Below are 134,736 nucleotides of genomic sequence, written 5' to 3'. Positions count from 1 at the left end.
AGGTGCAACTAAGAGTGAATGCAGCCTGGCTCTGTTCAATATTTATTTTTGGGCTACAAAGAGACTGGCTGCTTGCACCAATTTTTATAAATCTCCTTTCGGAGCCGGAACCGGCCCAGCGCGTCACGATAACGAACCGCGCTCGCGATTGTGTCGTGCTTTGGTTTCTGGCCACCGAATGGGCTGCGGATCAATAAATTACACTTTCGTGCGGAGTTTCGCGCACCCAAAAGAGCATTCGGCGGGTTCGACCTATCGATGTCTCTTGCGCAAAATTTATGCGAACAGAAATGTGGATAAATAATAAAAATTTCATATCCCCAAATCGACTTCCGTGTGCTACGCGACCCGCGACGCAATATGGGCGGTCGGTTGCTCTACATCGGTTTGTTTTGATCTCTGGAAATCCAGGACCGTATGCGAGCCAACTATGTGAGAGCCACGCCGGAAACCTTCCACACGGAACACCCGACGAAGGCGCACGTGTGGCAGACGATCAACGCCTCTTTCTGCCCAGTGGCAGAAACCTTGGCCCCTAGCATCATAAAGAGATGAGAGAGAGACAGAAAGAAAGAAAACACTGAGGTTCGTGCGCTTCTGTAAACAAACCGAGATGCGCCGTTCGCGATAATGTAAAACGGTTTAACTAGAGCAAGTCAGCCACAATTAGAGATGCGATCACGGATCTTCCTTTCCGTGTTCCGTCTTCATCGTCGTCGACGTCGTCGGAAAGAAAGTCTCAACCAGCCCGGGACGGTGCACCACGGAGAGCACACTCTACCCCATTTCCAGCCCGCTGTCTCTGGTCTCATCGGGCTGATGGATGGGTGGTGCTTCCTTCTCCGACAAAATGTTCATTTAATTAATGCTTCGTCGAAAACGAGCACCGACGATGTGGGCCCGCCGTTCCGCCCGCCTCCAAGCAAGCGTGACTCAAATTGAGCATTAATAAAATCAACGATCATCGCATCGCAACGGACGGTGTTGGCGGCAATGGCGGCCCCAGCCAGGAAGGAGGGCCGCCGCCGTCAATCGTCATAAACTGCTGTAAAGCTTTCAACAAATCAAACGATCGTGAAGGCGTGTGATTCCCACCGCGATCCACCGGAACTGGTTGCAGCTCGGGAGGTTTGGACTATTGAGGCGATAGTCAGCCTATCGAGGGCTTCAGTGAATATGAGGTGACATCGCATTCGAAAGCCGCCTTTGGGCTGGGGCAAGGTAAAACCTTTTCCATTTTTGCAGGCAACCTACTTCCTGGGCACTTCGCTCCTTTACGTGGCAGCGGGTTCTTATCCAATTAGTTCCAGAAAAAAGCCTCCAAGCAGACACATACTACACTACGCTTGGACTGTAATCAATGCCGGTGCGCCGCCGCTCAAGAAGCTGGTCGATAATCCTTGCATAATCCCCGTCTGGATCATTTTCTCAACCTCCCCAACACAGTGACCTCCTCGTTTTCGTTTTCTTCGACCCGGGCAGGAAGAATCCTCTATTAGGATTTGACGTCTACAATATATTAGGTCACCTGGCTGGCAAAGAGCGCCGGAGGATTAGACCGGCCTTTCATTGATTACACGTCAACCGTACGAAATAGCAGCTTGGAACCTCCGCTAGAGGGATAGAGTATTATATGTAACTTGTCACCCGGATGACCCGGAACAGCAACTCGTGACTGGTGCCAGGCCAATGTTAACCATTAGGCCGGGTTGAACTTTAGCTAACCACAATGCAATCAAATTCGTCACGGAACCATTTCAAATCAAAATTCTAATCAATGGAACTCCATTTGCCATTACCAGCCTGATCGCGCGCGCCTGAGTGGTCGGTGCATTGTGATTGCAGTACAGCATTGGAAGACAACCCGGGCCTCTGATGGTTGTCAATCGCATGACGCCGTTGCATAAGCACCCGATCCCGGTCCCGGTGGCCAGTCGCTTCGATTCATCTATGCTGCTGCAGATTGAAGTGAAATTCACAATTACGCAACAGAACCTACACGGTTCGGCTAGTCCGTCTCGTGTCAAGTCCACCGTTAAAGGCTGTCGGTTACGGACGAAACGTTAGTTGTCTAGAATAGTTGTCCCCAACTTCAACCCCGGAGACCCCGGAGTCTTGTCGTTCGGTGACATATTAGTGTAGTAATGTGTGCCAAATGGGCTAATTTGGGTCGGCGATTCCAAGAATTTATTTGCAACCCCACTTCGTCGTACTTCATCGTAGACAAGAATTGGCAATGGCCGCACGAGGCACCTGAGGGATTAATCAACTTGACAGCGCAATATGACTGGAATGAGTTATAACCACGCCCGTGTCAAGGCATTTTCTCTATCGTGTTTCACCGTTCACCGCACGGCACACGGGTGCCTCCTCATCGGTATTGACTTTTTACCTTTCGCTAAGGAGACTCACCGGCTTGGCCATGACCCAACAAAGTGAGGTTAGTGCCCTACCACTAGAAGGGAATTGCTGGTTCACCCCTTGGGCACCAGCAAGGACCTTCTGTGGCGTGTCATCCACCGGAAACGAAGTGAACGAACTATAACCAACCGTAAATAGCAATTACGGAAACTGGCCTCTCATGCCGATACTGCAGAGGAGCGTTTTTATGAAGCGTTTCTTGTGCGTTTCATAAAGCACAACAATGCAATGGGACCCATTAGCTAATGGAGCTACATTCTCTGGACGTAGAGGACTTGGGGAAGAGAGTAACATCTTGTGTTACACTATAATTTGTAATTCTTCATCCAGACTTACTGAAGCAGCCAACGCTTCGCATACGTGTTTGTCCTTCGTCATCGAAGACACGGTCGATGAAGTGGTAACCCAATATCGTCTCCAACTTTGCCGGCGCACATTCTTGAACGAACGGGCCTTGAGATCGTCGTCCTGGAGTCCTTCGCCGGCCAAGAGTAATGAACCGTCGTGTCGCTTACTGAACGCTTGTTTACTTTCAGTGTCGTCTCTCCCCAGCATGTCCCTCGTCCCATGTCCCTATCCCGAAAAGAGGACCGGGGAATGGCATTCCAGCAGGTCACATTCAATCGTCGCGTGGATCACATTTCTTGCAGGGAAAGGGAAAAGACAAACAACCCCCGCTCGAAGCCAGCAAGTTGTTTGTGGAACTCCACGTCACTCCGAAATGGAACCCCACAATGGAAGAAGAAGAAGAATGTGGAGCACTAATTTTCAATTATCAACCACAAAATGCAGGCCACACGCACGCAGGGGGCTAACTAATGACACTCTCTGTCTGTCACATTTCGGTCCCTAGCAGACCGAGGCGCCGGCGCCGAAATCAACTATCCCGAACGGACAAATTACCGAATAGCATCGGACCTGGCATGGCCGCCCCGGTTTGACAAATGTGTCCCCCTCCGCGTATGCGGGTTGCATCCCACCACCACCCCGTCCGGAAACGGATAATTATGGATAATTACACATATCATTTGCTATCGCTGGTGGTGCAGGGAAGTAGAGACAAACCGTGCATATGTGATCAGTCATCGGACCTGGACTATTTCTGGTCGAGCACCACACACTACCGTTTTCGGACACTACACTCGCCGAGAGGTGATAGTAGGGTGCGATAGGGGTACAATCGCCACTAAATGGGACCGTTATGTAAAACGATTCTGGCCCGGTTCCAAAACGCCAAATTAATTCTTCGCTGACCCAGAAAAAAGCCGAATACGCACGCACGTGTGTATGGGGCTGGAGCTGTTGCCCAATTGTTATGTTGCCAGAACCAACAGGGAAATATTACAGTTCCCTCCTGCTCTCTCTCTCTCTCTCTCTCTCTCCCTGTCGTTGGCCCAAAAGAACAGAAATAATTGATGAGAAGCACACACGCCGGGAAACAGCAGTGTGGTGTCCGTTACGGGAAAATGAAACATATTTCTGGTTCCGCAGATTTGTTTGCGGTGCGGTCTTCGCATGGGTTTGGGGGGAAGAACCCTTCCGCTTGGAGCAGCTTGAGAAACCACGAGTATCGCGTTACACCTTGCTTTGTTGCGCACACCCAACGACCGCCCGGTGCCCCAGTTAACCGAAAAGTGCAAACATAGCAATCACGGCAACAAGATTGATGTCTGTCGAGGCAACATACTCGACGGTGTGGCAGTTCTATTTCACTGCCTTCGACTAAATTTCTATAACTGATTGGAGCCTCTTTGACACGCACTCTCGGCACGCAAAGTCCGCTCCGCTTGTGGAAAACACATCGACGTCTTTCGGTCGCACCAAATTATGTCTCATTAAGGTTGTATAACTCAGGGGCATGGAAATTTGGGTAAAATTGACATTTCCTATGATTACAGCGCCCTCTGAGTGAGCTGGCGAATGTGAAACACCCCAACCCAACCCGGGGTCGATATCGAGGTGGGCACGTGAACCAAGATTTATTAAGCCCAATCCATTTTATAGCCCCAAATGACACCAAAAGTTTATCGGTGCGATTATCGGCGCGCCCAAAGTCGGTCATTAAGTCGGGGTTTGGGTCACCTCGATCGATCGATCGAACGCTGCCATCACATTGGCGCTCGCAACTCAGCAACTTGACCGCACGTCGCGGGACCACAACTTCGGTGTACACTTTCCCATCAACCTGTCGTCACCGCGCTGACCGGCGCGTCATTTGCATACACGTCCGGTCAGGTCACCACGCTCAGGGAGGTCGGTCAGACCACCCCGCCGCCGACAGACGTCCGCGACACTCTGGCGGGATCGAGAGGTCGGCATGTGAATGACCTACTCGCGCCGTGCTGGGCGACGAACCACCCTTTAGCGGCCCTCGGAGACCCAGAAATTCCAATCGACGCGCGACGCGACACGAAACCATTTCTAATGGTGACGACGCCCCTGTGATCCGGGGCGACGCGACGATTTACAGAGCCCCCTATCGGATCGTAACGAAATTTGATTACTCGGATTTGAACGCCGCCGAACGCCGCCTTTCGTTAATCGATCGAACATTCTTTTTTCTACTGGACCACATTAACCATTGGCGGTCTTGGTGTGGCGTGGAAAATCGATGAGACACGGCCGCACGCTTTATGAGGTGAGTTCTTCTACGAGAGCCCGCTTGGCGTGGCGCCAACCTGCAGCCAGTTGCACTTCTAGCACCCCGATAATGCAAATAGGCGCCCCGTGTAGGAGAAGAAGAGGAAGTAAACGCCACGCCCGGGGGTGTACCGATGTTTTAGGGTGTGAAAAATGACCAAAAAAATGTCACGCAAGCTCGGGTGCGACCAGCCCAGACTTCTTCGGCCAGGCAACAATCGAAGGGCAACCACCAGCGGCAGGCGATCAAATGAAAAAGCGGAGAAAGTAAGAGGGACCCGAGCCTAGGATGGCGTGACTGCAGGAAACGCTGAATACATTAACCCCTGCCGCGGACCTGGGGACCCCCGTGTGGGGACCTGGAGACCTGGTTGTCAAGAAGCGAAGTAGAAGTTCCAGAAATTCCTCCAGCGCCAACGCGGAATGTTTGCCCAGCAGCGCCCAGATGGGGACGGGTTATCCAATCCCCAATCCCAACACATAATTAGGAATGTGCCCCGCTTCGGACCACTTTATCGTTGGTCCGTCGTCGGAACGCATAGAACGACTCCTCGTTTAGTGTCGACATCATGGAGAACCTTGTTCCAAAATTCTACTTTCGACTTTGGCCGTCCCTAGCAACCGACGGCGGTGGTACCTGTTGGACCTACGTAGCTTCAACCTCCAGGCAGTAACACGCCAACCCGCACACGATTTGGGGCCGTTATTTGGGCGACTGATAAATCGAGTTTGATTAGTCGGGAGACCGTTCAGAGGCCAGTGCCATTAAAGTGGAACCATCACCACCCCATTTGCCGTCCCATTTCGTTCCTTCCATGGATGTCCGTGTCACAGTGTTCAACCTCAGAACGCTAGCGATATGGAGAAGGTTGTCTGGAGAGCTTCCACCAACAAACCAAGTCCGCCCGGGGGCTGGCTTCGTCCTGGACAGGGGCACGCGAAGCGAACGGGGAAGCAAAGCACTGTTAAGACGCCCGACGGTGGCCTCCTTCAGGCTTCATTGCGCACGCAAACGGAGGTTAATTAGGCTCGCGCCGGCCATTACATGCACGCGCACCTTCTAACGTGCACACTCTCTTCCTACAATTAGTCCGTTTGCACGCACGAACGCGGATTTTGGGCATACAACATTTGAAAGCAGAAACTGGACCGAACCTCCGTCCGGACGTGACACAAGGTTCCCTCCTCCGTTCACCGTCTAATTAGTGTCAAATTTGTACACCGAGACCCTTCGGTCGGCGGCGTCGTGTGTTCGGCGAGGGTCCACCAAAACTTTTGGTCCACTTTTGACGCCGCACGTTAATAAACGTAACAAGCGCACAGAATGCTACAAACGAGACTAGAAACGGGTCGTCCGTTTGGCAAGAGAGAAAGCCGAAGGCGGCGAGAAATTGGCCAATTTCTTAGAACACCTTTCACTGCGGACTCGAATTAATCACGCGGAAAGCTGCGGCAAAAAAACTCGCCAGCAGTAAGTGTAACGCCATCTTCGGACACTTCCTCCTTCGGGTGGCGGTAGGCCTGCTGCTGCTACTTTAGCTGTGAACTTTCAACTCCCAATCAGTTTAAGGGAAAAAGCTAGGCTTTAGTTTCCTTTTTCTCTCTCTCTCTCGCGCGCACTCGTTAGCTTAATGACGCCTACCACACCAAATTGCACCCAGCCCATAATTGGATGGCAAATTGTTACACACTTTTCGGCCGCAAAACTAGCCGCCGCCGAGTACGACAAGACTTAACACTCCGGGGCTGCGTTGCGTTGTTTCAGCACGATCACCAACCGATTAAGCAATTGGCAGAGCGGCAGCTAACCCAGCTAAGTAAAGACGGCTCGGCCAACACAAACAATTCGGCAATCATAAAACCGTCCACAACCAAACCGTCAAACCGCGTCCAAAATGCCTCAACTCAATGTCAAGCGACCGATTTACGGACGCCGGAGACGCCGAGGCTAGCAACCGACTAATCTCCGGGTCCACCGCCCGCGAAGACGGCAATTACGCGGACGGCAAAAACAAGAAACGATCATTTTATCGCGAAACACAATCACTCTGCCGCGACCGCACCGACCGCGTGTGTCACCCTCCCCTTGCGTAAAACCAATTTCCCAGAAACAATCCCAGCCATTGTCACCTTGTTCGCGCCCTTGATCTGCTGTCTGGATGTCTTAGGAGGGTTTTACGGTGGGGTAGCCTTTCCGCAAGTAGCCTGCGGAAGCTGCTCCGAGTTCTGAGACCGAGCGCGCCTAGAGACCACCGAGAGCCAACTGCCACAAGCCGGCTCAATTGCGAGACGCGGGTGGCTCGTTTTCGAAAGTGTCAGGACCGTAAACAGTAGATTCAATTAAACCGCCGATTGACACCTCCCCCAAAGCCATAGCTGGCTGGCGGTTGATGCGTGATGCCTTCGGTCTGGTGGACAGACGATTTTGTTGACCTCTCCACCTTCAACCATCAACAAGTAATGAAGTCATTTTACAACTCACAAAGGAAAATATAATCGTAAGCGTAAAGAGAAAGACCTGAGCCTTATGATGGCACGTGTTTGGAGGCCGAAAATAAAGTCCTACGATACACTCCACACACACTGACCTCAATGGCGGCTTTCGATTTGCAGGGGGGAAGGACAATAAATGCGAAACAGCACCCCCTCAGCAGACGGTGGTGCGGAGGAATTGGCCCAATTAGATTGGCCAATGGGCGAACCAGCGCACCGCGCCCGTTGAGCCGTGAAGGTTCAAAACTGTGCCGTTAAATGTTTCCACGTGCTCGGCACTTTTTTCGGTGTCCTCTCCGAGTTTTCGGCCGCCCCCTCGCCGATCTTTGGCATGATTTCCCAACGGAGTAAAGATTTCTTGCGATTACTTGCTGATGGTCACACACACTCGCAGACGGACACGTTCGGTAGGGCTAGAGATTGATGAAACTCCGGTAGCTGACAAAATCCACCAAAACCACCTGACGGCCCGCGACGGCCTATTGTTTTTCGTGTAAAGCTTGGGGGGCTTGGGGGGCCGAAAAAACCGCCGCCCATCACTGCCGCCCTGTCATAATGTTGCTCGTTTTACGCGCGCGTCGATTTCGGCGACACCAACCAGCAGCTGACTGTGGTTTGTGCCCCGTCAGAGAGCTGACCAATTTTCGTTGGTCGTTGTTGCGCAAAGCGACAGCACAACAATGCTCCCCAATGGCCACACTTGCTAAATGCTACTCGGTGCGAATGATCCAATCCGAGCCAGAAGCCAGAAGCGTCGTCGTAACAACGTCGCCGGGCGTCTTCCACCGAAAACCGAAAGTAACCCGCAACGCACGGTTGGGCTGAGGCTTTTACAAAGTAAAGTAGCAACAATCTGCGCACCGTCAAACGTTCTTCCTCATTCCAGGCCAGACTACTCGGCAAATGTTAAATAGAATGGACTTCGGGGTTCGGCGATTAGATTAGCGCCTTGTTCCTTAGCGCAGCGCAGTTCTTGTAATAATGACCCAAAAAACCAATTTAATACACGGTGGTGCCCACAAAAAAACGTCTTCCTTGTTGACGCTTGGTTGACGCTTGGTTGACGAGGCCTCAACTACGTGAGGCGCGACGCTCCACGGGCGACCTCCTCGTCGGGCGACTTCCGCGTCGATCACTTTCCGTGGGCGGTGATTGAAATAAAGTAGTGCGCCAAGGAGTCTATTCGCACATCACGTACGCCGCTAGTCACTTTCATTTCCTTCAATCGAACCCCGGGGAAGCTCGACAAAACACTGGAAAAGGTAATCACCGTCAGGTGTACGTGCGCCTCTTAGGTTGGGGGCCAGAAAAACCCGCAAACATTACGTTTTTTTTTTCAGTTGTCCAAATCTTTGTTCTAACGGTTGAGTGATTTCATATCGAGCAGCACAATAAGAATACATTAACGATGGGTGAACCATCTTAAACCGATTATACCAATTTGCACGACGTCGAATTGAAAGGGGCGCGCTGCCACACAAATTAACACGATATTACTTGGTTGGTTTTATTTTGGCAATTTATGGAATAATTTCACACATCACTGGTCAGGGTGACCCTGCGCTACCGAAACTGGCCCATAAATCACTCGGCGCAACTCGGTACGATGTAGTTTGCAGTTTTCCGCGTTTCAGACGGTGACTACCGAAAGCTTTGTGAGCCCCAAGCGGATGTGTCAAACGCCACTGGCTTTCTTGCGCCGTCAAGAAATACGAAATTTCCAATAAATATTTAGCCAACGGACCACCTAATGAACCACAGCAGTGTATGTTCCACATAAAGTTGTGTGTTGGAGAGATTCAAGAGGTCCGCCCCACGGTGTCTTTAGTTTAGTCCAGCTCGACCCCATTCGGCAACCATACACCGTCAAATCGCCGTGACGGGGGGATGGGCCAACAGTTCAAGATTGCAAATATGGCCCAGACTTTGCTCTATAATTATAAAAAGTAGCTTCTTTGGCGCCATTCCCAAAACCCATACTGTCCCCTGCGACGCGACTGTCCACCAGCCAGCTCTAGGCGCACAGCTGGAACCCCTCGATCCTGCGAGCGGATCATCGCCGGAAATTTGCCGGAGCCCTCCCAACAATTTGTTAAACGCGTTCGGCCATCTTTCACTTGAGAAAAGAAAATAAACTCCCACAGCATGCCGCCGGTCGGCGAATGTTTTATTCATGTCCGTGGTCGATTTGCCCCTCAGCGACAGACGCCTGCCTTTTTGGCGACGGCAAAACGGCGGGATATCTGCTGGCCGTCTGGTGACGTGGATCGGCGGCTCCTTTCGGAACTCCTCCTACTCTTGAGTACTTGGCAAGATTGTTTTCGACACAGGGTGACACTCGCGGCGGGGAGGGCTGTCGTCAGAGTGAAGAAAGCTTCAATTAGCTTTAAAATTAAAGCTTGCCATCGTGAACCAGTACCCGCGGCGTTTTCCTGTCACGTCGGCCCTCCGAAAAGCCGACCAAACCTTGACATTTGGGGTTCGCATTGAAATTTAATCCGCGAACGCGCGCGTTGCTGGGCCGTTCTGTTACAAAATATTAGCTGCCGGCGACCAGCATCCTTACTTAGCCGGGCTCTACAACGCGCTGTTGCACCATCGTCTTCTGATTGATTTATGGTCCCGCGGTTGAGAGGCTGCACTTTGCATGTCAACCCGCGACCGCCAGCGGGTTGGGGCGAAAATTAGTGAAATTGAAGTGTTTCTTCCATGCGCCACTGGTCAAGGCGTTGCGAAGCAATTGCCAATGCCCGATGGCATCGTAAATGGAGCAAGAGAGCCCCCGATAAAACAGCGAAGAAAGGATTGGCGCCAATTGGCGATTGATTGGCGAATATTGCAGATTACCGAAAGCTAAAGCTTTGTCATGCCGAAAAGCCGATCGGACTTAATTTTTCTCTCAGTTTGTGGGATTTTACTTGACTCTCTTGTCCACAGGCATCAACACTTTGCAGCGTACGGCAAGCCTGGCTGTATTTCATCAGCAATGTGCTTCATTTCACTATCAAGCGATTGATCGTTTTGAGGGGGATTTATCATCGCCGGTAGAAAATAAAAAAGGATGGCCAACAATCAACAAGATAAGACCGCGGATAAGGGTGACCGCCACCGCAGAGGGTGATTCGTTCGAAATCAACACCGTGGGGTGGGGCGGGAATTCGCACCTACAGCGTGCCAAAAAACACACCCCGGCCGGGTTTTGCTAAAATGCTATAATCAAATAAATCTAATCAATTCAAATTCGCTACACGTTTTCTTCGCGTACGTGACTGGGGGAGAAATTCCAAACACACGCCTGATTCGGAAGGAACTAAGATGGCGAAAGAAGAGGAGCTGAATGGGGTGGAAAAAAAACTTCAATTAACGGCACTCAAAAGGAGCCCATCCAATCGACACCAAGCGTGTGCCGCCGCCGAGAAACGTTTCTTCGCCGATCGGTGGCCCAATTTCACAGCCTCGCCGCAGGTTTCACTGTGGCCGGCACTTGGCGCATCCAGCAGCCCCGCACACTTTTATCCACCGCGCAGAGTAGAGCACCAGAGTAGAGCCGCGCGCGCGCGTGCTTGAACCAAATTTTATCACGCAACAGTATCTGCGTCGGTTTACAGCAGTCGCTTGGTAAAACAGTTGTCTGGCCCGGCGCAAAACGTTCGCTGATTACAATGTCACAAACAGCTGCTGCGGCGGAGTAGCAGGCGGCCCATCCTCCGCCAAGGTATCTGCCGGTTTGCAGCATTTTGCGCAGCACGGTTCCATTCCGATTGGCGTCACACTTTCTCGGGTCCTTGTTCTCCATCGCGCCCATGTGGGTGTTCCGTGGTTCCGATTTATTTTCGTCCGTCCTGTGTTTACGCCAAAAGTCGGTTGACGCAATGTTTTGGCACCCGTTTCGGTCACCCGGCGGCTACCGTCATGCGACGGTCGTTCGCTTGCATCACCCGGTCGGGGCTAGCTCCGATTAAGTTTGTTAATGCAAACCGCACCGATTCCGGAATCCGTGCAGCGCATCGAACCAACACGCGCCCACACCACGGTCTGGACGATAGCAATTCAAATCACTGACTCACTGACGTGCCAAATACATAGACACGCGCCGACCGGAGCGAAGAATCGCAAGAAACACCTCGCCTCCGTGCGTCACACAGTCTTGAAGGAGGAGCGTGAATTGGAATTAACATTTTTAATGCACACAGCACTGCGCACCACACCAACCACGCCGCCCGCACGCTACCAATTGCACATTTAATTGATGCTCATCGGGGCACGCAAAACAAAAACAATGCACTCCTTATGCGGACGGTGGGCCATAGGAAAGGATGCCCTCCTCAAGCCACCGCCGGAGCCAGGAAGAAACACTTTGCTTCACTAAACTAAAACCGTGCAGACGTAAGACGTGTTCGTTCGGGGGGTCTGACTCCGTGGCCAAACGCAATCCGTGGGCAGACGGAACACCGGCCGATGATACCTACGCACCCCACACACCAACGACCGATCCGTTCGCGCGTATGCTTATCACTGCTGAGCGACAACCGATGCGATGAGCGAAGGTAAATCACGCTCGAAAACATCGCCCACAAAACGTCGCAAAACATCGCCGCTCTCACAAGTCGGGGTTGTGCGAGAGCGGGCGCGATGAGTTGGTGATCGTAGCATCGTCGATCGAGTGACGAATGCCCTACCCCAGCAGGTGTCGAAGAAAACCCCCAATACTGGAGAGAACCACGAACCGCGGTCGCCGGTCGGAATGTAGCTTCTTCGCACGCGGTCTCGACAAACGGCACTGAAGGGTTGCCAAACATCGAACGGGCGAAGAAGCTCCAAACACGCTCCCCGAAAGGGGGGTCTCTCTCTGTCAGTGAGCTTTTGTACTCGCGTGTGCCGGCATTCAGCAGGAGAAAGTGCTAACAGAGCCGCCCAATCGGGAGAGCATTCGAGTCGCGCACTCTCTCGCTCACCGTGAGCAAAAGAGAAATCGTTCACTCGCGCGTACTACGCTCTCCTCTCGCAGTGAGGGAAGCTTTCTCACTGCGGCTCACTAGGCAGCTGACGGTGTTTGATGCACACACGAGCGAAAGCTTCTGCCCCTGCAGCGTGGTGCAGTAAATTAATGCGCGTAGTAAACAGGAAATGGGTCCAGGCAAACGCCTGGAGTGAAAACAAATGGCACCGAGGCACTAAAATCGATGTGGACCACGGATGGGCGGCAGATATTATGTCACCATGCGGCTCCATTTAGTAGAAGCGGGCCCGAGAACATGACGCATCGCACGACGTGAATCACCGAGAGGCAAAGGAACGCAAAAGGGGCCGCTCATGGGGAAGTACTAACCGGAATATGTGACAGTTTGGAAATGTATGGGATGTCGTTAATACAGTTACATTGTACATTTACTTACGTTCGGGCGATGAAAATACGAAAAGTCCTTACCTGCAAGAAGGGAAAAACAAAGAGTGAAACCCGACTGCTAACAAGACTCGAGATGCATTTTGATTTAATAAAAATTCAATCGACTAATGAGCTCGAAAGCGGACTCCTCCAATCGCACGAAGAAAATCGATAATCGGTACTCCTGATCGTCCCCCTTCGTTAGCCCGCGCAGTTACATGAAGTCAGTGCGCGGTCGCCTGGCATCAGGGCAGCATACTTTGTATCGGCTTCGGTGCGCTTTTACTGCGCGCCTTTTATTGAACACTAAAATCAAATACTCGCCCACACAGCAATCGTGTTGAGCTGCTCTGACGATGCAGCGCAACCGGGCTGCGCTTTTGGCACTGCACAATGGTGATCTCACAGCAATTACGGTCATTATTGCCACAGCTCAACGGGCTGAGAGCGAAGAGAGCAAAGTGTTCAAACAACACCACGTCTGCAACACATTGTGCACAGACCCGTACACAGATTTATTGCTGGCTTCAGAACCCGAAAACAAAACCGGAGATGGTGGTGGTTGTTGCACGACAAACACTGACAAAATAATTGTGCCCATGTGGCCCCGAGAGTCAGGAGGCACACCCCTCGAAAACTGACCACGCCGCGGAGAAGTGCATCCAAGTCTCGCACAAATGGGTCAAAAGAAGAGCCCCGGGGCTTCTTTCTTGGGCGCGTTTTTTTCTGTCTGTCTCAGTCCAATTTCCACCCGCCATAAGTGATGGCGCGCGCGCGCGCTCCTTCGAAATTTTCACTCAACACCCCGGCCCGGTACAAGCTGCCATGTCATTCACATGGTCCATCATCGGCGTGTCTGTGTTGTGTCCATCATCTGCGGCGCCAGGGTGGGTGGTGCATTGTAATTGCATCGCGTTGCACAGTAATTTTACGGCACGCACCACGGTCATCGGTCGTTTGGTTGCTGACGGCTACTCCGTGGGCTTTTGAAGGATTATTGACAGCGCAAGGAGCAAACGGCGCTCGAGCAATATGTTGCAACACTGAGTGGGCGATTTAAAAATTTGATTCTATCTCAAACTGGACAGGAGGCTGTCGCTTCAGTTCACAATGAAATGACCCGAGAAGGGGGGGACATAAACGGGACACCAAAACGTTTGTCTATTTCCACATCGATTGCGCAAGAACAGCGAGCCGACTGGTGACCGATCGTCCAATCTCGATTTCGCCCAATGACATTTGGCGTGCTGTGTATGTTGAGTAATTTAATCAAATGACTTCACTACATTCTACCTTCGTCACTGCGCCTACCTCGAAGGAGCTTTGTAGAAAATTAGCCAACGACGGGAGGTGGATCGCCTAGCGCCTCAACGACGAAGAAGGCAGCGTGGCCGAATGCATCAACGCTTCACGGCCCGTACGTGATTTTATGCTCGGCTCATTATGCTAACGGTGCAAAATACCGGCTCGTTCCCTCCTGCTGCTTGGTGCGTCTCCGGAGTGGAATGCACTTCTCGATTAACAGCAGCAGCAGCACCAGCAGCTCCGATCGAACGACGACCGACCTGGCCTGGCCAGCGACAAATTAACTTCGAACGTGCACCACGTAACGGCGCTAAATAAACACACGTACATCGGCCAGGCGGGCGCGCGCACCCAAGAAAAAATGGGATTCATAATTGCGTCGAATTATTTATACTCGACAATTCGCTGGGCTGGGTTGGCCCAGCTGGGTGGGACGAGTCCGCGAAAGGAAGAGGTTTTATGCTGTCCCCTCTGTCGGACCACTCTAGAAACGCGGTGGCCACTGCGTGCCAAGATTGCTGCACCGGCTCGGCCGTGTTGACGAGGACCGGACAAACTGACCCCAGACGGATGATTAGGTTCGAATCGATCGCAGCGCTCCCACGTGTGTGTGCAAGCGAGTGTTACGTACCAGAGCCGACTAATAACACCTTGAATTACCAATTTTGTGTTGGAAATTATGCGCACAATTGTTTTCTCGCCGCGCGAGCTAGGAAGTAGGAACCCACGAAGGAGACCCTACTCGCCGACGCCGCCGCCGCTGCCAACGATGATGATGATGCTAATTGCACCGCCATCGATTTGGCATCGGAAAGGTTGTGCAATCTATTTTTATTTGCTAGACCGACCAACGGCCAACACTGCCTCTGATACCGAAGGAGCACCGGCAGCATCGCTGCTCTGCGGTAAGAGGGATGACCCGCGATCCATTCCGACTCAGATTTATGCTAGATTTTGTGAAAAGGTTTTCAATTTTATTACCTCACACGTGATGGTTCCAACGGTTACGCGCTCGACTTCCCATAAAGAAAATAATGCGTCCAAAAAATTTTGGATTTTAATAAATACCTTAGATATCTTATTTGGCGAATATTATACTCGTTTTAGATTTGTCTAATAATTAAATAGATATATTTTGAAGACTGTTGAAAAATTGAAAACAGTCATAGAGGATGATCGCAAAATTAGCATAACGGAGAGAACGGTTCGAGGTCACTGAAGCTAACTGGATTGCAATCGAACAACACTTCAAGCTTAGTGATTCCGCTTGCCCACCGCCTAACCTGCTGAGCTCACGAAACGGTAGTCCCTGTGGCAACAAACCAATTAGACTACCAGAGCATTTAGTGCACCGGTCTTCGGTGAAGCCTAATCGTCCCCATCGGCCCTGCGGGAATCGTGTGCTTCATCAGAGTGGCAAAAGTACACCTCGCGCTACTCTCGCGTAGTCCCTCTGATTGCTGCATTTAACCGGTTGCCTAATTGGCGTTGGATCGTGTTTCGCCCGAGGAGGACATCTTCTGGCAACATCGTGCGCAAACTGCCCAAGGTCATCCGGAGCAGGCGAGCCACATAACTACCGAGCGGGCTGGACACAAAGCTTAACACCCTGGTTGCGCTCCAACAGTCGTCGTCTCAAGATACGATTACTGCGCCACAACCATGATGCTCGAGAGCCGGGTGATCAGATCTCATTGGATAGGAATGAATTATGCTAGCGGCTCAAGGATTACTCATCGCCGGCAGGCTGGAGCATGCCATACCAGACGCAAGACAACACACTTTTGATTTATCACCAAACTGATGTCTCCATTGCGCCGCCGGTCCTCTGTCCCGTCCGGCTGTTGCAGGCGAAAAAAAGAGTAAATTTGAAAGTTTTAACCAACGGCCCGGAACGGCACCTTTCGTTTCGCAAGTCGAAAGCACATTCCGATCGCGCCGACCGGCCAACGACAACCTTGGCGGAATATGCATTTTCATGTCCGACCTTCGACCCCTGGGGGGGGGCCGGCGTGAAATATGTGAAAATAAAAGTCTTAATCTTTCGCAAACCGCCGTCCGCGGGTAATAAAGATGAAAAAAGTGAAAAGGAAATGACCCCTTCCGACAGAGGCACGCGTCTCGTCGGTTTCGCCAGCACCTTGGGTGGTTACGGAGCATTAAGCAAACGCACCCGTGTCGCCGGCGAACAAGCTTTTACAAAACTCTACAAGCGACCGCGACACAACAGCGTGTGCTCGCGAGGAAATGTTTCGCCGATTTTAATCGTTCACTTAGGGGCGAGCTACAACCACATGGCCAATTGTTAAACATTGTTGCCCCACATTGGTGGCTGTTGGTAAAATCTTTTCACTTCGTGCTCCTTTCGATCTGTTTCGTTTTCTACTTTTATGCGATGCGTGGAAAGAAAGGGTTCCTGGGGCTTAGTTACAGCTTTTTCGCTGATTTAAAAAGAGCCTCACACAGCATTAACTGCTCTTCGATTGCACAAGTGATTGGGCGCGAAAAAGGCACCAAGCCGTGGCGAGCAGCATAAAAGGGCGACACATAACCGTGGCCAAATGCATCGCGAACACCCAACAACGAAAGACTGTCGATGCGTCCCATCCGTCCTATTTTTCTCTGGTCGCTCCTTGCAGTTGCATCGGCACCCGTCATGGGCGCACGCCTTTTAAGGTGCACGGCGAAGTGACGATGACAGTAGGATGGTGGTTTATTATGCAATCGATTGACAAAACCTGGCCCGGGCCGGCCCTGTGTTGCCGATCATTCTCACCGAGCATGGTGCAAGACGAAACAAAGAGACATCCGGAAGCAAGTGCAAGTGCACCGTTGGGGAACAGTTGCATTCTGTGCGAGCGAATGGAGACCGCTGAATCGGTGGGCTGCTGATGACGGTCGATTTAATGTCGTTTTCGTCACGAAATGGGGTCCAACAGTGCGCCACAATGAGCTGATGCAATAACGTGGAGTGCATTGTAACAATGCAAGTGGCCATTTTTTAAGATTTTAACAAAACAAAATACTCGTTCACTCAGCGGAGATGGAAAAATTTATATTATCTTTTTATCTTTAAACTTTCTCGGCCGTCTTCAGGATAAATTAAATCAGCAACCACAACGATGGCAACGAGAATTGATTGAATTGAAAAAAGATCCTCTTTCGGTTAACTGTCATCACTTTGGTGATCACAACTTAGTTCTGCAATGTTTAATGGACAATATTCTCTTTTGTTTGTAATAGTAAAACACTTGAGTCGCGGCAGTCGAAACCGAAACGAATCGCCAAACGAATTCATTTAGCATGCTGTTGATTAAAATTACTCAGCGATTGCGATTTCTGTTGGATGATGCTCGCGCTTGAATGAAAACATCGCGTCCCGATGGGCACAAAGCCGATAAACACATCATCAACAACACACACTACAACAGCGCATGCATTAAAAACAATGCACCGATCAGCAACCGCAAACCAAACATCATTAAAATGATTATCAACCGTCTGGGGCTCCATCATCCCCCATCATAATGTGCCGATCACAGCCAGGGAAACGAAAGCACATTTTCGCATACTTCTGTTCACCGTGTGTTGAGCCGCCGAGAAGAGGAGAGCACACCCGGCCCCGGGTATAACATTTTCGCACGCAACTGGTGGCATGGCGAAGAGGGGTATACAAATAGGATTTCATGCTCAAAGCTCTCTCCCATTTTCCCCCCATGCGATAGGACAAAACACAGCCCGGGCCGAGGTCCGAGTGAAGTTTGCCGATCGATCGTTTGCTGATGATGTACAAATATTTGCGTTATCGAACAGAGTTTACCCCTGGCAGTCGGCCGGCAAACGATAAATTAGAAATAGATAGAAATAGATGACGACAGAAAAATAATCAAGATAGTGTTAGTAAGAATTAAAGACAATATTGAAGATCATTACGGTAAAAGAAATTGCCTTTGGTCTTCACTAAATCATCCTTTCACATTTCACTACAGAAATTCTATTTCAAACCATTTTGTTCGATTATTGGTTTTACGTCTTGGCTTGGCGCGTCATTTTAACGCATCCCACAGCTTAGTAACCAAAATTATGTGGCCGCCACGTACATCACTTTCGCCGTCAATCACCGGCGCAGACACCTCCACTACACCAGGCCAGCGGCTACGGCCAGACGAGGCGAGATGATTTACTTTTCAATGGTCTAGTAATTTTTAGCACAAGGAAAGCAAATCTCTCATCTCAAGCCATCGCAAGCTAGACACGCCGGACAACACCGTTCCCCTCACTGTTCACGTGTGACGGCCGGCGAAAAGCAAGCAACACAAATCAAGCGAACAAAACGGCGCCAAATGGGAAATTAAGTCTCACAAATTGGAGGCCCACTTCTCACGAGCCCACCGTTCGGATGGTGGCGCCGATCGACATTACGAACTGTTTAGCAAACCACACACACACACAGCACACGCCCATCACAAATCCTTTAATGACAGTAATTATTCAGCGTGCGTACTGCGTGTTGTGATCTCGCCTAAAATAATAAGGCACGCCTCTTGCGAAAGCTACACATTGATGGTGCACAGTGCGCCTCGTCATTATCATCTAAGAGATTGAGTAATTCGGCTCAATCCAATTTCGAAATATCGGTTACATCACCCTTCTTTGGCATCGACAGCCTGCTGGCCAGTTTGAGGCCACACAGGAGGAAAACGATGGCGAAACAACAATCAATTCCATCAAATTTCAGTATCGAAACTAATCGATGTGTCATGCTTGTTGCCGCCAGCCAGACGGAAGCAAACTACAATCTGCATATTTGGCATCCCATTTGATAGGAAATTAACTTATTGAGAGCGTACCGTAACAGATTAACAATTACAGGTTTGTCACACATTTCCCTTCGTAAGCCAAAAACCACCAACCAAAGGTCGCACTAACAAACGGTCAGTCAAGACGCTGCTAATAAGCATCAGTGCATATTAAATTTAATATGCCCATTACTGGGAGGGAGGAAGGAACCGCTACGAAAGTGGACGGTTCTATGCTGCGAACAAACACTGTTGTCCAAGCTTTTCCGCAGTTTTACTCCATGCTCGTGCCGTTTTATGTCTGCGGGCACAGACAAGAGTGTTGCCAAACGTGTCGTAGTTCGTTAATTATGCTTCTCCCATCAATTGGCGCCGAGGAAGTTACGGCAGCCACCATAATGGAGTGTGGCATTAGCAGAACCACCAGCATAAAAATGTCACCATTAAATATCACCACCAAAATCAGTTATGCTATGTTTCTTTTTTATGAAAATCACACAAATCCCGCAATAATAAACCGCACAGCATAATAAACATTGGAACGATTTAAATGAAGCCAATTAACGGTGGCCGCAACGCAGCGAACTCATGTTCACGAGCAGGCCCATTCCCGGTGCTTTGCCAGACGGAGGAAGCAAACATAAGTATCGTTTGTGTTCTGATGCACCGGAATGATACACATCGATAAACGCCCTTTAATCATCGCTCCCGGCTTCCGACTGGCTAATAACAGAGCGCGAACAGAGCGCGCATGCTGGTTAATTATGCGCATAGTGGGTGGTGAACACATAACCAGCACCATAGCGTGTGGCAGCACGAAAAAAAGTATCAAAAATACCAAACCACAGGAAGGCGTCGATAAAACGCATAAAGCCGGCAACAGATGGGAAACGAGTGCAGCATTACGGACCCGGCCGGGCCCAAAATTACCTGCAAAGGTGCACTATGCTGCCTTTGTGGGTTGCATGGCGAAGAAGTAGCTAGTCTTGGTTCCGACCAACGGCGGCGCGTGGGTGAAGGAAGTGGATTAAGTCACTTTTAATTACACCCCGGGCTTAGGCAACGTTCGCTGGCAAAGCACGTCTTTCTTAAGATTTTTTGCCTGCTCGAGGAAGCAGCCTAGTTGCATGCACTGTTCATTCATTACACCGCCTTTGGCACGCCCCGATTCTTTTCCCGCACCACGGGAAGATGACATTTGCGGCAGAAAATTGCTGCACCGTAAGTGCCGCCACCAGCCCGCCACCACCCCGGCGCAACGCGCGCAAAACGAAAGCTCTCGAGTCTCTGGTGGCATATTTTAAATGGTCCATGCCGTCGTTCATTAGCGCAAAGTTCCTAGTTTTTAGACGGAGCGTGTTGGAGCATAACGATTGCGGCAAGTCCTTAAGACCGTGAACAGATGAGAGCAAGATGGGAGCCAACGAATCGAAAAATGGTTATCCTCTTCAGATTTTCAAATCGTTTCACGATAACAATGACTACGATGCCGGCAAAGGGTCGTGGTTCTTTAAGCTTCACCGAACGAAGATAAGAAGCCATCTCATCCCAACTTTGACCTCAATTAAATAAGAACAAAAGTGCAGCAACTAATTAAAAGTAATTGAGGAGGGAAATTATATTAACTAAAACGATATTTTATTCTCATAACGTAAAATTGAAGTCATTGTAAAGTGTTTGACCTTCTTTCTTTTATCAACTCTGCAAAAATAAGGATATGTTTAGCGATTCTTCAAATTGAAAAAGTCATAACGGATTGATGAAAAACACTTCAAATTTGCTCTCTCGCCAAAGTGAATTGTTGAATCTGAAAGATGTCATGAAGTCCCTCTATCGCCAAGCCGCAATCGTGAACAATACACTCTAAACGATTATGGTGTTCTCCTACGTGAGTCACTTAAGACCCGTACTTGCCTCGACAGCTCCTTCAGACGACGTCGGCCACTTGCCATACGCCAACCAAGACAGCAACAACTGGAATGCTTCCGGCTATAAAAGCGGTTCAACTGAAAATATTCATTGCGAAGCGAAACATATGAAAAAACATTTGCCCTCGGGCAGGACTCTCACAACCAGAGCCACAACATCCTTTTCAGCGTATGACACGCGGCTGAGCCCCACCGGAAACGGGTATCACGTAATGGCGATGCCACCAAGCACCGGGAAGCGACATGAAAGCTGTTCACGATACAAAAAAAGCTAATCTGCTTTTTCCATGTGAATGCCCTGATGCCATGGTTGAAACGTGGCCCCTATACCCGACAACCGGTGGTCAAGATTGGTCAATTTCCTCCTGTTTTGCGAATCGATTGGGACAAGATCCCATTCCCATCGTAAACGTCTCCTAACAGCGCTGGGAGAAAGAGTGGAAAATTGGCCGAGAAATGGTGCGGCGAATTCGCTACTACATGGCGAAAATCGGCTCCGGCCAAACGTAATCGGACGTAAGTAATCCCCTCCCGGAAGGCTTACGCATCCGAAACAGAGAGAGAAAACAGGGCCGAAAATATGTCAACGAAAAGTGACCACAACAAGCTTTCGATAAGCGGAAGGTGATTCGAAAATCAGAGAAATCAGACAAGAAACAACTGATCGATTACCGCTGATTACTCGGGGTCGCCGGCCCGCTGCGTGGGGTCCTCTATTGGCTGCGAAAGGTGAACTCGCGAATGTCCGCGAAACGGGGCGAACATCGTCAAACGCAACCAACGACGGAGATCGAGAAGGGAAAGAAGTGGCCGTCTATTTCAGTTGATTGATTTTACCGGCGAAGCAAAAAAGTGAAAGAGCTCTGAGGAGGGCGATTAATTTAGCTTTGATCGCCATCCGTCTATAATTGATCACGAGCCTGGGTCGCTCTTTTACAATTTTCGCCATTCGACGACGTGTTTATCAACATCCGATTCCTTTCGTTGATTAACAAAAATTAAAACGATGTTCTTGCTACGATTGGAGACTCTTTTTACTATCGCTAATGAATGTTTCTCGATGCGAGTGTTTGTAATAATTTTAATCACGTGCGATTATGTATCTGCAAATATTTAAGTTAAAACCCCTCGACAACACGGCGCTATTGCTCCGCTGATTACAAAAATATGCCAATCACATGATCAGTTCCAATCGATTGCTTACCTTCGGTTGTGCCTGTAAGAGAAAAGAAAGCAAAGATTAGTTTACATTAACAAGCAAACAATACAATAATCTAAGATAAGATGTTTAGCAAATTAGTTTAACAAATTATTTAAAGGAAAATTGAATTCACATAATCGGGGTGCGGTTGGATATTGAGAAAATTGATTGAGCTCAAACTAAGGACTCATTTACTTAAACCAATTTATCTACTCAATTCAAGTTGTATTTCTTTTTCCCACAAAGTAACAACGGCAGCTTCAATGTTGCATAATAACGCCACCATGTTGCAGACAGTAATCCGAGGGATCCCTTCAAACTTGGTAAGATAGTTCTAGCAACTCGACGGTTGTAAGAGAACACACGATTGGTACGCGCCGACGAACATTTCGACAAAAATATGCTTCGTTTAACAGCTTAAGGCTCTATAATAATAGAGGAAGTGTCAAGTTTCTCTATAACTGACGTAAAGATGGCTGTATCTTACGAGTAAATAGCCTCATAAGAAGATACGCCACAGACTTTAAATCGACAAAATGGAGATACCAACTGTCGTAGGTTTCAACTGGAGAACTTTGTTTGCTCGTTATGGCCGGCCATTATATTCCATTTGCGGATAGGACCCTAGACAGCATCGATGCTGCAATGCACCAACAGGAAAAGGTATGCGCCGCGTCATACAACAGCGACTTGTGGTGTAGTTGCGCAACAAACAAAAATCGAAATCCCATCGTCGTTGTCCGTCGATAATCCCAGCGTGAACTGTGGCTTTGGCACACACAGTACAGCATGAAGCCAGCAATGCAAAATGGTTACGCCTTCGTGCCAAACTTTTTCTCACTTAGGCTGCCAATGACAGGTTCGCTACTCGAGACGATGAGAAAGTAATGCCTGTAGTTGTATTGGTCGACAACAACCCAAGAGACGGATGTTATTAAATACTGATCAGATTGAATGCCGGAGGCAAAATTTATGAAATAACTTTCAATTGCGAGATTACACATCGGCTCAAATTATTCATTTGCAAGAGGAGATTGCATTGGAAGTTCACGCTTGCACCGATGTCTACTAAATTATCATCGATCGATCATCATCGATTAGAAAAGTGCCAGTTGCAAGTTCTGGCACTTTTCCAACACTACTAAAATTTCAGATTCAATTCGTCAACGACCAAAAGAAGTGATCTCTGTCGGCTAGTTCTCTCACCATCATTTCCTACGAGAAGCTGTTTCATTTGGCGCTCTTGCATAAAGTTGACACCTCAAAAGGCAATCATTATTGGCAAACAAGCCTCGCAACCTCAAACCCTTCCCAGACTCTCAAAGATTAAGTAAAGATTCAGAAGTGCAGCGTGTGAGACGCCTCTTGAAAACTGATAATCGTTTGCGACAGCACAAAAGATGCCGCGGATGCAACTTCGGGAGCATCAGTCTAGCTTTCGAGTTAGTGTGAATCTACCTTTTACAGACATTGGATGTAACTGATACTCCTGCACCCTATGGTACTTCAACCCGGTGAATACCGCTAGACACGCTGTTGTGCGAAATATGCGAAATCTCATACTGTTACGCTAACACCAACCTTAACGTGACCGGTGTTTGCTACCTTCCTGTTTGACAGCGTTAAAAACCAGCTTTCTAACAGATGCTCAATGGCAAGCGTGACTTGGGGCCTACCCTAATCTTGTGTGCTACGGTATAATGCACTGAAGAATCCAACAGCTCAATGCAAATAATGGGAAGGGTACGTCAGCTCACGTCTAATTTGGCACGGTTTCCTTTAATACCATAATCATGCCATATTAACGACAAGCGTGCCTTACTGGCACCTTTTACGGTAATTCAGTTATGACATAATATTGCCTGTCATTTCCTCCCTCTTAGAAAATATTGTTAATAGACTGTCTGTTCAATGCTTGAAGCTTAACCGCAATTTGTTAACGGTTTTAACGCACTTATTATTATTCGGTTTTTAGCAAATGAATTGAAAGAAAATGAAATGAAAGTAAATTTAAGTTTCAAAAGTATATGAACTGTTTAAAGTATACTCTGTAGTCTTCTATGAAGCAAGAATCAACTTGAAATGATTGTTTTCATTTCAAATGAATTACTTTGTTTAGCAATGAATGAATATGTCTAGAAACAATCTTTCGAACTAGGAAAAGTATCAACATGCTATAACAATGTCAACCTTTTGATAAGATTGTAAACGTTCTCCTATTCTCTATTCTCTAATTTCCTATTCTCTATGAAGATTTTACCCTTTTCTACCTCATTATCATTACAATTTAAAACGCTAGCATTATTTACATGAATTTACATTAACCTCTCAGACAATGAGAAGATGAGACAAACGATTTCTTCCTTCGGTACCCACAACTTCGCGGTCATTGTCGATTTACCTCAGACACTCCTCGTCCTCCATTTGCACTCCACGTCACGTAATTTCATTTGACATTATTCGTTCGCCATGATCGGAAGAGTCGATTGTATAAATCAACAATGGTTTAATAGTAGAACGAGCTTGTCACGATGCATGATAATTGAACACCAGCTGTTCGTGTGCTTGGCTATTGTATTCGTGTTTACTATGGTAGCTTTGACACTTTTGTAGGCTTCGTGAGAGCGATAGCATAATCTTGTAATCATTTTCAAGATTGAAACTATGATTTTCCTTCACCTAATTCGTCCTAAATTAAGATGATGGCATGTTGTGAGAAAATTTGACATCGAATTCACAAAAACTATTGAATTTTTAGAAGCTACACTACTAGAAATATTTGAAACATTTTTTGTTTTTATATTCAGATTCTATCAACCCTATTCGCATTCTTTAAACTAAACTTCATAGAACTTATCTCTAATCCAATAATAATAAAGTGATTATCTTATTTCTCTTCACTTTCGGACAAAAAAAAAGATTCTATACCTATGATTAACTATTACTCTGGACTAGCCAATTTTCACTTAACCTAACAAGAACGTAGCTCAACAAGGAACCCCAACTAGTGTTTTACTGCGGTTCTATTTGGGTTCGTTTCGTTTCAATTCCTTGCCTTCGAAAACGTCAACATTAAACTAATGATTGGCCTTATTCTTACTTATCAATAATTAGTAAATTCACAACCAGGTAAATCTTATTTCTATTCCATTCTTCTACAACGAAAGTTTCCATTCCGCAGCACAGAATAATAGTTCTTCCATTCATCCAGTGCTTCTCATTTGCGTGATTTCATCCATGCGATACCTCTGAACAGAATTACACTTACCTAAAATGAGAAGAAAAAAAAGGAAAACATGATTAGTGTTCGGCCAGTACTTTTGCAAGTTTTTTTGTAATCACGCAAAAAACAGAAATTCATTAAATCCGAGATTCAGCGCACAGAATAGAACAATCCGAGAATGGGATGCAAAAACGGAAAGTGAAAATAATTCCAGCTCAAAAGAAAACTGGAGCCTTTCTAGAACACGGCACGAAACCCATGAGGCCAGTGTGCCGGGCTCTACTGATAACATCACCAACGAGGTAGGCTAGAAAATTCACCGTTTTTATCATTTATCTAGCACACCCTTCCGAATGGCGTGCTATCGTACGATAATGAAAAAATCAGCAGTTCGCCCAAAAAGTTACAGAACCATGACAGTTCGTTTGCTCACGAACAGCATGATTCGACTTTTTCACGACTCGGCCAACCGATCGGTGGCTACGTAAATGAAATATGTGAGAGCCTAGTCATCAACGAAGAGGATTATTAGATTTGCTTTCGTGTCGAGAGATATTCTCCGTCAGCACCATCACAAGCACTCAAACAAAACTTCACAAGAATTATTTCGTTTACAATTAAAACGGAAATTAACGGACTAAAAATGCATTGTGAACATTAAAAACAAGTTGCAGCTTTGAAAACAAAAGAAAAACCATAATCAGATAAGGAAGTCACAAGAGCTTAGGCAAATCAAATGATAAGCCTGCTCCCAAATGGCATGGACAAAGTCCAGCTGAAATGTTTATTCATTTCATAACTTCTCCAACCGTTTAACATTAATGTGTTGCACCGGAACCGGCCCCAAGCCATTTTCACACTTTAAATCGTTCCAGGCGCACGATCTCGGCCACCCATCATCGGGCGGGCGACGGCCGGCGACGAGTATCTTTCTCCCCATAATCTTGGATCAACACCAAAGAGCCGGCCACCGGAACACCCGAAAGCCATCGAAAAGTTCCACCGCCAGAGAAACAACCGGCGGGCTTGGTAACGAAGAAAGATGGACGGCTTAATTTGCAACTTCACACTTCTCGCTCTCTGCGCGGCAAAGTGGAACAGTCCAGTCTCTCGGACTCGCCGTGCGCCAGGAGAAAATGGAGCCGACGAAAATACGCAAATTATTACCGTCCGGCAGCCGACCGTCCGACGGCGGACGGGTTCCGACGGGTTCCTTTTCCGAAAGTCTGACACCAGGGCGCGCGCGAGCGGACCCGCTGCACATGTGGGAACTGGGAAGTGGATAATCTATTTTTATTTTCCGGCTTCCGGTAGGTGTTCCAATAATAAATTACCAGGTTTGGCCCCGCGGGAGGAAGCGCAACAGAGCTGCGGTACGGGAATAGTGAAACGAACGGTAAAAAACTGGGAAACTATTAATTTATAGTACGCCCCTGGGAAAGAAGTGGCACCACACCGGCCGGACCCAAAACCGACCAGGCGTCAGAAGCAGAACCATGTCGCCCCATTCCGACTCTATCACGGATGGAAGTTAATCACGGGCTTTGGTATCGTCGACGACGACTGTTGCGGAAGTCTAGCAGCGAACCAGACGAAAGTTGTGGTCGATAGGAGGAACCGAATGTTTATCGATCGGCAAGAACCAACAACAAACGCCACGTAAAGGAGGGTAACTGCGCTACATTTTGCGCCTCTCTAGAGACCGACATTGTCGGGCCATCAGTCGCCCTTCTGACCCGACAGATTGACGGACACCGATCAGCTGCTGATGCTCCGATGACAAGCGTTGCTGCTACCGGGTCACCCTATCAGTAAAGCTCGCAATACCTGGCCCGTTCGACAATCTCTCCTGCCGGAATGTTGGCTTTCATTCTCTCGATAGCCGCACAAAGCCTTTCCGATTCAGGAAAGTGCGCGAATGAAGGGCGAATCAATTCAACGACAGTACCTCCTCGACAGCCAGCGCAAGGGTAATGCGCAAATAATCCGCTCCCGAACGAACGGATGGCCACGTCAAAGTCGTCGCCGGCCCCATAGAAAGACCTTCCCGTCGGCGGCCAGCGGGTACGCGATCTTCGGGCGGAACAAAGCGCGATTCGCGCGCACCAATTCAGCCAACGTCAGCAACGGCAGAAACGGGTGGCCATGACCACACCCCACTCGGTAGCGGCACCGACGGCCGGTCCCCTCCCGCCCGTCATTGGTTCATTCATTCACATTCAAATCTCGGTCAAACGCCGCACCCCGCCGGCAGCAATCCTCCGGACCAGCCAGGGAGCCGGGTCTCGTCGGCGCGATTTTCCTTTTGCCATAACAAAAAGAAAAGCAAGAAAAACTATACACCAAAAGTTCAAAGTTTGGCGGAAGTCTGCGGCGTGGCGCTATATTTTTGGTGCCGGCCATTCGCACACTAACCCGACCTGTCATTTATGACACTTCGTGGCTCGCTACTGCGAATGATGAGCGTTGCGAGTGTGCGAGCACGATGCTTCGCATTGTTCCGAACGCACACAAGCAGCGCGCGCGCTATTGACCTCGTTTGCTCTCCCTCGCACACCAACTCGGCCGCACTCGGAGTAACAACAATAGATAATTGCTCGGCTCGGTGAATTGGCTACACCCACGCGACGCACATCTGAAACTGGCTGCCGAGGTTATGGTGCAAAATGTGCGGCACGAGGCGGCGATCGTGAAAAAGATCGTGAAAGGCACACACAAGGCCACTACTACTACCATCCCATAAGCCGTGGCGACGGCGGTGCACGATTTTCCACTTCCACGTTGCACGCGTGCACCAACACAAAGGCACACGACCCGCCCGTGAAACGTCACACCGGTTCAGCGGCGATCCTGGGGTGTCCTGGGGGGCCGCGAGATTCTAATCGTGTTGCGACACGGGAAAACGCCACACACACACATGCGGCGGGAGTACAATGAAGAAGAAGAAACAAATGAGAGTCCTAGGGTGTTTAAAAAGTTCTGCGGTTCGTTTAAAGGTTTAAACCTTTGAAGACGTTCCTTGTCAAGGACGTCCAAAAACATCAATAACACCTGAGAGGTCTATTACCATGATCCTGAATCAAAATAAGAGGCTAAAGAGTGGTGTAAAACTGGTTCTTCGGCTCCGAAACGAGTTCGTGTCCAAGAAGCACCCAACAATCTGTTGGCATCAGTTTTTTTGGATGCGAATGGAACTTTGTTTGCAAACTGGTAAAAACATAAATTTTGATTATTGTTGTAACCTTAGACCTACTGCAAGAGAAAATTCGTGAAAAAGCCCCGTATCCATGAAATTCGAATTGTTGGAGTATGGACCGAATTCACCAGATTTGGCTCCTAGCGACCTCCATCTGTTTCCAGAGCCAGACCCAAAAATGCATGCATGGAAAGTGCTTCTCTTCAAATGATGAGGTCATAACAGCTGTGAAATCGTGTTTTGCAGCCCTTCCCTTTGCAGTGTACTGATGTCCAGGAAGACCATACTCAAACCATAAAATTATGTTCTTCTAATCGAACCGCAAAACTTATTGAACACCCTACTCGTATACTCGGCGCTGCACACAGTACTCTGTGGAGGGCACGGCGTCGGGCCGTGGTGCGCCATTTTCGTGCCAGTTATGATGTCATCTTTAATTCACTTCGCCCTATCGGACGGAATGCCAGCCCCACACCCGGAGACCGCTGCAGGAATGTGGTGGCGTATTGTTGGCGTGTTCGAATGTTTCGAAAAGTTTACCGACCAGTGTCCAACACCGGCGGCCAGCGATCGATCGGGGCCATCGGAATGGAAAGTTTGCGTAAAGGTGACACTAGCTCAACCGAGGTGACGGTGATCAAACAGAGTGTCGAATGCAGTTATATCCGGTCATGGCAAGGAATTGAAAATCGATTGATGGCTGATGGAATTTATCGATTAGTTCAGTTTATGTAAATGACCCGAATGGGTCGACCCTGTAGGACAATGTTGAAAGGGATCGAGAATGTGAAATCTCCGAACTCCAGAACATGAGGTACCTAAATCCCCGAAGAAACCTTTAATCGCGTGAATCGAGATCGAACAATAATTTTGAGATTTATGGTGTCAACGTTTGACCTTAACCCTGTAAAAATTTCAAATCTATATGAGGTAGATCCGTGAAATTTAAATTCACAAAGGCTGAGTTACATAACATGTGAGGCACACAAACGAATAAATCAAAAACACAGTGCATATAAAGCGACCGGCGGTTTACACCGACAATACTGACGTTTGTTTACCACCCGCCACAGTTGAGCAATTAGTGGCCGCAACAATCATTTACGTGCATGTATGGCTGATTATCTGAAGTATTATAAAATGGCGGTGCGGCAAAAAAAAACAGAAACCCCGGAGAACTCGTTGCAGGGGTAAAGCTAATCTCTAACTGCGTCACATGTGCGAACGCTGCCGTCGCCGACGTAGGGCACGTGTTTACGTGACCACTTTCCAGAACTCTCGAGAAGAGCAAATAGTACTTGTCCTTGCCCTTTACGGGTAGGAAAGGGTTTCAATAAATTTCCATTTGTGGGCCAAATCAAAACTTTTACCACGTTGGATGGATTGCTTCACACTTGAGAACTGCTTCATTTCTTCGACGAAACCCATCGACCCAGCCACCAGAGCATCGTCGGAGCGCCACATCGCGCGACTCTTCCGATCACTCACTGGATGGCCGCCAAAGGCGCGCCGTTGTTCTCTAGCACGCCGTCCGTGGCTGCAGCAGCACATTCCTTTGCTGTTCCCGATGCACCACTCGTGTGCGCGCCCTGAATGCATGTGCATTGCACCGAAGTCCGGACTATAAATAGATCGGCCAACACTCACTGGCTCACTGCTGCTTCCCGTCGTGTGAAGATCGCAGAGAGGCCGCCATTTTCTTCCACCCGTGTGCGGTGGGGGGCCACGAAAGCACAAAGAAACCCCCCAGGCCGTGACGCGCGGCCGTGGTCCCGGAAAAGAGAGCGTTTGGAAAATTCACATATCATACCCCGCCAGCGTGGCCGCGAGTTTTGTTGGTTTTTGTGTTCCTTTTTTTCGACGGCCACGCGTGGGAGTGAAAGTTAAGACGCGAGAGACCGCGAGAGGAAACTCCGGAAGGCAAACGAAGAATGGGAGGAAGTGAGAAAACATAGGAATTCGATGGGACGATTTCCGCGAAGTGCGAACACCCAGAGAATGGGATGGTAAATGATTTTCCAACCAACTCGCCATCCGCGCGGAGTTCCCGGTCTCGGGCCGCGCGGTGCATTAGACAGGTTCGTCAGACTGATCCGTCAATCGTCGCCCTCGCCCTCACTCCGCCCCGAATCGTTGGGTGTTTTATTTTTAAACAGATCGATGATTTGAGTAACAAAAACACCGACCGAGGCCCTTGTTCGTGATGGCGGCCCGGTTCGGTGGCCCCAGCACGATACGTGACGTAGCCGGTCACCCAGGATGACGTTTCGTTTGCTACCGATGGCCAATGCAGCCTCTCAGCGTGTGTTCGTGTGCGATGGATGCTATTTCCAATGCAGCGCCGAACCAACACACGCACCAGCGTCCAGGAATTTCATACCAGTCAGGAATGCACCCTCACAGCTCAACTACCATACAACTTCGAAAACAGTACTACCAAACTGTGAAAAAAGCGGGTGTGAAAAAAAGGGGATTGAAAAATGTTGCCATCCTTCAATCGGAGAAAATTGTTTTACGCTTAGACGCACGCCTTCAGTTTTTCGCCTTAAGAATTTCGCCTCACGCATACCGAACGGAAGCCGGACACGGCAGCATAAGAAAGATCTGGCGGAAAAGAAAACATACTTTCAGCTGGTGTGGCCAGCCAGCCACGAAATTGGCCACGCAGACCCCTGGCTATAAAGCAATAATAAACCACGCGCCGGAATATGGTCCGCTGTCGGCGAGAATGACGCAATTCTGACGAGTACTCTAAAATACTGTTGCTCCTGCTGATGCTGCCGGAGCTGAGATACGATGTGTGGCCGGGCACGTAGTAGTAGGAGTTGCATCATCATCATCATCATCATCATGACAAACACTTTTCATTCCTTTGGCATGCCCGGCACGAATTTTTTGGGATTTTCCATTGATTTGGCCCCCTTTTTCGGTGTTCTTACTATTTGCAACTCGAAGTTAAATTAGCATTTCCGGAAGGGCCGGCCTCTAACATAAAAACCCGTGGGACAATCCCGCGGGGTTTTCAAGATCATCTTTTGTTTGCTAACAAACTGTGTGGAAACAAAAAAAAAACATGACACGAACCGCCCTCACAAATCGCGTGTAGCTTCGTGGCAACCGGAAGCCCCGGCGGCACCAGCACGCTTATTGCATGTGTGCTTATTTTGGCAATAGGTTGGCCGGCGTGGCTTCGAAAAGGTTAGCTGGAGGGGTAGTAATGTTTGTGTTACGTGGTGACCTCCCGTGGGGCTACTGTGGCCAGATTCGGAGGGTGTTACGCAAGGTCATCGGTGTTGGGCAGTCGGGAAAAAAAAACATGCGACCCGGTAAACGATGGTCTTGCTTTCTTCACCACGATTAATAAACATCTCATTCAATTAATGTTATTTACAGTAACATGTTCAACAAATACTCTTTGATAAATTTTCTCTAAATTTTCAGACTAAATTTTACTTTTTTGCACACTACAATTGGAAGTCGATAATACCCTCAACCTCACCTGCCATAAACTGCGGAGACCGCCGAAACCGCCTCTCGGCTTAGCCTCAATTGCCGTGAAACCCAACCATGTGAATCACGTCCACCCCACGGTTCCCAAAACATAAAACCAACATCACTCTTCTTTAGGCTGATGGGGATCACGCCAATCCGCGTAATCACACGACCGCGTCCGCGTGAATTGCGCGGTGCCCCTTCTTTTCAATCGCCGTGGTGCATTTCACCGAAAAATTCACCACCATCATCTTCATCACCATCATCATCATTATCGTCGCCATAACCATCACCGGCAGCAGGCAGGAAAAACGCGGTTACGGCGTCGACACATCGGAACCAAAATGCACCGACGGAGAGAGGTCGCGAAATCTACGCAAGAAGCTTGGCGCGCGGCGCGCAGAGAAAGCCGGTTCCGGTTCCGTTATGGTTGCAACCGGGCGCGAAGGCCGGGCGGCTCCCACCTTCAATCGGTCAATGCTTTTTCCTGCACTTTCCTCCCATCATTCAATTATAGTGACCTACCAAAAACTGAAAGACGAAAGCCTGGACGACAAAAAGGCCCCCGCCGCGTATGGTGATGATGAAACGGAAGCAGCATGGAGAAAAGGTTAAAAACCAATAGGCAACCGCGGGTGTGTGAAGTTGCGCGAGCAAAACCAGGCCCCCCTCCGGGAGAAAAAAAAAATATTACGAACCTAGATCCGCGCAAATTGACCACCCGGGACAGCATCTTCCGAGCCGACCGTTACAACATAACACGCCGCAGCAAAGAAAAGTGTCTCTCGCTACCGGAAGAAACCATTTCTGGGTTCGCAACACAGCCTTCGGCTTCCGAAAGTGTCGGCAGCAATTGAAACGCAGACAACGACCGTCCAAAAATTAGACACAGCAGAGTATCGTGTGCGGTGTTGTGGCGCGTCGCCGTTGGCCTCCATTTTCCTCGCTGTCCAACTTTCTTTTCGTCGAGCGTCGGAAAAGCGAACGAAATGCGCCGCACAAGTGACATCAAAAGTCGCACGATTTTTTGACTCCTCTCAAGGGTCCTCCGCACGCAGTAGCAGCCCCACTAAATCTTGCCCCCCCGAGAGGCATCCGGAATGTTTCCGGAACGGCGGTTCGGCCTGATTAACTTCTTGCTGGCGGCGGCGGCTGCTCGAAGAAGCCCCGTGCAGCACTTCTTGGCTCACCGTACTTCTTCGGCTTTTTTTTTCTCAAGACCAACTCGCACTGACACGCTCAGTCACGAGTGCTGCGGTCGTTCAAACATCGCTGACGCCATCGGCAAGGCAAACGAACGTGGGGTACATTTTGCGACAGCGCTTTTCGCGGAAATCGTACACCACACGATGAGATGATGTAATCTGCAACGGTATTCTAGCGCCACGTTCGGAAAGACAACGACCTGGGCTGGCCGGCCCCCCGTCATATTGCTGCCTTCACGTAGTATCAGCAGCTGATCATCGTTCGCTCGCCGAACCGGGTTTATGGGGCTTCCGGTACGAACGCTCACATCCCGACTCGTAGAACCGACAGCTGCCGGGGAGGGCACATGAAGGGTTTCGCCGATGCCAATTCTTCACACACGTGCCCTCCTGGACACTCCTGGACACTCCTGTCGAGTCCATCAGTTCGGTTCGTGTTCCTCGACTGGACTGGACGATGATTACGGCGATGGCCACCTAGCAGCCATTGCTTCGTTAGGCCTGCCAAGTTGAACAACGTACGGGGCCATTTCTTTCTACGTGATTTGCATCACGAACGCGTTACCAACGGCCATCGATCGACCTGAAAGTCCGGAGACACTGTGGCGACGACGGCGGCGGCAAGTTTTTTGAAAGTAAGCCGTTAAGGTTCGTCACTTTCCAGCTACCGATGAGCCGGCAGCCAGCGGCATCATCAAGGAAACACATGTCCGGAATATGTCTGCAATTTTTGCGGATCAATAAAGATAGGCCCCCACCGCTGGCGGCTTAGTGGAGATAAGGTGAGTACTTTCTCGGGTGCAGCGATCGATTTTTGGCACGTCAACCATATGGCTGTGAGGGGCGCTGTCAAAATTCATAGCCAGGCACTTCCGAAACGTGGTGGCAGCCACACCACAGCAGGTCATAACCTGGCACACGTGAGTAAGTGTTGTGGCCTTCGTAACGCACACAACAACACGCACCAACTGACCCCCCTGTTACTGCATTGGGGCGATGGTTTCGATGGCTGCTACTCAAAATTGGGTCGCTACAGGCAAATCGATTTTTTTCGCCACTCGCGATGAAGCGAACAAAAATGCCCACGCGAAGAACGTGACCTACGCCGACAAAGAAATCATGAAGTACGTTTCTGTAACAAGGCAAAGAGGCCCGATACGAAGGAGTAAAAAAAAATCCACCAATGAAACGATGCGTCATCCAGTACGGAAAAGGACAACACATTTGTACACGGCCGGACCGCGACAGTGGCCACAACGAGAAGGCAACGCCTCATTTATCTATTTGCTCACTAATTTGTGGTTAAATAGAACGCACAAACAACCGCCGGCACAGCACCTTCTCAGCGGTCGGTCGGTCGGTCCGTGCGAAGATCAACAAAACTCCCACCGGACCCACACCGGCCCCAATATTATCTTATCAGGTTTTTTTTTAGTATCGTCCGCAACCTGCTACGGCAAATCATATCAACAACAAGGGGCAGCAAGCAAGAAAAAGAAGGGTGGCAACGAGCTGTTGGCGTGGCTTTTATCACGTTTCAGCTAAAAATCGGACAGTTAGTGGAACGTTTACTTCACTCGCCACCGGTCACAGCACAAAGATCACCGATTTCACATTGACGATTGACGTCAATGTGGCTCCCCTTGATGTGGATGGCCAAACGAAAGTCCAAAGCGATGCGCTTTTGCTAGGGAGACAAGCTGCAGCAAGCGAAGTGATTTCTAGTAACGCCCAGTTACTTCGTAAATTGATTAAATGGAGGACCTTAAAAAACGGGAGGTCTAATTTGTGTATCAGAGCTCGTAGAAAATTATCGCAAGAGAGTTCCCAATAATGTATTTCCTTGCGGACGCCTAACGATTGGACAACGGCCAACGTGTCAACTGCAATTCTCGCAGGTCACACGTTTCACGCACTTTTGCACGTTCACAGCGCGCGGTCTGAGTTCATCGCTCACAACCCATAAATCTACTTTCAAGCTACGTGCGACCACGGCACGGTGTGACACCAAGGGAAGCTCATAAATATTATCAAGCGTAAACTATAATAGACGATCCTTCGCTCCACTTACACACAGATACGCTTGTGGTGTGTATGATTTACGATCACAAATAAAAAGTGTTGGAATTTTAATCGTATTTTAAACTATTGATTGACAAGTACCGCCGCCGGTTGAATGAATTCAGAATAAAACAGACATCTAACGAGTTTGTTTTAAAATAACAAACAACAACACCGAGAAAGCTTCTGCACACACACCGACTGCATGACTGAAAGCTTCACGGAATGACGTCACTTTCAGACCGGAACCGGTTCACAGAGGTGCGCGTTCCGTGCTTCTGACGACGGTTGAGCGGCGGCGGAGGGACTACCGGTGAGTCGTCGGAGCCAGAAAATTTATGCATCAGTCTTCATTAACACAAACCCGTTACAGCGGAACCACATTACCACATCAGCGCGCACGGGCGCGTACGGCGGATCCGGGAAAAGATGGCAATGTAGGGCTTGAGAAGTTTAATTTTTAATTTAAATGCCACCAAGCACCGCGCTGCGATTTTTTGTTTCGGACTTTATGAGAACCACTTGCGGGGCCGCTAGACCCGTTAGACTTATTAGCCAGCATAAGAAGAGCGTTGCATTATGCAGTCGCGGATAATCAGGGCGATCTCATCTCATCAACACGACGAACACGTGGCAAGGCCTTTAATACCTTGCCTTGCTTCCGATTGATCGATTTTGTATTTTTCCACCGGAGCGAGAGGGCCATTCGCGGACATCCGGAAGCCCCGTCGATGTACCGTTCCGCCGCCCAACATTGCGACATTGAGCAAATCCTGGCCGGCGGCTGTCAGCTTTTGCGGCGCAAATGGAGCCTCGAAAGGCTGCACCGTCGCAAACGGTCGCACTATTTTTACCCAAGCGGCGGCTAAGGGGTTGGTTTGAGGACAGGATAATCTGACCGATCGGCCACTAAATCCATTAGGGAACCGGCGCCCGTCCAAATCGATCACAATCTAATTTTCCCGACCAAACCGGTGGGCGGTGGCCAAACCAATAGAGATCGGCCCCAAAAGTTGCCCGAAGGATAACTTAATTAAAAGCACACATTCAATGAAGTGTCGTTGGCGTTACCGGTAATTTACCACTAACAGTTACTATCCGCGACGGAAGGACTCGGACTCGGTTCTCGGAGGCCCAAAAATAGCTAAAATCAGCTCCCAGCGGCAAGGAATGCCCGGAGCCGTAAAGTTGTGAAACGCATTAAGAGATTAGCTACGCGCCGAGGACATGTTTGGTTCGCGAGTGTAACGGGCGTCGTTGGGCGCGGGTGGACAACAAAAACACTAAATAGACTGTGTGGGATCGACAACAGAAACAATCCGGGCGACAACCATTAAATGGGTGCCTTTCGTAATGGTAGAGATAAATGGCAGGAAAGAAAATCAATTTCGAAACAAAACACAGGAATCGATCAATCGAATCGGTAACAAATGGCCACCGCGCCACGGCACAGTACGGTCGGTCGGTGTTCGTTTCCTGTTCGTCCTATGGCCAAAAAATGCACTTCCGATGCGATGCGATGATGCAAAGCCCCCTCGGCCTCGGGGTGACTCAATCGATGATCCGCCGCGGTTTGAGCTGCCGTGTGACGTGACTGTCTTTTGGTTATTTTTGAATTGCGCCTCCACCAGAGCACAAACACTAGAGAGACAGCCGGCTGCCGCGACGACCACGACCATGATAGTAGTGGGATTTATTTTTATGGCCACCGACCGCCCCATGGGGGAACTACGGTAATGGCTCTATCTGAGCGACTTGAAGAACCGCAAGCCTTTCGTTGAAGGGGAGTGTGCGTTATGTTTCGCGAAGACTTGCCGTGTAGTGACCAACACTATCGTGGGCACTATTACGGTGGCGAATGTCAACTCGCCTGCTGCCAATCGTCGTTATGAGGCCACGAAGAAAACCAGACCAAAGTCGTTATCGCTCATTTAGCGATTGGTGCGAATCACTCGCCACACTGAACTATTTTACGTCTGCCACAGGTTCGAGTGCCGTGACATTCGAAGCTAATCTTTAACGATGCCGCACGTTGCTGAGGCGTTACATTAATTTGGCACCTTGCGCAAAGTAAAACACAAACTTTTTGCCTTATTTTTCGCCATCATGAAATTTTGCCGAAAAATCAGTCAAGCTACGGTTGCTGGCATTAGAATATCGCAACGTCGCGGTTGGTCCAGTTTCCAGGGCCGGGAGCTTTATTTATGCAGCTTTAGTTTTGTGACCAAACTTTGGCTCCTCCACGCAGAGGCCACCACGAGAGCCTCACGGCGCTGCACATTATGCGAATCCGGAGGCCGGCTGATTTCTTCTCGCACTAAATTAGCATTGCTAATACGATGTTCTGGCTCGCCTCGCCAAACGAGACACTTACCTTCCCGAAATGAAGCAGGAAAAATCTTAACTCCTCCAACAAAAACAAACATTCCGAAACACACCACTAGCGCTTCTCCGGTTGTTGTTATTGTGAGCCTAGAAGTGGCTGTCTAGCAACTCGTTTTGCGCGTTGGAAAACCCCCGGGGGGACAGGCTTAAGACAGGCCACTTTAAATCTTCCTGCTGCGCCGAAACAGAAAACCAGAAACAGGTCCACGGGCCAGGGAAGATTCGGCAAATTGAGCATTCATTTCATGCTGCAGCAAGAAGCCGCACTGTGCCGCCTGCTGCCCCTAACCCGTTTCATTAAAAATAAACCCCGAACCGGACCGAACCGGAGCCAGAATCCGACAAATCGGTGAATCCATAAATTACTCTTGCCACGGTATTTACGGAGATTTACGGAGAAATGTTCCGCGCGACACGATCCATTTTGTCTCGATACGATTGGAATGCAGTGCTCCTTCGTCCCTTTAATGGACAAGAAGCAGGAAATTTAATGCTGCGGACTCCTGCAGAACGTGTAGCGGAAGAATTGGTGAGTGAGATCATCTGACGCTACCACCAACCGCAAAAACCATCTGGAAGATCAACCAACAACGAGGTGAACGAGGTGGTGATCGGATCACAATCGACGACAAACGCCGACATGGGCGTAGTATGCGTACGCGCGCGACACAAATCGAAGGTTTACGGTTTTCTCAAGAAAACAACAAATACCCGTCGGCGCGCGTCCCATAGTAGCTCTTACCTTATCGAGCTTTCGAGAGCACATCTCGGGGACGTCATGAAAACTCGACTCGCGTATTGGTTGGCCCGTGATGCAAGAGTTTTACTACCAATTTCGGGACCTTAAACCAACAGAGGCTTAAAACGTTCAGGTCGGCAAAAGTTATGGCCAATAAATGAGCGTTGGAGGGGGGGGGGGGGGGGGGGGGGTTTCTTGTGCTAAGCCGCTCGAAACACACGGTTGGAAATAGACTTTACGGTAGCGGTGATGTTGACAGCATGGTAAAGCACGTGCCAGAAGCAACATGAATTTGTGACGCGCAACTCCAATAAACATCCGATGGAAAAGAGCCTCTCAAACGAAAGCTTTTCCCCTGTGCGTTCAATTCTTGAGCGGTGCGGTGTAATGTTAAATTGGCACAACGACTACCACATTAACAGTCCCTTCAATGCTTGATGAAGGCGAAGAAAATTGATTTACGAACAATTACGAAGCCACCCTTCTGCGGATGAAGTTATTAATAAACAACATCGATCAGAAACAAACGTTTATTACAGGGCCGAAACCAAAGGCAGAACGGAGAGCTAGAACCCAGAACTAATCAACTTTTTAATGCACACACACCTCAGCCCAACGGGTCCCGCTTAAAAGGCACTTTCCGGCGCGGGCGCATGGAGATAAGCGGCCAAATAGATAATCATCGGATACACCTCGTCGGGATGGATGATTTTACTACTTCAAACAAACCCAACCACCGGCCGGCCGGCCGGGCTGACCCTGGCGTTAACTCAACTAGAACAACTTACGATCATTATAAGCCACTTTTCGAAATGTGCCTTCTAATTTGTTCTATTCTGGTAGCGAGCCGGGCGCGAGATGTGCCTTAGTTCGGCTGGCCATAAACTCGAACATAAACCTGGGCTTCATTAGCTCTGCGCCAAAACTAAAAAAAAAGCACGCCGTGGTTAAGCCGATCTTTCCTTTCGGGCTGGCTTTCCACCGAGTAGTGCCATTATCGGCGGAATGGCAATGATCTCTACAGCGCCAGCAACCCACACACCTTCCCGAAGACCAGCGCATATGCCAGAGAACAGGTGTTGCATCTAGGGATACGAACAGGGAAAATGTACAACCACAAAGAACGCCGAGCTCGGGCCGGGTCGGGCCAAGCTTCTTCTACAGAGTGAGGAGGCGTTCCGATTGCATATTTATCACAAAGTCGAGCAGAGCACGCCGAAAAAAAAATGGATACCACCACCGAGTGGGTGTCGGACAAAGAAGCACCGAAAATATACAAAACAAAAAAAGAAACTATTCCGTTAGACCTCATTCGTCTTACTCCATATGGCACGGAGGCGGCGCTCCAGAAAGCTTTGGCTGGTAGTGCGCGCGCATGCATCAGAAAGGTGCTGAAATTTGACGTGATTCTCTTCCCAACACTTCCCCTGTACCGTATACAAGCCGGCGCAAAGAAGGCAAGACTAACGAGACGGTAGAGGCTGATTACTCTCGATAGCGAGACAACCGAACTAGATTATGGACTTAATTAGTGACGCAGCCGCAGCCGGATACTGTTAGGTTATAGCGGGTATAGCTACGAAAAAATCGGCACCTCCGCAAGTACGAATGAAAAACTTAGAATGGTTAAAAACTTAATTAGAACCAAGCTAAGACCCGTTACCGAAATTGTGTCCTTTATGAGGACGCAAACAGTGGGCCTTAATTGTGTCTTGTGACGGCGGGGATAATTAATTCTACGTTTACAACAGCCTCAATACTCATAAATTCACTGCGCGGTTGGTTACGGATCCAAATAGTGGTGGTTGCCGCAGACACGGGACCGATGGCCCGAAGGTAACCCGGCTTACGGAGCCGACCCTTACTACGCCATCAAAAAGATACTGCCTAGCGGGATGAATAATTCACCGGTGGCTAGGTGCCACTGGTCAAGTAGTTGGCTTTCATGCTCCACACGTTCCACACCCTGGTGGCCGAATTTATTTCATCACCAAATCAGGAGCGAACTGGGAATCCACGAAATTCCCAATTCGATCGATGGTTTCGTTGGCGTTCCTTCCGGGTTCAATTCCACCCGTCCTGGAAAATTGGCACGCGGCTCGGTACGGACACAAAATTGCATTGCAATGAAGAAAGCGAAAATAATAAAAATAATTCGCTTCAAAGCGCGATAGGTGCTTCCGGGATAGGGCGGAACGGCCATAAGTCGAACACATTTATCGAACCCATCGTCCGACAGGGACTTGAGCAAGAAAAAAACACAAAAACATTTAAAGCCGGCGAAGCAACGAGGAAAACTCCCAAAATGGCTGGCGGAACCCTTCGGTTTTCTCCCTCCGTTGGTTTGGAAAGCTTTGAATAAATAAGGGCAAACCGTGGACCGGCCACAGCCCACAGGCCCGCAGTGCACCGAGCAGCAGGTTGAGGTTATTGGCCGACCGGAACGCCGCCACGCCGCCCGCCGCCGCGCGTGGGTTAGAAATCGGTTGTTATGCTTGTTTGCATCCCCCATCAGCAGGGCGCCCACCTGCCCCGAAAGGGTGAAGCGTTACAAAGAAGAAGCAGAAAACCAAAACATAAATGCAAGCAGACGACTAATCAAACATTTATTATTTACGATCGCTGGCGCTGGCGCTGGGTAGTAGATAATCATTTTTAATGACTTCCCGGCCAGGGAAAATGGGCTTGCACCTACGCGCGCTTCCTTGAGAGGCGCGATCGTCAGCCAGCAGGGAGAAAACAAATCAAAACATTCGTCTTAATATATGCCAATTTTCACGCAACACACCAGCCAGCCAGCGCCCTCCAATATCGTTCGGCTGCGGCTTAATCGATCGCCATTCGTTATGATTTCGACACGCAATCCCCGACCATCATCCGGCGGCCACCACCCACCCGATCGCCCGAATGGCTCACCCTTCGCCCCATTGCTCGTTTTATGTTGCCCATAAACCCCACGGCCCACACACGGCCAGCCGGCTGGCAGTTGGCGAGGTGTAAAATTCGAACGTAATTCCGATGGCAGCTCGGTGCGCCCGGAAGCCCCAGAGCCAAGCCAACCGGTGGCGTCAGCACAATCGACATTCCTGCACGCACGCACGCACGCACCCAGCCCGTGCATCAACACCGGGGCGGAAGGTATGCGCGAACGGAAAAGCCGAAAACAAAAATGCCCCACGGCCGGGCCGCACGAACCCACACGCCGAAGGGAAATGGTCGAAAAAATAGCATCGAACCACGACGACGACGACGATGGCAATGATGAGCCACCCTTCGCAGCCAGCGGACAACTTATGCGCCGCGGCCAGTGGGTGACTCACTGCTACGCGCCGCCATTCGACGGTTTGGGACGCGGTGCCGTGTGAAACTCTGTCGAGACTTCCCATTTATGCTGCGCCACGGTGACCGGTGGCCGACCGACGGTGTCGGGACCGGGTGTGAAGGTGTTGCTATTATTACGTGATCTAGTTTTTGTTTTTGTTGAATTATTGAAGAGTGGAAAAGGTAGGGAAGAACACTACAATATTCATCAGCTCAACATGCCCCACAATGCGGCATTGTAAAATCAATCAATGAATATTACATGTCTGTGTGGGTTAGATGATAAAAGATTAATCGAAGCATAAACTAAGTGGAACATCTCATTCAGCATTTATAGAGTAATCTACAACAGAAGCAACATATCTAAATTAATAGAAAAGAATCCCTCGCATTCCATATTGAAAGGCCTCATAATGAATACAAAGTAAATAATAAAAAATATTATGCTAAAAAACCAGTTGTAGATAAGTTCACAATTATCTTGATTGATGCTTCTTCACCAGAGCGTAGCATAAGGAATTGTGAAACTTTTTCCCTCCTAGCCACAACCTAGTGTAAGAAAATAGAAATCACAAGGAAAACGACAACGACGGTTCCGAAGAAAGAAGAAAACCACAAAATCCAGTGCCAAATGAGGTCATACTTTCTATGCGGTACGGTGGGGTGTAAATGCAAAAAGCTCCGTGTGTTCCGATACTTCCCCAAACACTTGGACAAAGCAACGAACGAATTGTGAACCGGCAGGCAGACAAATAAATCAAAGCCCCCGCGCGCCGGCCGCAAGCAAAGTGCATTCCGCCATTATTTTCCTTGCTCTTCACTTGGCGCTGCTTAATTTGAGCTGTTTCTCTTTATGCAAACACGCCGGAAACTTGTTGCCACGGATGCTGGAGAAGACCGAAGGGGGGGCCGTTCGTCCGCAAAATGAAGGTAGGCGAAAGATAAAACCACAACAACCGATCGCTGCGCAGGCAGGAAGCTCGAGTCTAAGTCTCGATTCCGAGTCCATATCGTCCGATTACTGGCCAAAAAAAATGCTTTACATCACAATTTGTATACTTTCGTGCTCGTAGGTTCGATGATGCTCCAACTGGCTCATTTATGAAACAAATAAAAATCTGACTAAATTTCTCCTGTAAAACGGACACGATGTGCGTTACTGCTCTTGAGGACGAACCGGACACTGTTATGGAATGATGGAATAACTAAAAGCGTAAGACGCTGGCAAGGCCCGACGTGATCATCGATCGCAACATTCCCGCGATTGACGCAGGCGGCACGAAACGGTGAGCATCTTAAGAGTGGCAGAAGAAACTCCGGAGGCTGCAAAAAGCACACGCCCAAGAGCTCTCGCCATGTGTTGACGAAAAAGGCAGGTCGTCAGGTGGCTTCGATGGAACGCAGCCCTCGACGTTAAGTGACTCTTTTTACTGGCTTTCTTGTTCGTTTGCCAACATTTATCTTGCGCATGTTGCGATCAGTGTCAAGGTCACGGAACCACTGCCCAAGACAGTGACGGACGACGTCTTGAGCGGGATCGTTGACCTTCCGCACAGCCCAGTGTGATGAAGGTACCAGGCGCACTGGCCGACAGGTTCCGGCCGACCGGCTATCAAACGGAACCGGTCCCAGTTCCCATCGGTAGCGACGTAGGTGTGATTCAAGAGGAACTGGGAAGGCACAACACGATGAGCGAATGACAAATTGGTTAATCTAGCAGAAGACTCTAGGGTTCGGCTTGCGGTCGATCCGAGAGTTTAACGGTTTGGAACACTAGAAACACTTGAAAGGCTGTTTTTGAAAATATGCCAAAAAACTTTGCGGTCGATGGGTCACATAGTTGGGTAGTTATTGTTGAACAAGTTATTCAACAAAATTATCAGACTACGAGCAAAGCAAAGTAAAACACACTTTCAATGGCGTAAATGGCAAGGCAAAAAATGCAACATAGCATGGTGTAAGCCTACCCACACTTACACGAAAGGAAGGTAAGTGAATTAACGATTTCGATAAGATAGCAGACGATAGAGCCACGCGAAGGTTGCCGCAGGCCTCACCAACATCGTCTAATTAACTTTCGGGCTAGAACGTTCGAGACGAGCCCGGGGAGCTGTAGCAAGGCAGCGGGAAAGGCAGAGAAAAGGCAAATTTTTCGCCACACAAAATGCCAACACGCGGATGTTGCGCCTTCCAGCGAACGATGCGCCATTTTCTGCTCCGGCCACCGAGTACGCCCTCCTAACGGGTGGTGAGCGCTGACATTGAAATTAACACCTCATTTCACCCGATGCTGCTCCACACTGCAGTCGGCAGGTGAGAGTTGTTCGCTGTTTAGAAGGTGCTCGTGAAGGCTGAGTGTGAAAATGTTCACCTCACAGAAAGCACGAAAAAAAACACACACATACAACAAATGAACCGACTCCTTACGGTCTTCTCCGTGGCCTTTATGCTGGAAAACTCAGACACGCAGGTTGAAATCGGGGGGTGATTGAGTTTGGAAGTGAAGGATGCGTAGAGGGATTGCTGCGTAGATATTAGACCACATTCGTTGGTCTTGCTGGGATCATTAAAACAGTCAGTGGGTGAAGAGACCAACTTTGGTGGTCCCACACACTCTGTGGTTCCAAAACGTACTGTAATATACACGCACACCCACACCAAACATGTAAATGTGTGCTGTAAATGTGGAGAGTGTTACAACATTATTAAACAACCGAACACAGCGCAATCGTTAGCGTGAAATATTCAAAAGTTTTAGGTTTCGGTCTCGGCGCACAAATAACAGGGAGCCCCCGAACGAAGGTCATGCTCTCGAATAGCACAACTAACTCTATTATTTTGTACGATACAAAAATGTCCTATACATCGTCAAACCAGTTCAACCAACAACGCGAAAAGTTTTGTATTTTGCTGTAGAGCTGTAGAAAATAATCAATAAATGGTAAAAGAGACAAAACAATATTTAAACGATGCAAAGAGCGAAGAAAACAGATAAATCTGCGATATGCGGCAACTCCAGATTGGCACTCCGCCAGTGCGAAAGCAGTGCCCAACGAGCGTATCGTATTATCGCCATTCTGCTGCTACCATGCGGCGCTGGTCGTTGCATATTTGGCACGCTTGACGATGACCCGTATTTCATTTTTTTTTTATGCTGCGACTATCTATGGGCCCCCGGGGAAGGCGTTTGAACCGCGGCTTGACCGCCTTATGATGGTGGCCTCATTTGGGAGCGCCTTAAATGGACGCGCCGCCGCCGCCGCCGCCGCCGCCGCCGCCGCCGCCGCCGCCGTCTGCGTGTGCCAAACATTTCGCACGTTAAGCCGAGTTTGTATGTTGGGCCGAGTTTAGCGGATCAACTCGTTTTGGTAATGGTCAATCTATACCTGGGATAGTACTTGCGAATTACCAATTCTTGCGGGTATTTTGTAGACGCGAATGTAAATTAGGAAGGCCGAAATAAGAAGCATTGTAATTTACATCAAACTAACAAAAATCGAGAACGTTCTAGAGAAGCAAGAGTGATAATGAAGCACTGACCTAACCACCCGATCTCGATCAAGCAATTAAAAGTGCTCATGTACCCCAGTCGCCACCATGCTTCGAGCAACGACTGCAAGCGTAGGTCATTCCCCAAATGCACAACACCAAGACATCGCCATCAGAACTTACAGCTCAACCCATATTTCGATTTCTTAAGGTCTTTTCTCGGGTACGTCTGGGGTGCAACTGGCTGGGAAGTGCTTCCGGCGGGTTATCTTCCAAGCAGTAAATTAATTAGCTTTCAAAAAGAGAGGACAGTAAGCAGTGCTTCAAACGAACCGAGACCAAAGTCAAAACCAGAATGTAAGAGCAGCGAGAGAAGAAAAACCCGGCATTTCCCCAGAGAAGTTTTCTGGAAAATCGTAGCGAAACATAGACCATAACCGAATTGCAATCTGTACAAGTGAGCGGACGCTTCCGGAACGGACGGGTTCGTTGTTGCAGTCGACAGCGAAAGCCACCACTGTAAATGTACGAACGGCCAACCCTATATTTTCCGCTCAACCGAAGAAGCCACAGCAACAACACTCAGAAGAACGTTCGTTCGGTCTTGGCCCAACACACCCAACTCTAGAGGGGCTGGGATTTCCAAGCGTCGTTCAAGTTCGAGTCTCACATAACTTTCAGCTCAACCCAACGGTGGTAGATCTGCCCAGTGGTAGCGTCTACTTTATTAACTTTGCGGGGCAATATTTTCTTCTAAGACTTCTTGAATAGATAACACGCTGTGGGTTGTCCCGTAAAACGCCCCTTCAAGTGCCTGTCTTCAAGAAAGCTTTGCCGGAGGCTACATTGTGACGCCGGTAACATTCGTACCACGTTTGGTGGGACCACAACAGACGGTTGAGGTTTCAGTATAAAAGCAGCGTTAAAACGATCCACAGACCCTGGAACAGATGCAGATGGAGATGCAGAGTGAAAATTTTTCGTTCGAATCGCTTTTCTCGTCCGACCCGGGCGTTGCCGCTCGAATCAGTTTAATCGAGCAGAAAGGCCATTTAGGCCATTTCTCTCATTTTCTTCGCCTTACCCAAAGCCCTTTTGTCGGCTGTTCAACCAAATTATGCTGATCGGTGGCGGCAAAATGTCGAGCATAAAAACCCCAAGCGGGACCGCAGAGTTGTTAGGAAGCGCAATGGCGTTGGAAATTAATTTGAATCGCATAGCACAGCGCCATCATCTGTGACGGAAATCGTTGCCCGGATTGCCTGCGCTGGTCATACGACAATTAACCTCCGATGGATATCCCACAAACTGTTCAAACACTCACCGATGGGTGCATAAATTAATCTCCGCCAAAGTGGTGACATTGTCGTTTTATGGTGAATTAAAAACAACGTGGCATAGCACGCAGAAAAGTTGGTTTTTTCATTGTGCAGCATTTCAAAGTCTCGCTGCCATCCACAAGATGTGCGCTAGCGAAGGCTCTTTCGAGGTTTTCAATTAGCCGTTTCGACGGAGAAACTGTAAGAATAGCTCTTTGAAGTTCCAGTTTTGAAGGTCGTTTGTTTATTGTTGTAGAAAAACATGCCTTCGCATTGCGTTTGAAGTCGGGCAAACAGTTTTCTAACGAGAGCACACAAAGTAACTTCCTAAGACTGCCTGGCCTGTGCATCGGAACTCCACACCAAATGAATGCAACCCTTTAATGGATTAGCAAAAAACACGCGTTCCTGCTCCGTTGAGACATTCGAAATAATCTCCCATTTCCATGCCGGTCAGGAAGGCCTTCCATCATCGGAAAGAGCCCGCAACACGGTCCAGTGGGCTCCAGAGGGGCGGTGCTGGTCTGTTTCCGGTGTAAGGCTCCGCCAGATGTTGGAACTGCACAAGGCGGAAAACCCTAACCAGAAGTGCTTATGAAGATGCCACGAATTGAACGAACCATTAAAAAACGCCACCAGCGACCGGCCGGCTGGCCGGCGGGCGGGCTGGTTATATTATACAGTAAAATAGCCATTGCCTTTCCACTCTCTGTCCAGGTGTTCGCAGTCCCCAGTCCTTCCGGCTGTGACGATGCATATGCTTAAACGACATTTCGCTAACGCAACATAATTGGTGCCACGGGGGAAGGTAGAGAAACCCGTTTCTGCCATTGTGAGTTGCGAATGCCCAATGACGCAACCGCCGCAGTACACCGCCGCCGGTGGCTTTCGCGGCGTCCTTGTCCTTAAAAGCCTTTAAGAAAAACGACATATTTTGCATGTCACGCTCAAGGGAAACTACAGCCGGAGTGTGTTGGTCGCCCAGCATTGTTGTGAGAGGAGACGCTTCTGAAGGCTGCTACTAGGCAGGCAGCCCCAATCCAAAAATGGACTTTACCGTTCTGGGCTGGTGAAAAAGCAGATGAAGCCGTATTCACAAACACACGAGATTCACACATTTTAGAAACACTTTCACGACGCTTCCTTCGTGTTACGGTCACTGTAGGAAGCAAAACATTTGCACCCGAGTTACAAGACCGTTTGTTTTTCCTCTCGCCTCTGGGTTGCCAGTTTTCCTTCCTAAACCGAACTGGAATGAAATTGTTTTATTCATAGACCGTGTGGTTCCCCGACGGTGCCGTAAACCGATTCGGTTGCAGCACAGTAAATGTCCTTTTTGCATGTCGGTTTCCCGGTTATTTTGCCCCCCTTTTCTACCTACCTATTGTGTCAGTGTGTGAAGCACTCTATAATGCGTTCGTCCTTCCGCTAGTACACCAAACAGAACAGAGCTTTTGGCATAGTTTTTTCTTTTCTAATTTTACCGCCCCAACGGCCGTACTTCCTTACTGCGAGCGTTCCGCAGCCCAAGAAGACCCTTCATGAAACCTTTGCTCTTCGGGGCCCCCGGATCTTTCGCAAGGAATCGTAAAGCAATGGAATGCTATTCATAATTCACGGTTGGCTTATAGGTTGACGTTCCAAACATTTTGCCACACCCACAGGTAAAGTGAAAGGTAAAAAACTGTCGTCGAATACGAGTTTGCACATTGCACTTTGCTATACAACTGGATAAAAAGCTTATCTTCGTCTGTTGATTTTATTTTAAGAAGTCCATGAATTATTATCACAACCTTGAGACTCGTGAATCACGTAAAAGCATTATCATAGTGGATGGGTTCTGTTTCTGAAAATCCGGCAAAACAGAGCCATTCCTATGACTCAGGCGCCTACCAACATAAGTTTCGTTCGTTACCCATTAAAATATTTCTGTTTTGTGGTTTTTTTTTATAAACTGGAGAAGCGTTCAAAACGGCAAATGGCAACGGCGAAAAAATGCAATTGAGCCGCATGGTCTTATCGCTCTGTAAAACTGTACGATGGTAATACAATTCAATGACAAACGGAAATATCACTCAGAGACATTGAACATTCATTCGCGTACCATTAAACTGATGCCTTAGAAATGAGTTGTAATACTATCTTTTCGATACGTATAGCTGTCAGACTGATATGTCAGTCTTTACGGTTCGAATGCGCTCCCTGGCCTCGATGCAACTACACAATCAATACGATATCGAACGCATTCGGCATCGGTATAATTCATTACCGACAATGTCCACTGTTGTAATTGATATTAACTCATTGCAGCATTCTCAAATTACCGAAGCAATTGAGGCCACCGGGGAGGATTTCAAATGTTAAAACATCCAATTCTATCGGCCTCGCCGCCGTACCACCGGTACGTGAAAAACGTTCCACTCCCGTCTGATAGCAAAGGAAAAACAGGAAGACTGGAAAAGAAGGAAACAGCGATTGTGGTTTTCATTTTCACCGACATACATTCACATGCAGGCCCATCATTTTCTTTGTCTTTGGAGGTGAAAAGGGAAATTTATATCACAGGTACTTCGGGGTAAATGGTAAAACAATGTTTTCAGCGACGCAAAAGAACGTCCCGTTGTCATACGACAATAGACAAGACGTGCGACAGAGAGTGCTCTAGGACACGGTTGTGTTTCCTTGGGCTGCACAGGCAGCACCGTTCCCGTGAGCAACGGTTAAAGGGCGATACATGACTCACTCACTCTCTGAGCAATACATTTCCTATCGAATCCGGAACATTCCGACTTCCGTGCCTGGTCGTTGGTCGTCAAGACGGGTGGAGGATTCTTCGATTATACTGCTGGGAGTGCATGACAAAGGTAACAGGGCGCAAGGGGCCACATTCTTTCGAACCGATACCGACAAACAACGTGTCGTCAAGGTGCACAAAACTAGCGCCCGCCGACACTGTTTGGCCGTAGGGAAGAAAGTTCCCGAAAGTCATGTATTTCGAAAATGGGAAATTACGAAAAATATTTTCATCAAACTGTTTATTTTTTTACCAAAATTAAGGGCCACGGTTTTTCGGCTTTCGTGAAAGCAAATGTGACAACCGAGGGCTCGAGATGATGGCCCAATTCAAAATTAATCATTTGCCGTCTTCGCAGAGAGAATGAAGAAAAATGACACGCGACATGCTTTCCAAAACGCAACGACACAAAGGTAAGATGTAAAACGACCAGCGAAAGGTTTCAACGTGACAACCGTTTTTATTGTGCCTGAAGCGGACCGCATTACGTTTATTATGTCCTGAAATGGCTCTCTAAGGTTAGGATAAACCCCTTGTCGCAAGGTGGACAACGGTCTTAAAGCCGACATCGAACAAGGATTAGGAAGGAAGTACGCTGCAGGTAATGCTGGATATGGTTAGTACCACCGCCACCACCGACGACTCAAGTGTACCCATAATCAAAGTCTGTCTCAAGGTTGTCCACCGACATGTGTCCTTCGTCCTGAGCCGTCCCTCTCATGTCCACACCTCGTGCTCCAAAACAAGAGCAAAAGTCACTTTTCCAATGGAACGGTTGGCGATCGATAAACAACCGTTTGTCGTCCGCCATCGGTGGGAGAGAACGAATCCATTGGACGGAACAGAACGAGAGGGCGATAGTTGCACACCAATCGCTCCCGCAAAACCCGGTCCCATTTCCCCCGATCGATTATTAGGGGAGCCAAACGGCGAAGAACGGCAGCAGGAGCACGAAACATCGACCACCACAACCGGTTGCAATCTCCCTGCTGAAGTTTTGGCTCTGTCCATTCGTCCTTCATTCGCACGGACCCATCTTATCCATCTGCACACGGATCATTCTAGTCTGTGTTTAGCTGATCACGAATCGGAAGCGGAGACATCTGTGACTGGCTCCCGCATTACGCACTACTTTTCTGTCGCTGAGGCGACTACGTACCTGGTGAATGCGTTTTGCCGTTGAGAATTTGGTTAATTTCTTCCATGGAGTCCGCCATGTTTACAGCGCTTTCGGGTTCGTGGAGTTTCGGGAGGAGGCGTATCGTTCGGCGAGTGCTTGGAGTAGCTGCTCTTTCGGGAAGTTTCCGGTTTGGTTGCGGTCAAGCGCCTTCGGCGAGGTTCAAGATTCTTCTCACCGTCGCGACTGTTTATCTGGACGGTCTCGCTGCGAATTATGCGAGCTCAGCAGTATGATTCAGATGACGGAGCGATTCTGTGATATGGACCGCTGCTGCCTGTGGTGGAATGGTGGAAAAGTGCCGCACCTTCGTGTACCCTGCAAAGTGCCAGCGCAACGCAACAAACACGCGGCCGCACACAGCTACACACCACGCACCGTTTCGTACACGTACGCGATCTTTTCGCCTGCCACAGCAAATGCCAACACACACTCTGGGCGCACACACACGCTCTCACGCAGAACTGCACACACACGGAACGAACAGGGGCACACACACAGGCGCACGGTGGCAATAGATTTTTCACCCCGTATGGATGGCAAATGCCCGCACTTTGCCAAGGCAACGACGGACGACGACTCTGCCTGCTAGCTCAAAACTGACAGCCCAAAAATCGCTGACAGCTGCTGGCACCGCGCGGTGGAAGTGTACGCAACGTTACACACGAAAACGCACTCACTCGACTCTCAGCTGCTCTGTGAATATTCAAGCACGCTTTATGCGCTAACTAACACATCCGCAACACCGAGATCACCGCACCTGAGACGACCTTACTCACTGCGCGCTCTCTCTCACTGCTGCCGACCACTGACAGCACACAGAATATGACGGTTGTCGTTTCGCGTTTCTGACAAATAATGCTGGCAGTGCACGCGGCCACAACACTCGGAGGCTCCAGAATACGACCTGTTTTCTGGGGAGGTGATCGTGGAGCAGAGTTTCTATCGGTGCTGCCGGATGTTGGCCGGATATCGATGTGGATGTTCCTTCTGTGGTGTTGTCTACCGATGCCTATGGACTCTATATGCATCCACCAAAGTGACCTTTACGTTTCGCCTACAGAAGCTCTTTAGCACTAGTCACACGGTACGGCACAAGCGGACGGACAGATAATGCATTCAACGAACGCAAATTAAAAAACACCCGCAACTCTATGTTTCTCCTAAGGACGGTGAACGAAACGAAATTGAAGAGAATACAAAAAAAGACTTTACAACAAAAAGTCACTTGATGGTCGCGCAAAAGCTGTCAAGGCTGAGAGAAAACGGTCCCAGTTGAACGGGCGGAAGCAGTTTTTCACGGTAATTCAGTTTTTCACACTTCCTCCGTTCGGTTCGTGTGACAATTGTGGAACGTACACGACGGCGATCGAACGTTAATTTTACACCCCGATGATGCTGGGACTGTTCTCTCTCTTTCTCGCTCCCTTTCATGCGCTACCTATTCTTTCTCGCAGCAAGATGCACTTTGTTCGGGCCAAAAATTGACCACCGTCTGCGACTGGCGAGCTGACAGGGATCTTTGCGGATCTTTGCTATCACCTTAAAATTGATCGCCCAGAAACACACCGTATGGCCGTTGCAGGGGTCGTGGACTGTCTGGCGCTATCGCGAACACGTAGCTCGAATGGTGGGCAGAACTTTACCGTACTTTCTATCTTCCCTTGCACTTTGCTGACCAGCTGCAGCGAACGAAATCCTTTCAACGGTGACGGTACGCTCTCGGGACCTCTCTTTTCGCGTACGGCCAAATCTCACCTCTCTTTCGGGTTCACACACACGATCCGTCTCGTCGACAGACTTGGGACACAACCGCACACGGGAAAAACGACGGGAAAATCTCTCACGCGCACATTTCCGCGGTTGGAAACTTTTTGACATTTTTTTCCGGTTGTTTCTAGAATCCAACCCTTTTTGAACCTAACTTTGAACCTTACAAACCTGACCAAGTGATCGAACACAATCGCGGTTCGATTTTCTCTCGGTCTCTCTTTCTCTTTGGATCGTGTACTAAAGCCTGCCGCGAGGAACCATGTTTTGACAGCTCGTGCGACAACTTTTAGAACAACAAACGGGATGGGTGAACAAAATCAGAAGAAGGGTTAGCTCCAATTGTTTCTAGCAATAAGTTACTCACTAAAAGTGCAGCAAAGCCACCGTGGTTCGTATAGTAAATTCACCACTGTACTTTGCCCGTTTTCTGGAAGCCGGCCCATCTAAAGTGTGCGTTTTAGTACTAAAAGTGGATAAAAGCAATAGCACCAATACTGTACAAAACTCACAGCAGCACACACCCGCGAGTAGCGCGTGTGATGGTTCGATAAACGCGATGAGCACATGCGAGGCGGCGGCATGGGAACAGCGCAACAGAGGCCGCCGAAGACACACACCGAAAGAAAGCTAATAAAAACCCGTTTCGTATGCCGTGAAAACGCAACGCACGTCTTCGGGAACGGTGGGGCAGCGAAAAATTTCGTTGGCAGTGAACCATTCAAATTCCGCGTTTGGAGCCCCGCTGACGTGTCCCGGCAATAGTCTCAGGTAATAGTTGCATTTCGTCTGCTTCATGTAATCATGCACCAGTCCCAGTCGCACATATTCGTGTATCGTTTATCCTTCTTCCGCTTGTACGATCGGTGCTGAAGGTCAATTGGATCATAAAACTATTCTCTTCTTCAAACTTCAAGCTTTCTGGCCCTCGATTTCCTTCCTGGTAACACTCATCGAGCGACTACATACGAAAATGACGTCAGCTGCAGCAAATGATGTTTTCATCGTATCGGCCGCCCGAACACCGATCGGTAGGTAGTAACCATTCTTTACCCTGCATTTGTAAAATCATGAATGAACGTGAGACCTGAACTTCTTGGCTGTTGCCAAGTAAGCCGAGTAGACGAAATTGCTTTCCCCGAAGCCCATCTCGTATACAGTCATGTCGTTACGTGATTGGGCCTTTGAACAACCCGAATATCTCGCTCCACCATAAACCGTTATCTGGTGCTGGTGCAGCGAAGAAAAGATAATGATTCGATAGCACACCGAAATCTTCTGGAGTTAACTTCCGAAGGTCAACGATGTGAACGAACGGAAAAAAACCCACGCGAAAGGATAAGATCAGACAGAGAGATCGGTCTTCTGCCTTTTCTTTTTATGCAACACTTCTTTTCATCTAACGCCTCGTCCATGGTGCATTGAATATGCAAATTTCAACATTGGTTTAACGGGTGACACTACCACAAACGCACAAGGATAGATATCATCCGATGTGTAAATTTGCATAATAATGAACATCTTTGGATAAGGCTACGGCTGAAACCCCCAAACACAGCGAAGCGATGGGACATAAGAATGTACAAACTAGGCTTTACTTCTTTTATAATAGCTCATAATTGATTCAACACAAGCTCGCATGTTCTCCAAGAAGTTGAAGTAATTAGTAAGTCATTAATTAGTAAGCCATCGATCAAAAAACACGACACAATCATTAGGACACCTAATTAGGGGACAAATAAAAAAAAAGTATTGTGCTTTTGACGCCGTACAGTTTTTGTAAAGCTTGTAGCGACCTTCGGGCCATTGTATCAACCATGAGTCGAGTCACACTGCCACGGCCTACACACATGCAGCTAATTGATAGCCATCGCTCGATAGCTAACAAGCAAATTGAATTAAAATGCAATATTCGCTCCAGCGATAATGAATGAATATGATGTGAATGAAGTTCCATTTGCCATTCAAAAATTAACACAATTTCGCCTCTCCTTTCTTCGTAGGTAACTTCATGGGCGCCCTGGCGTCGCTCAGTGCCGCCGAACTGGGCGCAGTCGCCGTGAAGGAAGTTCTGCACCGTGCCGCCGTTAATCCGGCCGATGTAGACGAGGTTATTTTGGGCCAAACGCTGGCTGCTGGCCAGGGACAGAATCCGGCGCGTCAGGCCTCCATGAAGGCCGGTTTGCCCAAGGAAGTGCCTGCCTACAACATCAACATGCTGTGCGGGTCGGGGCTGAAAACGGTTGCTCTCGGCTACCAATCGATACGTACCGGTGACGCTAAGATCGTCATTGCCGGTGGCCAAGAATCGATGTCAAAAGCACCACATGCACTGCATTTGCGCGACGGAACCAAAATGGGCGAGGCAAAGATGGTTGACACGTTGCTCCGCGATGGACTGACGGACGCGTTCTACGATCTGCACATGGGCGCCACGGCGGAAAATCTTGGCAAAGAGTACAACATAGGGCGCGAGGAACAGGATACGTTCGCCGCCAAAAGCCAACAGCTGGCGGAGGAATCACAGCGCAAGGGGTACTTCCGCGATGAAATCGTGCCCGTGTCTGTGGTAGGGCGAAAGGAGACGGTTCAGTTCTCGGTCGATGAATACCCGAAACATGGCACGACGGCAGAATCGTTGTCCAAGCTGCGGCCATGCTTCATGAAAGACGGTACAGTCACGCCGGGAAATGCGTCGGGTATTAATGATTCGGCCGCCGCCGTGCTGTTGATGGGCGGAGCGGAAGTGGCGAAACGAAACGCAAAACCATTGGCAAAGGTCGTGGCATACTCCCAAACAGGCATATGTCCAAAGACGATGGGAGCGGGGCCAATCTCGGCGGTTCAAGCTGTGGTAAGCAGGAAGCGGATTTAATTCTTCTGTTTCAGCATCATAAACGAATGTTGGCCTGTTTTCCTCCCAAAGGTCCAGAAAGCCGGTTGGAAGCTGGAAGATGTTGATTTGTTTGAGCTAAACGAAGCATTCGCTGCCCAGGCGCTGGCCGTCAACAAGGGGCTTGGTGTAGATCCGGCAAAGGTCAACATCGGTGGAGGAGCGATCGCCCTCGGCCATCCGATCGCTGCTTCCGGTAAGTGCAGAATGTGGTTTGCAACTAGAGCAAAGATAACCGGTTGTTCATTCTTTTCCAGGATGCCGCGTGCTGGTGACACTCTTGTACGCACTGAAACGCACTGGTGGTAAAAAGGGAGTCGCTTCGCTCTGCGTCGGCGGCGGCATGGGTGTCGCAATGGCTGTCGAAATGGTGTGAATGGATAGTTATGTGTCCAAGGTAGATTTCTATTCCAACTCTTTTACTCCGGCAACGTACTTATTGTCGTGCTAACTACACAGAGTATTCATAAATGGTTCCAGGGAAGCATTAATGTATGTATTATTTCCTTGAAGAGGACGAGTTTAATAGCGGCTCGGTTTGGTGAATGTATTCTGGACGCGTATTACGAAGACAATAAAACAAGCCTGTTTTTCGTAATAAATTTATGGCATACATTTCACTCACTTCACTGTGTTATTTCGGATTCATAGCATGTTATTTTCGGCCAATGTAAGAAGTTGATTCTCTTGGGCACGCTTCTGTTTGAAGGTTCGATGCTGTTGTTTCCGCTTCACAGATGTATTTGAAGCAATGTGCTCCTGTAGGGCATGCCGGATGTTGATCTGCAAAACCGAAGGCACAGAAAATGTTACTTATTTCGAAAGGCTGATACGAAATTACAAACTATGACAATACAACATAGCAATGTTTGACTTTGATGGGGCTTTATTGTATTGGTTGACTTCCAAACGACATTGTTATAGAGAACATTTGTTCTTGTTTTACATTCATTTGTATCTATTGTAGGCATCTTATTAGATTAAGAATTGCGTAATAGTTTCATAGCACTAAACAAGTTTTTAAATTACGACCTCGAAAGCGAAAGTCAACAGTATGCGAAATTCTAGCCACGAACTCTAGCCATAATTCTTTCCTAAGGTTACAACAATAATTTTCAACAGTTTAATTCAAATGGCTGCCGAAGCCAACATAACAACGGATACAAGCTAATAACTCTCACAACGAGTAAAACACTTATGATGCCTGTATTTAAAATTCTGCAATTAAAAATAACAGCGGTTGGTTACTTTTGGGCTCACACCATAATCGTTACAGTAGGTTCTACTATTGCCGCCTGCATTACCATTACTTATGTTTCGTTTATAACGCCTTAAATCCTAACACATTTGCTTAATCATTATCAGCTTGGCTGTTCATAGCAGTTTGCGAAAGGTTGGCTGTATGGCTTTTGGCTTTGTACGTATTAAAGTAAACGTAAGTTAAGTGGAAAATAGCATACAAAAGGTCAATTCAATCGAACCCGATGTTGAGAGGAAGGCGGCACTTTGTGCATCGTTAGCGGTCACAGGTTTTTATTCTTCCCTCGTCTGAATACGGGGCTGTCCAAGTGGTGGTCACTTATACGCCGCTTTTCTTTACAATGCAAAATAAATTAAACCGAATCAAGGTAATTGCCAACACGAGAGAAGTGTTTCTTTTCTCTTTTTCCTATTTTCACCGAGAGGAGCAATGTATCCTTCGCTATTTTACTTGATAGAAGCAAACAACATTTCACGATGGTCAACCATCGCGCGGTTGCTGAACTAAAATAACTCACGAGGAATAAGACAACTAAAAACAAAACAATTTTTCAGCGCTAGGCCCCGAAGTGATCGATGACACTGGGGTACGGGGCTAACCTTTCCACTGAAGGTTTACCACAGATTTATGATCAATGTTTAAATTATCTCAACGAGCGCACAGGCGGGTACGCGTACATCCATTATCGCACTAATCTCTGCACCAGCCCGTGGTGGTTGTTAGTTTGGCCGGCTCTGTCATTAGAATACTTGCTTCACTAAGTTGTTCCAATTTGTTGCGCGAGAGGTTTGTTTGCGAAGATGTCCGCTTTGTTATCTTCAACCCATGAAACACACGGCATTCAGCGGTCGTTGAGAATTTCCTCTCGAAGAACAGGCCGACCGTTGTTATCGTTGAATACCAGGGACCAATGTTGACAAGATACGTCAATACGAAAATACTTTGTAGTGGAGCTATGCAGCAGGAACACTTATACCGGGCGCAGCATCAAAACGAAACGAATGCAAATACTTCAAAAATGAACGGAATACCATACTGAAGCCCGCAGTTGAGTGCAAAGTAGCACCACCTCCACTAATTATTGACCAACTTGAGCGGCTCGGCCGGATAGTAACCGTTGCAGGTGACGTTTTCCGTAAAGCAGTTGTAACAGTGATCGAGCGGATACTTAGCGACCTCGTCCATCGATGGGACACAGATTTTGGCGTGCTGCTTGATCAACGATGCCCACAGCGAGGCGTCCTCCGTTCCCGGTCCCGATCGAGTCGTAAAATACGATCCCCAGAACTTCGACACGATGTATGCCGCATCCGGATGTGCGTCCTCGCAGTCCCGCATCCCTTCCGCGGCCATCTCTTCCACGATCGCCACCGTGTCGGCCGTGGTGTACTTCGACGGTGTGTATACGTCCTGGATAAGGTTGTCGCCGACGTACAGCATCCGGAGCGCCGCTCCGGCAGTGGGGCGAGCAATTTTCCCCAACAGAACGGTCAAATCTCGCCAGTTGCCCTGCGTGTACACTCCGTACCGTTCGAGTTGTCCGGCCGTTACCGGTTCCGTTTCGCTATGGCCCTCGAGGCGCACGAATGGTTTGGCCGCCGTGAAAAAGCCCGGCTTCTTGGCGAATCCAACGATCACGTCGAACAGTTCGGGCCAATCCGGCCCAAAGGCGTACGAGGCGGTAAAGTTGGCGAAATCGATGTGCGAACCCGTCACCAAGAAGGTCGTTTTGCGCTTCTTCAACTCCCGTAACCACCCCAGCAGGGCCGGCGAAGCTTTCTGCATATAGTGGTCCGGATTGGCCTTTAGTGCTTCGAAATATCCACCGACGTTGGAGCCAAAGTGATCGCGTGAGTACATGTACACCAAGCCATCGAGTATGTCTGGCCACACGTTGTAGTGACCGATCCGCTCATGAGCATCCTCATCCAGGGTGTCGATGATGCGCCCAAACAGTAGCGCTGCGCCGATATCGAAATAATCCAGCACCGTGCGTATCTGCTCCGATAGGGGCCCATTCCATGCCACGAGCATGTTGCGGCAATATTCGTTCGTCACTTCCCAGCGCCGCTCGTCGCCATAGTAAGCCCTGATCTCCTCGTCTGCCATTCGTTTCGTGCCGTGTGTGGCCTGGCGAATGACAGCGTCCGGATCGAGCTTCAAAATGTTGCCCCGAGCGAAGTCGATGATTAGGCCGCGCTGCAGGAAGTCCTTATCGATTGGCTGTAGTAAAAGGCGCCCGGAGTATCCACGCTGTTCGACCAAGAACCGTGCCACAATGTCATACTCAAGCTCGATCATGTTGCCGATGCGGTACTGTAGCAACGTGTTGTCAAGGTCGAACCCGACGCAATCGTACTCCGCAAAACTGAACGTGTCCGCACCGGTCATGATGCGTGTGGCCGAATACCGGGAGAAGCACCGTTTCAAGATGGACGAAAACCCGGCACCGTTCGGTTGCGTATTTAATGCGCACTGCGTGCGGCCGGACAACGGCTGACACAAAGAGGCGCCGACCGTTTGACAGTTCTCTTGACACTTGCGCGGTTCGCGGGAGAAATTTGGCAGCGAATACTTTTGGCTCGACGATTCCCGCCCTGGCTCGCGTGCTAACGACGTGACGATCGTGCTTGCCGTGACGATGGCCTCCGAACGACTGCCAGCAAGTAACCCGAGCAACGATCCACCACCAACACTACTCAGCCAACACGGGCCTAACCGCTTAAGCGAGGAATTCATTCTCATGTTCCACGCGGTGGCGCTGGTTTCTTACCAGGGCTTCAAACGATGAAAATAAAAACACACGAAAGTACAGCATTCGGTTTCGCGTACTTTCACGATTTATTTTAATTCCCCCGACGGCCGAATACGCGGCCCGTACGCACACCTCACTCACACGCGACCCGTCCCGTGACGCTTTTCATTCGCGTTACTCGCGCGCCGTTCGATGGGAGGCCGTTATAATGTGCACTCACTCAGTTCACGATTTTACTGTCCCACTCCTACCGACGGCACGACGATAGCGTTTAGCGCACTGTTCACACAATCGCGCCAGCTGGGCGACGCGGATTCGCACTGTCCTTTGCCAGCAATCAGCTCTCAAAACAAACAGTAGTCGAGCGCTAGAAGCCAGACTAGCGAATTCAAAAACAACCTTTCAATCGCTGGCCAAGAAACACGGTTGGATGGGGCGGTAGGGCTTGTTTGGGGTAGCAATTGGCGGCCTCAGCTGTCCGTTGAGCTCGTACAATTGAGAGTGATTTTTTACGTAATCCAAACAATGGCCATCAGCGTGCCGTCCTTGGTCGTGTGATATCACGCGCTTGGCAGTTCATGCCCCGTTTTGATGTATTGATTACTGTAGCACTCCACTTGGCAGTACCCGGGATTGGGGTACATTGGTTGGCTGGGTTGATCCCGAAATAAATCCACCGTAGATCAACCAGGCACCGCACGATGCGCCCTCATTCACATGTTCATGATTTGCCGTCCGACGCAGTATTTAGCGTTGTCGTCAAGCGGAGAACAGCCCCATCTCGTTTCCTCTCGACCTTGTTGCACAACTCCAGCAACCGATAGGTTGACCGTGTATCGTAAAACTATCGTAAATGCACTTCTACGTAAAGGGTACCAGTTTTGCTGTGGGCAAGGCTAGCGCTGCTGTGTGCCATTACCAAGGTCTGGCGGGCCATGCCTTGCGGGTGCACCACGTTTTCGCGTACTACGGCCGAAACGGCCCACGCCGTGTTGGGGCAGTGCAGTATGTTTTTGTTTTGATGAAGGACGTTCTTCTTTGTGTTGATTTTGCTGCTCGTTTTCTTGAGTGTCAGCCCAACTGTCAGTTCAGTCGGCATTTGGCGCTCGAGTCGGCTTCAAACACATGCATTTTTTCCGCTACACAACATATCACTGATAATGTATATTTTCTACCCTACTATACAAAAACTTGGACCCCATTTTTGCTCACTGCCTAGAAGATATGCCAGACTCACCTCTTTCGGAATGTGGACGTAGCGTATGTACTGCGGGCAGATCATGAAGGTGTCCATCGGGAACTGTTTTCCGAGTTGATCGATGTACACAACGTTTTCCATAGTGATGTTCATGAAGCTACGGGCAGAGTTAACAAACCAATCGTCAAAGGAAACAACAACTCTACGCTTAATTGCGGTACGAACCCATCAACGTGTACTATGGTCCCAGCTACGGAAGTCTCATTACGCAGGTCGATTAATGTGTTTCGATCCACCAAGCACTGCACCAATCCCGTCAGCTCATTCAGGGAGTTTAGTTTCTCTATATTCTTCGTTTCAAGACTCATTTCTGCTCACTAAAGCAACTAAAAAGTATGGCTCCGGTGCCGCTACACAGATGATTCTGTTGCAATTGTTTACGTTTCGCGCGAACCGGTATTTTGACACAGTGGATAATGCCGACAAACCATACTGCCCGTACAACAGAACAGTGCTATTTCAATCACATGGATGACATCCCAACATTCCTTGCCTTATTTCATCTCATATTTGTTGTTTTCAATTTCAATTTCACTAAACTGTGACACAAATGCGATCGAAAACCATTTGCAATCACTTAAACCGGCTTCTTCGCAACCTTAGTAACAAAAATCACCATTTATTTTGCTGCTCATCTGTTGCATTTTGACCTCCCATCGGCTTCGGACGCTAACCGTGGTCCAGAAAAAAAGTTGGTTCTGATGCATTGCGTGCGGCCAGAACTGTCATTCTACGCGGCTGATTAAATACTTGGTGCTTAAAAACGGAGAAAGAACTCCCGTTTCCGTGACACGTATTTCGCTTGAACTGCCCGAGGACGAGTCTCGTTTTCAGTTCATTTCGTTTTCTATCCCGGGCACCGCGGAATCGAGGTTAGGAGGTCCACAGCGAGTATAACACACCCAACAACTCGAGCCACAGCGTGGGACGGCGGGTGCGGGCACACAAGTGATTATGTTTTCCTTCCTCGCGACACCCACCACTTACCTTTGCCGGTGCTAGAAGTGCCCTGAAGGAATCCATCGGACTACAGGGAAATGACAAAGATTTCATCAAAGATGATCCAAAGGTCAGCTACCGGTGTAACGCTGCGAGTGCTGGTAGCAGTCTTCGCCACCGTGTATCCGTCGCTGGGGGCAGAAATAAGCGTGACCGGAGTGAAGCTGATCGACGAGGAAGTCTGCGCGGGGCTGAAAACCCTTTGCCCGAAGATCGCAGCGACGGCCGAAGATCTGAAGGCGCTTGAGTGCGTTCAGTCGCTGCTTCCGGAGCAGATCGACAGTCTCGGGCCCGAGTGTCAGCATCTCGTGTGGATGCACACATCCGCCTTGATGGACGATGCCAATCTTAAGCGCATGATACAGCGTGGTTGCCCGAAAGACTTCCAGCAGTTCCCCTGCACAACTGCTACCGATGAACCGGGCCAGTATCTGGCCTGTATCATCGCTCACCGACAGGTGGCTAAGGGTAACGGTTGCATCGGTTACATTCAACGCCTCGAGTGGGTTGCTTTCTCGGACTATCGGCTCATACGCCAGTTTCTCACCGACTGCACGAAGGACATTGAGGCTCTCGGTTGCGGGCGTGTGGTTTCCGGCAAGGAGAAGGTGTCTCAGGGCGAAACGGTGGCCTGTCTACAGTCGTCGCTCGACAATCTAAACGCCAACTGCCGGCGGCAGGTGCTCCACTTATCGGAGGTGCAGTCCGAAGACTACAAACTCGATCGCCAGCTGTACGTGGCGTGTGCGAACGATGCATTTCGCTTCTGCCAATCGCCGTCCACCGCGGGCCAATCGCCAACGCTTCTGAAGTGTCTCATGAAGCATCGAAACGACGCTGACATGTCAAAGGGTTGCCAACAACAACTCCTCCGTCATGATCGGCTCGTCGTCCACGATTACAAAGTTTCGCGCGGATTAACGCGTGCCTGTAAGGAGGACATCAAGACGTACCGCTGCCGGCGCGGCGTATCCGACGACAAGGATGTAAGGTTGGCACAGATATTGCTGTGCCTGGAAGCGGTACAGAAGAATAGCACCAAACTGATGCCGGAGTGTGTGGCCGAAATTAACGACCACCGACGGATGCTCTTGAATGACTACAAGCTCTCGCCGGAGATACTGACCGGGTGCGAGAATGATATTGAAAAGTTTTGCAGCAATTTAGACGCCGGTGGCAAAACGATCCACTGTTTGATGGAGCATGCCCGGGCGAAGAAAAAGAAAGAACGTCGCGTAACGGACACATGCTTGCGGGCACTGGAGACGCTGGTGAAGGTGACGGACGTCGGGGAGGACTGGCGGGTAGATCCGGTGTTGCGCAAGGCCTGTAAACCGGTAGTGGACGTTGCCTGTTCCGATACGGACGGAGGTGATGCCCGTGTTATGTCATGCCTGATGGAGAAACTCGGAACGAACTACATGAACGTGGAGTGTGAATCGGCACTGCTGCAGATACAGTACTTTGTGGCGCGTGACTTCAAACTCGATCCGCAACTCTATCGGTGAGAAGGTTTACAATTGTTGGCACATTTTACAAAGGGCTCTTGTGTTGCGGTTTTGAAGTAACCCAAACCATCTTTCTTTCGCAGAAACTGCAAAGACGATGCAATAAGGTTCTGTAAGGCCAAGAAAAACTGGGCCGATCTCGATACGGCACAGATGGATCCGGAAAGGGGGCCCCTTATACTGCCCTGCCTGCATCGGTATGCGTATCCTGAGCGCGAAGAGATGCGCCTGCGGCCTGAATGTCTGCAGGAGGTGAAGCGTGTGATGCGACAACGTGCCAAGTCCGTCGATCTAATTCCGGAGGTGGAAGACCAGTGCCTGGACGATCTGGCGTACTTTTGCTTCGATAAAACGGGTCGTGGTGAGGAGATGCAGTGTTTACAGGACAACCTTGAAAAGCTGCAGGAACCGTGCAAGGTTGCGGTTACTCGGTACACGGAAGAAGAAGCGGCTCATGTAGAGCTGAACCCAATCATAATGGGAGTGTGTGGCAGCGCCATGGAGCATCATTGTGCCAGTATCCTGAAGACGGGACGAGATGAGGGCGAGATGATGGAGTGTTTAATCGGGGCCAAGAACACACCCGAGCTTCGAGACGATGTCAAGTGCCGGGCAGCGATCGAACACTTTCAAATAATTTCGCTGAAGAACTTTCACTTCACATTCAAGTTTAAGGAAGCGTGCCGACAACACGTGTCGCGCTTTTGCAGCAAGTGCACAACGAAGTACGAAGTAGTGGCGTGCCTGAGCGAGGTAATGCGCAACGATACGCTGCGGGAGACGAAACACTCAATACCGAAAGAGTGCCGGCAGCAGGTGCGGGCGCAACTCTATCAGCAGCGCGAAAATATCGACTTTGACCCGAAGCTGAAGGCCGCGTGCAAGGAGGACATCGAACGTCACTGTGCCCAGATACAGCACGGTTCCGGGCAGGTGAATATAAACAATGCAAGTGTGCCATGCCATTCTCCATTCGAACTTCCTCACCACCATCGTGTCTATAGTAACTGAATCGTGCTTTGATTTGGATCTGTTCGGGACGCAAACCGCAGGAGAAACTCTGTAACCATCTCCCTTTCTGTGTCTCCCCGACAGGTGTTGGAGTGTTTGCAAACGCACCATGGTGACCTTACGGAAACGTGTCACCATCAGTTGTTTGCCATAAAAAAATCTGAGCTCACCGATAGCGCGACGGATTATACGCTGCTGAACACATGCCGCGACATGATCCGTCAATATTGTCGCGACACCGAACAAACAAAGTTGCTGCAGTGTTTAAAACTGCACAAAGACGAGTCTCTGTTCGACGACCGGTGTCACCTGGTGGTGGTCAACCGGATGATCGAACAAAATCTCGACTATCGTTTTAACCCGGCCTTGCAGGCAGCATGCTCACGCAACATTGCCGAGTTCTGTACGCCCGTGGTGCGACGGGCCCGCCAGGATGAAGAGCTCAACGGGAAAGTGATCGACTGTCTAAAGGTGCGGTTCCGCGAGGGCCGTTTGCTACCGGAGTGCGAGCGCCAGATGACCGAGGTTCTGCATGAGCGAGCTCTCAATTACAAATTGAACCCGCTGCTACAAAGCGTATGCCACGATGAGATACAGGTGCTGTGCAGTGCACCGGTTGCCGATACCGAGAGTACAGGCGAGGATCACGGTGCCGTCGAGGAGTGTCTGAAGCAGGCGTTCACCGACAAGAAGCTGATCAATCGAGCGTGCAAGGTTGAGGTATCGGAGCTAATACAGGAGGGCAAGGCAGACATTTACGCAGATCCGTTGCTGCAGCGCGCGTGCTCGGTCGATCTGTTGAAGTACTGTTCCCACATCGAAAGTGGCAGTGGTCGTCGTAAGTATCTCTTTGGCATTTTCATGTGATTATTTAAAAACCGTTTTGCATTTTCCAGTTCTTAAGTGCTTGGAAGAGATACTACAGGGCGAGAGCAAAGCGTTGGAGCATGACTGCAAGAGCAAACTCTTGTCCCGCCTGGAAATGTTCCGCAATGCGGCTGTGGTAAGCCAAGAAAAGGGTTTCCGGCTTTCTTGTCGGCATAGTATTCATCGTTTCGTTTTTCTATTGCCAGTTTGTTCCACCACCAGAAAGCATCCATCAGCTGTACGATCAGGTGGTGAGCTCGCCGTCGAAGCACTACTTTCTGTTGGTCTTGCTCAGCTTCATCGGTATCATCTTCATCTTCGGTTTGCTCTGTGGTCGTGTGACCCACCGCACAATGGCACTGAAAAACAAGTGATTTTTGGCACGTTTGCAATTGTAATTTAAAAGATTGGTTTTATTCGCCTTTACATCCAAATTATGACTGTGTTACTTATGTGTTACATCAATCGGTTCGAGCATTATGATCAGTGGCAGGAAAAACGATCCATCTACGATTTGTACCACCCAATATTGTGCAATTTCTGTCCCAAAATGATTTTTCAATATGGACGTGTTTAAACAATGGCTGCTATTCTTTTTGCTACTCTCTGGACAATGATTACGTTCTACTTTTTTTATCCGCCCAGCACGCACCTTGCACTAGTTTACCCTATTTTCTTAGTAAAAACATCGTTCGACATACTTGATTGATAACCATCGAAGTAGACAGTAGCGAGAAAACAACAAGGCAGCCATTCTGTATTATATTAGTTAATGTACATTCTCCCGGAGGCAAATTTCCAAGTCCGAGGTACAAGACAAATCTGATGGAAAAGCATTGTTACGCGCTCGGCAGCAGTGAAACAAGTGCCAGCAAATGCATCTTTAGATAGATATAAGTGTGCTCGTCAATATGACCTCTGTAGAAAAGACTTTTTATATACATAGTGCATAGTACATGATCGATATAAAATGAAGTTCACTGTTAACGGAGAAGATAGGGAAAGGTCAATATCAACCTGTAACAAATTCACACATTCACGGTCAAACACCCATATACACGATTAGTTTTGCATGAGCTCGATTGTGTCAATAAAAAAAACCAAAAAATAACGAGTACGTATTCTTTTATTTCAAGCGTTGTCTAATTGTTTGAGATTTTTCAAGGAGTCATTCACCTTTTCGCTTAGATTGGCTAGATCATTGAGCTTCTCCTTCACATTCTGCAACTCGTCGCTTAAATTTTGGTGTTCGTTCAATGTCGCATGCATCTCGCTAGATAGGTGAAACAGTGTGGCTGAAACGATAAAGACGTGGGATTCGATTTACCAATGTATTGCTAGGAATGTACCAGATCCCTTTCACGGATTTACTCACTCAGCTGCTCATCCGCGAGCTCGTTGTGGTACTTCAAGCATTTGTAATTGTCTGCGTATAGATCGTACATTCGATTTAATGATGCGATGGTTCGGTTGTACCGTTCAAGGTACTCGGAGCTAGGAACTTCTTGCGAAGCTTGACTGTCCTGAGCTGGTGATTTTTCGACGGTCAATCCGTGCAATGTCTCCATAAGATGCGCGAGGGCACTTTCGAAGGAAGGCGACAAATCCTCCATCTTATTGCGTTCGAACTCAAACAACGTGCTTACTGCGACCAACAACTGCAGACTGAAAAAAGAGTTTTTTTTAAATTGAGTTCTTTTCAACGACTTCAACGAGGCAGGGTTGATAGAAAACTTGAAACGAATGTGCTATAAAAATATGTCATTCGCTGGCGCATACAAACAGCCGGCGTTTTTATCAATTTTTTTTTAATGTTGGTGCATTTGTTTTTTTTTGCACATCAAGTACATTGCAGATACGGGATCGACGGGATAAGACGGTGAAACATTGCATCTTACGCCACTCCCTCAACGGTCAAGGGCACGATCGGTTGATTGTGAAAGCTTGTGAGATAATCGACTTTACTTTCGATCACCTTCCGCGAACCTCCTGTGCAAGATGCAGAAAATTGTTTTCTTCGGTGGAACCGGCATGACCGGGCAATGTGCCGTACGGTATGCGCTTAAAAAAGGTAAGCCGAGGCTAGTGCCAGAGTTCACGGCGAGTACCAATTACCAATGCAAAATAACTTCAATTGCAGGCCTCGCTGTGCGGCTACTCGTGCGTAACGAAGCTACGGTACCGGAGGATTTCAAGGAAAAGGTTGAACTGGTCAAGGGTGATGTAACGAGCGCGGAAGATGTAAAGAAAGCGATCGAAGGACAGGAGTTGGTCTGCGTCGTGCTGGGCACGCGCAGCGATCTTAAGCCGAGCACGGTGATGTCCGAAGGCCTATCTAACGTACTGTCCGCAATGAAGGACGCGTCACTGAAGAAACTTTCCGTGTGCCTGTCAGCGTTCCTGTTCATGGAGCCCGAAAAGGTACCGGCGATTTTTGTGAACATCAACGGAGAGCATAAGCGTATGCTGGAGCTGGTTAAGGAGAGCGGTCTGGAGTATCGTGCCGTGCTGCCTCCCCACATCGCCGGTAGGTGCACCGTTGACTTGAGTGCCAATCGTACGCCCGGTTACAAATGTTTCTTTTTCCCTATTTCCACCTCTTGAATGCAGATGAGCCACAAGCAAAATTCGCCACGGACTACGACAAATCGCCCGCCCATTCGAGATCGATTTCAAAACTAGATCTTGGCCAATTCCTCGTAGATTGCCTGTTTGACGATGGACATTCCCGGAAGGTTATCGGCATTTGTACGGTTAAGTAAAGTGCTGCGCTATCACAAACCGTTCAACGCGTTCCTTTTTGGCAAAATAAAGTGCTTCTTTTCCCAAGTAAATACAATCCCCTCTTGAAAGTGCAAGTTTGCTTATCATCAAGCAAGAAGCGGCTTATCACGATGACACAAACCCACTTGATGAACGAACGTACGAACTAATCCTTTTCTCTAATCCTATGCAAAGATATTCGTGAGTGGGTGCAAATTTTTTCTTGCCTTCTCGTTTGAAGATTTCGATTATGTCCAGGAATAAATAATACAGCCAAAGTACAATTTAATATACTTTTTTATTCCAGTACGAGTTCTTCCTCGGTTCCTCGGTTCAAACTTGCTATAAAGTCAAGGGTGCCAACTACCACGATGTTGAAGTTAAACGTCAGTTCCGTTTTGTTGTGATTCCACTCTTTCGTCACACAATGAACGGCCGAATGACGAGTTGGCAATATATTGACCATAATATGCAGCAGTAAAATAGCAGCACGGATTGTAGAGATCTCCCCGGTGAAAAGTTAATTAGGAACGATGTCGAAGAGTGTAGAACTTCTCACCATCGATGTGGACAAGCTATTCAAGCAGCACAATGTTGTCGAATGCGATGCCGTTCACAAACGACTGCAAAGCGAGATAGAATTGAAGCGTGAAGAGCTTCGAACTATGGTTGGGTATGTCGGCACTTGTATTAACTGTGAGTGTTGAGAGTTTGCTACAATCCCTGTTCGTTCCGCAATCCCACAGGGAACGGTATCGTGATCTGTTGAAGGCGGCTGATACGATCGGCGAAATGAAACAAACGGCTGGATCGATCATCGAAAACGTCGATCGCATTACGGTGCGGTGCCGGCAGCTGAACGATCACAATCTAATTGGATTCCGCTCTGGAAACGATTACCAGCAGTCACAGAAAAAACATCGCGATCACAGCTTTCACGGTGTGATTGTGCAGATCAAGCTGCTCACCAGTTTGCCGGAGCTGATATGGAGCAGCGTCGATCGGGAGGACTACTTTGTTGCCACACAGCTCTTCCTCTTTGCGCGGCACGTTTCAACCGGCTTGAACCTCGATTCGGAGCGTGAGATGATGCGCAAGTTTCCGGTCGCTGCCAAACAGTGGCAAGTGTTGGGGCAGTTTTTCTATACAATTTCGCAGGCCTGCCTTGATGCGCTCGGTCGCGAGGAATTGTCCATGCCGGTGGCGTCAAAGAGTCTGGCCAGCTGGCTGCTGCTCGAAGCGTGTGCCGTCGAGAGCACGTTGCTAACGTTCACAGAGCGTCGTTCGAAAGCGTTTCTAACCGTGCTGGACGAGCAGGGCGGAACCGAGAGATACGAGTTTATAAAGGATAAACTGCTGGCCAGCCTAAAGGTGCTCATCGGGACTGTTCAATTGTTTTACGAATGCTTTCTCGATGACGGTGCCTCGAACGATGGCGAAACAATGGGAGGTTTTCAGCGTGAACTGCGCCAGATTACAGACGAACAGGCAGCACCGACAATCGAACTGATCAAATCGGAAGATCCCATGATTCTGCAGATGGTCCCGGAACTGATTGCCAAATTTCGGCCCCGTCTGCAGCAGGTTACGGAGCTCCGCGAGCCAGAGATACGCAACGGAGTGAAAGCTTTTATTACCAGCATCGAAACCGCCGTCAGCGATCGTTTGCGTCGCCTGGTGAGCATCGTTCCGTCGATCAAAACACTGCACGATATCAAAACACGGGCGCACGCAATCGAGAAACCCCCCAACTGGGCCACTGTCACTAGTCGACTAGGGCTAGAGGAAGGCGTCGACTTCTACGCTAGCTTCTACCAACGACTAATCAACGATCGCGTCCAGTACATCATCAGATCGTCCTGGAGTGCGATGGTCAGCCAGACGACGGCCGATCTGATGCAGCTACTCGCCACCGATAAGACGATCAGTTCGGAGCTGAAGTCATTCGTTTGGCGTGAATCGCTCGAGGATGTACCAGCAAACTTGCAGGCTGCAATTGAGCGGTCGAACCTGGGCGCTCGGAAGCTGCTGATGAAAGCGCGTGCCTATCCACCGGAATTCGTTGCGGTGCTCGATACGTTCAACGCCCGGCTGAATGGTCTCACGTTAGATGTAGACTCCTTTTTGGCGACTTCAAGTCGCGCCGAGATTGAAGATGTACTAGCGTACTTTCGTGAGTGCTGCGTAGAAGGCATTGCCGAGCTGGTGACGGCCGTCAAGCAGGCAAGAATTGAACCGAAGACGGCCGAACAGTATGCAATGTTAGCCCGCTTCCTGAACGCTGTACGCGAACTGTGTCCGGCGTTACGCGAATGTTTTCTTCCCAACTGCACCTTGTCCGGGGACGGAATGCGTTTGCGCCAACGAAAATCATCCTCCGCTGTCACCGTATCGGAGGAGGATCCGGAACGGTGGGCTAAAGTGGCCGGATTGCTCGAGGAAGAAAGCCTCCGCTTCTGGGACACTTGGGTGACAAAGTTTCACGAAAGCTGGCAACCGATCCCGGTTGACGTCGGCTCCGCGACGCTGTTGAATGATTTTCCCGTGTGGGAAACTGTGACGATTGAGGAAAACGACGAGAACAATCAACCGATCCAGTCGACGATCCGTGTCCCGTCGTTGCCGAGCATTCCGTTGCAGCATTTTCTACACCATATCGCCACGCAGATTAACGATGCCGTCCCGCAAACCATTCCCAAGTCGGTCGTGCTACAAGTTGGCGAACGGGTGGCGACTGATTTGCTACGACATTATGAGCGGTTAGCGGCCGATGAATTCACAGCATCGAACCAGAGCATCGCCCTGCAGTACTATTTGGATCTGCGATTTGTCCAACTGTTGTTCGTTGCCCGAGAACAGAAACAGTTGCAGGAGCAGTACAATGGGCTGATCACACGATTCAAGTGCCTCATTGATCCGTTTGATTTCGATGTGTTCTACGCGCACTTGAATACGAACGTGAAACGTTCCGTTGCGAGGTTACAGCACTTTCTCGGGGTACTCGTTTGCCAAAGCGGACAGCAGCTGGCGTCGATCATTGGCGGTACTACGGGCTCGGTTGGCGGCAAGGTGGCATTCGAAAAAAATCCAAACATTTTGGCACTCAGCTCCAACAGTTTAAACGTGGCGTGGTTCCCATTACTACCGGTCGTCGGCAAGGACAGTACAATGGCCATCACAACACTAACTGCTCTTCCAGCAACCCAAACGGAGGTTAAGGTAAGATATAGTTTCCTTCATTAGCTTAAGAACCTGGCCAACTTGTTCCCAGGGGACCGTTGCGGAGGATAATGTTTTACTATTATTTCAGATAAAGTCAAACGTTTGAACTTAGAATCGTTTGTCATGGGCCTTGGTCTCAGGTTAATTTCAAATGTTTCGTTATAATGCTAACTATTGTTGATTGTGTACTAGTTCTTTATTTTCGGTTTAACCCATGTTCTTTGCTTGATTTTACTTAAAGCTGTAAGGTGGATCGAAATCTAACGACAGTAAATTGCCCCTTATACCACTGTTGTTGTTTAACGAATCGTATTTTCATTTCATTCATCATTTGCTTAACGATTGTATTCCTGAAACAAACAACATTACATTATCTTTGTGCTTTTTCAATCCAAATAACACGTTACTAAAGACGTAATACAAGATTAAGATCTGCAAGCGATATGATAAAAGCTTGTGTTATCGTTTCTTCACAGGACCCAACGAAAAAGCCATCTGCATTGAAAGTTGATGAGCCTATGGCAAAAGGGACATTTAATGCCGGTACCTCGAAGCAGCCGAAAGAGCAATCGGCCAGTACGTCGTCGTCATCGTCTGCGGCTACTGCACAAAACTACGCCAAAGGAGCAGCAGCATTCTTTGGGTTGGACAAGGACTGGTTCCGATGAGCTGTACTGGTTGTACCATAACGGGCAACTTTTAAAATTGGCGCGTTTTTGTTACTTTCATTAAAAAAAACTATGTATTAAATAAAATTAGTAGATGACAAAAAATAACGGAGAATGCACATATATATGGCAAACCTGTATAGCGGCGAGCAGCACAACTCTGCCTCACAGACAGCTCCTAAACCATAACGAAATCTAGCAAAGTCTGGCCACGGAGTGGTGACCAAGAAAGCGGCAACGAAGCTAGTCAGTCGCTCCTGAACACGAGCATAGTTGTCCTTCGCGCTTGGCCTGGTTGAACAACAACACCGCTCAGTTCCGTTGACCCCCTGCCTCGCTACTGTCGTTCTCCAGTGCAAAACCCACAAACGATAAGTAAATTACTGGCGTAGTCTATAACGCCCGTACAGCACAAAGTTACAGAAAGCAACAGAGATTAACGTTATCTCTTTTACAGGCCAAGACCCACTCGGAGGTTACAATTGCCAGATAAGAAGTCATACGCACAAGTCCAATACCAAACTAAATGGAAATAACAAACTTTCGCAAGAACTTAAGAACGTTCAATACAATTTTTATTTATGAAACTTCCTCTGATCGAGCATCTTATTATCGAACATTACATGTAACGTAAACAAATTTAAGAAAATACATCAAGTAAAAATCATGTTAAAATTAAACAAACGCAATAACCTATCGGGGATACGTTTAAACTCTTCTACGACGCGTGCTCCGAACAGGCCTCGATTCATTATCTGTTTCAAGGACTGCTGCCGTTAACTGTTCTGCAGCATCCAAGGACTTAATTTCGGCGTCTTTATTCTTTTTGCCGCGGCGTTGAACTGATTTTGTCTTTACCTCGGGAGTTTTTACATTTTCCGTAGCGGTGTCGCTTTCAATGGCCACCGGGTCTTCGGGCGCGCTAGTGAACTCATTAGAAGAAGCATCGGCTGCCTTCTTCCTCGGTTTGCGTCCCTTTGCAACTGGCACATTTTCTTCGGCACTATCCTGCTTGCTTGCATCCTTCGAATCGCTGACCCCCTTGGAGGTTGCTGGTTGCCTTGCCTTACGGCCTCTCTTTGGGGCAGACTCCACCTCAGAGTCCTGCTCTGTGGTTTCTTTAGAGACCGCAGCTCTTCCACGACGTCCCTTTTTCAAGCCGGCCTCGTCCTGCACGTTCTCATCATCAATATCTTTCGGATTCGCGTCTGGTTTGGCGGTCGCTGGTTTTCCGCGACGAGTTTTCTTCGGACCACTATCATTCACAGCTTCAGCGATCGACGATTCGGCAACCCTTTTCCCTGCTTTACGCCCTTTTCCAGTACCTAATGGTTCATCGGCAACATCCTTCTCAGTTGAAGCCTCCACGTCGGAGTCTAGCGTAGAAGTTGTTGGCACCTTTCTCGGACGTCCTTTTTTCGGGGCAGCATCCTTCTTCAATGGCGCTTTCTGTTTCGGTGGGCTTTTGACGGCCGCAGGTCTTCCACGACGACGCTTTTCGATTTGCTCGGTACCCTCTTCCTGTACGATGGTGCCTTGCTCCTTTTCAACATCAGCAGTTTCTGCAACATTGTTGGGATCGTTTTGCTCCTGATGATCGTTAGATAACTGACTGTTCTCCACCGTAGACAATGCGAACTTTTCGAGTGGTTTGTTGGGATTATCGTCCGCGCTATACAAGTTTTGTTCTTGCATAGAATCAGCAAGTGTAGTGGAACTAGTCTCGTCTCCTTTCTTGGCCTTGGTTGCCTTGCCTCTTGTCCTTTTAGGAACTTCGAGTTGTGGTTCTTTTGCTACCGGTGCTCTTCCGCGGCGTGTGCGCAATTTGCTCTCGATTTCATGTCCTGCATCGGAAGCATCAATTGTAACGTTGCTCTCGCCAGGAGTAACGGCAGCCGCAGCAGCGCCTCTTCGAGTTCGTCGGACAGGAGTTGATTCACCAATGGAAGTACCGGGTGTAACGTCCAGAAGAATCTGGCGTAACAGGGCGTTGCTCTGGCTAGGAGTAACGGCAGCCGCAGCAGCGCCTCTGCGAGTTCGTCGGACAGGAGTTGATTCACCAACGGAAGGACTGGGCGTAACGTCCAAAAGCGCATTGTGAACAGTGGCAGTGTGTTTCAATTGCAATGGCGTTGTCAACTGTGGTGTGGAAGTCACAATTACACAAGGAACATCTTTCCCAGGACTTCTCATGGACTTTTCTTCTTGCGATATTATTTCCAAATTATCAATCGTTTGTGGCACTTCAGCGTGACATTGATCGTCGCTAACATTTTTGTTTCCTTTTTTAACTCCTTGCTTGCCGCGAGTTGGTGCCTTTTTGCGCACATCCTTGCTGACCTCTGGCGAGTTGGGTTCTTGAACAGCGCTTTGGTCACTTTCGCGACTGGTTATTGGTTCTGCTTCCTTGGTATCATTCGCTTCTACTACTGGAGCCTTACATTCATCATCGGAAGTATTTTTGCGACCAGGTTGTTTCGTAGCTCTTTTTGTACCGCGACGATTCGTATTTTTTATAACGTCACCGACAATATCCGGAGAGCTAAAGTGTTTTACTGCGACGACGTTATTAAACACTATTTTTCGTCGTTCGTCAATCATCGTCAACGTCGAAGTGCTTTCCTTGCTGTCATCAAGACTTTCATTTTCCATTTGCTTGGGCTTACAAAACTTCAGCTCAGGAGATTGGCCAGCAATTGCTTCTTCACACAGAGTTTTGATCTTGTTCCGCGAAGCTCTAGGGGGAAGTTGCCGACGCAGGGTCGTTTGTGACGACATTGAAGTGTCTGTTTTGCTTGCAGTTGTTTGCAGCAATGTAGGATACTCGTTGGACACGACGTGGTGCTTGGGACTTTCTGCATCGATTGGAGGCGTTTTAAGTTCATGCTGATTCCTGGAATATAAACGACGCTTAACAACAGGAGTACGAGGATGCTTAAACACATCCTTTGTAGTGGACGAAACAGGCTCAACTGCTTCCTCTGGGTCCTCCTCTGTGTCCAAGTTGCTGAAAAAAATGAAATTTTTGACAATAAATGTAACCGAAGTTTGACGTTCTGCGAATAAGTAACAGCTCAAATGCCATATAGCGCTACACAATAATTAGCTATCTCACGTCTTCTTGGCGGTTAGTTATAAAATCGTGTAGAACTAGGGCTATTGTTGAACTTGACTCAGGCTATTGATCATAAACTTATCAGCTGTTTTCCGATATGGGAGCATATTAATACCTACCTCACATGGGAGGCTGATGTTGGTGTTGCGGGAAGTCTTGCGTCGTCAATGCTGGATTCTTTACCGGATGATTCAATGGTGCAAACTGAAGATACGTCATTTTTGGAGGCTCCACACTCCTCTACATCAGCCATCGATTGGGAATCTTTAAGGGGAACATCCTCCTTATCTTCTTCCTGCTGTTGCTCTTCAGATTGCTGAGACTGAGTCGACGGAGAAGGATCTACACCAATTTCAGATGACTCATCGATGCACGTTGAAGATTCGTCGTTTTTGGAGGCTCCATACTCCTCTGCATCAGCCATCGATTGGGCATCTTTAAGAGGAACATGCTCCTTATCTTCTTCCTTCTGTTGCTCTTCAGATTGCTGAGACTGAGTCGACGGAGAAGGATCTACACCAATTTCAGATGACTCATCGATGCACGTTGAAGATTCGTCGTTTTTGGAGGCTCCATACTCCTCTGCATCAGCCATCGATTGGGCATCTTTAAGGGGAACATCCTCCTTATCTTCTTCCTGCTGTTGCTCTTCAGATTGCTGAGGCTGAGTCGACGGAGAAGGTGCTACACCAATTTCAGATGGCTCATCGATGCATACTGCAGATTCGTCTTTTTCGGAATAATTCTGCTCTGCATCAGCCATCGATTGGACATCTTTAAGGGGAACATCCTCCTTATCTTCTTCCTTCTGTTGCTCTTCAGATTGCTGAGGCAGAGTCGACGGAGAAGGTTCTACACCAATTTCAGATGGCTCATCGATGCATACTGCAGATTCGTCTTTTTCGGAATAATTCTGCTCTGCATCAGCCATCGATTGGACATTTTTAAGGAGAGCATCCTCGTTATCTTTTTCCTTGTTTTGCTTTTCAGAATGCTGAGGCTGAGTCGACGGAGAGGGTTCTATGCCATTTACAGATAACTCATCGATGCATACTGCAGATTCATCATATTCGGAATAATTCTGCTCTGCATCGGCCATCGATTGGACATCTTTAAGGGGAACATCCTTCTTATCTTCTTTCTTGTGTTGCTCTTCAGATTGCTGAGGCTGAGTCGATGGAGAAGGTTCTACACCAATTTCAGATGGCTCATTGATGCATACCGCAGACTCGACGTTTTTAGAATCATTCTGCTCTGCAACAGCCATCGATTGGGCATCTTTAAGGGGAGCATCCTCCTTATCTATTTCCTTGTTTTGCTCTTCAGAATGCTGAGGCTGAGGCGACGGAGAAGGTTCTATGCCACTTTCAGAGGGCTCGTTGATGAAAACTGAAGATGCGTCATTTGTGGCGGCTCGATACTGCTCATCACCCATTGATTCGGCATCGTTGAGGGGTGCATCCTCCTGATCTTTCTCCTTCTTTTGTTCTTCGTAATGCTGTGCCTCAGGCGATGGAGAAGGTGCTTCAACGGATTCCTTTCTGCAATGTAGTGTTTAAAAACCAGTGGTCAGAAAGTTATTTTCTTGCATGCGGAAAACATATTGATACTTACATCAAATGGGACTCTAAGGGTGGTGGTGTAGGAGGTATTATCGTGATGCCGTCAAAGCCGGATTCTTCTTCACACGAATCATTGATACAAATGAAGGACTCGTCATTGGTACAGTCATCATCATCGTTTAGTATTAAACTTTCGTCAATCTCTGCTGTTAAGTCCAACTGCGGTCGAGAGGTGTGCAGTGAGGTAAATGCACTTCCAATGAACTTTCTCGTGTCACGCAGCGATTCGTATCCCGTGTGTGGAGAGTTCGCAGCTTCTTGGTTAGGTATTTCTTCTGCCTGCGAAAATTCTGTATCGCTTGCGAGAAGTTCATCCTCGTTGTACGGACTACATAAATCGCTATCGTCGCTTTCATCGTCTAAGAGTGATTGTTCCACAATTTCGAGATCACTGGCAGTCGATTGAATGCTAACTCGTGACACAGGGCTAATTGTGAGATCCACGAATGATGATCCATCTCCCTGGTGATTAGTCGTATCATTCTCTTCGAAGGATTCGTGAGGTGTGATGTCCGAATATCTAGAAGATCGAACTTGTTCCGTGCAGTTTGGTTTCTTTATAACCGATTTAACGTCAAAATCCGGTGTGCCAGGGGTAACAGTGCGCTGTAGCTGTTCATCGAATGTGTCTTTAATAACGATAGACCGCTCGTCCGAGCCCTCAACTGTTTCAGCCGACGAAACGACATTTACGACCGGTTCCATATGCTCTGGCACTGGAAGCTGTGCAGATAAGTCCTTATGTGCTTGCGCATTTCTCAATACAGACTTTAATAGCGTTGAGACGGGCGTTCGGTTGTTTTTCTTGGGACTTGGTGTTAACGTATTTGCTGCCGACAACATTCGGAGTGGAGTTTTTCGCAATGGAGACATTTGGGGCACCCTTTTGGCTGCCGGTGGTGTCGTGAGATCCATAAGGTATATTGATTCTCCAGTGTTTGAAACATTCATGCAGGTGGAGAACGAAAGCGGAGTGTATTCCAACTGGACTGGAGTTTGTTTTATACTCGAGATGGGAGTTTTACATAGATATTCCTGTCGTTCCGTCTTCTTTAGGGTGGGAGTGTATGACATGATCATTACCGAAGAAGTGTGCAATAGTTGGCTTGTTTTGGGGGGTTTCGTTGGCGTTTTAAGGTTGGGTGTGTCGTTTTCCTTATTAGCCCCACCAGGGGTGTTTACTGAATTGCGGTTCATTTGTTTTTTACGTAGCAGCGTCCCAACTTTCGTTTCGGAGCATACTGTCGAAATACTATGCTCGTCATTCTCGAAGCTCCAGTTCAAACTATACGGATCCGCACGTTTGTTATGAGATTGTATACTGCGAAAAGAAATCATAACAAAGTGTCATCACAAATTGTAACACTAAAACTAGGTAAAACATACCTGTGTATTGTCCTTCTCGTGCGCATTGCTTCGAAGAACAGTTCTGCTTTTGCTGGTCTGACATCCGTCAAAATATCATCAGCGCTATGTTTGCGTATCAATGTGTGCTTCGATTTTGGCTGCTTCATGCTCCTTCTCTTCGTACCGCTTTTAGCGCTGTGGCAGTAATGCCATCGAAACAAACATCCGGCCACCTCAAACAGATCCATATCGTTGAGCTTGGCTTTTAGCGCGACTGCCACCCCGTTCACTAGCACAGGCCATCGTTTTGAGAGATTGGTTATTTCGACCTGTAACGTTGTGCGGCAATTAACGAGTGCCAATATCAAACCATGTCCATCGCAAACATCGCTAGCTTCCTGGTGTATCGATACTTACCTCGTTTCTTTTGTTTGCAGCAATTTTGCAATGTAGCCTTTCTACCTGCTCAGCATGAACACGGACCGTATTAAATGGATGGTTACCAATTGTTACCCGTGCCGATTTAATTGTATGCCTTTTTATCTCGGCGTTGTTCTCTTTTCTGAGGAAGGAAATCTGTGAGCCACGCACTGATGCCATGTTTAAAAAATTAAACCCTTCTTTTCTTGTGTGCAAAACTTGAAGCGCAAAATGTAAGCCAAACGAGCACTCGGACGCTATTGACGACTGTGACGGTTGGATTCGCGCTTTTCCGTTGCTTACTGCAATGCAAAACTGCGTTTATAGTTCCTACTTTAAACTGCGTTTATAGTTCCTACTTTAAACTGCGTTTATAGTTCCTACTTTAAACTGTCAGCAATAATAGCAGCATTTTATTGATATTAATGCTTGTGTTTTTTATATTTAAAATGTCTCTACGCTATCTAATATGTTTTTATCTAAGAAATAATTACTTAATCGCATTTCTTAGATGTTTTGCTTGCATATTCAAGCAACTATCAAAACTCGCAGCGTAAATGACGACTTTACAAACCTTGACTTGTCATACAAAATTTGCTCGATTCCAGATCGAGCAATACGATCAAAATGTAATCGATGTAATTACCAAAACAAGTTCGCTGCGCCACGTTCCGATAAGCGATGGTTTGCTGTTACTGGACTGATACGCTTAACATTTAATCATGAAACCCGACGGTAAAGTACAAAATGCTTGCGTTATAGTGTTGGGTGATATCGGCCGTAGTCCGCGCATGCAGTACCACGTTAAAAGTCTTTCGGAAAATGGATTCACGGTGGATTTCATCGGCTACATAAGCTCGCCACCGCTGGAAGAGATCCGCAGCAGTCCCAACGTGCGAATTCACGAGCTTAATCCTTTTCCCGAGCTTGAGCTTCCAACCATCTTAAAGTATCTTTTTAAAACGATATGGCAAGCCCTCGGACTGCTTATAACGCTGATGAGCATCCGCAAGCCGAAGTTTATCCTGTGTCAAAATCCTCCGGCCATTCCGGCGATTATCGTTGCTTACATGTACTGCCTTTTGGCACGGTCAAGACTCATTGTCGACTGGCATAACTATACATACTCCATCCTGGCTATAGAATCTCCGAACTCACCTGTTACAAAAATAGCCAAGAAACTAGAAGCTTTTTTTGGTGCCAGAGCGTCCCACGGCTTCTGTGTCACCAAAGCAATGCAAGAAGATCTGAAGGCTAGCTGGAACGTCCGGTAAGTTCTCTTCATTGATATACATTCGATCATGTATCAACACTTTCATTTATTGTTGTCTTCGCAGGGCTACCGTTTTGTACGATCGGCCACCGCAGCAATTTCAGTCTATTTCGCTCGAAGAAAAACATAAGCTGTTCCTACGCCTTGGAGAAAACATAAGTGCCTTCCGAGCGGTCACGTCAGCTGCCGATATTGGCATTGTAGAGCGGACCGCTTTTACTACCAAATACAGCAACGGAGACGTGAAGTATGTCGAAAAGCGCCCGGGTTTGTTAATTTCCAGCACCAGCTGGACACCAGATGAGGATTTTAGTACTCTGATTAGCGCGTTGGACCAATACGAACGAATGTGCAGTGAAAACCCGGCTCACTATCCGCCGCTCGTGTGCATTATTACTGGCAAAGGACCGCTGAAGGAAAAATATCGTCAAATCGTTGCAGCGAAGAAATGGAAAAGGATATCGCTAGAGATGCCCTGGCTAGAAAATGAAGATTATCCCAAACTACTGGCCAGCAGCGATCTTGGCGTATGTCTGCACTACAGTTCCAGTGGGCTGGACCTTCCAATGAAGGTAGTGGATATGTTTGGATGTGGGTTGCCTGTGTGTGCTGTAGATTTTCAATGGTAAGCGAATGAATATTTGGAACAATATTAAGCTCACGTTAACACTCTTTTCGATCCTGTAGCATTGCTGAATTGGTTAGACACGGAGAGAATGGTTTCGTCTTTCAGGATCATCAGGAACTGGCAGAACAGATAAGCAACTGGTTTTACGATTTTCCAAACAACATCGCGCTGACGAACATGAAGCAGGAAATGCAGCGACATTTAAAACAGTTTCAGTCACTCCGTTGGGCTGAAAATTGGAAAAATACTGCCCTTCCCATTTTCAATGAGTAGTAGGAGTTAGTTTGCCTGGAATTATTGTTTTTTCTAATATTTGTTTTTCTAACCGTGCATATTGAAATAGAGATGAACTAAATAATAAAAGAGAATTAAGCATGAAAAAAACTGACGTTATTTCGTACTGGCAACAGTGTTGGGAATGGCAGGGAAATGTCAACACCGGCGGCCGACTGGCTGCACTGCCAATGCCATGCTTCGTTTATGAAAACCGCGTGAAACTAGTGTTCCGTACGTTCAACAATGCAAAAAGTGACCATTAAATCGTCGAAAGAGAAGGGCCGTGGATTGTACACGACGGAATCCATTCCGGATGGGTCCATTATCTTTGAAGAAGACCCTCTCGTATCGTGCCAGTACTCGTGGAACGCGGCTTATGGCTACTTGGCGTGCGATCATTGTCTCTATCCACTGGAAACGGCCGAAAGAAATGCGCAACGCTTGGCAAATGATCCGAGCATTGTGTTGCCGATGCCGGAATGTTGCCCGGTGGAAGCGACGCTGGGAAATCAAACCAAGTGCGATCGGTGCGGAATCATGTACTGCAATTCGGAGTGTCTGAATAAGGCCATGCAGCAATATCATTCCGCAATATGCCTTGGACCGGAGACCAACAATGAACAGCATCCGATGAATTTATTGGTGGATTTTTGGAAGTATGTAACCTACGCGGCCATAACCCTTCCTTATTTATGCTCAGCATGAACGACTTTTCCAGGAAAATGCACTACCCGCCGGAAACCTGCGGTATTATGCTGTTTGTTAAGATAGCTGGCATGATTCTGCAGTCCAGCAATCCGGAAGAAATTCGACGACAGTTGCAAGACTTTGTTCACGAATCGGTGAATGAAGATCTTCGTATTTTCCACAAGATGCTGGGCGAGAAATTCGTGCAGCAGATTGAGCGATTGTACGAACTGTTCGCCGATGCGTTCAATCTGCAGTCGAACGAACGACTTAGCTGGCTATCGTTGAGTGCATTTAAAAGTCTTATCGCTCTCGTGGGGACGAATGGCCAAGGTATCGGGACGAGTTCAATTGGTGATTGGGTAAAAAACGTATCGGAACACGAAATGACATCGCCGGCAAAGCCGTTGGTTAACGAATTCATCGATGAGTTGTACGTAAAGATGGACGAGGCGGTAGGTACCTTCTTGAACAACGAAGGTTCGGCTCTTTACCCAACGCAGAGCAAAATCAATCATAGCTGCGCACCAAATGCCGAAATAGTGTTTCCCAAATCCAACCACAGGCTAGCGCTCAGAGCTACCAGAGATTTGGCTCCGGGAAAGGAAGTACTTATCTCCTATTTAGATGAGTGTAATCTGCAACGTTCTCGCCATTCACGGCAGAAACACCTACGTGAATACTATCTTTTCGAATGCCAGTGCGAGAAATGTGAAAAACAAGTCGAAGATCCCGACGAGACTTCAGAAGACGAGGATGAAGACGATGACGACGCGATGGAGGATTCGGATTAAACTTGTTACATTTGTTTATTTTTGAATAAACATTTGATTGAATATTTTCACGCATGCGGTATTTCATGAAACGGCTGACCTCAAGCACTCTCTGCCGCCGGAGTGAGGCTAATCAGCTGATTACTGTTTTCTGCCAATTCCGCGATAGAAATGCGGCCCCGCTGTCGAATAAACTTGGCCACCGTTTTGAGCTCTTCTTCCGAAATGTAGATGAATTTGCCTCGATCGTCGATGACACCAGTGAGTCGGTTTTCTCTCTGCAGTTCCTCAATCCTGTCGATTACCGTCTGCACTTTCAATTTAAAGTGAGCCGCCAAATCTTCCAGCACGACGATTTTGTGGTCCTAAGTAGAAAGTAGAAACATATAAAGACAATCTTTCGATTGCAAACGCACGTTACCCAAACTAACCTGGATAAATTTGATAAAGTCTGCTAGACTGTTCTGCTGTTCATCGACATCTTCTTCTTCGAAGCCTTCCTCTTCGACGCTGAAAGCTTGCTTCATCTTCAAATACTCCTCGTGTTCCCTCCTTTCCTTTTCCTCACGCGCAAGACGCTCGGCTTCCTCCCGTTTTTTCTCCTCCAGTGTCTCCCGCTCGGACTGTTTCCGCCGTTCTTCTTCCAGGAGAGCATCTTTCATTTTCTGCTCTTCCCTCAGACGCAGTTCCTGCTCACGCTGTTGTTTCTTTTCGGCCTTGGCCTCCAGCTTGGCACGTTTCTTAGCGCCCAGCTTTTCACCGCCGTAATCATGTTGTGCCTGCGGTATCGTATCCTCGTCATCGGAATGCTGTACTGGTTCAGCGACTTCAGCGGCCCTAGCTCGATTCCGTTGATTCCTTACTACTTGTGCGCGACGTGGAACATTGCCTTCGTTCGGCAATGGGGCCTCTGGCGGAGCATCTGAAAGAGCAGACCATTTTATGATTGCCTATCATTAGCGCACGTGCGATTCATTACCTTTCGATTTGTTTCTGTTGAAAAGCAGGAGGCTAAGCAGAACCACGAACAGTGCCGTCGCAATACCAAGAAGTAGTATTAAATCCATCCCGCTAGCCGCGGCCAATCCGTAGCATGAAAGTAGTGTTGTTATTTTCTACGCGACCGTGAGCTGACGTCTCTGACAAACCCACTTTCTCCGTAATCGTTAGGAAAACAATTTAGAATCTGAAAAGTATAGAGTCCAATCAATGAGAAGAAACCCTGCGATAGGGAACGAAGAATTCTATCTCAATTTTATTATAGCCGGAATACCTTAATATCTGATTGCGCATATTGAACAATTGTTTTGCGGTTCAAACAGCTGTGCCCACCGCCAGACTAAAGATCGTGACTCCCCGAGTGTTGACATTTCAATCCGGCTTGCTGCCAAATGTTGCTTTCTAGATCGATTGACGTGTCGCCGAGTGAAACGAACCTACGGACTGAAAGTAACATTTTGGCTGATTTTTTCGGCAGCAGAAGTGAATTAGGATGGTGCCTACGAGATCATTTCGGCTGCTAGCGGCACTGCTACTTGTACCTCTGTCGAATGGATTGTACTTTCACATCGCTGAAACCGAGCGGAAATGTTTCATCGAAGAAATACCGGATGAAACGACCGTCGTAGGTAGGCTTTCGCTGACTGTGCGGACTGACTTGTTGCGGAATCTGGCTTAACCTCTGGCTTAATATTCTCTTTTGCAGCAAACTACAAAGTGGAACTGTACGATCCACGGTCGGGAGGTTTCATGCCGTCATCGCCCGGGATTGGTATGCATGTGGAAGTGAAGGATCCCGACGATAAAGTGATGCTTTCGCGTGTTTATAGTTCAGAAGGTATGTTTGGCCTTATCAGCCAGTGCAGGGGACGGACAGTTTACGATGGTTAACCTTCACGCTTTGCAGGGAGAATCTCGTTTACCTCACACATCCCCGGAGAGCACGTACTTTGCATGTACTCGAACAGTACTGCTTGGTTCAGTGGTTCCCAACTGCGTGTTCACCTGGACATTCAGGTAGGTGAACATACCATCGATTACGCCAATGTGGCCAAAAAAGAAAAGCTCACCGAGCTTCAGCTGCGCATCCGCCAGTTGCTGGATCAAGTCGATCAAATCACGAAAGAGCAAAACTACCAGAGAGTAAGTACTGATCACCACGCGTCCGTCGGAACACCGTAGAATAACTATCGACGTTTCCGCTCTTTTGTGCAGTATCGCGAGGAACGCTTCCGGCAAACGAGTGACAGCACCAACCAACGCGTGCTGTGGTGGTCCTTGGCGCAAACGCTAGTGCTTCTGATTATGGGTTTCTGGCAGATGAGGCATCTCAAGAGCTTCTTCGAGGCGAAGAAATTAGTTTAGTTTAGACCAAAAGGCGACGCATCGGAACCGCGAGCCACAACTTGCAATAAACTTTGTGGAAATAAATCAACAACACGAGTTGCGGCGTCCTGTTGTGTGCGTCGAAGTAGAATTTTCGAACAGCTCCAACGGTCAGCGATTATGCTTTTTATTACCACGTTTCGAATCATTTACCCTGGGGTAGTCATACATATCGGACACACGTTTTGCATCAAAATCCACTGTTTGATACACTTGATGTGGAATGCGTGCTCACACTTGAGAACCCTTTTCTGGCTATTGTACTTGATATCGCAGCGGCAAATAACGCAAAGAAATCTGGAAAAGAAAGTTCAAAACGAGACATGTAGTGTCTCACGGCCATCGCAGCACGTACGGGGCGGGTTACAAATTTGGGTATGACAGGCGCTTAAGCTTGATGCGATCGTAGTTCGGTTGAAAACAGTCGTCGGTGGTGCGCACCGTAAGGCTGCATTCTTCTCGACTATTATCTCGCCGGAGGAACAGTATTGCCGTCGATGTGAAAGCGGATTTCTCCATGATTAACGGTGTTTCCAGCACAACGTCCGAAAGGTTCATGGCGCGTAGAATACTAACTGCAACCTGCACTTTACTTGTTCAAAAATTTGTCAACAATGGGGTCAGGAATAATATTACCGATAAACGGTATCAGTCCGTCGTTTACGGGTTCAGTTACGTTGCGGAAGATAAAATTCTTCTGTCACTTGCTAATCAACAGACTATTTCGTTGTGTTGGGATTTCTTCTTTTCGCGCGGAGTGGAAGCTATCTCGTACTTATATCTACCGGCGCGGTCCGATAAGGCATAATTGCGCTCTACACCGCGTTGTGCGGTTGTTTGGCTCTTAACGATAGTTTTTTTTTCGAGTGCAGGGTTTCTTTAAAAGCTGGCTTTTTGCGTCCTTATTTAAAAGTTAAAAGAAAAATCAATTCCGTGAAGATCAATGTAGCTACAATCAAATTAAAAAAAAAACTAAATTACAGCTCATCTTTCGCTGCACCAGGCACATTTGGTACGGAACACATGTTCTCAAAATCACACTGCTCGATGCGATCGGCGTAAAGGTTCCTGAAATGCTCATAATTGCAAAGCATTTGATTGTTTGGGCAACCCGGTATTTGCGTAAGTCGTTCCTGATGGTACAATCCAACGGATTTGGTTCCGTTCGGGCAGCTGTGTGGCAAAGAGCAACAGTTAAACAATAGGTGAATATTCGCCAATATTCGCCTTCAAATATAAAATTGTGTAATTTTCTACGCATATTAGCTTACCTGTACAGTGCAAAATACAAGTTTGATCCAAATGCATCAATCTGACTCACGCGCCATTTCCGTTTGTATCGGTAATGCTGCGCCATTAATGGCTCACTGTCTTTATACAATCCCAAGAACGCGAGTGATTTTAGGAGTGTTCCCGAGTGGGTAAAGTAGAAAGTAAACGGAGGTCTGCCGCCGTCGTCGAAATGAGCAATCAGATCCCGAAACGCCGAACACGCTTGCCGATAGGTTAACTCATAACCGTACCCATCGATCCAGTAGTATTTTAAATCTTCGTTGTACTCCATGACCGAAATACTTTCCTTGTCGAACAGGAGACACCACGGCGAAGATTCTTGTCGGTTCCACGCGGTTTCGAATGCACACGTTTGGTACACCGCACGTATCTCTTCCGGACTGACAAAAGTTCCGACACGCTTCGATAGCTTTTCGACCACAGTTCGCATCTCCTTGGAGCTTCCAAACCGGTCGAGCTCCTGGTATGAGTAAGGATTTTCCTTTACCTGTCGTTTCCATTTTTCACAGCCTTTGTAGAATCGCAGTACCGGATCCCGGTGCAGGGACTCCGGAAAGTCTATTGGCTCGTCGCGCCCGAAAAGACCGCGCGAAAAGTTCCGCGCACTAAACTCAGCACGTTCGGTTTTCGTGTACTTGAAGTAAAACAGATTGCCATCGTAGCGCTCTGGCAGGTGGGTGCCGAATCGTGCCCGGAATCGTTGCCCCAGTTGAAACAATTCCGCGCCGCCCTCGCGGACGAGCAGTTTGGCATCTTCGATCGTGACCTGCGGTTTCCAGGCTTCGAACTGTGCTACATTTTCGCGACAAATCCGCCCACTTTCCACGATGTCCTTCTGGAGATCAACGAGCGTACCGAGCATATGATCGATGATCGCTTTCGACGGGTTGCGTGTGCCATGCCGAAACAGGCCCCAGATTTTGACCAGTGTACAATCTGCAATGTGCACAAAAATATAGCTATCAAAACGAATGTCCCCCTTTTCCCACGCGAAATAGGTCTGTTACCGTCGATGGCGGCACTGTTCCGTAGATCCTTGTTTTGCACGTGTCGATAAGGAGTCTTCGTACCAAGGCGGCGGTACACGGTGTCCTTCGAATTGGCCGCACACCAACGATCGGCATCTGCTACAAGTGAAACAGAACAGATGCAGAAGGAAACGGCACAGAACCAAAAGAAGTGTGGTCCAGGAAGGGAAAACATTTTGCTAAAGGGTCGCAAAATTGTTTTTGGTAGATTGGGGTCGCAGTTTACGCGTTTTTTGCTACATTCTTAACTACGCAAGCAATCGGAGCGGTTGCGTGTTTACCATTTTGCTGCAAGCCGGTTCACGCGAGAGGGCGCTCTCGTTGTAACCCTGATGGAAGGAATCCTGTTTTTGTGTAAACATTATTTTTGTTATTTTGTGCAACATGAAGGCGTTAATTATTAAAAGTTCATTCGCAGAATCGTCCATCTAATGCGTTCTAAACAATATGCATTCTTCAATACACATGTTCTATAGTGCATAAATAGCAGAATTAAACCTTTTGGGAACTCTTGACGATTCGGCCCTCAGAGGCCACTTCAAAACATCAAACCGCATTATTCAGTCTTCTTTCGACAGCATCGTGATCAGCTGTGTGTTGGATTTGTGGGCTGACGCAGCGAAACGCTGAAACAAACGCGATAAAAAAGCGAATCTGTGTTTCCTTCGTTAGCATCGTCCACGTTCTTGTGTCGTCCGTTTTCCGACCTTTTTGTACGTTCGTCAACACGCAATAGGCAAACGATGCGGTTGTAGGCTCCTCGGGAACTCTCACTGCCCGCGTCCGTGACCGTCTGCCATTGTTATCGTTAAACAGTGCGTGTGTGTGTCTTTTTCTTCAATTTTCTTGTTTGTTTATCTACGTGTGTACGTGTTTTTTTTTCATATTCTTTGTGCCGTGGTCCTTTCATCCGATCTCATCGGGTCCAGAATCAGCATCGACCGTGTGTAGAAGAAAACAAAATGGCCTGGACGAAATGGCAATTTGCGTTAGCTCTCACGATGGTGGTTACAGGCTCCATCAACACACTGAGCACAAAGTAGGCGAATTCGGATTTCATCGCAGAAATCAAACTAACCCTGAATTTGTTGCAGGTGGGCCGATTTTATTCAGTCGGAAGGATCGGATGGCCAAGTGCGACGCTTCGTGCATCCTTTCGTGCAGGCGTGCTCAATGTTTCTCGGAGAGTTTCTTTGTTTGCTCACCTTCAAAGCTCTCTACTATCATCTGCGACGCAAGAACGTAAGTAAATCCGGAATGCAAGTGAATGCTACGTTAGGACCTTGGCAGACAGGCCAGGCTGTAACTTTTTCTCCGACTGGAATATTGGCATCCGGTGGAAAGAGCAATCTCGCCGTTTCCTTTGATAGAATGGAGCCAGTCTCCTGCTGTTGCGGTCATACGGCTTATCAGTTGGATGCCATGAAGGGATGCTTAAAGCGAAAAACTTACGTTATTGCACTTTTTGCCGTCGCATGGTTTTCTTCGTATGCGCGTCACCCTCATCATTGTGCTCTGTTTAATCTTCCAGAATGGTGCCGAGGATCGCCACGATCTCGTACGGGGCAACCGCGAGTTCAGTCCCTTCGTTCTGTTCGTTCCGGCGATGTGCGATATGCTGGCAACCTCAATTATGTACGTCGGGCTCAATATGACCTATCCCTCTAGTTTTCAGTTACTACGAGGTAAGTACAATGAATCGCTTATTCATGACGTATAGCAGTCCCTAGAAAAATCATAAACCTGCACAATTTGTCGCCCAACAGCTTTTACGGCTAGTTCTAGCCTAATTGTCTTTTGTCGGTCACTTGCATTCTTGTTACGACCTACAATGAGTCAAGTTTTTCATATTTCCACGATCGCTGGGGCATTGCGCATGTAAGAATGTTTGTTTTTGTGTTCGTTTGCTCAACTAGCACAGAACGTTGTGCGACTAGGGCTTCTTTGGAACTGACTCATCCTAGCACGGACCCACGGAGAGAATTATACTTTTCCCTGTTCGTGCACTGCTTATGTAAATTTTGGAATGATTTTGAAAGCACATCCAAATGGTTTGTTTCATATTACAGGATCGGTTATCATCTTCGTCGGAATACTGAGCGTGGCGTTCCTAAACCGTACCCTTGTGAAACGGGAATGGTTTGGCATCGGATTTATCATGCTTGGACTCGTGGTAGTCGGTATGTCCGATGTGATATCGAACGACAACAACGGATCGCAGTACACCCGTAACAACATTATCACCGGAGACTTGTTGATCATACTGGCCCAGATCATTACGGCAGTGCAAATGGTTTACGAAGAGTACTATGTCGCCGGGCTGGATGTACCGGCATTGCAAGCTGTCGGATGGGAAGGTAAGACAGTGATTCTCGTTCCTATTACAAAATGACTCTAATCCGCTTCGTTGTGCAGGGTTTTTTGGTTTTTCCATACTCAGCATCTTGCTCGTGCCCATGTACTTCATCAAGGTGATGCCACCGTTCAACGAGAATGCCCATGGTGTGTTAGAGGATCTGCCGGACGCACTGGCACAGATCAAGAACAATTATCTGCTGGTCATTGCAATCTCTGGCACGATCGTGTCGATCGCCTTCTTCAACTTTGCTGGCATCAGCGTAACAAAGGAAATATCAGCCACGACGCGCATGGTGCTGGATTCGGTGCGTACGGTCGTCGTTTGGGCGGTCTCATTACTGTTGGCGTGGCAAAAGTTCCACTATCTACAGCTAGTCGGTTTCGCGGGGCTCCTTTTCGGCATGTGTCTTTACAACGATATTGTGGTTCTGCAAACGTACAGGCGAGTGAAGGTGGCATTGTTGCTCCGCATTGGACGACAATCGGACGGAATGCAAGAGGTTATTATCAATCGACAGGCGGATGAGCCCGATCGTTAGACTGATTCGTTAGACCCTGTGGTAAATGTGCGGCATATTTGATCATGAAAGTTTATTTGTATAGCGTCTAGTAGCTCTTGTTTGGTACTCATACACACGTGTATCAGCATTATCTCAATAAATTTACTCTTTACTGATGGATGCGACCGTTTAATTAAATTTGTGAGCACAAGAGTAAATAGAACGTAAGTTATGGTAAACCGAATGAAAGCACGAACTACTGAAGCAAAGCGATGTAGGGCCGCTTAGCGATACCACCTTTGATTTACAAATTCATAGATTTGTGAACGTGACATGCGGTTGAGGTTGGACAGAAATAGTCCAAACTAGGGGCTGGCTATGGGTGAGCATGTAAAATTTATTATGAAACAATTGTATTTCTAGCAGCAAACCAAAATTGGTCCGCGGCCCTCGTGAAATTTCAAAGCGATCGACACAGCAAGCAAATTAGAAATAGAGAAACGATAGAAGAAATCTACTTCACGTCCTAAAGCTTCATGGTTAGTCGAAAGTCTAGGCAAACCTGGTAGAATCAGCTGTTAAACAAATTTCTTGCACGGGCCGTTGGGTCGTCATCCAAGTGAGTGTATTCGGTTTCTAATAATTGCAATCCTTGGTTTGCATACTGACAGCTGGGGTGTTGTCAGCTGTCGTTATTTGTTTGTGTTATCATCTGAAATCGTTGGCCACAAGATCCTCGTGCAGCGTTTCCTGGTTCTGTTACTAATTTGGTGCCACTATTCTGTAAATTCGGAGTTCCCAAAATGAAGTTTCCGTGGTCGCACACAACTATTGTGGATATGATCAAAAACGACCACAAGCTGGAGGAGAAATGTAACCATGTGACGGCAGGTACGCGAATGATCTTTCGTTCTTTGTTGGGCAAACTGATTTCTTTTGGTCACGCATTGTTCGCAGATATTGCGGCAGGTAAGCTGGATATGGCAAAGTTTGTTGAGGAACTGGGACCAGCCCTAACACACACAGAAGCGGACGTACGAGCGAAGGGCACAACTCTGCTATCGCACGTGTTACACGATCTTCCCTCGGACAGTTTGAATGCTGAGCAAGTGAAGCTGCTGTGCGTGTTCTACGGTGATCGGACACTGGATCATAACATCGTCACTCCGGCGGTGCTTGATGGTGTGGAAGCGCTTTCTCGCATGACCAACTTTCCGTCTACGTGTGCCGTCCCACTGTTGCAGTCTCTATTTAAACGCATTCCCTGCCAAAGCCAGAAGAAAGCCGAACGGACACTGTATTTTCGCACGATAACGCAGGTCTCGGAACGCTGCCAGGTGGAGCTGAAAGAATGGGGTTCCGATTTTCTGTACGGTGTGATCGGTGCAATCGAAAGCGAACGAGACCCGCGAAATTTGCTTTATCTGTTCGAGCACATGCCCACTTTTATTCGCGCCTTTCCGATGTACCACCTGGCGGAGGAAATGTTTGAAACGTTCGCCTGCTACTTTCCGATCGATTTCCACCCGAATCCCAACGACCCGAATGACATCACGCGGTCAATGTTGGCCGAACGGCTTGCCGACTGTCTGTGTGCGACCTCCGAGCTGGCCGTTTTTGCGGTGCCGCTGCTGCTGGAAAAAATGGAAAGTAGTCTCCTTGTCGCCAAGCTGGATTCTTTGGCGCTACTCGTACGGTGCCTGTCGCTGTTGGAAGTGCGGCAAGTGGCGGAACACTATGGCGAGCTGTGGAATGCCTTAAAACTTGAGCTGCTGCTACCGGGAGTGAAGGAAGCCGATAAAGAACTGCTCGATGCTGGACTGACGGCCGTGCGGGAATTGTCGAGACATGCCAGCGCAGATGAACCCTCGGCAAAGCTACTGCTTGATCAGATACTGGTGAGCTTGATGGCCAGTCTCACCGATGCCAGCTCGAAGCAGTTCGAAACCAGCCTGCGTGTGGTGTTGAGCTGTGCCAGTGCCAGCGAGTTCTGCGCATTGTATGTCGCAGACAAGCTTCTCCCGATGCTGCTCGCTCAACTCAACCCGGATTCGTACATCGAAATACGCATAGAAAACAGACTAATAGACAGTTTGCAACGGATTATGGCCGCGTGCGCTAAATGGTGCTGCGTTGGTAAATTAGATCCCTCGTTAGTTGGACAGGTTCAGAAACTGTTTGTCCAAATACTGCAGCAAACTGGGAGCGATGGCAGCGAACAAACACGATCGGCACTGCGAGCTGTGTCTTGTGCTCCGGAAATGATATCGAGCGAGAACCGGTACGTGGTCTACAGCAAGCTCGTGCTACTGATGCTCGTCCCCGACAGTCCCCAAGCGGACGCGGTGGAGGAATGCTTGTCATCGTTGGCGATCCGCTATTCGGAGGAAGTCAAAACGCTCGTTTTGTCGAAACTGATGAGCCACGACTTTGCTACCGCCGAGCAAGCGCTTGTGCGACGGATTTTTAAGTCGTTCGGAAAGTTGATCGTGTGTCACGGTTACACGTACAAGATGGTAGACTTTCTGATGGCGAAGATATTTGCACAGCCCGTGGACGAACGGTTGGCAATCGTCGCCATGGACACCTTAACCGATGCGGTAGAACTCGGCGGTTGGAACGAGCTCGCGAAGGGTGAGTTGTACGTGCAGTACAAGCTGATCGATCGCTTCGTTGAGTATGCGAACGATGATCTTGGCTCGGAGTATCTGCACAGTATGGCCCACCTGATGACGGCGGTGGTGAAACGTTTGCCCGTGGAAGAGCAAAAAGAATTGATCCTAAAGCGTTTGCCGCCCCTGAAACTGCAACAGCGGGCCGATTTGTATCTGGCATCCGGTTTACTCGGTTATCTGGACGAAAGTGTACCGTTGGTGGATCATTTCGAAAACCTTGTCACGGATCTGACGCAGCTGGCTCTCACAACGGACGACGAACGGGTGCGCGGTGTTTGCCACCGATTGCTCTGCAGCTTGTTTAATCGCATGCCGGACGATGAGCATCATCGCGGTGTGTTGAAACGACTGCTGACCCTGCTCAGGGGTGAACTGAAGAAGCACAACCACCAAGCGGTGCTCGTACTGAGCTGGATCGGTAAAGGTTTGATATCCCGGGGACACGCCGAAGCGGGAGAAATTGTGGACGATATAGCGGAGCTGCTCGATCACCCGACACTCGGGCATGTGGCTACCCTGGCGTTCGAGATTCTAACGGTTGAGTTCCCGCAGCTTCATTTGGCGCTGGTGCGCAATCTTTTCAAGCAGAAATTGTTCGTGTGGGTAATGAAGAAGCTTGAGGCAAAAATTGAACAGTACGCCGGGACGCACCTGAAAGCGCTGGCTTTCGTATTCAAAGCGACTCCACATGTCGTGCTGCGAATGAATCTGGCCAAGGTAGGACCGGTGCTGCTTAGGTGCCTGGCACAAGATGACGATCGTACGGTGGTGGAGGCGATGACGATAGTACTGCGCTTTACGCGCGAACAGGATCCGTTTGTGAAGGATCATCTGCAAACCTTGATACCGGCACTGCTAAAGCTGATCGTTCGTCAGTCTTCCATGGTAAGACAAAAATCGGACATTATTTGAGCAGTTGTAATCATTTTGATGTTCTATTGTGCCCCTTTTAGAATGTACGCATCGAGGCGCTCGAGTGTTTGCTGTGCATTTGTCAGTATCCAACCTTCCTGCTACTGCCATTCAAGGTAAACGTGCTGTCGGAACTGCAGAAACCGTTGGACGATCGGAAGCGCTTGGTGCGAAATGCGGCTGTTGCTGCACGGTTGCAGTGGTTCATGGTAGGATCAGAACAACCGAAACCTGACAAATGAGGGCGCTCTTCTTACATCACACCGTGAGGGCTTACCTACCCTGTCTGGGTAACGAAACGTGCATTTAAGTTTTAGCAGAGCACAATTTGCTTTTTCGAAACATGCCGGGCAAATGTAGCGCGGAAGGAATGTTTGTGTTATTTTTCGCATTCAATAAAGACGCACCTTGAAAAGGATATACGGTAATCGTTGGTTTGTGCGCTAGTTGAAATAATTGAAACGTTTCGACCTTGTGTTTAAGAGTATATTTTTATCCACGAAACTTAACACGTGTCTAAAAAGTTGTTCAAAAAATGTGAACGACCGCTACTAACCGCAAAAAATAACGATTCAACAAAACCAGCTTGTCTAAACTTAATGCTAATGCGCCCTCGGAGAAGCCACCTCAGTTACCCTGATCGCACTGGGCTCGCGCCATGAGGGCCACCTTCTGCGCCCGGCTTATCACGTCCGGACACCGCTTCTTGCGCACCAGCCGACAGTCCTGGAAGAAGCCTTCGTTGCGCGGGAATCCGTGGCTCTGGTCGCTGAACGTCACTAGCCCGAGTCCCCAGATGCGGCCTCCGCGGAACTCTCCCTCGTACTTCATGCCGTCCGCTCGCCAAAACACACCGTGACCGTGGAACCACCCCTGCATGAATTCCCCCTCGTACCTGCAAATGAAGCACACCGATCGAATGACAACCTACAACCCATCCTCGCCTATCATCCTGTTAATCCATTCGCTTACTTGGCACCATCCGGAAAACACTACAAACGGTACGAAAATAATGGTATGCGGGGTTAGTAAGAATTTTCTTGTCCTCGCATCATACCAGTGTCCTACCATTACGCCCAACCCGGAGCACACGCCGTTGCTGAACGCTCCATCGTACCGGGTGCCGTCCGAAAACATCATCGAGCCCATACCGTGCTTCTGGCCGCGTTGGTTCCAGTCACCGATGTAGCGGGTGCCATCGTCGTACCGATAGCCGCCACACTTGACCACTCCGGTTTGAAGGCTCTCCATCATGGTGCGCGCTATCGACAAACGCTTCGATCGCCCGACGTTCCAGCTGGGACTGAACTGCTTCCAAACACCAAAGTCAGCACCAGCAGTCCGAGGCCGAGAGTTTGCTGTTCACTACGCCACAAATCCGATTTACAGAACCGTGCGAGTGTAACGAGCGGTAGCGACCGTTGAACGTTTTCCTACGGGTGGGACAGTGGCAAATCCGATTAGTATCCGATCAATATATTGGTGACTACTCCAACAAATACGTCCTCAATGTAAACCATTTATTGCGAATTGCAACACAACAATCGGGCTTGTGTAAAACGATCGCTCGCGATAATTGAATTATGAAACATTTTCCAAACACACTCAAAATGTCTCTATTTTACAACAGGTTGCTGTGACCAATAAAATGGAAACCACTATGGCTGAGGGAAGGCTCCGAACGATTGGGCCATTTTATTACTCGCGTTGCCGACGTTACGTGAGAAGTGGGACAGAGTGGGCCACAAGTCTGAAATTTGCCGCACAATAGCCAGACACTACTATTTTCATTCGCCTATTGATAATTCTTCTTTCAGCCATCAGCCCTATCAATTTGATGCATATGACGTCGATCGATACACTTTTGGAATGGCTCAGAGTGTTGCACTTTATTCCTAACATCCAACGGAATCTCAAATCACCGTACACCACTAATCCACGCTGCACTTCTCCAATCCACTGTTTTTTTGTTGCGGTTTGGAGTTTGGCACAGCGAGTACGGCTAATGCTTTAATTACGCTTCTTGTTCCAACCACTCGCTGGCAACCTGTGGCCAAGCTTCGCCGCTTTTCTTCCACCGTCCGCCAATAAAAACATAACACAACAGCGACTCACAGCGATGACCAGCGATTAAAATTTCACTTTCGTTCCGACAACTAGAGACAACTATTCCGCGTGCGTACGTCGCTTCCAAACCGCGCCATACTTGGGGGGTCCGGTGGAAATTATTCGAGTTTTTCCTTCCTTTTCCAACGTTTCTCGGCCGTCCACTGGGCTGCATCAGGTTGAGGCACACTATGCTTGCGAACAAAAAAGGTTGACCGATGAGGAGAGACACACTACTTCACAGGCGTACCTGCGTAATGCTACCGGAGAAGAGCAGCCCCCCCGGGGATATACGATAGCACACCCCGCGATGCACCTGGGACCCGCGACGATGATGTTGCCTCGTGCACGTTACCGTAGCGAGTGATGGACGTCCGCTTTGGAAGCTCCAGACATCGAGCCGACTTCGGCTTGCCGTCCCCACCCGCCAGCGGACTTGGGGAGGGAAAAACCTGGCCATAGTTGGTATATGTGGTTAAGGAAAAAGTGGTAGGAAAATCAATTTGTAGTGACGAAAGCTGGGCCACAGCTGTCCGTTTAGTCGGTGCTGCTCGGCAGTGTCGGACAAAGTAGCGAAAAATGGTTTATTAACGAGTGATTGCTGGTGGAATCGTTTTGACGCCTGCCCTCAATAGTTCCAAATGTGAAATAGGGTCTCTTTGGCAAATAATGTGGTGAAACTTACGTTATTAGTCGTTGACCATGTGGTAGATAGAGTATTTCGTGAAGTGCTTTTGTATTGCTGTCACACCAGCCTTTTGACGATCATTTTGGCACACAATTTTTCGCTAGTTCATCATTCGCTAGCTTTCTCCTTCCCTGGTGGTGCAGAAATGCAGCTGAGCGCGGTGGCACAGATAACCACGCAGAATCCACGCAGCTTAACTCATCTCTGCTGCGTGGCGCCTAGCGCCACAGAATTCGATTACCGTCCCGTTGGCGGTGTGCATTGCTTTTGTGCAAGCGTTTGCCCACGCTCTGCAACGCTGATCATCGCTGATCATGATCGATCGTGAATGGTGTGTACTGTAATTCACGCGTGGTGATTCTGCCGGCTTTCCATTTCCGACGTTTCACTCTCGCAGTGCTTCCGTTTTAGCGCCGGGCCGGGTTACCAGCCACGGTTGTTGGCTGGTTGATGCCCTTAATGCGAGAATATTGGCGAAGCGAAGGCGTTCCGTCGGATGCGCGATGAGATGCGCGATGATACAACGCGCGCGCGATTACAGCACCGCCACGCGTGTGTAACACGTTTCGTGTGCGCACCTTACTCCCCGACACGCAACGATGGCCACCTCAAGACGCAGGCGGCCCCAAAACTGGTACACAACGGCGTCAGACGAACGAAGCAAAACAAATCATTAACCGAAAACAGGCGCTGAACGCCGGAGGTTGAATGGCACCGGTGGTGGAAATGTAGGAAGTGGTTTGTGGGCTCCCCACGCGCTACACTGGACATCGCGGAGCATAAGCTAATCAGCTGTTACACCAGCCCACCGTACCGACGGATGGTGCCGTGCCACGATCCGCGGGGCAATAAATGCAAAGCATGATGGTTCCGGAATGGTTGACCCAGCTTTGTGGGCTCTTTGGATACTTCGAAATTGATGATGGATTTGCTACCACCTACCAACATTTTATAAACTTATCACTCTTCACATTACGACACCCTGGTGCGGCCCCCGAAAGCGGTTATGAGTTAGTGCAGTCCAACATGTTGGGTTGGAACGATAATGAAAGTGAAACCATGGCGCTCGCGGGAAGCCCCCGCCACCGAGGCTTTCCGCGGAACCGAAGACGGACGGAAGCGAGCTGCCCTTTCCGGTTGCTTGAGTAGCGCGGGCGGTACCGGAGAAGGGGTCTTTCCACACGGCTTCAAAATAGGAGTAGCCAAATTAAATCATTCGCCGAAATGACTGTGTATGCACATAAATTCGAATCGACGGGCCTGCCCGGGGCGCAATGGTGGCCGAGATGAGATGGGTTGAAATGGCAGCGGGATATTGTTACGTCGTTTGTCGGGCGGCGTGATGCTCGGTGCGAGATTATGTTGGCGCGATGCACTAATAAGTAACTGCGTGGTTTGTGCAGAGTTCAGTAACATCGGCAACATCAGCTGAGAGAGATGAGGATGGCTTGAGGATGATGGGTTGTAATAAAACGGCTCGGGCTGAAATGGAGTGGAAGCTACAGGCAAAAATGTAACATAACTGCAGCAAAGTAAAATACTATTACCGGTACACTAAACTAATTAGAGATACAATAATCCGAAACACAATACTGAATACTAATTCAAAAATAGAACGACTTCTAAGAAAATGTTATGCATTTGGTTTAGTTTGCCATCGAAGAGTATGAATTCTAGTTGAATGTATTCTGCTTAGGATTCTATTTTGGTTGATTAACAATAAGTTCCAAAAACAAAGCGATGTAAAATGTGAGCGATAGAACATTAACATTTATTATTTTTCAAGAATAGTAGTTGTTCTTCAATTTATAATCAGCTTGTACATTCAGAATCTGCGGACCTGAGTTTTTACCAAGGGATTAAGCTAAATTCAGTCAAATTTCTGCTTAAGCCAACTGCTGATGGCCTGACTATTCTAAATATTTGAATTTGAATTATTCATAGCGATTTGAACCAAACACTTGAACAATCTTTGCTAATTTTACAAACTTTCACACATTTTCCATTTCACCGAAGGACCTTTCAGTGCTGGATCGTCACAGATGTTACTTCAATAATGCTGACGCCTGTGTGGCAAAAGACTTTGTTCGTTCAATTCAGTTCATCTTTGCTTTCTTTCCAACTGCATATTTTTTTAGCTCGGATCGCCACGTTTTACGCTTGTCCGCCTCTGAATTTCTGGGTCGTGTTTATTTACACTGTCCGACGTCGATACTGGGAGGTCAATTATACTTTTGCGGGGCCTAATTTAAATGCATTTTAATTCGTGGTAATAAATAGTCTGCTGCTGTCGATTGTGTTTCAGAATCGACCCTGAGCGGATCCCTTGGGCCGTATGCAAAGAACACCAAACCATTGCCATTCCTAAATGATACCATTTTTCATGGTTTTCAATCCTCGATTGGTCTGTTTACTGTCGCTAAACTGCATCGAGAGTTCCAGCGTAAACAAATGCCTTCGCAGAATTTCATATGGAAGCCGTACCGGAAATCTCGGTTAGTGATCGCGTAGCGGTTTCTAACAGCCCAGCTTCACCTGGGCGATCTTGAAGTTTGTTGTCGTCGCCAGCTATCATCATGTTTGATGGCAATAATTTTTCTGTGAGGCACCACGTTCGACATTGTGACGAGTTCCACACAACAGTCACCCTACGTCACCCTCTATCGTTGTCGTCACGAAGCCGTATGCAAAGCAGCCGAACCGAAGCAGCAACTGCACTCTGATGCAATGTCGCGCGCGATATTCTTAACATTGCACCTGACTTTCAATGTTTGTTGGCTCCGTTCGCGGTTCTGTTGTTTCGCGCCCTGCTGACGGAGACGCGACGCTTAAAAATAAGTACCCCGGAACACCGTCGGGCGCGGCGGCAGCAGTCTTCAGCAAACAGCTGATCGATCAGTCGAACGCCGAAAGTGCGATTAGAATGTTGTACCAGCGGAAGCACTTGCGCCGGGCAACGCCGACGTCGAGCAGCCACCAGCGACGTAAACAGTGGAAGGTAATAAATTGCTGCCGATGGGCGATAAATTGTTGAAAAAGGCCCCATTAACCAGTCACCAGTCGCTAAACGGGTGCAGTAAACACGTGCTCCGGGGGCGGCCCCAAAGTTGGAGATTCGAATCCGGTGCCTTGGTGTGTCTGGTGCCGTAGTGAACAAAGCACCGGAATTTGATTGAAGTAAGCAACCTGTTTACTCTCGCGCGGATTGTACTGATTCGCAGCGCAATCGAAAGTGTTTGTTTCGGTGCCAAACGAGCAGTTACGAAATCACCCCGGGCGGAGTGTGGAATGCGGAACGGCAATGCGTTTAGTTCGCGACATTTAGCAACAATCTCCGATGCACGGGGTCCTGACGGTTTTGCTGTGGTTCGGTCGGGGAGAGAAATTTCCACAACCATCCCGTTTCTCGCTCTCACGTGTCACGGCACCCGTTCGATTCCGTGTGGGACACGTGATGTCAGCTCTCGTGCTCCGTGTGTTCGAACTCACGCGTCCAAAACCTAATTTTAGCTTCCACACAAAGAACAAAGTAAATATTCTGTTCCGGTTGCCTTGTTGGTAATGCGCCAAAAGGATGTCACTTTCCATACTGCCCTATGCCTTCGATTTTTTGGAGACCTTAGCGTCGTTCCCCTTTAGTTACCGAAACCCGACAGAGAGGAGTAAACAGAGGTTCCTTCTCACGCGTCTTGCACTTTAATTAATCGTTTGGTGCGTATGTGTCCCCGCAGTCGCCCTACAGGATCGACGTCGAGCACGATGAGCGGCAGTACTTCATTCTGCCGATCCACAACAAGAACCGTTGGTACCGGGCGTGCAACCGGCAGATCAATCGCGAGTGGAAACGCATCCGCACTGACCGGCTGCGGGCGCTCGAGCGGAGCGAGGCGCTTCCTTCGAACTTGATGCTTTGCAGCGGGACGAACCCGCGCGTTCAGGTCCTGGCCCTGTGCTCCATCACGCGCATACCATCCTGCGCCCAGCGGTGTCTGCTGGAGGTTATCGCGACGCAGGACCACCTGTACTACCTCAACGTCGAGCACATCTTCGTGGCGCTGCGCGACCAGAACGTGTTCCGGGACCGCTTTCGGTACACGTTCACTCGGGCCCCCGAGTATGGTGCGATCCTGGAGCGATCCGGGCGGCGCGGCGTGCCCAAGTTTGTGACCTCGAGCGACCCGCAGAGCTGGATCGTGCAGCGGTACGAGTCGTCGGAGGAGGACCTGTACAATCAGCGCCAGAACTGCTACTACTTCTACTACTACAACGAGGAAGAGGACGACGACACGTACCAGGGGTACTACACGCACAAGAAGCGCGTCGCTTACGACGTAAGTCCCCGCGTTCCCGGGTGCCGCTGCCGTTTAGAAGCACATTCATCGTTTGGCCTGTTGTTTTTCTTTCTCTCAGGGACCACCGCCACCGACCTCGGACGAACCATACCAGGTGGTTCCGATCCATCGGTACCCGGAGCTGAAGGAGCAGTGCGTGCGGTTGATCAACGCGGAGTGGCCCCGCTCGCGGATGGCGCGCTTCTGTAGCTTCGATACGTCCAGCGACACGCTGCCGATCACGTTCGTGCTGACGCAGCTCATCGGTGGCGAAACGGTCGTGCTGGGTCACGCCAAAGTGTCGCCCGTTCCGGCGGATGACAGCGCGGCGTTCGTGGAGTCGGTGGTGGTGGACTACCGGTACCGGGGCCGGGGCATCGGTACGCACCTGATGGGCGAGCTGGAGCAGTACTGCAAGAGCGTCATCGGGAGCAACCACATGTACATCGCGACCGATGGCCAGGAGGTGTTCTACGCCAAGTTGGGTTACATCTTCTGCAAGGCCATCAACGTCTTTGGCACGCGCTCGACGCGGAACACGGTCAGCAAGAAGCACTGGATGCGGAAGGTGCTGTCCGACTGGGAACCGCACGGCCCGGCGACGGATCCATCCGACGGCGTCGACCACCAGCCGGGCAAGTCCACTACAAACACGCAGGAGTCGCCGTCGTCGCCTCCACTGCCGACGTGTGCCGCCTTGCTGCGTGTCCTGCAAAGGTCAATTACATTACATTCGGAGCTAAAGTAATCGGGGGCTCGTGTGTTTGCTTTGCTCGAAAGAAACCGCAAAATCTGGGCCGACCGTAACAGAAACAATGCACGGCGGCGTTTGTTAATCCAACCGCTCACCGGTTTCGCCCGGTCGGTTCGCCCGGTTCGCCGCTGTCAAAAGCTGCGCTGGCGTTTCAAATAATCAAACCCCCGACCGATGGCCGAAAGAAAGCGGTAGGATTAAAGCACCGTTCGGAGGCAGTAAAAAGTCCTACCAAGTCCCTGCGGCCGTGGCGTCCTCGGTGTTCTGGGGTCGTCCTGGCGTACATACGCACATTAATCACTGTCCACGCGGATTGTGTCGCATCCTTCGGCCCCAGCGGTGAAGAGTGAACGGTAGCTCCGGCACGTGGAACGTTACGGTGTGTTGGCGAGGTTAGTTTGGGCGCGCTCAGCCTCCGCCTCAGCGATGTTTGGCAACGAGCGGCTGAACGGGAACGGTGGCACCACCGGTGGTGGCGGCGGAACAAAGGCGTACCAGGAAGCGGTGGCCAAGGCGCTGGAGGCCCACGGTGAGGCCGTCGCCGATGAGACGAGCCTCGGGAACGATCCCGCGCGACCCGCGTTCGCGTCCGTCTTCACGATCGAGAGTATACTCGGCCTCGGCGGTGGCGGTGGCGTCGGTGGCGCACCCAACCATCGTGGGGATGCCATCGGGGGTCCGGGTTCGCTGAACGCTGATAAGCTGTTGTCACCCGTTCCACAACGACTGGACGGTGGAAGCGGCGGCGGCGGGGGCTACGAAGTGGAGCACACCAAGCAGAGCCTCTCGAACTACTTCCGGTGTGCCGGGGCGAGCGGTCTGCACCTGCCACCGGCGGTCTCCGAGGCCAGCAGTATGCTACCCGCGAACCTGCTCGGCAGTAAGTAGTGTGTGTGCGTGTGTGCGGGCCCTAGAGGTCAGGCACCGAACCACCAGGCTCACGTGATACGATATTGTTTTCCCTTCTCGGAACTTCGGTTCCCCAGTAGCGTACCCGTCGTCCTGCCACGGCTATCTGCAGCCGGACCTGTTCGCGGCCCACTTACACCAGCAGGTGGGGCTGGTCGCGTGCAACGGCAACTTCCGGCCGCGCTACCCCTTCCTGAACGCGGACTCGCACATCAAGCGGAAACGGCGGCACCGGACGATCTTCACCGAGGAGCAGCTCGAGCAGCTGGAGGCCACCTTCGACAAGACCCACTACCCGGACGTGCTGTTGCGGGAAAAGTTGGCCATCAAGGTGGACCTGAAGGAGGAGCGCGTGGAGGTGAGTCGAGGCTGGCCTAAAGTTTCTCCCCCGGTGGGTGTTTCACCGGGCAGCGTTCAAGTTCCGATTCATTACCCGGCATAAAGTTGAGGAAGCCACCAACTGGCGTAGAACAATGAAGCTCGGCCAAGCAGTCTTCATTTGTTGACCAGCCAGTTGGTCAGCCACCGAGACCAAGTTTGCGGTCTACGGAATATTATCTCCGGTCCATTACTGAACACAGCCAAACTTCGCCAAGGGTAAAAAACTCACAAAAATCAAATACAGACAGATTCGTTTCAGTCCAGGAACAATTCTGATAGGCACCAACGGCATCATGTTATCTCCGGATCACCGTATCTTCTGACACTTGTCGGGGAAGCATTATCCCACATCCGGAAGACCCAATATCTTTCAATCCGGGATGCAGTTCGTGGTGAATCTTTCAGTCTTTCAGCATAACCACACAGTAGGCCGTTTTTTGTAGGCACACTTTGATGTTAAGATTCTTGGGATTGAGTTATGATTTTTTGAGTGCTTTGACCACTAAATTTGCTCTACCAAATTATAATTTTTTTAGAAATCAGTTTGAAAGCTTTTTCGTCTCAAATGACAGCTTTTTAGTTGGCTCACCTGAGCCACGTTGCAAAGCTGTGGAGAACTCAAAATCAGGACGCAGGCTCGGCCATTTCTGTCGTTTTCTTTCTTCTTACTGTTATATGCTCCAAACACGTTGCAAACAGATTTTTTAAACATAAGAGTGAAACATTTTAATTGTTTTGGACACATAGTCACATTGATGGATAGTCTGAGCTTCGGTTGAAAGTGATCCTTTCGCGTACCGGCCGGATTGTGATGGCCGATCAACAGCAATCGAGGACGTCCTTTGCAAATAAATTGATTTCAATCGTATAAACTAAGAGATGAATGATAGGCCATTGCGGCTCAAAGTCTCTATAATTCATTAAACAAATAAACAAATCGTATAAACGAATTCTATACATCTTCCTACAATGGGTAAATGTCAACTGGCATTGGTTGCCAGATTAAATAGACCAACGTAAGAGTGGAAGTCAGTTTACTGTGGCTTTGTGGCTAGGTTTCGCTGTGCCTTTGTAGGAATAACATATTAATTACCTTCAAAACAGACCAAGGTGGGCCTCAATACGTCAACGGCAGACATTGCAAAGCATCGTTAGAATCGTAGTGTCGTAGTGTCTGCCGACCGCAAGATGGCCTCGGCTCGACTGAATCGAAATAGATTAATTAGCTCTTCAGAACCGTGCGTTCGGTAGGGCCAATTTCCTTTCCGCAAACTGTTGACCGACGACGTTCCGTTCGCTTTCCCGATTTCCCGTTGCAGGTGTGGTTCAAAAACCGGCGCGCCAAGTGGCGAAAGCAGAAGCGCGAGGAGCAGGAGCAGTTCTCGAACTACGAGATCAATAATAAAATTAGGAAACTTATCAACATTCCGGTGGCGGCCCAGGAAAAGCTTCGGCAGTTGCAGGCGACGGGCATGTTTGCGAAGGACAGCAAAGGGCTGCTGGTGAGCCCGAAGTGCGACGAGTTGAGCAACAGCAATAGTGACGCCTCGGACGTGGAGGTCGTATGATAAGCTTCCCCGGTTCCGGTGGACCTTCCCTGGGTCACGCACAAAGCCAGGCCATGCGCCCTCCGGCACACTACACTAGTGTATATTCATGCATCGGTGTTTGGTGTTTGTTTGCTTGCGTGGGGCGATATAGACGGCACGCTGCAGCGGCAGGACATCCCGGTAGGACAGCACACGACCAACGTGTCACGAAGGAGAAGGGCCCCGTTACATTCCGTCGCAGACTTTTTTTTTGTTATCGTAAGAATTGTGTCGCTGCGCTGCGAAGCTGCGTACGAAAACGCGTTGTTTGAAGAATCCGATCAGTCTATTTAAGCTAAGGGTTAGCAATAGTAATTTGGCCCTATTTGCGTCGTCGCTGCATCCAACGGGGGGTTAAGTTGGTCCAACTAAACGGATGACCCAAACGCGCAACAACGAGCATCCGGCACCACACACCAAGCAATGTTGGTGTTTAATTATCGAGCACGTTCAGCTGGCTGGGTGATGATGGGCGATCCGCGTATCCCTAGACCGCACAAGTCCATTTCCACTTGAGAGCCCATAAAATTATCAAACGTATAATAAATTACAGTAAGAACGGGGTTCAGCACTTTGGAGCACCGGCACGGCCACGGCACGGGCGACGCATTACGCTGCCGCTGACATCATCGCTCGGCTCGACCCGGCGTCAGTTGCAGACCCCGGATCGTGAAGCGGATCGTGAATAAATTAAAAGTTTTTCGAGCCAGCGATACAACACCCCGTGCAATACTTCTCGCCAAAATGCGCGAGGCGCCCCCACGCGGCAAGCAATGTAAGATAGGGCAGCGTGTGTGTCTGTTGTTTGTGTGTGTGTGTATGTGTGTGAGTTATCGGTTTAGGATTTGTTTAGGCGGCTAGTTTCGCTTAGCACCAGGAAAGGATCGTAAGGAACAGGACGTGTCCGTCACCAGTAATATCTCTCTTACACTCTACGTATTGTGAACAACCCCATAAGTCATGATATAATAAACGCTATTCCGTTACTGTACTAAACAAGTAAGAGCACCGTAGAGAGTGGTTCATTTGTTCCGGAATTGAGGGAATCATCGAAAGAAACCGGCCACTCTATGCAAAGTCAAGCTGAACGATGTCACAACGAGGTCGGCTCGGGTTCTGCGTCCCTCGGCAAGCAGTAGTTGACAAGCGGTTCAATAAATATTTAATGTCGCAAACTCGCATGAGGATTGATTTTGAAAGCTTCCCTGAAAGCGGACCGTGTCTTGCGGACCGGTACTTCAGCCTCCGGGGACCGAAGGTAAAGTGTCCGAAAGGCAAAGTGTTTCTCCTCGGTTCTCTCGGCCACCGCACGAGACCCGTGGGGAATCGTCCTGATTACTTTTGCTAAGAGCGTGGTTCCGGGTGACTGGAGCGAGCCATCCACGCGCCACCTTCCAGGGCCACTATCGTGCCAACGGGTGGCCAAAAATATGGCGTCCGGTCCCGCTGGGCACGGGCATTCTGGTGTCATAAAATGTGATTTATTCGCCGTTTTGAATCGGTCTTTTTCGGTCTTTTCGACAAGTAATCTTCGCTATGACAAACGTTGATGGGGCCTGACTTTATCCTGACTTTAAGGATGGTTTGTTTGGAATCCTGTTCGGCGTAGGACCTGGAACGTCGACTGTTTGCATCGCTAATGATGGGCTGAGTCATACGTTGGTTCGTGACATGATTCGAACGGCAATTCAATAATAATTTTCTTAATTGCATTTAATTTCTAATACATAAAGCATCTTGATATGCTCAGCATCTTGATATGCTTAAATCTAGCTGTTACAAGTCACCGCCAAGCATTTCAAAGTTAAGTAAAGTTCTTCAAATAAGAATCTCAGTGATAGGGGCAAGATATAAAATGTCTTTGAAGTACACTCATTGTTGAGACCATTGTTTGAGAGATATTTTTCGTTATCTTTTAAGCCTTTAACGATCGACACCAAATCGTTGCAAACGAGTGTCAGTTTGGCTACCATAACTTTGACTTGACTTTTGTTAAAATTTTGGCCATCCAACATTCCCAGTGTGGAATTCTTGACCGGATCTTCAGCAAAAGAACCTCGTTTTCGCTTTCGATGAAGTGTTTGAAGAATGCAGGTTTGCAAACTTGGTCACAGTTTCGTCAGAATTTGGAGAGTGTTTTAAAATCGGCACCAAACAGCTCCGCAGCGTGATCTCTTTCGCCATCGCTGGCCGGAAACGTAATCCACATTGCCCCGGGGCTGCCCTGCGAAATCCGTTTGATTGATGCCAATTTATCTACTCGCCCGCCTGGCTTAACGGATCGACGACATGCGTCCGTCGTCGATCGGATTAATCGAACCAATATGATTGAACGGGCGATCCATATGTTTTGGACTGCGAAACTAAGACCATGGATCTTCGCGGGGAATGATGAAAAACAACCCAACAAGCCGTAAACACGCGGTGCTCAAGGCTGCTCGGCCGGAAAGGGGACAGACAGCCGAGCTGCGGAACTGGGGCGATATTTTCTTTCTTTGCTATCCATTAAACTTCATCAAACAATCCTCTCGAGCCGCCCAAGTCGCTGGCTTAGGGCCCGCTCGGCTCGATGACAGCCGCAGGAGGGGAGGGAGTGGCTAAGATCTGCGAATGAATCTCCCGATCGGGTTATGGTTTGTTTTAGTGCCCTCTTGCCCCCTTCATTCCCACGGCCACCCCACACACCAGAGTAATAAGAAATTCATACTGCAACCCGGCGTTCATACGTCGATTGGTCGTCGATTTGTCCGCATCTTCGATTGGGGCCAGTTGACATTTGCGCACATCTTTTACGACGGGCATCGGATTAGACAGTAACTGACGGCGAACTTGGCCTTGGCGTCTGAGGACCCCGCTGGCGCACCACTTATGGCACCGACCTGCCACTCCAACAGGAGCAGCAGTAGCAGCACCGGGTCACTCCGTGTTCCGGGTGCCGTTGAAAGCCGAAATGGCCGGCGGCGATGGTGGACTAAAAATAAAACCCCGAAACGATCTATTTGCCGGTGGCAAACAAACAAACTCCGCGATGCGATGCGACCGGAGCTGGACGCTGGGCTGGGCCTGGTCAAATATTACCTCATATTTGGACACACCGCCGGTCAGCCAGTCAGCCAGCCAGCCAGCCAGCCAGGCAGCCAGCCAGGCAGCCAGCCGGGAGTATCGCCACGCCACGGGGAAGCTCATCCATTTTGCGGTCCGTGAGACATGGTCGGACCGTGAATAAGCCGACCGCTGGGCGACCGTGAGTGACTGTTGGTCGAGGTTCAACACACAGCAAGAAAGACCACCAGAGGGACACGCGAAACACGGACTCACGTTCGCTGCGTGTGTCGAGGGAGCTAGGAAAGGGTTGTTTTATTCGGTTCTAGCACTCGACAACGAGCCAATCGGATGGAGTCGGTGTTCCGATTGATACTTTCCGCTCGGTATCGCTTTTTGCCCCCAAACCGTACTGCTGTGGGAAATAAATACGGAGCGACGAGATACGGAGTCGAATCGAAGGAGGCGTTTCCAGGATATCGCAGAAAATTCGGACCAATTCAAAGAAAGGCTGGCGTACTGGATGTACTAAATCTGATGGGCAGTTTTAGTAGAATAAAAAAGGAAACATTTTGTTGGAGCCGCAACCCAAACCAAGTATTCCCGGTATTTGGGTGCCCACAGCAGTACGCATACGTTCCTGAGCTGAGCGAAAATTAAAATCCAAAAATGTGCCCCCGTGGTCAGGGCGCCACACAGACCCCCCGCGGGAAGTATAATAAACATTACACGAAGAGAGATAGAGAGAGCTCAAAAGGGGCCAGTCCGTTTGGCGTTTTTTCTTTTTTTTCTTCCCCATTTTAGCTTGTCGCTGCTGTCGGATGCTTTGTTGGACAAAAACCAGGAATTCGAAAATGAGCATATTTCGGGGCCTTCGTCCGCGGAAAAATTCGCAACACATTAAAATGGGCACCGAGAATCTGGTGTGCTGTTGCTGAGCCGCCGGGCAGAGCGCAGAGTCCATTAATAATTTTGGCAAACCGAATCGAGAGGGACATTCGTGGCTCGCGGCTAGGACGACGCGGACGACGATGTCGATCCACCGACTGGATAGTTGCGGCACGTTGCGGCCCTGTTCGCTGTGCCGTGGCGGTCTGGCCTGCAGGCCCGGACACACGCATGCACAAGGATAGCGAACGGAAGGATTCGTTCGCTCGTTCGGATTCTCCATTTGTGCGAAAACATTTCACTTGTATCCGTTTTTCCACTTTTTTCGGGTAGAGGGCCTTTTCCTTGTTTTTTTTGTTGGAAAACTCGCCATTCTTATCGCGCTTAGCCGCGGGCTGTCTCGTGCCGTCGTGCCCTGTGCTGCTGACGAGATGATGGTGTCGGGCGGCCTCGAACAAAGCCCGCGCGAAGATACGCGCTGTGCCAAGCCAAGGATTTTCCGTTGCCGCGAGTTTCTTCGCCGTGTGCCGTGAGTAACCCGAAGCGGTGCAATTTTCCTTGAGTGACCCGAAGGCACTTCGTGCCGTTTTCCGTGAGTGACCCGAAGGCACTTCACTCGCAGCAGCAGCCGCTGCACGCACGCACGCACGCCGGCAGCAGCCAGCAGATCAGAAGCGCCGAAGCGCCACGACCGACGGGCGCGCACACCATTACGCGTAATTGATAAATGTGATGAGTAAGTGTTTACAGACCGCGACGATGGAGGCCGAACCGAACCGGTCAGCTAATTAATTATCCGCGTGTCCGCTGGAGGTTTGGCCCCTTTCACCGGCGGGCCGTCGTTCGCCAAGTTTTGCGCGGAGCTTCTCAAATTCGCGACCGCCGTGCCGCGCGTTGTTTACAAATCGTCAGCGGAGCGCACGCGAACGCGGGCGGGCGGACATCATCATCCGTGTGCGGTCTGTTCGCTCAGTGTAGTTCCGGTCGTCGCGTGGTCCGCACGCGGCCACGAGTATCCTTTGCCTTCCATTGTTCGTGGTGTCAGACAAGCCGTGGTTCCGGCGTAAACACTTTCGGCGTGAAGCGAACGGAACAAAAAAGTGGCCGACAGTTGAAAAAAGTGGCGCAAAAACGTTAGCACCCAGCACAAAACGGGCGGAAGAAGCCGATTCGTGCGGGTCGCTCCCGCCGACACCGGTCCCTTCCGGGTCTGGTGACATCTGACGATGCAGATCTGGCCGAGAAGGCACATAAAATAGCAGCGAGACGACCGAACCGCAAAACGGACGAGTCGAGACGGGGGTTCCGCCAGTGTCACTGTGTGTCAAGTGGGCAGAGTGGGCCGCCAAGAGTCGGGCCACTGCGAACGACGGGACGGGCCCATACCCTGCACAGATATACGCTGATTGCGCTGATGCGCCCGGGTCCTTGTGACCGGTCCTTGTGAGAAAAAGTTTCCGACCATCCGGCCCGAGTCCGGGGCCCGTTTCGCTCTGATTTGTTCCCGGGACCGGCCTGTCGGCTGGGCCTGTCGTACCGGAACCGGACGGACTGAAAGGATATTAGCCGTCTTTTGTGATCGGCGCCTCGCCTATCGCGTAATTGGAAGGACCCCGTCCCGGGGCCCGGTTTTACTGCCAGCACCGGGTGCACTGCTACACAGTGTGTGGGGGAAGGATGTGTGTGTGGGGGGTGATCTAGTGAAATCACACGTCACGATGACGCGCGCGGCGACGCAACATGTGCGAGCCGCGTATAATAGCCTTCCGCAGCGAGATGGAGATGATGACGAGATGACGATAATATGATACTAAGCGAGCATTAGTGGCACCTTCCTCTTCCTCTTCTTCTGCTATTGCACATCGTTCTTGGCCTTGATGCGATGAAGAAGATGATGCTGGGCCCAGCAGCAGCAGCAGTGGCACCCAGACAGACGGACAGAAGAAACGAACAGTGCGGAACGCAAATGGATGTCAAATGTAAATGTGAATCGCCCGCGACGGGCAAACGGAAGTGAACAACCGGCAGTGGTGGTGTTGCTGACGCTGGGACGCGCAATAGGAAGCGCCTCCGGTTGGCTCCGTGCTGTCATTGTCGGTGACACATTTCACAGCATTCTCCGGTACCGGGGACGGCTGCCGGCGGACCCTAATCGAGCATTAAATCAGGCGCCAACAAGCCGAGGCCGGGCTCCGGAGGCTCCGGCTGAGGGGTGTGGAAAGTGTAAGTAAATGTTTCGTCCTTCGTCGTCCGCTCTCTACAGCTTCACCGCGCAGGATGGACAGGTACGGTACGGTACGGCCACATTGTATCTGTCCGGAGCTTCGGTGGTTCCGGTGATTTAAGTGGGTGTAATCCTTCCCCAAAAGGATACACTCGAAACTGGGCCCGAGCCCGAGATCAGGAGGATTATGCTCCTTGAAGCTTACGCCTTACGTGCCCGTGTGTAGGTCCCACAAATCCTGGGCCAAAGTACGGCCGGCCCTGGCACGGTTGGCTAAATAAATGGTTGGCCGATTATTAAGTGGTTCCGGTGTGCCGCAAACGACTCGGATCGAAGATCGTATCCGGAATGTGGTGCTCCCCGTAGCCGTAGGTGGTTACCGGAATAGTTGCGAAACTTTTCCGGCCAATCACCAAAGAACCTCTTGCGATGTACCGTGTTGGCAATCCGATTAATGGATCCGGTATGCTAATGAAGTGAAAATGTTTCATTTGATCGGTCTTGTTTGCGATTTCTCGGAAGTTCTCGAAAGAGTGTAACCTGTGTAATTGATGCATGCTGCTCGTCGTTCTAACTTTTTCAACATTTTATAACTGTCTCCTAGTTGGCTAACGATTATCTTAATATGACTGGTCAACTTTCAAGCACTTTGGTAGCTGATCCTGCGTCTTTTCGTAGTTTAAGTATCAACTGTTTGTGTATTAACGGATGTATTAAATTTATTACTTCTTGCACCGTACGCCGACGGCTCACCAGATCTTATGTAAAGCTTAATCCTACGCATTGGAATATCTAAAGACATACGTAGCACGAATTAATTTTCTAAGAGCTAGACGAAGAGCTAGACGGTCGGAAACAAGAACTCCAAATGAAATCGGTGTTCGTAGCCTCGATACCTCTCTACCTTTCTTTTTGTTTTTGAGGTTGGACCGAACGTTAAAAGATTACTATCGCCGTCTCGGTGTTTCACAAACAAACCTCGACCCATGGTGAGATGAGTTATTTAATTGGGTGTCAAAATGTCTTAGATATTGGTGACATATTCCAACCCGATATTGCATGTTGCTGACAGATATTCCGACTCGATGTGATTTATTTGACGCTCATGTTGTTTTCGAGGAAGGACGCTCCGATAGCGAAGCGTTTCAGTTTTGCCCTACAGCATTCGATTTGGCAGGAAAAATATTCAGGCACGCGTTTAGGTATTCCCATCAAAGATGGCACTGATTTGTTTTACTAGAATTCTATGGTTTGAGAATAAATATGATCACAGAATGCGCACAAGACTGTACAAAGCATGCTGTGTTCTCAGGGAAAAGAGAATTTTCTGACCCGATATGTCACAGTTCTCGCAGCCCTTATCGTGTGGGACACAAACTAGTGTTTGATAACATATTGCGAGAATTTTGTTTCCCTTATTGGTCATGCAAGGACCGAGATTCATTTTCCGTGTCGGTCGTACACTATGGAGAGTACCCCAGTCGCGTGGCCACAGAAGAGTCGCGCTCCTAGCTAAATAGTGTTTTTCCTGCGAAAGGTTGCTTTGATCAGCTGTCAGCGATTGTGGTGACTGTGTAACGTTGCCACGGATTTCTGCCAGGCAGGGCACCGTTGTCCGAACTACGAGCGTATGGACTCAGCTAATGAGTAAGCACACACCTCCAACAGTGGAACGGTGGTATGGGATCGCTAATTAACCGTTCGAATGCCCGGTTAGATCCTTCAAATGAGTCCTTTCAACTGATTGATCCAGCAGGCACGCACCGAACCAATGCTTCCGTTACGTCCTGGGCCGCGTCGCAGCAAAGCCCGCCCGAAGCTAATTGGATTCGTGCTCTCGATCGGCGTCTTCATCATCAGATCATCCGGAAGCGGACTGGCAAACGAAATTAGATTGCTCCATGTACACGTACGCATGGGAGCGCCTGCAGCCGCCAGCCGGGCCTTAAGGCGCTTTCCAAATTTCCATTAACCGTGTCGCGGGCCGCGGCCGCTGATAAGACGCAACCACAAGAACCTGGCTGGCACGTACTCTACGGCCCGGCCCGTACGGCAAAGAGCAAAATGGCGTCGGCCGGCGACGCTCGGTGTGTGAGTAAACTAAACTAAGTCAAACTAAGTCGTGAACCGAATCGATGCCAATCAATCATCGTCATCGGGTTTTTCGGGGCGGATAGATGCGTGTGGGGCTGCAGCTGTCCCGTGTTCCTGCTGCCGCCGAACCACCACGGTGACGTCAGGGCGATTTGTCTTCGACGTGCTCTGCCACCCCGGGACAGCTCGGCCACCGACAGATTCCTATTGCTTTTTTTTCTATTCCATTAGATCGCATAAATTTTCATCCGAATGACAGCTGGCCGTCTGCCGTGGTGTGGCCAACACCGTGGGCCAGGTCCGGGCTTGAGAGGCGCCTTCGCAAACCCGGCCTTATCACTGGGCCGGACGCTGGTCGGGTCGAGTGGCGTGGTTCGGCCCTGCACGCGTCAAGAGGCTCACCCTTTCTTCGGACCCGTTTGACTTTTGATGGTCCGTGGCCTGGCCGATGTGAAGAGATATTGAATTGCTCCACGCAACACTTCCTTCTGCTGTATTGTTCCTCTCTTTCTCTCTCCTGCTCCCTTTGACGTTTTATCGTTATTTTTTGTGCGCAAACTTTTCCGTACCCTGAAAGCAACAGCGTTGTAGGCCACCCCCGAAATCGCCACTTCCGGTGGCGGGGCTCGTCCCGGCCCGGCTGGCCAATACGGCCAAAGTGGTCGTCACCGGCCAAAAAATAAAATTCGCCCGATCCCCGAGCGACCGGAAGGAAGGAGTGGCATTGTTTAGCTACAACGTGGTCCTGGCGGCCGTCGTCACAAAATAGGCGATTCCGGTTGATTGAGGCGAAATCGAAAATGGCTGCCAAACAAATAACAAATTGTGTTACATATGACCTGTCGGAAGGAAATTGGCTCCGGCCGGCGGGGAATTGAATTCTGCAACAACTTTTTTTTACGAGCAACCCGGCGAAACGAAATTCGGCCACGGTCCGGGTAGTGGCCGGGACTTGGGGGGCGGTGTGTCGGCGACACATTTACAAATTATCCGCCGGGAGTGAGGGTAGCGAAAAAGCAGACCGGGAAAAGGATGTAGGGCACCCGTAGAGCCAGAAGTAATGAATTAAGTTAGCTAACCTCTCTTTTCGCGGCCGGCCACAGCAGTCTGTGGAGTGGTTTCGATTTATTTTTACAAGCCCCGGCTCTCGCCGTCGCAGCTTCCGGTTCGGTGGTTTACACTCCCGCATTCCGGAGCCTGATTTCACGGTGAGGAAACCGGTGGCCAAATGGTTCGGCACCGATACTTGATTCGAATTATGGGAATCAATTACCAAAGATCGATTTGTGTTCATAAAAAACGGGAAACTTTTAATCAGTTTTGTAGACATATCAAGGGTTGATGGCGAGTTTGCAAAACACGATATAACGACTAAATATATAGTATTTCAGATATATCAAGTCAATGGGTAACTATCGTCGATGTTTGAGTCTGGACAAGTTCTGGCCCCAGACTAGTTAAAGGATCACAAGAGATGCACAGAAAGGTGCACCTCGGAGATAGGCGATCATAAACCTTCAGTTCGGACAACTAACTTCTTTCATTAACAACAACCCAGGGGCAGATATAAGACAACAAATATGGAGCATAAACGAGGACAGTTGACAGTTGGAAAGTAAAACATTTCATCGTTGTTTGACGTTTACTATCCGAAGACTGTTAATAAATCGCCATCATGTCAAGTGATAAAATTGAATAAATTCTTCCCTAAATCGCATCGAATCACTATCGTGCTTTCGCCTGGAGCTGGAATCTTCTTATAAAAAGTGGATTCTAAGAGCTTCCAGGCGTAGTAAAAGCTTTTGCCAATAGAGAACTCCACCATGGACCAATTATGCTACATAGCCCCTTAATTTATTCTGCAGTTTGCTGAGAATAATCGATTTGATTAATGATTTTTGATTCAAGACTTTTGATTCGTTGTTGACAAAAGTATAGTCAAAACCTAAAACGAAACAAACTGGTTCCCAGTTAGTTGTGAAAGAACTAAATCGATGCTGTAATATTATTTCAAATAGCTGGAAACAGATTAACATATTCCCGTACGATGGACAAAGATACATAGTATTTGTGAGCATAAACACAAAAAACGGAACCGTGCAGCATTATTAAACATGATTACCATTCGACACCGACGATACCCCATTTAGTTTTGACCAGCGTTTCAGCACGAAGATTCCGCAGTGTAGTATTCGTTAGAGCTCGTCCCATTTTGTGAGGCTGAGCTTACTTTTACCATTACTTACTTTCATCCGCTCCGACATGCTGTTGATTGCGTTTGACAATTACAGACCACTTTGGTTTCGCTCCGCGCTGTGCCGTCGATGGTTGAAAGTTTATGGTCTTCCCAGCCTGCGGCAGAGTTCCCGGCGTTTTATAGCCCTGCCACAAGCGCCGCCCAGAGGACGATTAACTCGCTCGGCTCGAAATATGTCACCGAAGCGTCGAAACGCCCCGGCACCGTGCTTCCCGTAGTTCCGGCGACGTAACGGAAGCAACATAATTGTAGCCCTGGTTTACAGGCCATTTAATAGAAACATGATTGGTGCATGGCCTTCGATTTGGTTTGTTTTTTTTTGTCTCTCGATCTCTGTGAAATGTCTTCATCCGACGACGAGTTGGACGAGACAATATTGGTCCTGTGGCAGGTTTTATGACAGCTGCAACGACCCATATCTTGCCGGTGTCTCCGGTCCCGGCATTCAGCTCACCAATCATAATCGTGGATAGTTTCGCTTGACAACCACAAAAATCGGATCGGCCGGTCCGGCCGGTTTGGGTCCTAAAAGTCACTCATAATTTCCTTTCTCCCGTATCTTTTCGCAGGTTTCCCAGGACAAGCGAGCGGAAAAGCCGCAGCAGCAATAAAAAGGGGCCGACCACACCATGGAGCTGGTGACGGAGGTGGTGGCAAAGCATAAACCAAGTGGTAACGGAAGTGGTGCGATGGTGCCAGAGTTCGGCTGGAGCCCAGGGCCGGAAACCGGAGAGGCCACCCATGGGGCGGCCGGCGCCGAAGACTGGCGGGACGGACTGCTGGGCGCTTTCTCCACCGGGCTACCCACACCGAATGGGACGGCCGAAAGCAGGTACGTGGCCGTCGGCGGTCGAGGCCGCTCCGGCCACAAGGTGTTCCTGACGGGCCGGTTTCGTTAATCCGGGCCGGGCCGAAGGATAAGTGGTTTTGAGTTTCGTTGTTTTTCGACTGTAACTTCATCAAAGCTGGTGCTGCTGACGTGGCGCGTTGCTGTGTGCAGAGATATTCGGAAACCACCACGACACCCACCCCGTTTAGGTTGTTCGCCCGGTTGTGGTCGCTCTTTGAGCTTTTCACCGTCGTTCGGGCGGCACAGGGATCGGATTAGCAAAACGCTTTGTAGTTCGGGGCGCGTGGTGGCCGGTTCTGGTGAAGACACCACGTGCGATGGTGTTGTTGTTAAAAGTTGCTTCATAAACACACACGCTCGGTGTAACAACGGGTGAGAAATTACAACGAGCCACATCACACGTTGCAAAATTAAAACCTAAGTTGGGAAGAAGCCAAAAAGAGCAAACAATTACGGTACATGGTTTGAAAGTAGTCGAGCCTTGACGAGCACAAACATTTTGCGGATATTTACAGACTTGGGTTACTTTTTGGACAGTAGGCCATTAAGAGGCGCTTGCTTTAACGAATTAATTCTCGTTTGTTTTGACGATCCTTTCCAACCATACTACGTCACTAACAGGCCACGGAAAAGATTGTATTTACGTTCTCACACAGAGCAATCTGGATCACAATTGAGTTCATTGCTGCATGCCGGATCTCTGTACTTTCTTCACTAATCTTACATCTCAAATAATAACCATCACGGCTACGAACTGTACTAATCTTAATCACTTCAAGCTTACAGTCGAAGGAATTTCAAGAAATTTGGATCTTTCAGCCACAAACATTAGATTAGACATTAACGTTCGCTGAGTTCTTGGAGTTTCATTAGGACGTACAACAGCCCATGTTCACGAATGGCAAATACCAAGAAGGATACTGCTCTGTTGGAGTGCCATTTCCCAAACGCGCATGGGTCGTAGACAACTGGTTGTTCCAGTTCCAAGAAGCTCGCAGCTGACCAACAAGTTCGTAGGGATTTAAAAGCCCCAAAATGCTGTCTTTTCGCAAATGCTATCCACAGCATCTTTTAAGTGATCACTAAATGCCGCACAACAGCCAAGTTTTAACGGATGGAAACTGTTTAAGGGTGGTCTTTTCAGGTGTACTTCCGCGGTGTATGCATCAAAGTGACGCTTTGGCATCCGTCTCCGTTCACCATTTCGTAGGATCTTTAGTTGCACCAAACCGTTGCCCATAGTGACGCAGCGACAGAAGATAGTAAATACAGAGACGTCCACAGTATTTATCTTCGACGAAATATTCAAAACGGCCTAGGTTCAGCTTCAGCGAGACATTGCAGAAAAATGCGCAGTTTTGATTCGCTTGGAGTCGTTCCGCAAATGTGGGCCAACAAACAGACGAATGGGTTCTGTCACACTCTGTCACGTGCGCGTTCGACTTGCCAACTTTCAAACCACGTAGCACAAGCCACCGCCACCGTACGGCAGTCAAGGCACACACGGATCCCTCACGGGGAAGAACAAGCACTCAGCCAAAGGACTAACCTTTGCGCTCCTTCAGCCAACCAACCATCACGCCCGCTGGCCTGCCTTGTTCTCCGCAAACGCTAAAAGAATGCTGCTCGGAGCTTGAATTTCCATAGACGGGGAGAATTTTTATCCCTTCCACCCGACCGGGTTTGCTCTGTCTCCACCTTCACCCCATGCTCCTTCGTTTCGTTGGGTCGGAGGGAAAATGTATTGTAATTTGGTATGCAAAGGAGACGAAGACGCCTTACCGGTGCACTGTGTTCCGGGGGGCGCGCATATGCATTCTCCGTGCAGCGGAAGTAAACAAAAGACGTTTGATGGCGTCCCTCGGTCACCACCATCCGGGTCGGGCCTCCATCGGCTGGCTGGCTGGCTGGCTGCATCCCGGTACCGCATTGTTCCGCGTCAAGTTTCTGTCCGCGTCGCTCGGCAGGGCTTGCAGGCTGCAGTGCCACCGCTGCGTGCCGAACGTCCTGTTCCCGTGCATTGTTTGCCCGGGTTACAAGCGTTGTTGCTGTTTCTATTGCTGCCGAAAAGAAAGACATCAGAAGTACTTCGCATTTCCGACCCGTCGGTGCCCGGACTATCTGGACTCTCTCTCTCTCCCTTGTGTGGCTCTCCGTTGCGCCGGATGCGATGGCATCCGAAAACGGGAACTTCCGGTGGGGTGCCAACGGTGGGTGGCAACGCGGGACATTACATGGCATTGCATGGCTGCAAATGAAAATTCCAGCCAGCATCGTCGGCGACCATTACCCAGGAGGAGGACCAGCCGAGGAGTCGGCCGGCGGCTCCAGCGCGTGTGCACAGCAAAGTGCACACCGTAAATACAGTAAACTATTATTTCGATTGCGATTATCCCCGGTCGCTCTCGGAAGCTGCTGCTGCTGCTGGCCGGCAGCCGGTGGTACACGGGCGCCCAGCAATTATGCTCGGGAAGTCGGGTTGTTGTTGTTGCCGTTGGATCACCCTGGCACGCCATACGCGCCACCGGCACGGAATAATTGCTACCGGGAGTTGGCTGAGCTGGGCAACCCATTGAGCTCGTTCGTTGCTGCAAGTGGCCACCGAACGACGAGCGTGTGCATGTGTGTGCAAATTTGGAATTTATTCAATTAATCGGCTGGCCAGCCCAGCCGGCCAGCGCCAGGAGCAAGTTGGCTCAATAAATGTAGCGTAATTAATCGCGAAAAACTCTTCGCTCCCCCGAGTTGGGGGAGCACTTGAGGTGGGTGGTTGTGGTGGAGGAGGGGTGGACCCCAATCGAGTTTTATTGCATTCTTCCAAAGCGCGACCCGTGCTAGTCTCGGCCCTCCGAACACGACTTGGGACTTACGGAGCGGGTTAGATAAACAATTTCCGGTTCCGGGCGACTGGCGACGGGTCAGTCGCGGGGCCTTATTAGCCGCACCAATTCATCTCTCGCTCGGTTTCCAGCCCGACGGTGGACTTTTTGTCGATCCTGCCGCTGTGGCGGCTCATCGTGTGGAACATCCTGTTCGCCGGCATCGTCATCACCGCGACCGTCGGTAATCTGATCGTGGTGTGGATCGTCCTGTCCCACAAGCGGATGCGCACGGTGACAAACTATTTTCTCGGTATGTAAACGCGAAATGTCCGCCCAACCCACGTCCAGGCGTCCACACGTCCACGGGTCATATCTTCCGGTTTTTCTCTGCCCAGTAAACCTATCGATCGCCGACGCAATGGTTTCTACGCTGAACGTCACCTTCAACTACACGTACATGCTCTACCTGGACTGGCCGTTCGGCACGATGTACTGCAAGATCTCGCAGTTCGTCGCCATCCTCAGCATCTGCGCTTCCGTGTTCACGCTGATGGCCATCGCGATAGATAGGTGAGTCACTTTTGTTCCCGCATTTCCCGGGTTTCTTTTTTCCCAATTTCCCGATTTACGCGATTTTCCGATTTCCCACTTTCCCGCGGGTGTCCCGGGGCTTTTTCCGGCTCGCCGGGCGCGCGACAAAGTGTGTATCCGGTCCGGGGTCCGGTTTATTTATTTGATTTAATTTCTGTACCAACCACCGACGGCGGGCGCCATTTCGCTCGGCTGGCACCATTTTATCTTCATCACTTCGCTTCGCTCGCGCGTACCCATCCCTCATTGTCCTGCGTCCTTGGTTACTTATCGCTAGTGCCGTCCCGTCGCGCCGATCCCGTCGCCCGCCGTGGTGACGAATCGGGCTCCGCAGGCTCCGGGCTGTGGGCCACCCTGTCAACCGTGGCTAAGCCGCCGTTGCTCGGCTCGCTGGCTGGCTGGCCGTATGTTGCCGTGGGAGTCGGAGTCGGAGTCGGAGCCGAAGCTGGAGCCGGAGCATGGTAAACATACCGCCACGGGGACGGGGACGATGACGACTGTTTATCCTTGGGGCTCTGAAAAATGTACTCCGCCGAGCGCCAACCAGCGGCTTAATGGTCGTGTTCCCGCGCGGCCACGGGCTGCCCGTGGCCGACACGGCACGCCTCGCTCGTTAAGTGCCTTTAAGTCGAGCTTTAAAAACGATTTTGCATATTGGGCGAAGCGGATAAACGAAACGGAACGAAGGGCTCCGGACGATGATGCTGCTGCTGCTGCTGATGATGAAGCCATCATCGCTGGCTGGCTGTGCATCACCTCGGCTTTTTGCTTTGCGCGTCCCGGGCGCGTCATCAGCCGCGGACTGTATTTGTTTTTCGGGGGGAGGACCGGTCGGTCGTACTCACTTTATGTTATGGGGCCATTGTATGCTTATTGGCACGGGGGTGGCCCGCCCACTGTGGCGACAACAATAAACAATCCTCCCGTCCCCGCCTCGCCCCCGGGGAAGCAATCTGCAAATTTGAACTTTTGCGCGAGATTGCGCGGCGTGTGCTTAGGCCACGCTTATGCTCGGTGCCTTTAGCTTTGGCACGCATTGTTTCGCATATTTCACGCTCACACTGGTTGCGCCGCTTGTCGATTTTCATTTAACATTTCCACCGATGTGCTCCGCCGCCGCTTAGCAGATGTTTCCGGGTATGATCCGGGTGATTTACTCCCCGGAACTCCGAAATGGTCCGGGGATGTTTCGTCTTCTTGTTTTTGCTAACCCAAAGCATAAATTAGGCCGAATCACATTGGGTAAACCACAGCGACGCGCTCCGGACCGGGTTGTGGTTTGGCTGTGGTGGTTTGATAGGCTCGGTTGATTTGGTCGCCGTTATGCAATACGCTCATTATGTTCCACTTCATTACCTGGTGGTTCGCTCAAAGCACTTCGATTCAGTAGCGCTTTGTGTAGCAGGTCGGTTTTTTCTACCATCAGAAGGCCGACCTATAGATCTACATGCGGATTCATTCAATAGTTCGACAGTCCTGTGGGTTTCGTGACCATGAAGTTCAGTTATCAACCCGTTCCGGAGCCGAATTCCGGATGCCATCGAAGATGTTGTCTCAAGTACTGTGCCCAATCAACGGTGCGTTCTTGAGGTGGAGAACTTTAAGTTGAACTGGCACACTGAAACGCTCTTGAGGTCGGTTGGAATCGTCGGAATTCTTGCACGGTGACACGTTGTGGTCCAAATACGGTGATGGTCCAAACGAGTCATTCAACGATGGGCGGTAAGGAGACATGAATCTCTAATGTCGCTTATTCACCCCGATAAGCATTCGAGCACTGGGAAGTCTGAGAGTGTGCGAAAGATTGATCTCAGGATTACGCCACGGTAAGATATAGTGTTTCACAGAACATTAATTTACTCCGGGTGCCAAGAACAATACGGTGGTTGAGCTCCGCTGTGACAGATCTCAATGATGAGACGAGCCATGGGCAATGAATATATAATGTTAAGGAAGATTTTTATTTATCGCAGTTTATGCTTTGGTGCTAAGTTATACGCCAAATTTTCGCTTTTCGAAGCGCAATCAGCGCCGGACTGTAGCAGTTGTTTCAAGCAGTTCGTTCGACTAAACACTGCACTGTTAATAGTGTCAATACCATACGATTGTTTGAACCTGTTCATCGGTCCGATTCGTTAAAGCCCCGAACAGAGCAAGGCAGACCTTCGGCTTCGTGTGTGCGGATGGAAAAACCGGTACAAAAGTACAAAAGTACTGTTTATTTTTAGAATCCATGTTGGAATCTGTTCCCCTGGCAAATTGCAGCTTCAGTAAGCCGCTTACTGTGGCTGTTGGTTTCTAAACACCGCTAAACCACAAATGCGATTGGCAGTGGACGACGAATGATTCTATCTTTGGGGCCCGGTGAAAACGGTATTATTTTGATGTTCGAAAGGGATTCGTTTCCCCAAATTTTGCTTGATGAGAAACAGAAACGATGCAAATTGTAACGTGTGGATTTAATTTATAATCCTTCGAATTGCATTGAATCCTACCAAACAGGCGTTAAGCCCGAAACCCGAAAGGAATCGGGATTATCATTGGAAGCGTTGATCGAAATCCACCATTCCAGCACCCGCGAATGAAATGTTTCAACCGACAATCAAAGCACCCATTGTTGGCAAACTTTACCGCAATCCACTTTCTTCCGTATCGATCGGTGTCGCCCGTCGCACTTTGTACGTTAAACTTTTTACGACACTTTCCCATTTGCAGCGTGTTTCTCGTGGAGTGTTTGCAAACTTTACGAGCGCAGCGCAAAGAAAATCACTGGAAATATTCTTCCCGGGACCGGAAAAAAGGTCTACACCACATGCCATGCCACGGTCGGTCAGTTATCGCGCACGTCAGATTCGTGGGCGCGCCTAACGGAATTAAATGGCGGTGAACGGAACGTCAAATAAATTACAAAAAGGCTCCACCGGAAACGAGCATGTGCCGGCGGGTTCCGGCGGGTTTTTATCCCGCCGCCCGAAAGAGGACCAGCCCTCTCGCAAGGGCCCCCGCCCATGCCCGGTTCCGGTGCGCGAGTCACCCAGCGTCATTCACGCCCATTCGAGCGGCACCACCGAAAAACTATGCAGAAGCAATAAATTATTCAAAAGTGTTTGCTCAGCACATCGGCGCGGAGACGGCGCGGGCTCTGCCCAAAGTCGCCACGTTTCCGCTGGGTTCCCCGTTTTTTGTTGGCCCCTCCTTTCGGAACCATATTCTTCGCAGCATCCTCTCAGTGTGGTCCCTTTTTCAGTAATGAATGTTTAATTAGCGCAATTAGACAAGAAGCTTAAAATGGGCGATCCGGCGATCCGGTTTTTTTTTCGGTGCCCGCCAGAAGTGCATTTATCAACCGGTCACGTTCAAACTGCTGCACTTGAACCGAACGGAATGCTGGTTTGGGCAGTGCGCTGGGCGATGCGGTCGGGGCGGGCCCATCGTCGAACGATTCGTACCAAGTGGTCACGTCGGAGTGGTCGGCGTCGGTCTGGAATTGGAATTGTATTAATTTCATTACGTGGCCGATGCTGAGGGAAGCGGATGGATTACGCTAGGTTGGGTAAAGGCTAGGGAATTCTGGCGAATGCCGGCCACAGAACTGGACCAGGGGCGACCACAATCCGAGTGCATAAACAGCAGTGTGTTTGAAGTCAAAATCGGACCTAATCGGGGTCGGGGCTGTGCACTTGGCATTCGGTTTTTGCAGGTACGTAGCCATCATGAACCCGCTGAAGCCACGCATGGGCCGAAAGGCGACGCTGTGCGTTGCGGCCGGCATCTGGATCGTGGGCACGATAATCTCCAGCCCGATGCTGCTGTTCTTCACCACCTACAACCTGAACGACCACATCCTGTGTTACGCCGAGTGGCCGGACGGTGCCTCGAACCATTCCGCCCAGGAGTACGCGTAAGTATCGGCGGGGGGGAGGGGGACTATGGGCTACCACCCTAGAGTGCTGAACCCTGCCTGGTGGAACTATTGCAGGTACAACATCGTGTTCATGATTCTTACCTACTTCCTACCGATCGGCTCGATGACCTACACCTACGCCCGGGTCGGGTTGGAGCTGTGGGGCTCCAAGAGCATCGGCGAGTGCACCCAACGCCAGCTGGAGAACATCAAAAGCAAACGCCGGGTAAGTCGAACTCCCAAGAGCGAATGAGAGAGGGCGCACAAATTGAATGAAGTATGTCGAAGGCAGCGGTGCCACTCGGCGGGCCGTGTCTCAAGACCCTTGGACGCCACTATCGATCCCTTCCGTGTCGTACGGTTTTGCACTCGGCACACTAAATTTCTTGAGCGCCCCCGCTTGGCGCCGCCCACTGGGAGAGTCAGACGTGGCCGTTGCCATGAACCGAAACTTCCCCTCTAATGATGGAACTTTTCATCAAACCGATCGTTGCCATTTAAATTAACTTCCATCGGTCCGGCGGGTGGGCGGGACGGGAGGGGCTTGGCCGGGAGAGACCCCGTATCAAATACCGTCGGAATTTTAGACGGTAACTTTTGCGACCGCTCCCATCCACCGTGGAATCCTTGGCCGAAAGTTTGGCTTCGCCGGTGACCGAATGGCACCGCGGGGTGCGAAGGTGCGGATCGTGAATTCCTGTCAGCTCATTAGGTTTCGGTTTGTCGGAACTAATGTCGTATATTATTACACTCTCCTGTCCGCTCTCTTCCGCTTCCTAACTGCTGTCCGTTTTCTTTTCCCGCTTCCGGCACCGGAACTGGTAAACAACAACAACGACGGAACGGGGCCGCTGCCGTTAGGTCGTTAAAATGATGATGATTGTGGTGATAATCTTCGCCGTTTGCTGGCTTCCGTTCCACTTCTACTTCATCATCACCTCCTACTACCCGGAGCTGACGAAAAAGCCGTACATCCAGGAGGTCTACCTCGCCATCTACTGGCTCGCGATGAGCAACTCGATGTACAATCCGATCATTTACTGTTGGATGAACTCACGGTAAGTGGCGGTTGCTTGGCACAGTGGGGAGCCCAGGCCCATGGGAGACCAAAAATGTGCTACTAATTCTGTTTCACTGTTTTCCGACACGAAGAGCAAGTCCAGTAAGTCTACTAAACGTGGTAGAAGGACGCATTGGGCCAGTATCATGAAGAAACTTAGGTATTTTTGATGGCCCAAATAAAAGAGGGCCCAAGGCGCCTAATAGTATGCAATTCGGTGTTTGAAAATCTTCTTCGTCCGTTCGTAAATTAGGTTTTTTTGGCGTTTTCATGCTTTTGAATTTTGAAGAATTGATTGTTTGTTTGAAAATTCTTATCTAGTCTCTCTTAAATTGACGGACATACAGGGTGTAGTTTAAGGGGTTTACTTCCGTTAATACGAAAACCTTTTAAGCATGGATTGAACTAACGAGGGAGGAACCAAGAGTGGTATTTTGAACATAATTAACTTCACTGAAACCAAATACGATCAAGCTTATTCCTGTCCATTAACAATGCATTTTTCTCATCGGATCCTTGAGCTAGCTACAAATAATACGTAACAACTCAACTGGTCAAATTGTGCCACAATATCGAGCAGTTTCGCCCTCTTCAAAGTTAACCGTTAGGTTGTTCAAGTCACAGGTGTTCGGTCGACCACACAATCAGAACTAAAGCGCATGGTTTTGGTCACCTTTGGGTAGTGATGTGCCACACTGTGAAAAGTTATGTGCAGCTGCACCTGAAATGACATTCTTTTGCTTTCCTTCGAAACGACCGCGTGCCGTGCCGCGGCGGGCAATAATTTTTCGTGCCGCAGGTTTCGGCGAGGATTCCAGCAGTTCTTCCGGTGCTGCCCGTTCGTGCGCGTCATGCCCGACAACCCGAGCAGCCACCGGCGGATCGGAACGTCCCGGTACTCGTGCTCCGGATCGCCGGACCATTTGCGCATAGTAAGAAACGGTGTGAAAACGTTTTTCCTCTAACCACTGGCCGTCGCCAATTGCGCCGATCCTCGCAGCGGACACTAACTGCTGGGGAGGGGGTGGCACCACCCTTCCCGTGTGCTTTATTTTCTCTTCCATCTCCTCGCCTCGGGCCTCAGATACCGAACGTTCGTTCCTTTACAACGGTGCCGGCCACTCGCCCGGCAGCCAACGGAAATGGCAGGGTGAGTAGCAGGGCCGCGTAATCGATTCGTTCCCATCGTCTAATCCATTCCCTTTTCGCCCGCGGCCACAGGCCACATGAGACGGGCGAATACGCTGCCAGCGAACCGGCTGAACCACCAAACCACCAGCATGTGCTGCCCGGGTCTCGACGATAGCTAAATCGGCCGGCCTGGGCCGGGCCGCGGATTAATCCCAGGATTCCCCTTGGGGCAGCAAATGGCCCTCGGGATTACTACCCAGCGGGGCACACGAGGCCGGTGAATGGAATGTAAATACAGTTTAGGTACTGGACCGCGATGCTGTGGCGGGTGACCGAACAAGGAATTACTCCTCAAACTCCCGGAGCTGTTCGTTACGTGGTTACGCCGGCTCCAAATCCTCCGAATATGAATCGTGCCAGCGTTACCGGAGTAGTTCCGGGACACAGTGGCGAGGCCAAATGAATGAACGGAATGTGTTTGTTGAAAGATTAAACAGGGTGTAGGATTGCCGGTAGGTCGACCCGGGGCACTCTAGCCGCCGAGGGAGTTGCGTCTCGTGTGGAAGGCGTGCGGTTTCGAAAGAATGAAGATGGCGCCCCCGTTGGAATTCTCGCGGGACTAAAATTTCATTCGTCTAGATACGACCGATGGAGGCGAGATTCTTAGGTGAGAAGCTGGGATTACAGTGCGCACGGCACGGCCTGCACCGTGAAACCTAACTCACTGGCCACCCCACGGGTGGCCAGCAACGCAGGGCGCTGCGTGGCTGGAAGACAGCGTAATATTAAGCTGATTAACAGCCTCCCGTAACTTTATTTATAGCACCGAATGGTGCTCGAAGCCCTCGGCGGGCCTCGGTTATCTGTGGTCGGTCTGGCCCCCAAAAAGGTTCCCCAGTCCAGAAGAACTCGGCACGTTACCTTTTCCCTGCGGCGATGCGGCGACCCAGTGCGTACGGGATACGAGATACGACGGGACGAGCTCGAGTGGTTCCGAATCGTGGGGTCGCCCACCCTGCGGGCTGAGTAGTGTCTGCGGGGGTGGGTGGACAGTTCTTCACACCGGGCACCGGAGAACGCATCGTAAATCGGTGCCGATCTAATCGGCGAAGATTTAGATTTGACTTCATTAATCACGATAAGTGCGAAACGGTATTTAGAGAGGCGCCGTGTGCGCGTTCGCACAAATGTGTGTGTTCGTGTTTGTACGTGTGTACCGACCCTCGGGGGAAGATTAGGCGTTAACCCCCGAGCGAGCGAGCGCGAAACCACCGCACCATAAACAACCTGGATACCGAGAGCCGAAAGGACCAATTTAATCGTTAAGCGTGCTGCCGCTCTATAGTTGTTGTTATACATGTTTGTGTTTGTGTGTGTGTGTTGTACGTGTGTTGAGAGTAAAACAAAAAAATAGAAAAGAGATATTTATACTGGACCAACCGGAAGTACTGTAACCAAGCTCCTCCCCATACGAAACAATCCGGACGACACGAGAGAACCGAGAGACGCCAATAAACCTGTTTGATGCATGTCAACGCTGGCGATAGCGGTAGAGTGTAACTAGCCTTTTTTTCTGCGACCTACGCCCCCCAACTTGACGTGATGACCCCACCAGCGGTGAGATTGACGTATCGTCCAGCCCGACGTGGTAAGTGGAGCAACAAAAACCGGCCCGGTTCGCCAGGGCCGCTACTAGAGGAAGCCCGAATTTCGGTTCAATTTAATTCTATTTACTGTGACAATGTACAATGTGTGCTGGAACCTCCCCGTCTGCGTTACAGCTCGGTCGTTTCGAGGTTCCGGGCGTACGCGGCCGTGTCCGTCATCTGCTGGGTGATCTGATAGTTGGCCGCATTGTTGGCCTCGCCGGTCCTGCGTGACACCTCGTACTGCAGACAGTTGTCGATGAAGAACCCGGAGCTGAGCGAACGCTCGTACTGCGCGTCGATAGCGTCCTTGCACTTGTCAAACTCGTCCCGGAGCCACTCGCCAGGCTCACCGGTCGTGCCCGTTTCGCCGGTCGCGATCCAGATCGGGTTGCTGCCCTTCACGCTGTGCTTGTTGGTGTTCGGGACCGCTCCGAGCACCTCCTGGTACATCCGGCTCGGTCCGGACGTCCCTGCGGAAGTGTAAACCACATCAGTACCGGGACGGAATCCGCTCCATGCGCGGGAAAGGAGCCCTACCGTAGGCAGCAATTTTGGCCGCCCGTAACCGTCGGCGGTACGTGAGCCGTTGCGACACCGAGAGCCCGATCACGACGATGAGCAGCGCACCGAGCACGATGTTGGTGACAAACAGCCAAACGATGTTCACCGAAAGCTCGTCCATCTCCGGTGTCTGAATGAGCTGCGATGCTTGCGTGTCCAGCACGTTGAACTCCTGCAACAGTGTTGGAATGTGGTTGAAAATCGTGGCTCCATCGTGCCCACCGCTGAACCTACCTTAAACAGTCTGTCAAGCTTTTCGACGTGCCGGTCCAACAGGTGCAGCACCTCGTGCACATCCAGCACCGAGTTGTTCTTCTGGTCGACCAGATGCATAAACATGTCGCTCTTCGTGCGGTCAACCGACCCGTCCGGATTCTCGTGCACCCGAATATCGTCGATGTTTACAATGCATCCGCTCACGTTGGCCAAAATCCTGCAAAAGAGCGACCCGAGCGATTTAGTAACCCGAGTTTCGGTTCGTGCTGCGGTGGCGACTCTTGACTCACTCTCGGAAGCTGTGAATGTTGTGACGGATCTCGGACGGCCGCTGGCGGAGGATAAACTTCACGCGCTGGTCCTCCCGGATGAGGTAGATGAAGACGTGGGCCCGATCGGAGCACCCGTACGAGTCGTTCGCCGTGACGGAGAAATCGAAGTAGCCACGCATCGACTTTTGGGGGAAAAAGTTGAGCACCACCTGGCCCGTTTCGGCGTCGACCAGAAACGGATCGCTCCGGAGATCGTCGAGTCCCTCGGCGAGGGTTTTGCGTATGTCACTGTGCCGATGGTACCGCACCAGCCCGTTCAGACCATCGTCGGCGTCGTGTGCCTGGGGAATTGGGGAGAGTTTGGGTAAGCACAGACACGAATGGGGCAACAGCTGCCAGACACGGCGCACCTTTAGCTGGAGGATGGTGGCACCGAACTGGAACGAGGTAGAGATTCCGCCGGTGAATATTTTCGACTCAAACACCGGCGAGTTGTCGTTGATGTCGTTCACGTAGACGGTGGCTTTCAGCAGGCTGGCCACATGGCCAGCGTTCGGTTCCGCCGAGAGGTTGCCCCTCGCACAGTCCTCCGTGGCTTTGATGTGCAGCTTGAAGCGGGACTTTACCTCCCGATCCAGTTCCTTCTCGACCTAACCAAAACACAAAAACTTGTCGGTTGCCAATTTTTCAAGAAGTTGCCCTTTCTTACCGTCAAGTCGTGCGTGGCCGGATCCAGCGCAAAGTGCCCGTCCTCGTTGCCCTGCACAATGTAGTAGCAAACGGCTGTCGACGGTGGGCCGTCGAGCGGATCGAGGTAGTCCTGATCGATCGTATCGGGCAGCCGTATCCTTTCCGCACCCGGTGTCGTGTGTTCAGTAAAGTTGAGGCTAATTTCTTTGAGCAAAAACTGGGGCTGATTATCGTTCACGTCCCGCACGTACACAATGAGGTCGACGGTGCTGCTGAGCGGCGTCGGTACTCCCTGATCGTATGCTTCGATCCGCAAGTCGTAGATCATTTGCGTTTCTCGATCGAGCGGAGACGCTACACTCAGCTCTCCCGTTTCCCGATCGATGGAGAACTTCTTGTAGATGCCCGTCGAGTCCATCCGTAACCGATACCGGACGATGGCGTTCTCGCCCACATCCTCGTCGTACGCGTGCACCTGGAAGAAGGGCTTGCCGACCGTTGTGTTCTGCAAAGCGGAAAGCCCCCCGGGGTGTTAGAATTCCCATTCGAGCTGAATCTGACAGATACGAACCTCAAACACCTTCACGGTCGTGTTGCCACTGGGCACCACAAACACCGGCGCGTGATCGTTGAAATCCGCCACACATATCTCGATGGTGTCTCGCGCGCTATTCGGTACCGCTCCGAGATCGCTCACGATCACATCGAGACTGTAGTTGCCGCACAGATTTTTCAGCGGGCCACGGGCATAGATCTCTGCCGACTGTGCCGCCGTCTGCTGGATGTAGAAGATGCCCGAAACATCGTTGATGTCGAAGCTGATCTGTCCGTTCGGTGTCGTCGGATCGTCCGCATCGGTCGCCCGCAGTTTCGCGATCGGCTCATTCACGTTGTGGTACTCCGTGATCATGCTGCACCCGGTGGTTGGCTTCTGGATTACCGGTACGTTGTCGTTCTCATCCGAGACGTGGACCCTGCCGCCGTGGGGTAAGCAAACAGTGTGAAATGAGAATTACCAACCGACGGGAAAGCGACCAAGTCGTACTTACAGTATGTGTTTGAACGCGTTCCGACTTTCTCCGTTCAGATAACCGTACGGGTAGTTATCCCACGCTTCGACCGCCATCATGTACCGATCCGTGTCCTCGCGGTCCAACGGGCCCGCCACACGCAGGACGCCGCTTTCCGGATCGATGCTAAACTTTTCCTGAGAAGCGACACAAAACACTGTAAAACCCCAGAAAGAATGGAAAAGCCCTCGGCGGCGGTACCTTCGAGCTGACGCGATCCAAGAGGTACGTGATGCGTCCAAAGTCCCCCGAGTCCAGATCCTTCGCCAGTATGGCCACTATCTCCGTGCCGATGGTGGCGTTCTCCGATACGTAAAAGTCACCGACACCGTCGACAAAGTACGGGTTGTTATCGTTCTCGTCCAGCACCTGTACAAACACCTCGACGAAGGACGCCCTCGACGGGATGCCAAAGTCGGTGGCCCGGACGGAAAAGTTGAGCCAACCGAACTCCTCGTGGTCGATCCGATTGCGCACCACTATCTCGCCCGTGTGATCGTCAACGTGCAGCAGCTCCAGGACGGCTTTCTCGCCCTCAAGATTGTACTTGACCGTTTTGTTGATGTCCGGGTCCTCAGCCACAACCGTGCCCACCGTCACGCCGTACTGGGTGTTTTCGGCGATCGAGTATTTGTAGAACGGTTTCCGGAACCGTGGGTTGTTATCGTTCTCGTCCAGGATGCTTATCCGCAGCACGGTGCTCGCTATCTGGTCGCCACGCTCGGCGGCTACGTCTTCCACCATGCAGACGAGTTTGATTTCGGAAATTTTCTCACGATCCAACAGTTTCGAGATCTGCGGTAAACAAACGAAGTCCCTGCGTTAGTCGCAGATCGTCCGATAAGCCCCGGGTTTACTCACCTTCAGCAGTCCATTCGCCGCGTCCAGGACGAATGCCGCCGCAAAGTCGTAGTCGTCTAGCTTCACCGGAACTCCCTCCTCGGTTTTGCCCTCTGACTGGCTGCGGTCGATGTAGTACCGTAGCATCGCACCCTCGTCCGGATCGTTGGCCATCAGCCGGAACACCTCCGTCCCGACCGGAGTATTCTCCCGGACGGAAATGGCCGTCGGTCCGGCAAACACCGGTGGTTTGTTGTTCACATCGGTGATGGTCACGTTCACCAAGCACGAGCCCTGCAGCTGCTGACCTCCGTTGCCGCCGTCGGTGGCAATCACCTCCAACAGGTACGACGTCCCACTGGCCACCGAATCCGGACCGATCCGGAGATCCGGATCGAGCGAAGCGCCGCTCGTGACGGAAATCTCGCCCGTTTCCGCACCGATCACGAACTTCCCATCGGCGCCCTGCTGGATCCGGTAGCTTACCAGGTTGTTCGGAAACGATCCATCGCCGTCCATGGCCACCACCTTCAGGACCGGGTAACCGCTCATCGTATCTTCCGGCAGTTCGATCGCGTACTGTGACTCCAGAAACGCCGGCGCATGGTCGTTCACATCCTGCACGTACACCGTGACCGTAACCTCTGCCGTCAGCGGTGGACTTCCCCGATCGCTTGCCTCCACCGTCAGCGTGATGGCCCGGGTCGTTTCCGTGGCGCTACCGCCGTCCAGCTGCTCAAAATCGACCGCCTCCCGTATGGCGAGACGGCCGGTCTTGAGACCCACATGGAAGTGTTCGGCATGCCGCGTGTCAAGCAGCCGATACTCGACCGCACTGTTGGGCGACCCCGCCTGATCGTTGTCCCTTGCTTCGACCGCGATCGGTGACTCAAACTCAAATGCGTTCTCCTTCAACCGCACGTCGTACTGTTTCTGCAGAAACATCGGCGCATTGTCGTTCACGTCGATCAGGTTGAGGATCAGCTGAACCGTGTTGCGGTTCCCGCGCCCGCCATTATCTTGCGCCTCCACCGAGAGGTAGTGCTTCTGGACGATCTCCCGATCGAACAGATGATCGTCGAACGAGGTGACCGTTATCACCCCGCTCCGAGGATCCAGGTGCAGCGAAGGGGAGATACTGCCGGTTAGATTCGTGTACCGGACGCCCTCGGTACCGAAGGTGCCCGAGTCCCGGTCGGTAGCTTCAATCTGCACCAGCACCGTACCGATGGTGACATTCTCCGGCACGTCGATCTCGTACGTTGGTTGGGAAAACTCGGGAAAATTGTCATTCTGATCGAGTACCCGCACGCGCACCCGAGCCGCACTGCTACGGCTGGCCAGCTCCACTTCGCTCGCCACGATCGTCAGGTTTACCTCCCGCAACCGCTCGTAGTCCAGCAGGGCCGGGTTCTTGACGCGAATGCCAAACGTTGCCTCGTTAAGGGCCTGGCTCGGGGTGACCTCGAAGATGTCACTCGGAGGCTGCAGCGACAGGCGGAACGTGCCGTTCGTGCCCTGATCGTAGTCAAACACCTCGTTCAGGCTGCCTTCGACGAACGTGGCCAGCGTGTTCTCCTGAGCGTTCTCAACAATTTCGCACCGATACGCGTCGCTCCGGAAGCGCGGCAGTTCATCGTTCACGTCCGTCACGATAACCGTAATCTCCATCGTAGCCGAAGGCGGTGGCTAGGGCGACGGAGTTGCGGATTAGATTGTGGGTTGCCGAGTGTCCAGTATCAGTTACTTACCTTCAGCTCACTCTGCTCGGTGGCCACAATCTCTAGAATGAACGCACCGTTGATGGGATTGCCGGAGTCTTCACGGTCCAGCAGCTGCCGGGTCCTGACCGATCCCTTCAGTCGGTCAATCTCGAAAAGCTCGCTGGCATTGTTGCCGGCTATACCGTACACGATCCGATTGTTGATGCCTCGATCCCCATCCACAGCTTTTACTGTTTATGGACATTCAAATTATGATAACACCTTCAGTCACAAAGCTCCAGCTCCAGCTTACCTCGCATCACTTCTGAGCCGACGGGAGCATCCTCCGATATCCGGACGACGGGTTGTGTGACCAGGAACTCCGGTGGCTGATCCTCGACGTCCTTCACTCGCACGAGCAATGCGGCCGTCCCCGTATTGATTCGCCCCTGAAAAACGGGAAAACCTTTGCTTTGGACCAACTCCAACAGATCACCCCGCTGTGTCGCCCTTACCTGTATTGCACGGTCCACGGCCAGGACGTTGATGTGGTAAAAGTGCTGGCGTTCGTAGTCGAGGGACCGTGCCAACCGCACGATACCCTTCCCGTTGACGGTGGCCACCGAGAACACGTTGTTCTCCTCGCTCAGCCCCTGGAGGTAGTAGATCACCTGGCCGTACGCACCTTCGTCCTTGTCGGTCGCCTCCAGTGTGGTCAGTATGCCGGGCGGACTATCCTCGGCCACCTCCAAGACCGACGCGAACGGTTTAAAGATCGGTTCGTTGTCGTTGATGTCCTCCACGAGCAGCAGGAAGCTTTGCGTGACGTAGTTGCCCTCGCCGAGGCGCCCGTCGGTTAGGGTCAGGATCAGCGTGTACTCCTCCTTCGTTTCCCGGTCGAGCTCGTGGTTCAGATACACGTACGCCTCGCTGGAGGTATTCTGTTTCAGTCTTATAATGTGGCTGTCGCCGCTCTTCTGCACGCCGAACGTTAGCGGGTCACCGTCGGCGTCGTGTCCGCGCAGCCTGTAAATCAGCGTCCCGACCGGTGTGTCCGGGTGTTCCTTCAGCCGTATCACTATCTCCGCGTGGTCGTCGATCAGGAACACCGGTGCCCGATTGCAGCTGACCGCGCACACGCACACACTTAAAATTAGGAGCAGATTCGGTAGAAGCCGCCGCTCGAACCGCTGCCATTTGAGCCGGCCGACGGTCCGTTTGAGTATTTCCATCTGGGACCAGCCGGTGTGGCGATCACTGTTCATGATGGACTCGCTGAGAGGTAGTGTCTGAAACGTCCAATGGAGAATCACGATGAATCCGTCGCTGTATCCATTATCCGGCCCATGAATGGTTGTTCCGAAGAAATAAATCAACTCAAGTTTCCGAGCAGCGCCCCGAGTAAACGTCAGCATTATAAAACACGTCATTACGGTTCCATTACTCCGATAACATCTCGAAGGTAGCCAAGAGCTAAACTAAGTAATGTGATACATGTGAACCAGTTAATCTTCCGGCAACTTTCCACAGGTTCTAGCTTCTGCCAGTGCCGTGGGTCGCCCGCCGTCCAGCGTATCCTCAGGTATCGCTGCGGGGATTTGGTTCAAGATCAGCGAAGGGTTCGGTGCGAGTGGAAAGCAAAACATTAGTCTTTCCACGCGCAGCAGAGCCTCCGGCACGGACCTCCGGCTGTGTCTAGTGAATCGTAATTGCTCTTCAGGGTGCGCACCGGATCGAGTGGGGCCGCCGGACGAGAGGGCACACACTTCACGGTCGCAAAACAATGAGGCTCTCCAGCGTTACACCCCTATGTGCGGTTCACGGTTCCCCGGCGCTGGGTACAGATAAGAATCGGCTTTTCCACCGAGGCTCACCGAGCAACGGGGTGCTTGGAGTTAGGTGGAAAGCTATGCTACCCTCTATGGCAATAGCATCGCATGTGCTCCTCACGCCCGGCCGAATAAGTGTTTGCCTGGCGTTTAATGCGCTGATTGCGCCAAAGGAAGGGTGCCATTTTCACACGCTTAATCGGATCGGGTCGAGCTTCGGGGGGATTCTTTGGTTATCCATCGGAACTTGATGCCTTGACCCGTTAACCCGGCTGGTTGGATTACTCGCGCGGAATTGCTTAAACAAATTTCAGAACTTACCCAAATACATTTTTTTGAGCGGACAAAGCTGTCTTAGGGTGTTATTTGCGAGTGCTTTCCGACTAATTCGAATCGTGATTCTAAGATTGTGTTAAGTTGTTGTAAAACCATAAAAATATTATACTGACTTTACAATGTAAAGTAAAACAACTAATAAACATCCTTCAAATCACTCGAACATCGTAGACGGTCGGCTCAAGCTGTATATGCATTTAAAATCATGACTTCCCGTATTGACTCGTCGACACTCCTTTTGCTCGATTTAACTCCTGCTCTGCTCCTGCCCGATGTTTGAGACAACACAGAATTTATGTGCGGTCGCCCCTCACCAAACATAATTACCCAATACCAGCTCTCTGTCGTACGTATATCAATTTATCGTTACTTCTTGACTTTAATATGTCGTTTAATTAGTGTCGTGATGTTTATGCTTTAAGGTCTTCTTAGTAACTGGTTCATTTAGGTTACTGTTTTATTCTTGTATTCGTGTATGTTTTCTTTTGAATATCGGTTACCAGCTTCTACGTTCCTTTCGCCAGTTGTGTTTAGTGAAGTTGTCAATTAGGCAACGTTGCCCGTTGACTTTTTTGTAATTAATAAAAAAAAATTAAATTAACTAGAAATTATGAGCAAAAAAGTAAATTATAAGCTAGCAAATGTTATTTAATTAATGTTATTTAATTTAATTATTAAATTATTTTGAATGAGAATTTGTGTGTAATTCGGTTCAGAGACATTCAGTTGATTTAGTTGATTAACTCCCGCTGGATTTTTAGCCAAATTATACAACCTATTCCGGGCCATCCGATTGCCTAACCTCAGGCATTTACTTTGTGGTAGAATTTTAACAAGATCATAACGATGCAACCGCTTCGCCTGATCGCAACGATCTTGGTACGCAACGAACGATCCGGCTGACGGTGGCCCAGATTTCTGCTCACTAAACACCTACTAATTTTGTGAAAGACAAACACAACCGCAGACGGAGACAGTATTTCACGCTACGGTGCTACGTAATGCCCAGTGGCGGCGGCTGCCAACCGCCGCCGGTGACGAAACGAGTATTCCCAAGCTCCGGACGCTGGTACAATCGAGAGTCGCGGGCACAGCGCGCATGTTTACA

At 49.6% G+C, this 134,736-nt stretch overlaps 20 protein-coding genes across 22 annotated transcripts; 12 read left to right on the top strand and 8 right to left on the bottom strand.

Annotated features, from left to right (window-relative positions):
- The first annotated feature begins 52,993 nt into the window (after positions 1–52,993).
- Positions 52,994–55,817, top strand: LOC128275482 (acetyl-CoA acetyltransferase). The gene is made up of 5 exons (XM_053013998.1): positions 52,994–53,115; positions 53,262–53,375; positions 54,348–55,198; positions 55,271–55,433; positions 55,495–55,817. The coding sequence occupies exons 2-5, from the start codon at positions 53,318–53,320 to the stop codon at positions 55,611–55,613; spliced, it is 1,191 nt and encodes a 396-aa protein (XP_052869958.1). The 5' UTR covers positions 52,994–53,115; positions 53,262–53,317; the 3' UTR covers positions 55,614–55,817.
- LOC128275483 (U7 snRNA-associated Sm-like protein LSm10) lies at positions 55,723–60,819 on the bottom strand. Its single transcript, XM_053013999.1, has 3 exons — positions 60,677–60,819; positions 60,491–60,608; positions 55,723–56,020 (listed from the first exon to the last, which is right to left on the bottom strand). Exons 1-3 carry the CDS (start codon positions 60,817–60,819, stop codon positions 55,883–55,885), a joined length of 399 nt encoding a protein of 132 aa, XP_052869959.1. The 3' UTR covers positions 55,723–55,882.
- LOC128275481 (5'-nucleotidase domain-containing protein 1) lies at positions 56,124–60,154 on the bottom strand. The gene has a single exon (XM_053013997.1). The coding sequence runs from the start codon at positions 59,241–59,243 to the stop codon at positions 57,573–57,575; it is 1,671 nt and encodes a 556-aa protein (XP_052869957.1). The 5' UTR covers positions 59,244–60,154; the 3' UTR covers positions 56,124–57,572.
- Positions 60,820–61,548: 729 nt separating the features above from the next.
- LOC128269951 (Golgi apparatus protein 1) lies at positions 61,549–65,971 on the top strand. The gene is made up of 5 exons (XM_053007354.1): positions 61,549–63,014; positions 63,102–63,951; positions 64,114–64,867; positions 64,926–65,032; positions 65,103–65,971. Exons 1-5 carry the CDS (start codon positions 61,549–61,551, stop codon positions 65,268–65,270), a joined length of 3,345 nt encoding a protein of 1,114 aa, XP_052863314.1. The 3' UTR covers positions 65,271–65,971.
- A 56-nt stretch (positions 65,972–66,027) lies between these two features.
- On the bottom strand, positions 66,028–66,542 carry LOC128269950 (uncharacterized). The gene is made up of 2 exons (XM_053007353.1): positions 66,272–66,542; positions 66,028–66,191 (listed from the first exon to the last, which is right to left on the bottom strand). The coding sequence occupies exons 1-2, from the start codon at positions 66,507–66,509 to the stop codon at positions 66,028–66,030; spliced, it is 402 nt and encodes a 133-aa protein (XP_052863313.1). The 5' UTR covers positions 66,510–66,542.
- A 234-nt stretch (positions 66,543–66,776) lies between these two features.
- Positions 66,777–67,684, top strand: LOC128273544 (flavin reductase (NADPH)). Its single transcript, XM_053011535.1, has 3 exons — positions 66,777–66,967; positions 67,037–67,423; positions 67,507–67,684. Exons 1-3 carry the CDS (start codon positions 66,895–66,897, stop codon positions 67,656–67,658), a joined length of 612 nt encoding a protein of 203 aa, XP_052867495.1. The 5' UTR covers positions 66,777–66,894; the 3' UTR covers positions 67,659–67,684.
- Positions 67,685–68,192: 508 nt separating this feature from the next.
- On the top strand, positions 68,193–71,585 carry LOC128273529 (conserved oligomeric Golgi complex subunit 1). Its single transcript, XM_053011510.1, has 3 exons — positions 68,193–68,332; positions 68,406–70,878; positions 71,358–71,585. Exons 1-3 carry the CDS (start codon positions 68,193–68,195, stop codon positions 71,547–71,549), a joined length of 2,805 nt encoding a protein of 934 aa, XP_052867470.1. The 3' UTR covers positions 71,550–71,585.
- A 7,141-nt stretch (positions 71,586–78,726) lies between these two features.
- On the top strand, positions 78,727–80,325 carry LOC128274750 (chitobiosyldiphosphodolichol beta-mannosyltransferase). The gene is made up of 3 exons (XM_053013051.1): positions 78,727–79,323; positions 79,391–79,951; positions 80,014–80,325. The coding sequence occupies exons 1-3, from the start codon at positions 78,776–78,778 to the stop codon at positions 80,225–80,227; spliced, it is 1,323 nt and encodes a 440-aa protein (XP_052869011.1). The 5' UTR covers positions 78,727–78,775; the 3' UTR covers positions 80,228–80,325.
- Positions 80,326–80,442: 117 nt separating this feature from the next.
- Positions 80,443–81,812, top strand: LOC128274751 (histone-lysine N-trimethyltransferase SMYD5). The gene is made up of 2 exons (XM_053013052.1): positions 80,443–80,886; positions 80,949–81,812. The coding sequence occupies exons 1-2, from the start codon at positions 80,474–80,476 to the stop codon at positions 81,709–81,711; spliced, it is 1,176 nt and encodes a 391-aa protein (XP_052869012.1). The 5' UTR covers positions 80,443–80,473; the 3' UTR covers positions 81,712–81,812.
- LOC128274752 (DDRGK domain-containing protein 1) lies at positions 81,708–82,800 on the bottom strand. Its single transcript, XM_053013053.1, has 3 exons — positions 82,670–82,800; positions 82,122–82,612; positions 81,708–82,055 (listed from the first exon to the last, which is right to left on the bottom strand). Exons 1-3 carry the CDS (start codon positions 82,755–82,757, stop codon positions 81,792–81,794), a joined length of 843 nt encoding a protein of 280 aa, XP_052869013.1. The 5' UTR covers positions 82,758–82,800; the 3' UTR covers positions 81,708–81,791.
- Positions 82,801–83,113: 313 nt separating this feature from the next.
- On the top strand, positions 83,114–84,176 carry LOC128274753 (transmembrane emp24 domain-containing protein eca). The gene is made up of 4 exons (XM_053013054.1): positions 83,114–83,318; positions 83,396–83,527; positions 83,597–83,832; positions 83,905–84,176. The coding sequence occupies exons 1-4, from the start codon at positions 83,183–83,185 to the stop codon at positions 84,052–84,054; spliced, it is 654 nt and encodes a 217-aa protein (XP_052869014.1). The 5' UTR covers positions 83,114–83,182; the 3' UTR covers positions 84,055–84,176.
- On the bottom strand, positions 84,142–84,938 carry LOC128274754 (uncharacterized). Its single transcript, XM_053013056.1, has 2 exons — positions 84,443–84,938; positions 84,142–84,372 (listed from the first exon to the last, which is right to left on the bottom strand). Exons 1-2 carry the CDS (start codon positions 84,631–84,633, stop codon positions 84,225–84,227), a joined length of 339 nt encoding a protein of 112 aa, XP_052869016.1. The 5' UTR covers positions 84,634–84,938; the 3' UTR covers positions 84,142–84,224.
- An 80-nt stretch (positions 84,939–85,018) lies between these two features.
- LOC128274749 (multiple inositol polyphosphate phosphatase 1) lies at positions 85,019–86,602 on the bottom strand. The gene is made up of 3 exons (XM_053013050.1): positions 86,376–86,602; positions 85,347–86,304; positions 85,019–85,248 (listed from the first exon to the last, which is right to left on the bottom strand). The coding sequence occupies exons 1-3, from the start codon at positions 86,569–86,571 to the stop codon at positions 85,053–85,055; spliced, it is 1,350 nt and encodes a 449-aa protein (XP_052869010.1). The 5' UTR covers positions 86,572–86,602; the 3' UTR covers positions 85,019–85,052.
- Positions 86,603–86,971: 369 nt separating this feature from the next.
- Positions 86,972–89,434, top strand: LOC128272194 (solute carrier family 35 member F6). Of its 2 annotated transcripts, none has more exons than XM_053009953.1 (6): positions 86,972–87,109; positions 87,326–87,435; positions 87,491–87,638; positions 87,928–88,081; positions 88,466–88,753; positions 88,812–89,434. In XM_053009953.1, the coding sequence occupies exons 2-6, from the start codon at positions 87,359–87,361 to the stop codon at positions 89,291–89,293; spliced, it is 1,149 nt and encodes a 382-aa protein (XP_052865913.1). In that variant the 5' UTR covers positions 86,972–87,109; positions 87,326–87,358; the 3' UTR covers positions 89,294–89,434. The 2 variants fall into 2 exon arrangements, with proteins under 2 accessions (XP_052865913.1, XP_052865912.1); XM_053009952.1 differs by having other exon boundaries at positions 86,978–87,211.
- Positions 89,435–90,057: 623 nt separating this feature from the next.
- On the top strand, positions 90,058–93,259 carry LOC128271713 (MMS19 nucleotide excision repair protein). The gene is made up of 3 exons (XM_053009331.1): positions 90,058–90,145; positions 90,212–92,814; positions 92,883–93,259. Exons 1-3 carry the CDS (start codon positions 90,058–90,060, stop codon positions 93,081–93,083), a joined length of 2,892 nt encoding a protein of 963 aa, XP_052865291.1. The 3' UTR covers positions 93,084–93,259.
- Positions 93,260–93,313: 54 nt separating this feature from the next.
- Positions 93,314–95,304, bottom strand: LOC128272713 (MORN repeat-containing protein 4 homolog). Of its 2 annotated transcripts, none has more exons than XM_053010578.1 (4): positions 95,198–95,304; positions 93,910–94,274; positions 93,814–93,833; positions 93,314–93,736 (listed from the first exon to the last, which is right to left on the bottom strand). In XM_053010578.1, the coding sequence occupies exons 2-4, from the start codon at positions 94,093–94,095 to the stop codon at positions 93,469–93,471; spliced, it is 474 nt and encodes a 157-aa protein (XP_052866538.1). In that variant the 5' UTR covers positions 94,096–94,274; positions 95,198–95,304; the 3' UTR covers positions 93,314–93,468. The 2 variants fall into 2 exon arrangements, with proteins under 2 accessions (XP_052866538.1, XP_052866539.1); XM_053010579.1 differs by lacking the exon at positions 95,198–95,304 and adding an exon at positions 94,957–94,976.
- A 3,201-nt stretch (positions 95,305–98,505) lies between these two features.
- LOC128269949 (uncharacterized) lies at positions 98,506–100,714 on the top strand. Its single transcript, XM_053007352.1, has 3 exons — positions 98,506–98,633; positions 99,367–99,966; positions 100,046–100,714. The coding sequence occupies exons 1-3, from the start codon at positions 98,559–98,561 to the stop codon at positions 100,712–100,714; spliced, it is 1,344 nt and encodes a 447-aa protein (XP_052863312.1). The 5' UTR covers positions 98,506–98,558.
- A 432-nt stretch (positions 100,715–101,146) lies between these two features.
- LOC128269948 (homeobox protein goosecoid) lies at positions 101,147–103,578 on the top strand. The gene is made up of 3 exons (XM_053007350.1): positions 101,147–101,600; positions 101,707–101,987; positions 103,330–103,578. The coding sequence occupies exons 1-3, from the start codon at positions 101,147–101,149 to the stop codon at positions 103,576–103,578; spliced, it is 984 nt and encodes a 327-aa protein (XP_052863310.1).
- Positions 103,579–114,733: 11,155 nt separating this feature from the next.
- Positions 114,734–124,641, top strand: LOC128269947 (tachykinin-like peptides receptor 99D). The gene is made up of 9 exons (XM_053007349.1): positions 114,734–114,936; positions 117,926–118,087; positions 118,185–118,346; positions 122,068–122,268; positions 122,347–122,497; positions 123,133–123,329; positions 124,131–124,217; positions 124,417–124,481; positions 124,553–124,641. The coding sequence occupies exons 1-9, from the start codon at positions 114,734–114,736 to the stop codon at positions 124,639–124,641; spliced, it is 1,317 nt and encodes a 438-aa protein (XP_052863309.1).
- Positions 124,642–126,237: 1,596 nt separating this feature from the next.
- Positions 126,238–132,728, bottom strand: LOC128269946 (cadherin-23). Its single transcript, XM_053007348.1, has 14 exons — positions 131,979–132,728; positions 131,756–131,912; positions 131,512–131,714; positions 130,037–131,449; positions 129,782–129,967; positions 129,122–129,715; positions 128,900–129,057; positions 128,422–128,824; positions 127,870–128,355; positions 127,571–127,810; positions 127,179–127,501; positions 126,907–127,105; positions 126,649–126,844; positions 126,238–126,581 (listed from the first exon to the last, which is right to left on the bottom strand). The coding sequence occupies exons 1-14, from the start codon at positions 132,726–132,728 to the stop codon at positions 126,238–126,240; spliced, it is 5,652 nt and encodes a 1,883-aa protein (XP_052863308.1).
- Positions 132,729–134,736: the final 2,008 nt, after the last annotated feature.

This window comes from Anopheles cruzii, chromosome 3 (assembly GCF_943734635.1).
Source record: "Anopheles cruzii chromosome 3, idAnoCruzAS_RS32_06, whole genome shotgun sequence".
Taxonomy (NCBI): domain Eukaryota; kingdom Metazoa; phylum Arthropoda; class Insecta; order Diptera; family Culicidae; genus Anopheles; species Anopheles cruzii.
The sequence above is the reverse complement of the archived record's forward strand: the minus strand, read 5'-3'. Positions and strand labels throughout refer to the sequence as shown.

What these genes read in the sequence shown, in the direction of transcription:
- LOC128275482 (XM_053013998.1), top strand. Translation starts at nt 53,318, where the DNA reads ATGACGTCAGCTGCAGCAAATGATGTTTTCATCGTATCGGCCGCCCGA. An exon ending in TCTCGGCGGTTCAAGCTGTG is followed by an intron (nt 55,199 to 55,270) that starts GTAAGCAGGAAG and finishes TTCCTCCCAAAG; the next exon opens with GTCCAGAAAGCCGGTTGGAA. An exon ending in CCATCCGATCGCTGCTTCCG is followed by an intron (nt 55,434 to 55,494) that starts GTAAGTGCAGAA and finishes ATTCTTTTCCAG; the next exon opens with GATGCCGCGTGCTGGTGACA.
- LOC128275481 (XM_053013997.1), bottom strand. Translation starts at nt 59,243, where the DNA reads ATGAGAATGAATTCCTCGCTTAAGCGGTTAGGCCCGTGTTGGCTGAGT.
- LOC128275483 (XM_053013999.1), bottom strand. Translation starts at nt 60,819, where the DNA reads ATGAGTCTTGAAACGAAGAATATAGAGAAACTAAACTCCCTGAATGAG. An exon ending in ACCATAGTACACGTTGATGG is followed by an intron (nt 60,609 to 60,676) that starts GTTCGTACCGCA and finishes CTCTGCCCGTAG; the next exon opens with CTTCATGAACATCACTATGG. An exon ending in ACGTCCACATTCCGAAAGAG is followed by an intron (nt 56,021 to 60,490) that starts GTGAGTCTGGCA and finishes TCGGTTTTGCAG; the next exon opens with ATCAACATCCGGCATGCCCT.
- LOC128269951 (XM_053007354.1), top strand. Translation starts at nt 61,549, where the DNA reads ATGACAAAGATTTCATCAAAGATGATCCAAAGGTCAGCTACCGGTGTA. An exon ending in TACAGCACGGTTCCGGGCAG is followed by an intron (nt 63,952 to 64,113) that starts GTGAATATAAAC and finishes TCTCCCCGACAG; the next exon opens with GTGTTGGAGTGTTTGCAAAC. An exon ending in CGAAAGTGGCAGTGGTCGTC is followed by an intron (nt 64,868 to 64,925) that starts GTAAGTATCTCT and finishes TGCATTTTCCAG; the next exon opens with TTCTTAAGTGCTTGGAAGAG.
- LOC128269950 (XM_053007353.1), bottom strand. Translation starts at nt 66,509, where the DNA reads ATGGAGGATTTGTCGCCTTCCTTCGAAAGTGCCCTCGCGCATCTTATG. An exon ending in GCTCGCGGATGAGCAGCTGA is followed by an intron (nt 66,192 to 66,271) that starts GTGAGTAAATCC and finishes TTATCGTTTCAG; the next exon opens with CCACACTGTTTCACCTATCT.
- LOC128273544 (XM_053011535.1), top strand. Translation starts at nt 66,895, where the DNA reads ATGCAGAAAATTGTTTTCTTCGGTGGAACCGGCATGACCGGGCAATGT. An exon ending in ACGGTATGCGCTTAAAAAAG is followed by an intron (nt 66,968 to 67,036) that starts GTAAGCCGAGGC and finishes CTTCAATTGCAG; the next exon opens with GCCTCGCTGTGCGGCTACTC. An exon ending in GCTGCCTCCCCACATCGCCG is followed by an intron (nt 67,424 to 67,506) that starts GTAGGTGCACCG and finishes TCTTGAATGCAG; the next exon opens with ATGAGCCACAAGCAAAATTC.
- LOC128273529 (XM_053011510.1), top strand. Translation starts at nt 68,193, where the DNA reads ATGTCGAAGAGTGTAGAACTTCTCACCATCGATGTGGACAAGCTATTC. An exon ending in GAGCTTCGAACTATGGTTGG is followed by an intron (nt 68,333 to 68,405) that starts GTATGTCGGCAC and finishes GCAATCCCACAG; the next exon opens with GGAACGGTATCGTGATCTGT. An exon ending in CAACCCAAACGGAGGTTAAG is followed by an intron (nt 70,879 to 71,357) that starts GTAAGATATAGT and finishes GTTTCTTCACAG; the next exon opens with GACCCAACGAAAAAGCCATC.
- LOC128274750 (XM_053013051.1), top strand. Translation starts at nt 78,776, where the DNA reads ATGAAACCCGACGGTAAAGTACAAAATGCTTGCGTTATAGTGTTGGGT. An exon ending in AAGGCTAGCTGGAACGTCCG is followed by an intron (nt 79,324 to 79,390) that starts GTAAGTTCTCTT and finishes TTGTCTTCGCAG; the next exon opens with GGCTACCGTTTTGTACGATC. An exon ending in TGTGCTGTAGATTTTCAATG is followed by an intron (nt 79,952 to 80,013) that starts GTAAGCGAATGA and finishes TCGATCCTGTAG; the next exon opens with CATTGCTGAATTGGTTAGAC.
- LOC128274751 (XM_053013052.1), top strand. Translation starts at nt 80,474, where the DNA reads ATGCAAAAAGTGACCATTAAATCGTCGAAAGAGAAGGGCCGTGGATTG. An exon ending in TTATTGGTGGATTTTTGGAA is followed by an intron (nt 80,887 to 80,948) that starts GTATGTAACCTA and finishes CGACTTTTCCAG; the next exon opens with GAAAATGCACTACCCGCCGG.
- LOC128274752 (XM_053013053.1), bottom strand. Translation starts at nt 82,757, where the DNA reads ATGGATTTAATACTACTTCTTGGTATTGCGACGGCACTGTTCGTGGTT. An exon ending in CAACAGAAACAAATCGAAAG is followed by an intron (nt 82,613 to 82,669) that starts GTAATGAATCGC and finishes CTGCTCTTTCAG; the next exon opens with ATGCTCCGCCAGAGGCCCCA. An exon ending in ACTTTATCAAATTTATCCAG is followed by an intron (nt 82,056 to 82,121) that starts GTTAGTTTGGGT and finishes CTTTCTACTTAG; the next exon opens with GACCACAAAATCGTCGTGCT.
- LOC128274753 (XM_053013054.1), top strand. Translation starts at nt 83,183, where the DNA reads ATGGTGCCTACGAGATCATTTCGGCTGCTAGCGGCACTGCTACTTGTA. An exon ending in GCGTGTTTATAGTTCAGAAG is followed by an intron (nt 83,528 to 83,596) that starts GTATGTTTGGCC and finishes CACGCTTTGCAG; the next exon opens with GGAGAATCTCGTTTACCTCA. An exon ending in AAGAGCAAAACTACCAGAGA is followed by an intron (nt 83,833 to 83,904) that starts GTAAGTACTGAT and finishes TCTTTTGTGCAG; the next exon opens with TATCGCGAGGAACGCTTCCG.
- LOC128274754 (XM_053013056.1), bottom strand. Translation starts at nt 84,633, where the DNA reads ATGAACCTTTCGGACGTTGTGCTGGAAACACCGTTAATCATGGAGAAA. An exon ending in CGCCTGTCATACCCAAATTT is followed by an intron (nt 84,373 to 84,442) that starts GTAACCCGCCCC and finishes TTTCTTTTCCAG; the next exon opens with ATTTCTTTGCGTTATTTGCC.
- LOC128274749 (XM_053013050.1), bottom strand. Translation starts at nt 86,571, where the DNA reads ATGTTTTCCCTTCCTGGACCACACTTCTTTTGGTTCTGTGCCGTTTCC. An exon ending in GAACAGTGCCGCCATCGACG is followed by an intron (nt 86,305 to 86,375) that starts GTAACAGACCTA and finishes TGCACATTGCAG; the next exon opens with ATTGTACACTGGTCAAAATC. An exon ending in TTGTATTTTGCACTGTACAG is followed by an intron (nt 85,249 to 85,346) that starts GTAAGCTAATAT and finishes TTTGCCACACAG; the next exon opens with CTGCCCGAACGGAACCAAAT.
- LOC128272194 (XM_053009953.1), top strand. Translation starts at nt 87,359, where the DNA reads ATGGCCTGGACGAAATGGCAATTTGCGTTAGCTCTCACGATGGTGGTT. An exon ending in ATCAACACACTGAGCACAAA is followed by an intron (nt 87,436 to 87,490) that starts GTAGGCGAATTC and finishes AATTTGTTGCAG; the next exon opens with GTGGGCCGATTTTATTCAGT. An exon ending in ATCATCTGCGACGCAAGAAC is followed by an intron (nt 87,639 to 87,927) that starts GTAAGTAAATCC and finishes TTAATCTTCCAG; the next exon opens with AATGGTGCCGAGGATCGCCA.
- LOC128271713 (XM_053009331.1), top strand. Translation starts at nt 90,058, where the DNA reads ATGAAGTTTCCGTGGTCGCACACAACTATTGTGGATATGATCAAAAAC. An exon ending in ATGTAACCATGTGACGGCAG is followed by an intron (nt 90,146 to 90,211) that starts GTACGCGAATGA and finishes CATTGTTCGCAG; the next exon opens with ATATTGCGGCAGGTAAGCTG. An exon ending in TCGTTCGTCAGTCTTCCATG is followed by an intron (nt 92,815 to 92,882) that starts GTAAGACAAAAA and finishes TGCCCCTTTTAG; the next exon opens with AATGTACGCATCGAGGCGCT.
- LOC128272713 (XM_053010578.1), bottom strand. Translation starts at nt 94,095, where the DNA reads ATGATGGAGAGCCTTCAAACCGGAGTGGTCAAGTGTGGCGGCTATCGG. An exon ending in GCTCCGGGTTGGGCGTAATG is followed by an intron (nt 93,834 to 93,909) that starts GTAGGACACTGG and finishes TACCGTTTGTAG; the next exon opens with TGTTTTCCGGATGGTGCCAA. An exon ending in TGTTTTCCGGATGGTGCCAA is followed by an intron (nt 93,737 to 93,813) that starts GTAAGCGAATGG and finishes CTTCATTTGCAG; the next exon opens with GTACGAGGGGGAATTCATGC.
- LOC128269949 (XM_053007352.1), top strand. Translation starts at nt 98,559, where the DNA reads ATGTTGTACCAGCGGAAGCACTTGCGCCGGGCAACGCCGACGTCGAGC. An exon ending in AGCGACGTAAACAGTGGAAG is followed by an intron (nt 98,634 to 99,366) that starts GTAATAAATTGC and finishes GTGTCCCCGCAG; the next exon opens with TCGCCCTACAGGATCGACGT. An exon ending in AGAAGCGCGTCGCTTACGAC is followed by an intron (nt 99,967 to 100,045) that starts GTAAGTCCCCGC and finishes TCTTTCTCTCAG; the next exon opens with GGACCACCGCCACCGACCTC.
- LOC128269948 (XM_053007350.1), top strand. Translation starts at nt 101,147, where the DNA reads ATGTTTGGCAACGAGCGGCTGAACGGGAACGGTGGCACCACCGGTGGT. An exon ending in ACCCGCGAACCTGCTCGGCA is followed by an intron (nt 101,601 to 101,706) that starts GTAAGTAGTGTG and finishes TCGGTTCCCCAG; the next exon opens with TAGCGTACCCGTCGTCCTGC. An exon ending in TGAAGGAGGAGCGCGTGGAG is followed by an intron (nt 101,988 to 103,329) that starts GTGAGTCGAGGC and finishes TTCCCGTTGCAG; the next exon opens with GTGTGGTTCAAAAACCGGCG.
- LOC128269947 (XM_053007349.1), top strand. Translation starts at nt 114,734, where the DNA reads ATGGAGCTGGTGACGGAGGTGGTGGCAAAGCATAAACCAAGTGGTAAC. An exon ending in AATGGGACGGCCGAAAGCAG is followed by an intron (nt 114,937 to 117,925) that starts GTACGTGGCCGT and finishes CTCGGTTTCCAG; the next exon opens with CCCGACGGTGGACTTTTTGT. An exon ending in GTGACAAACTATTTTCTCGG is followed by an intron (nt 118,088 to 118,184) that starts TATGTAAACGCG and finishes AAACCTATCGAT; the next exon opens with CGCCGACGCAATGGTTTCTA.
- LOC128269946 (XM_053007348.1), bottom strand. Translation starts at nt 132,728, where the DNA reads ATGAACAGTGATCGCCACACCGGCTGGTCCCAGATGGAAATACTCAAA. An exon ending in TAAGCTGGAGCTGGAGCTTT is followed by an intron (nt 131,715 to 131,755) that starts GTGACTGAAGGT and finishes GTCCATAAACAG; the next exon opens with TAAAAGCTGTGGATGGGGAT. An exon ending in AGGGCTCGTGCTTGGTGAAC is followed by an intron (nt 129,968 to 130,036) that starts GTGACCATCACC and finishes TCCGTCCGGGAG; the next exon opens with AATACTCCGGTCGGGACGGA.